At 43.4% G+C, this 128,512-nt stretch overlaps 2 protein-coding genes across 10 annotated transcripts; one reads left to right on the top strand and one right to left on the bottom strand.

The window, feature by feature from the left end:
* Nucleotides 1-13,526: 13,526 nt before the first annotated feature.
* Nucleotides 13,527-32,011, bottom strand: LOC138442576 (5-hydroxytryptamine receptor 3C-like). The gene is given in 11 exon segments (XM_069594268.1): nt 13,527-13,756; nt 13,887-14,090; nt 14,264-14,514; nt 15,121-15,125; nt 15,363-15,448; nt 15,632-15,801; nt 16,055-16,134; nt 16,136-16,165; nt 16,630-16,674; nt 17,050-17,216; nt 31,861-32,011. Coding segments are annotated over 11 exon segments (1,419 nt in total).
* Nucleotides 31,682-113,265, top strand: ABCC5 (ATP binding cassette subfamily C member 5). 9 transcript variants are annotated; one of them, XM_069579561.1, is made up of 30 exons: nt 31,767-31,953; nt 35,082-35,258; nt 52,156-52,313; nt 53,116-53,271; nt 53,906-54,053; nt 58,867-59,100; nt 59,251-59,424; nt 60,212-60,359; nt 62,417-62,565; nt 62,964-63,071; nt 67,370-67,726; nt 73,699-73,770; nt 75,965-76,089; nt 76,208-76,280; nt 77,886-78,089; nt 78,970-79,113; nt 79,898-80,000; nt 83,348-83,532; nt 83,922-84,068; nt 84,339-84,468; nt 85,940-86,093; nt 86,185-86,313; nt 88,022-88,208; nt 89,899-89,988; nt 92,175-92,364; nt 97,465-97,624; nt 107,506-107,584; nt 108,619-108,732; nt 110,317-110,481; nt 111,808-113,265. In XM_069579561.1, the coding sequence occupies exons 2-30, from the start codon at nt 35,130-35,132 to the stop codon at nt 111,907-111,909; spliced, it is 4,314 nt and encodes a 1,437-aa protein (XP_069435662.1). In that variant the 5' UTR covers nt 31,767-31,953; nt 35,082-35,129; the 3' UTR covers nt 111,910-113,265. The 9 variants fall into 9 exon arrangements, with proteins under 9 accessions (XP_069435677.1, XP_069435662.1, XP_069435706.1 ...); XM_069579564.1 differs by lacking the exon at nt 31,767-31,953 and adding an exon at nt 33,908-34,269; XM_069579566.1 differs by lacking the exon at nt 31,767-31,953 and adding an exon at nt 34,035-34,192.
* Nucleotides 113,266-128,512: the final 15,247 nt, after the last annotated feature.

Genomic DNA, 128,512 nt, shown 5'->3' on the forward strand with positions numbered 1-128,512 from the left:
GAAAGGTCTTAATTTTGTTTTTGTTTTTTTATTTTTATTTTTTCAGTTAGAGGATAATTGCTTTACAATATTGTGTTAGTTTCTGCCATACATCAACATGAATCTTCCACAGGTATACATATGTCCCCTCCCTCTTGAACCTCCTTCCCACCTCCCACCACATCCCATCCCTCTAGGTTGTCACAGAGCATTGGGTTTGAGTCCCTGTACCATATAGCATATTCCCATTGGCTATCTGTTTTACACATGGTAATGTATGTGTTTCAATGTTAATCTCTCAATTCATCCCTTCCTCTCCTTTCCCCACTGTTTCCACAAGTTTGTTCTCTCTGTCTGTGTCTCCTTTGCTGCCCTGCAAATAGTTTCATCAGTACCATCTTTCTAGATTCCATGTATATGTGTTAATATATTATATTTGTTTTTCTCTTTCTGACTTACTTCACTCTGTGTAATAAGCTATTGGTTCATCTGCTTCATTAGAACTGACTCAAATGCATTCCTTTTTATTCCTTTTACAACTTCTTTATCCATTCATCTGTTGATGGACATCTGTGTTGCTTCCATCTCCTAGTTATTGTAAATAGTGCTGCAATGAACATCAGTTCAGGTTTTAATTGGCATAAAGATCACTTCTTTCTGGAACCTTCCAGAAAGGTCAGGACTCTAGGATAAATCCTTTCTGAAAAAAATGTCACTGCAGCCTTCTTCTCTGTGTCTCCCCATCCCATAGGAAAACCTTCTAATTAGCCCAGAATCCATTCAGAGTACCTGTTGCTCACCACTAGACCAATACAATGTTGGGCTCAGAGGGCAGAGGATTATTATCCCCTGTTAGAAGCAACAGAAAGTGGGGACCAGGTCTCATCACTTCCAGGATGGCAGACAGATGAAAGATATGTTGACTTGAGTGGAAGTGCTGACCTTGGTAGCTGGACAGACCTTTAAGTCAAACAATGCTTGGAAGGCAGCAGAATCTACCCTATGCTGGTCAAATCCTGAGCAACTGATGATGAAAATGTTGCTCTTCCTGTAGCGAGCAGAGACCCTGTGAGAGAGAGCCTCTGTTACTAGGATGGGAGCCTCTCTGCAGAGAGAGAAAACAGAGGACTCACTGGGAGGAGTGGGTAAGCCCTCCTCCTTCTTGGGCCAAGACTTCTTAAGGTCAAAATCCTTCCTGCCAGGGCTGGAGAGGATGGGCTGGTCTGGTAGGCAAATGGTGGAAATGGATGTGGTGAGCTGAGTTAGTACCTATTCTCATTCTCATTGTTCATCCTTATGCAAAATCTGCCCAAATCTGTATGCAAACTCATCCTTGATGTAATGGCAGCCACTTCAAGAAGGCCTGTGATGCACCCATCATAAGTGTCTTGGATGTACCTACTAGCACCACCTAGCACTGCTCTTGGACTTGTAGTCAAGGTCACTTATAAATCTGCTCTAATGATTTCTCATCCTCATTTTCAGGGACTTCTGTTTACCTAAAACAGTTAATTTATCAAGAAGATAAGATAGATAAACAACTGCGCTTACTTACTAGGCAGATACGGGAAACATGAAGTAGGTATTCTGAATGTGTGGTTATTTTGGTGCTTTAGCTTATTTTGCCCTTCTCAGATTTAGTGATCTCAGATAGCTTAGGACTTATTTCTAGCACTGGGATCATTAGGTCATATCACTGGGCCAATCGTATAGTAAGCCCTATGTGGATCTTTGCTCTTGGCCATGGCCAGGGAGCTATTTGGGTAGTACCTGAGCAGAATCTTTGCTCCATTTCCTTTTTTTTTTTTAATCTTTTTTTCCTGCCTTCTCCTCTCTTTCTCCATCTCTTTCCATAATATTTAAGGTACATACCCAGACTGGGAACAAATATTTCCCCGTGGAGGCAAAGCATCTGTTTTCTTCTACCTCAGATTGATTCCTATCCTCCCTTGATATCTTACTTACTCTTTCAGGGCTACTCTTATCATAGACATCATATCAAAGGAGGTAGGGAGGTTAGGATGAAGGTATGGTGAAAAGGGCACTGGAGGACAAGAAAAGGCAGATTTGGAAAGGTAGTGAAATGAGATCCCTATGCAGGCAGGAAGTGAGGAGAGCTCTGTGTCCTGAGCAGTGGAATGTCTTTCTATCTGTCACCAAAAGGAAATCAAGACACTGACATTATGGAAGAAATATTTAACTTGTTAATTCTAATGTCCTTCACGTGCTAGAAGAAAGTTCCTATATATCCTTCAGAACCACACTCTGGTCTTCTCTGTTCTTGCCCCATCTTACCTTGAAGCAGAAGGTTGACAGTGAGACAGAGGAGGAATCCCCCCACAGCGGGCCACCCTCCTTCCATCCTCTTCTTCTGGACTCTCCTCTAGGGACTTGCCAGTAGCCCCCAAACCCTGGAGCTTAAAGGGGCTCCAACCATACCTTGGTTCCTGGTTTTGAATACTGCTCATGACAGCTGATCACTCCCTGGTGAGAGACTATGGCCAGAGAGGTCACAGCAGTTTCCTGCTTTGCCCCTGTCCATGAATGCCTTCTGAGCTCCAGACAGGGAGGAAGTTGGGCCAAGACTAAGGGAAAAGTATCCTGTTTGGCAGCTCTGTACTGAGCTCAATAACAAAATAACTCACTTTAATTAGAGAGGGTGGACTGGCGAAATAAGAATTATTACTTTTCTAAAGCCAGGGAATCTGCAGATTTGGAAAGGTGACAATATTTAGTGATTTGGTTACATATATATTAAGAATAATTGCAAATACAAATTATAAATCTTTATTCATAGCTTCATTATCTATTGTTTATATTTTTCCAACATCCCCTAGCTAGATTTCCTCTTTCCAGTCTTTCTGCCTCCCTGATTTGTTCTCCCCCAGACTGATGTTTTCTATACAGGTTTTAATCTAGGTATTGATTCCATGATAATAGATGTCACAAAACTAAGTTAACAGATCTGTTTTTAACATTCTTGTGTTGTCAATAGTGATACACATTATCATAAACTAGTAAACTCAGCTACCATCAATATTAACGGCCTGTGTCAATGTTATGTCTTATTTCACATCTTTATACAAAATACAAATAACCAAATGAGTGAATTGGAACATTGTTATATTAAGTATCTTAAGTCACATTTCCAGAAAGACTTGAAAATGTTTTCTTGCAGAAGGGATGAAGAGTCAGACCTAGAATACAAAAGAAACTTTGTTCAGAATGTAAGATCATGATAGTCCAAAATAGAAACCGCTAAGGAAGGCAGGACTGACTTGGGGGCCCAAATTTGGAAAATATAGAACAGAAGGCTGCAATGTCTTTTGTTTAAAGTTTGAAATGTCTGTAGTCTTTCAGTCCTACCAGCTCTGTAAGTCATTGCTTCCCTTCTTTGGAAACTTGGCCAAGGGATTGGGCCATCATGTCATATAGGACCAAAGTGCTACTGTGTCTGTGTCTACATGGACACACTCATAGCCTACCTGGGTTCCACAGGTAGGCTATACTCACAGGCCCTGGATCTAGGAAAGGAGGGTTAACTTCAAGCCTTGCTGCAAGTGGCTGAAGATAGTTGATATATACCTTGTTTTTAATAAAGTTGGCTGAAAAATGGGACCTAAGTTCTGATTGTACTCAGTAGACATAGCTGTCAGGAGATGGAGGTGATAGAGGCAGGAGAAATAAAGCACTGAGGCACAGGCTTGCTTCCAACCTAGAGAATCAGAGTTTCAACTCTGGGATCTGGAGATCTCAGGGGCTAATATTACTCCTGCAGCTGCTGTTGCTGCGGGTGATAACTAACATATTGAGTACTTTATTGTATGCCAGGCACTGTATTAGGTTGATGCAAATGTAACTGTGGTTTTGGACCGTTAATTTTATTTTATTTTATTTATTTATTTATTTATTTATTTGGACCGTTAATTTTAAATCATTATAACTAGGCTCAAACACATCTTTATTAATCAAATTAGGAACCATTACAATCAACACATTTTTGCCAATGAGAAATCTTTGTTTATTCCTGTAGCATAAAAATCCATGTTTCTGGATTCAGTGAACTCTTAGAAAGCATTTTCTGCCTCCTACTGGTTATGGAAGTGTTTTCCCTGCAAAAAGTTGTTAAGATGCTTGAAGATCTGGTAATTGGTTGGCAAGAGGTCAGGTGAGTATGGTGGATGAGGCAAAACTCTGTAGCCCAATTCACTCAACTTTTGAAATGTTGGCTGTGCAACGTGCAGTTGGGCATTATTGTGGAGAACTGGGCCCTTTCTGTTGACCAGTGCTGGCTGCAGGTGTTGCAGTTTTTGGTGCCTCTCATCGATTTGCTGAGCTCACTTCTCAGATGTAATGGTTTCGCAGGATTCGGAAAGCTGTAGTGGATCAGACCGGCAGCAGACCACCGAACAGTGACCACGGCCCTTTTGTTGGTGCAAGTTTGGCTTTGGGAATTGTTCCGGAGCTTCTTCTCAGTCCAGCCACTGAGCTCGTCATTGCCAGTTGTCATATAACATCCACTTTTCATCGCATGTCACAATCCAGTCAAGAAAGGGTTCATTGTTGTCACGTACAATAAGAGAAGACAACACTTCAAAATGACGATTGTTTTGATTTCTAGTCAGCTCATGAGACACCCACTTATCAAGTTTTTTAACCTTTCAAATTTGCTTCAAGTTCCGAATGACCATAGAATGGTCTACGTGGAGTTCTTCAGCAGCTTCTTGTGTCTCAGTCCTTTATGTGTAAGAGGATCAGCTTTGATGATCCTCTCACTTGGTTGCTGTCAACTTCCAGGGGCCATTCACTGTGCTCCTCGCCTTCAGGGCTCTGGTTTCCCTTGCAAAACCTCCTGAACCGCCACTGCACTGTATGTTCGTTAGCAGTTCCTGGGCCAAATGCATGGCTGATGTTGCAAGTTGTCTCTGCTGCTTCACAACCTGTCTTGAACTCAAATAAGAAAATCACTCAAATTTGCTTTTAGTCTAACGTCATCTCCCTAGTCTAAAATAAATGTAAAATAAACAGTAAGTAATAAGTCACTAGCAAAGAAACATAAAGTGAGAAATGCACATTAAAATGATGCATAACATAGCCACATTTATTTAAGAATGTATTCCAGTATCAAACAGCAAAGTTCAACAGTGCAATTACTTTTGCACCAACCTAATATGTCTAGTTTTGTGTCATCCCCCAACATTCCTACAGTGCAGATACTGGTAGGAGTATGTGGAAAAAAAGAAATGGAGCCAGGTAAATAGAGAGATGGCAATGGGATCTTGTACTTTCTGATCATATTTTCGAACATAATAAACACACGAGGAAAATATAAATTTAGTTATTAACCACAAGAATTGAACACCTACAATCTATTGATCATCTTTTATAAAAATACCTAAAATGATGAACTAGAGAACATTTTCAAATAAAGCAATAAAAATGATAGTACTTAAAATAACCAGGGTTTCAGGTTTTCTAGTGCTTATGGTTTATAACAAGCCGTATAAGAATCACATAGTTTTTCATCATGAACACTGAGTCTCTTTCTACCTTCAGAATTCTTTACTTGTAAAAGGTGCTTTTCACGTTGGCCAGTCCTTCATCTCAGACAAATTATTAAGCACCTGGAATTCTTGTCTAGGAGAAATACTGGCTTAGGTTAGCTCTCAGAGTTCATGCTAGCATGGAGTTCCTTGTTACCAATGTGGTTTGGATACCCGTCCTGCATATGCCTGCCTCCTCCTTTCCTTCTCCAATAGGCTCTCAGATGGGGGAAGGTAGCCATATTTAAACAGAACTTCAGTAGCTAGATTGTCATTTTCTGAGGCCACTAGAAATAGCTGTCTCCAACATTCTCTGGAATATCCTGGGAAGTCTTTAAGACTCTCATTTTAGCTCTGATACATGTCTCTCCTAAGCCAAGCTGTGGGCTTTGTTGGTCACTCATGACTAGGAGATGGTTCAGAAACTCAGCTGATTCAGGGGTCATTGTGGGAGGGTGAGGACTTCCTCCACTCTCAGCTTTCTCTGGGCATCTTTGGAATCTCCTCTTGGGTTCAGTATCTTTAGAATTCCTGAGCACTCAGCCATGGCCCCTAAAAAAGAGGCCCTGAATTTAGGCTTTAGCTGCTTCCTTGGACAAGTCTAAGGCCAGTTAGGATTCCTGTTTGGGTTGTAGTCCTGGATCTGTTGGAGGATACCATCAATTTAAGGTGTGGGTGTTTCTAGAAATCCTTGCATTCGCCTGGGGTTTCCTAAACTTGAGTTGCAGCTTAGCAATGGGCATCCTCACCTGGAAAAGCATTTTTGTCATCCTCTAGCTGCCTCTTGTTTTGGAGGATGACCTCATACAGCACAATCCAGCCTTGAGGAGGATAGAATGCCAAGGTGAAGAATCTCTCTGGAAACTGTATAGCACCATCAAAGCTCCCGGGCTTCACACCTAGTGGTGTCACTCCTAGTCTGGCTTTTTCTAAATTATCCTCCACTGTGTAGGTTGTGTAATTTGAAATGCAGAGCTGACCATATCTTTCTTATACTTGAAATCTTTCAGTGGCTCCCATTGTCTGTAGCAGTTATGTTAAGATTGCTGAGTCTGAAAATTTGTATTTTCAACAAGTTTCCCAGGTGCTGCTGTGGCTACTCCTCCTGGGACCACACTTAGAAAACTGACCTATAGGATGAAATCTCCCTCCTTAGCATGATGTAAAGAACTCCCTGACTTAGGTCCCACCTATCCTTCCATCATGTTCCCTTGGATTTTATGTTACAAAAGACTTGTTCTTATCTTTAATATGTATCAGAATTACTTAACGTGCTTTACCCTTACCACTCTGGCCCTAAATCAGAATGATAGCCCCGAATCAGAATACACAGCCTTGACGTATTCCTTTCCCAATTTGGAACCAGTCTGTTGTTCCATGTCCAGTTCTCTCACTTTCATCAAGAGGCTCTTTAGGTCTTCTTCACTTTTTGCCATAAGAGTGGTGTCATCTGCATATCAGAGGTTATTGATATTTCTCCTGGTAATCTTGATTCCAGCTTGTGATTCATCCAGCCCAGCATTTCTCATGATGTACTCTGCATATAAGTTAAATAAGCAGGGTGACAATATACAGCCCTGACATACTCCTTTTCCTATTTGGAACCAGTCTATTGTTCCATGTCCAGTTCTAACTGTTGCTTCCTGACCTGCATACAGATTTCTCAAGAGGCAGGTCAGGTGGTCTGGTATTCCCATCTCTTTCAGAATTTTCCACAGTTTGTTGTGATCCACAGTCAAAGGCTTTGGCATAGTCAATAAAGCAGAAGTAGATGTTTTTCTGGAACTCCCTTGCTTTTTCCATGATCCAGCAGATGCTGGCAATTTGATATCTGGTGACTTTTCTAAAACCAGCTTGAACATCTGGAAATTCACAGTTCACATATTGCTGAAGCCTGGCTTGGAGAATTTTGAGCATTACTTTACTAGTGTGTGAGATGAGTGCAATTGTGCAGAAGTTCGAGCATTCTTTGGCATTGCCTTTCTTAGGGATTGGAATGAAAACTGACCTTTTCCAGTCCTGTGGCCATTGCTGAGTTTTCCAAATTTGCTGGCATAATGAATGCAGCACTTTCACAACATCATCTTTTAGGATTTGAAAGAGCTCAACTGGAATTCCATCACCTCCACTAGCTTTGTTCATAGTGATGCTTTCTAAGACCTACTTGACTTCACATTCCAGGATGTCTGGCTCTAGGTGAATGATCACACCATTGTGATTATCTGGGTCGTGAAGATCTTTTTTTGTATAGTTCTTCTGTGTATTCTTGCCACCTCTTCTTAATATCTTCTGCTTCTGTTAGGTCCATACCATTTCTGTCCTTTATTGAACCCATCTTTGCATGATGTGTTCCCTTGGTAACTCTAATTTTCTTGAAGAGATCTCTAGTCTTTCCCATTCTATAGTTTTCCTCTTATTTATTTGCATTGATTACTGAGGAAGGCTTTCTTATCTCTCCTTGCTATTCTTTGGAATTCTGCATTCAAATGGGTATATCAACTCATACAACTCAATATCAAAAACCCAAACAACCTGATTTAAAAATGGACAGAAGACCTGAGTAGACATTTTTCCAAAGATATACAGATGGCTAACAGGCATGAAAAGATGTTCAATAAATGTGAGTTAATTATCTGGCCTGGCAGTGCCCCATGAATGGGGACAGAGACACAGGCACCTTTGGCAGATGTAAGAAAGGTGTTTGGACTCCTCATGGGAGTCCTGAGGCCATATCAGAGAAGTTACCTAATGTTCCCGTGATGTAGCTGAGGAGGGGCCTCCACCTTGGGTGCAGTTTGGTGGAGCTGGAGGTTGGCAGAACACCCTGGAGAAGGGAATTGCAGCAGTCTGCTGCAGGTAGGCTCCAAAGGGCTGGAGCCGGGGCCTGGCCTTTTATTTTTGACTGCCTCCTCTAAGTTTCTAATGAAAGCGACACTCAGAATGGCCTAGCGGGAGCTACCATTTATTGAGTTTGTGCTATGTGCCCTAAAATGTGTTATGTACTTTACTTAGTGTTCATATCCTCACAACTGCTTTGAAAGTTTAGCACCATTACTCCCAGTTTTACAGATTAAAAAACTGAAATACAGAGAGGTAAAAAAATCTAAATCTTGCTCAGTGTCCATCTAGGTGAAAATCAGTGGAATCCAGATTCAAACCCAGATTAGTCTAGTTCCATTGTTCTTTCCTTATTCTTTTCATTACTCCATAGCTGGGAAGTCTCATGGACTAGATTATTAGGCCTCTAGGTTTTCAAATATGAAATCACTTGGCCTAGACAATGTTTGGCTCCAGAGGCAGACGGTAGGGACAGGAGCTGTCGTTTTGCAAGTCATATACCAACACCTTTGTTAGTCATTCAATCATGTCCAACTCTTTGTGACACCATGGACTGTAGCTCGCCAGGCTCCTCTGTCCATGGAATTCTCCAGGCAAGAATACTGGAATGACTAGCCATTTCCTTCTCAAGGGTATCTTCCCAACCCAGGGATTGAACCTGTGTCTCCTACATTACAGGCAGATTCTTTACTGTCTGTGCCACCAGGGAAGCCCTACCAGTATCTTTAACCTTAGCATATCCAAAGGGGGATCATGTTGCATGGCTCTCTGATGGCCCCATTCATCTGGGGCCCTTTAGAGACCAGATTTGGGATTATAACTGTAACCTGGCTAGAGCAGAATTGGCTGGTAGGAGGGGAAGTGAGGGCCGCTGTTTTGCAGCCCTGATGGATGGTAATCACATACAGAGGCAATTGGCCAGGGCTAAGGATCCAGGAGTATGGAGGCAGCCAAAACATCCAAACTACAGGGTGAGTCACTAGCTGAAGTCAGGTTGGCTACAATGCCTGGAACAGAAAAAGGGAGGGTTCTGGGACCCCTCAGAGGCAACTGGGAAAAGAGCCCAGGATGACTACTCACCTGTGGCTGCCACTTTACAGGCCTGAACAGTCTTGAAATGTGATAACCCATATTTATCACTTCATATTTCTCCACTTCATTTTTCTCATCTGAAAACAGGGAATTGTGCTTGAAAGTCTATAATTCTTTTCGTCTAGTGTCTCCTACTTCAAAGTTGATTTTGCACTCTAGGTGTCAGTCTGCATGATGAAAGGATGCTCTCTAGTATCATATTGGACTTTCTAGCTTCTGTAAGGCTATAAATGCTTTTTTTTAATCCATATTAAAAAAAATAATTTAATCTGTGTTATTGGCTCCATTTCACAAATGAAGAAATTTAAACTTGGAAGACTAAGCCACCCATGCACTTAATGAAATCAGATTAGAACCCTGGGCTGCCAGATTCCAAAGTCTCTATGCTATACTATCTTTTTCCCTACTATATAGAAGAGCCAGTGCCAATGAATGATCAAATAAGAGAGTTTATCAAAGGGAGAATCACAGATTGGAAAGGAGGGAAAGGATAGGCTTGAAATGAAGTCTGTGACTTCGTATCCTAGAATGGGTCTTCAGGAAGAAGAGAGAGGCAGAGACAGTAATGAGATAATATACTTGAATGTTGGGTTAATATGGAACCCCCCAAATGTGGAAAACATGGTGAAATGCAGCTTATAATGGTTTAGAGAAAAAGAAAGTGAAAAAAATATGTGCATGATCCACAGGGTAGCAGATGAGTGGACAGGTGAGGAGTTGTTGGCAGAAATAGGCCTTCAAATGCAAGGTGGCCCAGGCAGGACAAGTTGCCTGTCAGCAGGTTTTCCTATAGAGGTCATAAACTATCTTTCAAAGCCTTTCAGAGTTGCCCATAACAAGAGGAAAGTCATTAGCCCAGAGGGTGCTTATCATATGATTCTGTTATTGATGGGACAGAGAAACAGCTACCACATTTGTTAATGTTCTGGGAGCTCTGTGATCTCAAAGTTTCTGTCTGATTATCCATTGTGTGCTAAGATAATGTGTTCAGATTTTGATTTTGAAAGAAATAAAATCACTATAATTGCATCATACCTTCTCTTACTGAAAGGTGATATGACATCTTAATCCATATGTCAAAAAAGATAAAGTGCATATTTTCTATTCAGATGGAACATAAAGTTATGTAATGGAAAAAAATGTGAAGAAAATAAGTAGAGAAATATGTACCATGAAGATAGGTGGAAAAACCAAAATGATGCAAGTGGATCTGACGTAATTTCTGAATCTCTTGAAATCTGGGTAAGTGAGCTACTCTGCAAAGTCAAGTATGAATCTCCATGTGAGGTGACTGTCTCAGGATAGGGCACAAGAGTGGAACATCCCAAAGTATCTGGCAATGGACATCAGCAGCAAAAAGCTAAATCTGTAGAGAATATAAAGGGAAGAGGGATTGCCCAGATCAGATTTGGGGAAATATGTGCTTCAGAAAGCAGTGGAGGAAGTACATAGTGAACTTGGGTGTTATGTGGGTGGGGGAGGGAGGGGTGAGCAGTCAAAAAGACTGAGGGAGGGAGTAAAAGGAAATTGAAAAGCAGGTTTGTCTTAGGGACCTTTATCAGGGACTTCCTCTTCCTGGTTTTAAAAATATTTATTTTATTCATTATTTATTTGGCTGCACCAGGTCTTCATTGAGGCATGTGGGATCTTTCAGTCACATCATGCGAGTTCTTAGTCATTGAACTACACGGAAGCCCCACTTTTCCTGTTTTAATTCTCCTATAGTGTTAGCTGATGAAGACTTTCAGTGGGTTGAAGTCTCAACAGGAGACTCTTAGAGAACCTGTCTAGTTTCATCAGTCCAGAGGGCTGTGTGGCAGAGGCTAAGTCCTGGGTCTCTAGCTAGCTGCCTCTGTTCACACTGCAGCTCTGTCACCTGCCTAGCCATGGGAACTTGGGAGATAGTGGCCATCACTGCACTCTGTACTTCATCTTCTCATTTATCTTATCTCATTTATTTGAATATATAAAATGGGGATAGTAATACAAAAACAACAGTTTTAAAACCTAAAGAGTTTTGAAAACCAAATTATTTTTTATAAATCATTTAGTGGCAAAACCTGACCTGAACTGATGTGGGGTTGTCCTTAATTTCATTTTTGCTACCAAGTGTGAATATTCATAGATTTCACTGCAGAAATATTGTGTTTGACTAGAGAGTACAAAAGTTGGCTTAAAGCTCAACATTCAGAAAATGAAGATCATGGCATATGGTCCCATCACTTCATGGGAAATAGATGGGGAAACAGTGGAAATAGTGTCAGACTTTATTTTTTTGGGCTCCAAATCACTGCAGATGGTGACTGCAGCCATGAAATTAAAAGATGCTTACTCCTTGGAAGGAAAGTTATGACCAACCTAGATAGCATGTTGAAAAGCAGAGACATTACTTTGCCAACAAAGGTCCATCTAGTCAAAGCTATGGTTTTTCCTGTGGTCATGTATGGATGTGAGACTTGGATTATGAAGAAAGCTGAGCACCAAAGAACTGATGCTTTTGAACTGTGGTGCTGGAGAAGACTCTTGAGAGTCCCTTGGACTGCAAGGAGATCCAACCAGTCCATTCTAAAGGAAATCAGTCCTGGGTGTTCATTGGAAGGAGTGATGCCAAAGTTGAAACTCCAATACTTCGGCCACCTCATGCGAAGAGTTGACTCATTGGAAAAGACTCTGATGCTGGGAGGGGTTGGGGGCAGGAGGAGAAGGGGATGACAGAGGATGAGATGGCTGGATGGCATCACCGACTCGATGGATGTGAGTTTGAGTGAACTCTGGGAGTTGGTGCTGGACAGGGAGGCCTGGTGTGCTGCGATTCATGGGGTCACAAAGAGGCGGACACAACTGAGCGACTGAACTGTACTGAAACTGAACTGAACTGATGACCTGGGAAATTTAGGGTTCAGATAGAAAGTAGTAGAATAAACTAAGGAAAAGAAATGCTTGCTAAAAATGAAAGATTGTGTTCAAGTTGTAATTAAGTTGCTCCCAAATCTGTGCTTTTCTGAACCTGCTGTCCCACAAATCATACCACAGCTCTGGTGTAGAGCGATACAGTGGGGTCTCCACTTCCCCTAAGAAGCTATTGGAGGGGACTTCCCAGGTGATCCAGTGGCTGAGACTGCACTCCCTGATCAGGGAACTAGATCCTACATATCACAACTAAGAGTTTGTATGCTGTAACTAAAAGACCTGTCACAGGCAAATAATAATGTTTCCAAAAAAAAAAAGCTATTGGAAATAATGGGCCAAGACACTAAGACTTTCAAAATGAAAAGGCAAGTGTTTGGAAGGGAAATTTTCCAGTTCATGTGGGGTCATTTGTGTTACTCCCAAGTAAAGCAGATGCCATTTTCAAATGTGCTCTCCTTAGCCCAGTGTTCTTTTCTTAGCATGATTAAGGACAGATCAACTCTGATTGCAGTTAGCAGAATTTGGGATTATGTTAACACTCTTAGCCCTTAATGATGAATGAGTCACATGTCAGGCTGTGACAAAAGGCTTCACTCTATAAACAAGGGCTGCCTGGTTCTGGCACATCATTAATTGCAGAAGCTTAAATCCAGGATAACTGGATTTAGGAGGTTAGTCCATTTTATAATTCCTCGTAATAGATTTTGGCCCCTTCTCTACCATTTCCCTGCTTTCACATGTTATCTAGTAGAGTTGAAAAAAAAATATCCTTCTTACTTTGGTAGTGAGAAGTTTCTACAAGAAGTCTCTCAACCTCAAAGTTTTCAAACTACAATATAATGCAGAGAAGAGCCAATGCTTTCTGCAAATGGGGTTTATTGGAGGAAATTCGATCAAGGAAGTATTCTAAGAACCTGAATCCTAAGGAGCCAGAAAGGCAGGACTCACCGGAGGGCTGAGGGTAGCTGATGGCATGCCAGAGCAAGGACTTGACTTGGAAGGGCTTAGGAAACCATCCAGATCTGGTCTGAAACTGTAGAGGAACTGGGATGAAAACAAGGTTGTTGCCAGAGCTGTAAGGTGGGATTTGGGCAGGGATGAGAGCCTGGCTGGTTTCAGGGGGCGAGAGAAGCTCTGGCCTGGAACTCGCAGGTAGGTATCTGCTTAGGTGTTCCAGAGGATGATGACTGTGACAACGGAGGTGGCCATGAAGAGCAGGTAGAGACAGAAGAGCAGGGTGTCCATCATGTGGCTTAATCGCACCCACAGACGGACTAAGTGCAGCTTCTGAGCCTCGTCTTCCTGCTGGTTCCTCACTGAGCCAGGGCACCCATTTAGCTCTGTCTCTCTGGGATGTGGCACCTTCCCCACCAACTCCATGGGCTCCTTCACACCTACGGCGAGACAGACTCAGCTTTGGGCCACCAAGGTCAGCTGGGAAGTTATGTGGGGAGGGAAGGAGGTGGGAGCAGAAGAAGTGGAGGTGATGGAAGAGGAAGCCTGGGCAGTGCTGACATCCCTCACCAGGCAGGTGGGCCAGGCCTGTGTTTCCCTTCTGGGGCACAGCAGGGCAGCATGTCCTTGGGCTGGTGCAGTGTAGAAGCAGGGAGTGGAGCCAACGAGGCATGGGTGGGGGCTGGGTGGTGGCCAGGTGCAGCAGGTAGGAGATGAAGATGGTCTCCAGCAGGCTGAGCACCATCAGGGACAGACACAGGGCAAAATAGACATCTGGAGGGAACTGGGCCTGCCTGAGGGTCAGAGGCACCAGCCAGGACTTTTTATTTTCTCCTTCCCCAGAAAAGAGGCCCTTTTCCAGGATCTCTTTTCGCTCTGACCTGATTCATCGGTCTGTGCCATGCCCCACCCTACTTTTCTTCTCCTAAAGGCAACAGGGGCCATACTGGTGAGGGAGGTGCTACTGGAGGGGAGTAAGTCATTCATCATGAGCAGGAAGACGTTGTAGCCCAGCAAGAGTGTCATCTTGAATGAGGCATGGTTCTCACTTTCTACTGGCAGGTAGAAGCTGAGGGCTTTGATGGTGAACAGAAAGCTGCTGTGCACCAGGAGGTTTATGACATAGAGGGTGGGCCTGCGCCTGATGGTCACCTGGTAGGGAGGAGAGAGGGAGGCAGTTGAGGAGAAGGCTGGGAGGCTGCCAATCCAGGTAAGAGCAAGAATTTAGATTTGTCCCAGATCAAACTTTCTATTAAGGAAATGTTACCTCAAGTCCCTTTCTCTGTTCTCCCTCTCCAGCAAAGTCATCTTAATCACCACATTGTCTTTCCATGGTTAATTCTACCATGCTGCTTACCGTTGAAATATATTTCATTCCTTCTTGGCCCATGTGTCAATTTTCTCCACCTAATTTTTTTATTCCTGCCAATGTGCTCTCAGCAGAATTGAGGGACCAAATTCTTAGGTATTGTGTACATTGTATTTCTGCTTGCTTTCCTCATCAAGGTGTAATCTCTAGTGCCTTTGCTGGTAGACGTTTAAAACCAGTGGGAGAGAAAGCAAGACAGAGCAGACATTTTGGGATCACCAGGATTTGGAATCATAATATCCCTAAGACAGTGTTTCATAACTTTTCCACCCCTTCTTTTTAAAAATAAATATAAAGATTCCTGTCCTCCCAAAAGTTCAAATAGCCCTGGCAGCCGGTGAGGGACTGGGGGACATGGAGTGGAGGTTCATGCTCATTGTAAATCACTGCGGTGGGAGCTTTGTTTCTTCCTCAGGGAGGATCCATTCAGTCAACATTTCCTGAGTGCCAGGTACTGTTTTAGGTACAGAAGATTTTTCAGTGAAAAGAGTGATAGCAACCTCTGCCTCCATGGAGCATGTTTTCTTGTGGGAGAGCTTACATTCTAGTGGAGGACATGAGCTATGCATGTAGAAGAAGATCCCACCCAGGGCCCCCGAACTCATATAGAAGACGATTTGGTCCTAGCCATTGGTGCCCGCAGTCATCTTCGTCATTTGATGGATACTCTGAAGTACCCACTCCCCCTTGCTCCAAACGACGTTCTGTGTTGTTTCCAAAATCTCCTGCACATCCTGCTCCATGCCCAGGACCATCTTTTCCACTGCAAAGGAGACCCAGGCAATTCAGCCTTCCCCAAGCCTCCCAACCCCTTTGCCCAGACTGTTGAATTCCTTACCACTTAGCTTCCACACCCCTTTCAGTGAGATTCACTCACTCTTCCAAACTTTCTGTCCTCTTCTTCTCAAACCCTTTCTTTCTCTTTCAGCATGTGATTCTCACTTACCTGTGTAGATGAAAGAGCTGAAGGTGAGGGTGCAATTCTGTTCATCAAAGGGGAAATAGAAGATGTCCAGGTTGCAGATGCTTGTTACCCGCATTGGCTTACTGTATTTGATGTGACCATTACTGTTGACGTAAGCCATGAGACCTGGCGGAGTCTGATCTGTATCCATGCTGAGTGTGAAAAGGACAGAGAGGTAAAAGCTGTGGGCTCCCCATCAGACCTGGCTCTCATCCTCTCCCAGGCTGCCCATTTCTGTGCTCCAGCCCCACTTATCTGACCTCCCCCTTCTACCTATCTGCGTGTTCTGAGGGTTTCAGATGCTGCTCCTTTCTGGTTGAGTCTGTGCTTGGCCCCCATTGGTTACATCATGCTCTTCCCTGGAAATATGGTCTCCTTCTTGCTTTTTTCAGCCCTGACACTCACAGCTCCTCAGTGAAGATATCTGGAAGCCACAGGTTCTTACTTGCCATGTCCAGCTTCCTGATGCCCCCACATTCCTCTGGGGTTCCCGGTGATGAATGGATTGTACCGGATCTAGAGAACACCATGGTATGGGATAAACAGGAGATGGGAACTGGCTTTAGTCTTCCTCTGTCTCTTCCACTCCACATTCCTTTCTTTACTCATTTCTTTGCTCTCCCACTGCACCTCTGGTTACAACTGTCACACTGTCACTGGCAAACTTGTTCTGCTTTCACTTCTTCCTCAGTGCTCTCTGGGGAGACCTGGAGCTTGGCTTTGGATTCCCTGGGATGGAGCCACTGAAGTATTGGCTTCCATGATCTTGGTTTATGCCACTTGCTTCCTGAGCCCTGTCTCTGCCCTCCTTAAACTGGCAAAATAAATCAGAAAATTTTATATTTTCATTATTGGTCCGGCTGTTTGAACTTGTTGAATCTGTGGATATTCTCAGCTTTATCCATTTTAATCCTCAAAGTTGGACCTTGCAGTGGGAAAAGGGAGGTACTATAGCAAAGGGGAAACTGAGTCCATCATACCATATTTAGCCACAGAAATGATGTCCTCAACTGAAGCTGTGCATCCTGGAAAAACAGTTTTCATCTGAGATCATTAACTTAATGAAGTGAAATCCAATGACACCACCCACCTCTTAATCACTTCCAAGGCTGTTCTGTATGGCAATTATGAGTTTTAATCATAAACCACTAAAAAATGTGGGTCATATAATCCAGGGTCCATGAGAAATGCAAGTGAAAACACCAGTATGAGAGTAGTCCATTGGGATTATGTTTCTTGTGGTGTATCCCCCAAAAGGGAGAGCTTTTATCTGCATTGTATCATTGTAGCATTCCCTGTCATGCCTCCCTATCCCATAGACTGAGCTCTTAACTTACAAAATCCAGTCAGTGCACCCACTGCTCATCACTAGATCATTACAGAGTTGGGTCAGGACTTACTACTTCCAGGATGGCAGACAGAGTGAAGGAGATGTTAACACGAATGGGGATGCTGACATTGGTGGCTGGACGGAAGGCCCTTCTGGCAAACGCTGCTTGGAAGGCAGCAGGATCCACCCCATGCTGGTCAAAGCCTGAGCAATTGATGGTGAATGTATCTCCTCTCCCTGTAGAGAGAAGGAACTATGAGAAGAGTGCCAGGGCTGGGGTGTAGGGAATGTTTCTGCACAGAGAGACAGCAGGGGTTATGGAAGAAACAGGTAGACTCCTACTGCTTGGACTAGGCAGTGTGGGCTAGCCTGGAATAGCAGGCAAATGGTGGAAGTTGATGAGGTGAGCTGAGTCAGAACCCCATTCTCAATTCCATTCTCCCTCTCTCCATGCAAAACTTGTCTACATGTGTATGCAAACAGCCCTGAGCCCCACTTTTTAGTGTCCTGCTATGTTCTTAACAATCTCACCACAAACCTCTGTCCTTGAGCCATTTGGGTGAATGTCACTGACAGATTTTGCAATCACATTTCTCCTCTTCACTATACAGGGCATAGATGGTCATGAATTAATAATGAGAGAAATAATCAGGTGGGTAGTGAGAAATCCGGAGAAGGCAATGGCACCCCACTCCAGTACTCTTGCCTGGGAAATCCCATGGATGGAGGAGCCTGGTAGGCTGCAGTCTGTGGGGTCACTAAGAGTCGGACACGACTGAGTGCTTTCCCTTTCACTTTTCACTTTCATGCATTGGAGAAGGAAATGGCAACCCACTCCAGTGTTCTTGCCTGGAGAATCCCAGGGACAGGGGAGCCTGGTGGGCTTCCGTCTATGGAGTCACACAGAGTTGGACATGACTGTAGTGACTTAGCAGCAGCAGCAGCAGCAGCAGTGAGAAATCCATTCGTGGGACCTTAAGGAAGGAACTCAGTTTTCAATTTAATAATTGTATGTCTTTGCTTTGTGCTGTGATTGTTCTCTTCTAAAACTCAGGACTCATCACCACTGAGACTATCTTATAAACAGTTCCTTGATACACCTCTTATACCCAATCCTTTTTTAATCGTACTTTGTGGGGCAGAAACAAAGAATGTATGTAGTAGCATCTCCTGGTCGAGTCTGTTTTTGTCTGTCTCTAATTTTGTGCTATACCTCATTGCTTAATCTCAATAATGAACAAGAAATTACTCTAGACTGGGAAATTATACTGAAAAGTTGTACTGAAAAGTCACAACAGAACTCTTCATCTACCTCAATTCCCTTGGCATCTTTCCTTTTCATTTGCTTAAGAGAAATAAGGCTTCCCCAGTGGCTCAGCAATAAAGAATCTACCTGCCAATGCAGGAGATCTGGGCACTCAGGTCCGATCCCTGGGTCGGGAAGATCCCCTGGAGAAGGGAATGGCAACCCACTCCAGTATTCTTGCCTAGAGAATCCCACAGACGGAGGAGCCTGGTGGGCTACATTCCGTGGGGTTCCAAAAGAGTTGGACACAACTGAGGGACTAAACAACAACAACAAAGAGAAATAAGAGTTTTCTTCTCTCAACAGCAGTTGATACCCAGAAACCGTGGGGTAGATTATATGCCTGGAAAGAGAATGACATGGAGAAAGGAAAGAGGCCCATGGAAGCATGGGGAGTGGAGAAGTAGCTTAAGAGAAAAGCCAGCTAACACTTAGGACCCTAGAAAGTGCTATACCAAACTGTCAGTGTCATGAATTTCCGTTTTTCCAAAATGAACACCCATTTGTTAACTAGAAATAAAAAGAATTAGCCTGGTTTCTCCGTTCCCAGACTTTATATGGATGCTGTGCTCTTGTTCTTGTCCCATCTTACCTTAAAGCGGCAGGTAGAGGATGAGGCAGAGGAGGAATCCTTCCCAACCTCGTTCCGTCTTCCTCTCCTTGGCTCTTCTCTGGGGACTTAGTGATGATGTTAATCTTAAAAGACCATAGGCCACACCTCACGCCCTAGCTTTGAATAATTCCGGTGTCAGGTGTCAATAGCCATCTCTCTAACACCCCCCAGTGACAACAGAATCTCATAGAGAACTCCCCTACCCAGTGCCCTAACTAGACCTGAACCTGGTCTCTAAAAGTCATCTGACAAACCAGTTTGGAGAGGAGGAAGAAAAAATATTTTGTCAGTGCAGCAGTGCTAATGGCCTCCTCATACTTTAGAATCACTCTGGCATATAGGGCACCATGGGAAAGGCACAGAATGCCTGCTGTTTCCTTCAAGTAGCACACACGCTTGTTTTAACCCTGCTGCCATCTTTCCCCGCAAAATGGCGGGGGGCATCTTCTTTTATATAATCAACATCAGACTCAGAGGTTTTATATATGACTTCTGTACTGGCAAGTCTTAACTTTTGACTTTTTGAGTGTGTCAGAAGCAGTTTGGACTGGAGGAGGAGTGGGTGGAGGGGAGATGGCAGGGTTTTCAGCGGAAGTTGATTTGTAAGGTCATGACCAATCTGCGTACAAATTCATGTTGCTTTTGGACCCGCTGGTGTTTTTAGGAAATTTATTAGTTGTTAACATTTTAAAAATTGGGAGATTTCGTGTAAAAACTGTGTTTCTGGCCTCATTTGAAAAATAAGATCAAGCAATACTGGGCTCACATTTTTACTATACATAATGCTTTCTGCCAGAGCTGCAAAGTGGTTAACTCTCTGGATGAAGAATATTCTCTCTAGATCATCACAGTGTCTGTCACCAACTATTGGCTTATTCCTGACCAGCTCCCCTCACTTATGTTGCCTCCTTGGCCTCAGCAGGTGTTCAAGTTTGCCTTTGAGTGTTAAGATTAATTTTCTTGTTTGATTCTTAAAGAGCCTTAGGAAGTAATTTCAAAGTACCATGCCATGCCTAGATGATCACGGTCTTGTCAGATTCAGTTCAGTTTAGTCACTCAGTCATGTCCGACTCTTTGCAACCCCATGAATTGCAGCACACCAGGCCTCCCTGTCCATGACCAACTCCCGGAGTTCACTCAGACTCACTTCTATCGAGTCAGTGATGCCATCCAGCCATCTCATCCTCTGTCGTCCCCTTCTCCTCCTGTCCCCAATCCCTCCCAGCATCAAAGTCTTTTCCAATGAATCAACTCTTCACATGAGGTGGCCAAAGTACTGGAGTTTCAGCTTTAGCATCATTCCTTCCAAAGAAATCCAAGGGTTGATCTCCTTCAGAATGGACTGGTTGGATCTCCTTGCGAGAATGTGCAAATATTTGGTTCCTGGTAGAAGCCAGACATATGCGTACATGGGCCAAAGTCATCAGTGGTTTCACCTGTTATTCTAGAGTGATTTCTATTAGGGAAAGCTCTAGGGAACCAAGGGAGATGATGCTTCAGGGAAGAAGCTTTTCAGGCTAGTTAGTATAAGATAGTAAGAAAGGTCTAAGACCAAATCCCATTAGAATCATGTCACCCTCTCTCTGCCTCCTCTCTAAGGTTGAGAGGATAAAACCTGTCTTGCAGGAGTTTTATGTGGCTGGAGATAATATGTATACACTGCCTGTCCCATCCTAACCAGCTAATGAATTGGAGCAGCAATAAACAGTGAAAGTGGCAGTAAGAGTAGTTGTTATTATTATCCTCGATGTCTTAAGATTATTCAGGTTGCTTCAGCCTGCATGGAATCTTCTGGACTTAAAATGTCTGAGTTGACTGAATCAACCCCAGTTCCCATGAGCAAGAGTGTTTCCTCTCAGCTTCACTCAGCTGAATGCTGACAAGGACAATCCCTCCATTCTCCTCAGCATCACTCTTCATCTTTTGAGACTTCTTTCCCCTTTAGGAAGTTTATTTACTTATTTTTTCTTTTATAAAAAGATGAGTTTGGACCACCATCTCTCAAAGCATTTTCTGCAGAACTCTAGTTCTATGGAATGTTCAGTGCTTTTCTGAAAAATCATTTTTCATTGTTCAAGTTCAAATAACTCTGAGAAATGATGAATTAAACAAGGAGAATCAGGTATTATTACTGTAGGATTTCTCAGAGTATTTAACTAAAATGTTAATGTGACTTGAAAATGTCATGTATATGATTTCCCACATGTAGTTAACTTTTGGAAATTTCTTTTTCTCAGACTAACTTCAGAACTAGTACTCCATGAATATTTTTGGGAAAACACTGCTTTAGGTAAATAGAGTAAATCTAGAAGAAAGAAAACTTGAAAAAAATTTGTCTTAGATTTCCTGCAGATAGAATGTAGAATGCTGTAGCTTAGGTAAAAATCAAGAAATTAAAAAAATAAATGAGGTAAGTGGTTTTTTTTTTTTCAGATAAGTATTTTAAACCTGAAGTTTGATTAGAACCATGAGAACCCACAAACAAATAGGAGATAAAAGAAGTATCGATTTCAAGCTGTTTCTGAATCCCTGAGCAATATAAACTTAGACTGCCTCAAGGAGGAATCTTCTTTTCTCTCTTTTTCTTTAGATCAGTGACCTACCAGCCAGAAGCCATGTGTCATCCACCTAGATCTAATTTTAGGATGAGAATTTTAAAACATGCTTTGGTATTGTTACCTCTCAAATATACTTAGAAAAAAAACATTTTAGGAGCTGAAGAACAGTGTTGGTTTTTCTCATTGGTTGTCTTGCAGTCAATAGTGGGTATAATTTATGCTTTAAGAGTACATATTTTTCCCTTGTGGAATTCAATAAGTGAATTATTTTGAATGAAAAATAAACACAGCCTGCATCAGCTTAAAATTTTCCTGACATTCATGCCAGAAATGTTATTACCAAGGTAGACCATAGATATTTATCACTTCGTCTGATCAAAAGGCCATATTTATAAAACATCACACCTGAGAAGCTTTTTGGAATGACTGGGAGTGACCATTCTTCCAGTCTGTCTAGGCCTGTCCTAGTAAGAAGGCTCCATCGTAGCTGGACTGTTGGTTCTGGCTTCTCTGGCTTAGGGGGACCCTGTTGCCTCTCAGTTGTGACCTAACGGGTTTCCAGTCCAATACTTCGTGATGTGGGAGAATCCTTCATGCATATATTACTGTTAGAGATGTTAGATATACTGAATCCATTTATTGGCTTGAGTAAGTAATCCTTACTTGTCATTCTGGGAGGAGTAAAATTCTAAGGCCTGTAAAATCCTACACTGTGATGTTGGTTATTTTAACTGAGTAGATTTATGTGGATGTTCTGGGTGGTGGCAACAGCTAGAGTAAAAACATGGAAGCTTTAGTGTTGAGAGGACCTCAGATTTGAGTAGAAGAGCTACAGGAAATGAAGCTGTGGTATTATGTGGGGCCAGATCACAGAACGTCTTGTATACCAAGCTAAAGTTTGGTTTAATTGCATAGCCCAGGATTTCCCAAACTTGAATAAAGTTCAGATCTCTTTTAAGGGAAATAATTCTCCTAAACCCCTGATATTGACTTCAATTATTTATATTATAATATTACTTAATATGTATCTTCATAAAACCATGTATAATGTCCTTATGCTCATAGTTCTTATACCACTATAAAATTAAAATAAATTTATAAATTACTACATACAAGACTACAGAATCAACACATCACTAGTTTAATGAGGTAGATAATATTGTTTTATTAATATTAGATAATTGCTGTCATTTTTTTCCTCTTAATAATGAAGAGCTAGTTTTTAGAATACCTGTCTGTTATTTTGTTGAGCCAGTTTGATAATTCATCTCAGTATGCTGCTGCTAAGTCACTTCAGTCGTGTCCGACTCTTTGCGACCCCATAGATGGCAGCCTACCAGGCTCCCCCGTCCCTGGGATTCTCCAGGCAAGAACACTGGAGTGGGTTGCCATTTCCTTCTCCAATGCATGAAAGTGAAAAGTGAAAGTGAAGTTGCTCAGTTGTGTCCGACTCTTAGCGACCCCATGGACTGCAGCCTACCAGGCTCCTCCATCCATGGGATTTTCCAGGCAAGAGTGCTGGAGTGGGGTGCCATTGCTTTCTCCGATAGTAGTTCTTAAACCTTTTTTAAAAAAGTAATCATTCATTTCATTCTAACTACTCCCCCTAGTTGGGAAGTTATTACTGCAAAGGTGGGGAGTGTGTAATTCTTTCCTACATAAAGTGAATATGGGATATGATTTATCATAACATGCCTATACTGCTGTATACTGTGTGAACACTCAGCTTCTCCCACACAGTTCTCTATTAAAAATTCTGTGAAACCTTTGTCTGTAAAACATGTTATGACATCATTTGGCTTTCATTCAGTATTGTTTACATTTTAAATCCTCTTCTCTTCTTTCCTAATTTGCCTGAGACCATTAAAGGCACATTATTCTGTTGTACTGTATTGTTTCCATGATCATGATGTTAAATAAAAGATTCTGTTTATTAACTAGTCTTTAAAAATATTTATATTTGGCTGCACCAGGTCTTATGTTAGTTGCAGCATGCAGAATCCTTGATCTTTGTTGTGGCATGTGGAATCTTTAGTTGTGACATGTAGGACCTAGTTCCCTGACCAAGGATTGAACCTGGGCTCCCTGCATTGGGAGCTCAGAGTCTTAGCCACTGGACCACCAGGGAAGTCCTAACTAATTTTTTTTAAAAATCTTATTCTATGAAAATTGTAAAATTGATCTGCAAATGAGAAATTTTGTTTTATAATTGGCAGAAGAATTCAACACGAGTGCCACAGCAGATGTGGGTGATCACTCTTGACATTAGCTCCTGACAAGCTAGCTAGGGGAGGGTGTTGGGGGATTGCTGCAGTAGAGCATTTCTTACGTCACTGAATGGCACTACCATCCATCAAGTTCTGCAACCAGAAACCAAGGTGTTACCCACCACACCTCTCTTTCTCATCCTGCTGTATCTAATCCATCAACAAGGTTTGTCAATTTTACCTCTTAAATTTTTCTCATGAGTCTGTCCACGTCTCTGCATCTTTTCCACCACAATTCTAGTCCAAACCACCATCCTGGATGACAACAGTCACTCTTAGTTAGAAACTTATCTTCCATTCTAAGCTATCTAATTCTTCTCCAGTCTGCTGGCCTCAGAGACATTTTCAAAATGTAAATTTGATTTCTCAACCCTTAACCTATTCACTTTTTAAAACCTTGCAGTGGTTGGCTTCTGCTGTTACTCTAAAAACCTTTAGCATGGTCTACCTCTGGAGACCTTCCCTTCCTTCTCCCACCACCTGGCCCTTGTTAAAGTTCCCTCTGCTTGGAGTGCTCTCTTCTCTGCCCCCTTCTACCATCTTCACTACTAGCTCCTACTGCTTTACTAATAGCTCCTAGTCTTCTTCAGATGTAACATGAACCTTTCTTTCCCAGTACACAGCACAGTTACAGTTTAAATTTGGATTGATATTTATCTGACTCTAAACCAATGAGGTCAGGAAGCTTGTCTATTTTGCTTCCATTGTATCTCCATCAAATATTGAATAAATGAGTAGACTAGGTACATTACATAATATAAATATATTTAAAGATGTATACAATTCTGTATTGGAACATAGATTGTTCCTTGCTCCTCTAGCTCCTTGCTTGAAGGTTGGAGAGTATCATCCCCTGAAACACTTCAAAACACAAATACACTTTGAGAAGGGGATGCTTTGCAATCAATACCATGTAAATAAGTTAAGTCTTTGGCCCAAGCTATCCTTGGACAAGCCAAAGTAGTTGGTACCTTAATGTATTGAAGCTTTGATCCAGGGTTGTATAGTGTTCATCTCTCTATATATTTTTTAAACCTGCATAAACAAACCAACATATTTAAAGTATTTCAGGGAGATTTTTTGAGGCTTTTTATTTTATATGAAGGTATCAGATATGCACTTTTGGGTACTACAGTGTTTTAAGCAGGGTCAGAAGTACTAGTATGCCTTGGAGAGGTGGCTTGAGGTGTGTTGAGAAAGAAGTTTTCTTCTCCCACTGGATGGCCAGAGGTGCTTAAAGAATTCTCAATAGATACATGTTTATATATCTATAACTTTATATATCTATATGTATACAAACCCTCAATATTTTTCTGATAAACTGCATATATCCTTATCGAGAGGAGAAATTATTTATTCCTATGATACTAAAACTTTTTTATTATGACATACTTACAGGTTACCAAAAAGTACAGCAAATGATTTTAGAAGCAACCCACTGTGAAGCTTTGTTAAATTTTAACATTTATAAATCATTTTTAAAAATTGATGTATAGTTGATTTAAAATGTTGTGTTAGTTTCTGGTGTACAGCAAAGTGATTCAACCATATTATATATATATATAATATATATAAATATATATGTGTTCTTTTTCAGATTCCTTTCTATTATAGGTTATTATAAAATATTGAATATAGTTGCCTGGGCTTCCCTGGTGGTTCAGTTGGTAAAGAATCTGCCTGCAATGCAGGAGACCCGGGTTCGATCCCTGCATCGGGAGGATCCCCTGGAGAAGGGAATGGTTACCCACTCTAGTATTCTTATCTGGAGAATCCATGGACTGAGGATCCTGGCGGGCTACAGTCCATAGAGTCACAAAGAGTCAGACACAACTGAAGCGACTGAGCAAGCAGCACTCATAGTTGCCTGTGCTATACAGTAGGTCCTTTTTGCTTATCTGTTATATATATATTAATATGTATCAGTTAATCTCAAACTCCTGATTGTTTAGAAGTTAATCCCTCCCCCAACCTTTCCCCTTTGGTAATCATAAATTTGTTTTCTGTATCTGAGAGGCTGATTCTGCTTTGTAAATAAGTTCATTTGTATCATTTTTTAAGATTCCACACATCAGTGATATCATATGGTATTGGTCTTTTTTTTTTTTTTTTGGTATTGGTCTTTCTCTTACTTACTTCACTTAGTACGATAGTCTCTAGGTCCATCCAAGTCATTTCTTGAAGAAATAAAATATTACAGGACAGATGAAGCCCCTTGTGTATCCCTCTCTGTTCTCACTGCCCCCCAACAGTAATTGGACCTCGAATCTGTTCTTTTTCCTGCTGAAGCCTGGCTTTACATTTTTAAATATACATCTTCATCTATAAACAACATATAGTTTTACATGTTTACAAAATTAATAGAAATTAATTAAGGATGGGATGTTTAGATAGCATCACTGACTCAATGGACATGATTTCGAGCAAACTCAGGGAGATACTGGAGGACAGAGGAACCTGGTGTGCTGCAGCCCATGGGGTCACAAAAAGTGGGACACAACTTAGCAACTGAACAACACAATAGCGATGAATACAAATGAGGTCATACAATTTGAGTCTTTTTGTAACTTAATTTTATTTATTTATTTTTGGCTGTGCTGGGTGTTTGTTGCTGCTCCGGCTTTTCTCTAGTTGCGGCGAGCAAGGGCTACTCTCCAGGGCTTCTCGTTGCGGTAACTTCTGTTGTGGAGCACGGGCTCTAGGGTGTGTGAACTTCAGTAGTCGTGGCAGGTGGGCTCAGTACTTGTTGCTCCCGAGCTCTAGAGCACAGGCTCAATAGCTGTGGTACACAGGCTTAGTTGCTCCACTGCATGTGGGATCTTCCCAGACCAGTAATTGAACCCATGTCTTGTGCATTGGCAGGCAGATTGTTTACCACTGAGCCATCATGGAAACCCTTTGTAACTTATTTTTGCTTAACATTTTTTTTGAGGTCTATACATATTGATAACATTTTAACTCTTGTTCTTTAACTGTTGTATAATACTCTATTGTACAAATATCATAATCTTGTTCTCTTGTTAATGAAATTTAGATTATTTTCTCTATTATAGAAAATGCACAAGGAACATACCTCCTTGTGTGAGAGACCCTTTAGGGCAGCTTTTCTCAGATGATAGTATTAAGCCATAACACCTGAAGGTATTCACTGTGTATAAAGAAATAAGTTCTAGGCATCTAGAATGAGTGTGCCGTGTGTAGTTGCTCAGTTGTGTCTGACTCTTTGTGACCCCATGGACTGTAGCCCACCAGCCGCCTCCATCCATGGAGATTCTCCAGGCAAGAATACTGGAGTGGGTTGCCATGTCCTCCTCCAGGGACTCTTCCCAACCCAGGGATCAACCCAGGTCTCCTGCATTGCAGGAGGATTCTTTACCATCTGAGCCACCAGGGAAGCCCAGAATGAGTTCAGCTATGTGTTATCCTTGGGAGAATTGAGAAAATAGTCACTCATAATTTTGTGTAGGGTTTGATTCATTTGCAGAAGCTCTGATTGAGAATGGCTACTATAGAGCATATATGTAGAAATAGAATAGCTAGGTTCAGGGTAGGCATATGTGATAGAACATTAGCTTTCACCAAAATCTGTTCTTTCCTTCTTCCATTGTGACAGAATTGTAGATGGCTCCTAGCTGTCTCATTGAGAACTGCATTTTCTTGCTTCCTTCTCAGTTAGATGCAACCGTATGACTAAATTGTTACCAATAGAATGTGAGTGGAAATGAGAGATGTTGCTTCTTGGCTGATGCCTTAAGGCCAAGTCACAACTCCTCACACTCCATTTTTCTTTCCCTCCACTTGGGTGACTGGTGGTGGCAATTAGTAGAGCAACTTTGGAAGCCAAATGTTGAACTTGACAGAGTTCACCCTGGGTCTCCACATAAGTGCCAAGACTACAACTATACTGCTGATCTGGTATACTCACTCACCTGGGACTTTTATGCAGGAGCGAAATAAACTTGACTACAAGACACTGAATTGTAGGGTTTACTTGGGATCTTTTTCATACTGTTCACAGGGTTCTCAAGGCAATAATACTGAAGTGGTTTGCCATTCCCTTCTCATTTCAGATGCTAGCAAAGTAATGCTCAAAATTCTCCAAGCCAGGCTTCAGCAGTACATGAACTGTGAACTTCCAGATGTTCAAGCTGGATTTAGAAAAGGCAGAGGAACCAGAGATCGAATTTTCTGACATTGGTTGGATCATAGAAAAAGCAAGAGAGTTCCAAAAAAAAAAAAAAAAAACAGCTGCTTCTGCTTTATTGACTATGCCAAAGCCTTTGACTGAGTGGATCACAACAAATTGTGGAAAATTCTTAAAGAGATGGGAATACCAGACCACCTTACCTCCCTCCTGAGAAATCTATATGCAGGTCAAGAAGCAATAACTAGAACCAGACATGGAACAACAGGCTGGTTCCAAATTGGAGAAGGAGTACATCAAGGCTGTACATTGTCACCCTGCTTATTTAACTTATATGCAGAGTACATCACACAAAATGCTGGGCTGGATGAAGCACAAGCTGGAATCAAGATTGCCGGGAGAAATATCAATAACCTCAGATATGCAGATGACACCACCATTATGGCAGAAGTAAAGAGGAACTAAAGAGCCTATTGATGAAAGTGAAAGAAGATAGTGAAAAAACTGGCTTAAAACTTAGTATTCAAAAAAACAAGATCATGGCATTCGGTCCCATCACTTCATGGCAAATAGATGGGGAAACAATGGAAACAGTGAGAGACTTTATTTTAGGGGGCTCCCAAGTCACTGCAGATGGTGACTGTAGCCATGAAATTAAAAGATGCTTGCTCCTTGGAAGAAAAGCTATGACCAATCTAGACAGCATATTAAAAAGCAGACATTACTTTACCATTACATAAAGGTCCGTCTAGTCAAAGCTATGATCTTTTTAGTAGTCATGTATGGATGTGAGAGTTGGGCCACAAGAAAGCTGAGCACTGAAGAATTGATGCTTTTGAACTGTGTTGTTGGAGAAGACTCTTGAGAGTCCCTTGAACTGCAAGGAGATCCAACCAGTCCATCCGAAAGGAAATCAGTCCTGAATATTCATTGGAAGGACTGATGCTAAAACTGAAGCTCCAATACTTTGGCCACCTGAGATGAAGAACTGACTCATTGGAAAAGCCCCTGATGTTGGGAAAGACTGAAGGCGGGAGGAGAAGGGGACGATAGAGGATGAGATGATTGGATGGCATCACCGACTCGACGGACATGGGTTAGAGCAAGCTCTGGGAGTTGGTGATGGACAGGGAAACCTGCTGTGCTACAGTCCTGGGGTCGCAAAGAGTCGGACACAACTGAGCGACGAACTGAACTGAACTTGGGGTCTAACAGTACAGTTCATTTCCAACCTATTAATTTGGCCAACTGTAATGTGGTTACATCAGTCAATACTCCACCAGCATGTGTGAAGCATCCTGTCTCTCTAGATCCTGAAAACACAATATTGTCAGAATTTTATGTTTCCCTATCAGGTGGGCATAAAATGGTATCTTGTTGCTAATTTAATTTCCATTTCCCTGATTATTAGTAAGATTGGGTGTCTTTTCCCCTGGGCCCTGGTGTGCTCGAGACCTTGTACGTGCCCTTCAAGGGCGAAGTTTCTGTATTCCCCAGTCCTGTGGAATTCCTGCAATCAAACCCTGATGTTCTTCAAAACCAGATTCTCTGGGGGCTCCTTCTCCTGTTGTCAGACCCTCTGGCTGGGAAGACTAAGGTGGGGCTCAGAACTTCACTCCTGTGCCAAAACTTCTGTGGTATAATTGTTTTTCAGTTTGTGGGTTGCCCACCCAGCAGGTATGGGATTTTATTTTATTGTGATTTTGCCCCTCCTACCATCTCTTTGTGGTTTCTTCTTTGCCTTTGGATGTAGGGTATCTTTTTTGGTAGGTTCCAGTGTGGTTTTTTTTTGATGGTCGTTCAGCAGTTGTTTGTGATTTTGGTGTTTACATAAGACAGGTGAACTCAAATCCTTCTACTCTACCATCTTGAGCTTATCTCCCTGGGTCTCTTTTGATATTTGAGTGGCTGCTTGAGTTTCCTTTTCCATGAACTGTCTATTCACATCATTTGCCAATTTTTCTATTCAGTTATTTAGCATTTCTTATTGAGTTGTAGGAATTATTTGTATTAAAAACTTTGTCAGTTATAACTTGTAGTTTATCTTTTTGCTTTATGGCATCTTATATAGAAACAAATTTAAATATGATAAAAATTAATCAAACTTTATTTTATTAACGTTTTTGTATCTTATTTAAGAAGTTCACAAAGATATTTCACATTTTCTTCTAAATGTTTGAAGGTTTTCCCTTTCAGTTGGGCCTTTGATCTATGTGGTATGAAGCTGTAACCCCTGAGTTTTAAGAAATATGGATAACCAGTTGTTCCAACATTATCCATAGTCTTTTCTTTCTTTCTCTACTGATTTGTAATGTTTTCTTTGTTACAGATCAGGTTTACATGTATGCATGAGTCTGTTTCTAGGCTCTTTATTGCATTGATTTATTAATCCATTCTTGGGCTGCTGCTGCTGCTGCAAAGTTGCTTCAGTCGTGTCCGACTCTGTGCGACCCTATGAACGGCAGCCCACAAGGCTCCTCCATCCCTGGGATTTTCCAGGCAAGAACACTGGAGTGGGTTGCCATTTCCTTCTCCAGTGAATGAAAGTGAAAAGTGAAAGTGAATCACTCAGTCATGTCCGACTCTTAGCGACCCCATGCACTGCAGCCTACCAGGCTCCTCCATCCATGGGATTTTCCAGGCAAGAGTACTGGAGTGGGGTGCCATTGCCTTCTCCACATTCTTGGGCAAAACACTGTATTAATTACTTCAGCTTTATTGTACATTGGTGTGCATTTTGTTTGTTTGTATTTTGCTGTGGTTCAAGTCACTTGGGATCTCAGTTCTTAGTTCCCCCACCAGGGATTGAAGCTGCATGTGACCTTGTCAATGAAAGTGGCGCATCCTAACAGCTGGACAGCTGGGGAATTTCCTACATTGGTGTTTCATACTAGCTAAAGGTATAAAGGTAGAGGAGTCATTTTACCTTCCATTAAAAAAAAATCTTTGAAATGGATAATCATAATACCTATACACTGGGTTGACATGGAGATTTAAAAAACAAGTATGTAAAGCACAAGATACAGACTAGGTAGGCACTAAACACAGTAGTTATTTATGTTATGATGGGAAGGCAATGGCATCCCACTCCAGTACTCTTGCCTGGAAAATCCCGTGGACGGAGGAGCCTGGTGGGCTGCAGTCTGTGGGGTCGCTAAGAATCGGACACGACTGAGTGACTTCCCTTTCACTTTTCACTTTCATTCATTGGAGAAGGAAATGGCAACCCACTCCAGTGTTCTTGCCTGGAGAATCCCAGGGACGGGGGCTGCCGTCTATGGGGTCGCACAGAGTCGGACACGACTGAAGCGACTTAGCAGTAGCAGCAGCAGCAGCAGCATCTTGAAGGTACAAATGAAACACAAAGAGAAATGAAGTGATCAGTCTATTTGGAAACCTCAGTTTCATTTATAAAAAGAAAGGGATGAATTGGCATGTCCTTTCTAAGGCTCTTGCCACTCTAAAAACTCATCCTGGCGTTTATTTTCTAGAACGTGGGCAGCACAACAACATGTGATGGACAGTGGGATTAAAGTGAGAAAGGTGACAACGCAGAGTCGTGAGCACGCAGTGGTAAAACGTTAAGGGCCATACAGATAAGATTAGGGGCCGGCTGGTCTCCTATAGGCTACGATGACCTTCACAGTGTTTTCTGGTGCATAAACGGCCAAGCATCGCCGTGACCGTCCTGCCTACAAACACTGGGCAGCCAGCCCACAGAAGGCTACTGTCAACCCTCCCGACCACTCAACTAGAACACAGAGCCTTGGAGAAGATTCCAGACAGGATCGCAGAAACTCTGGGGAGGACGGTGCCAGAGCCTGGAGCGCAATGGAAGGGAGGAGCGGCCTGCACCTCCTCCAGGGCTTCTACAGTGCTTCTGGGAAATATAGTTCTTAGCCGTGAAAGGAGCCTGGGGCTCCAGGAAGCGGGACTACAATTCCCTTCAGTCTTGGAAATTCTTTGTGCAGCACGCCTGCGCAGTCTGGCGGCCAATGCCGCTATAAAGGCTTGTTTTGCTCCGGGGGCTAATGCTCCGGAGCGTGGTCGAGTGGCCGGCGCGGCCGTCCTGGAGCTGGGGCACAGGTAGGTGTCGGTGACTGCCGCACTCCTTCTTTCTCCCTCGGATTGTCGCGGGGACCATCCCCACCCAGTGTGTTTCGGCCCAGGGTAGGGGACTGCGATCGAGGATGCGAGCAGTCCGCGGGAAGTCGGAGAACTGAGAAAAGCGGCCTGGCCTTTCTCTAGTCTCCCGCCGCCTCATTTTCGGGACGCGACCGGGAGGGTTGGAGGTTAGGTCCTCGGAAGGCAGGTAGGGTGGGATGAGTGATCGGGGTGCCGGCTACATCCCCGGCTAACGCCACCAGGTGGTGCTACGCACGCGGCCCGTGTGTGTGGGTCGCTATCGCCTTTCCAGGCCAGAATTGGCCGTGGGAACGCCCTAAGGCCAGGGCATCCTAGGGGATGCTGGCCTGAGAGAAGCCCCCCTCTTCAAGGGTGTAGAGAGGCGGTTTGGGGCACTCCGGCATAAGCCGCACAGAGGGGATTGAGCAGCCAGCGACCTCAGAATTCATCGTCTCGTTTTGGCTACGGGGTAGATGGAGGTTCGTGACAGAAGCACGCACAGGAAACCCTTGGCAGAGTCCGGAATGGAATCCAGATCTCTTGACAGTCATTAGTGCCCTTTCCCTTTCCACCGCACAGAGCTGCGTGGGGCTTTGTATTTATCACATAGGGGTCATTCGGTTTCTGCACAGACATGGGGGAGGCAGGAGGCAGATGGACACAGAAAAGACTGGCCAAGTTTCAGAAGGTTTTGAAGGAGAAGATGGGATAGGCCATTCTGCGGTCTCCAGGGTGAGTCAGTGAAAGGTGCGGTAGGCTGGAGACAAGTAGATTTCAGGGAGGTGGTAAGTACATACCCTTGTAGCTTCAGGTCTTTTTGTGTGGCTGCAGGGCCTGGAACCACATTCCTGAGGTGTTGGAAACCTAAGGAATATTGCAATGAAGGCAATTTGGGAACACCAGTCTGGCTACTTCCAGTCCTTGCAATCCTGTGCGAACTCCTCCCCCCAGGCAGTTTTGACTGCATCATTGTGCGGGAGGTGGTCTACACTTAGCACTGAAGGAGTCTTGGTTAAAAAAAGTTGCTGACCAAGAGACCTCTGTGCCGAGCAACTCTATGGGTTCTCTCTTTGATTATTCTGTTAAGTGTCATTGTACAGCTCTGATTCAGAAGTAAATGAAAATCCTTTCCCTTTCTTCTCTCTTAAAAAAGACTTTTAAACACCTTTAAGGGAGAACAGAAAGAAGAAAAGAGGGAAATACAAATAGTACCCTCCCCTCCTGGTGGCTCAGAGGTTAAAGCGTCTGCCTCCAATGCAAGAGACCCGGGTTCGATCCCTGGGTCGGGAAGATCCCCTGGAGAAGGAAATGGCAATCCACTCTAGTATTCTTGCCTGGAGAATCCCATGGATGGAGAAGCCTAGTTGGTTACAGTCCATGGGGTCGCAAAGAGTCCGACACGACTGAGCGACTTCACCTTCACATTCACCCTCCCCTCCATCCCCAAACTCTGGCCTAGTGATCTTTCCTTAATTGTTTTCTTCAGATTTGGGCCTTGTTTGTTTCCCAGATCTATTGGACTTTCTAGCTCTTGGCTGGCCTTCCTGATACACAGAAGATGGAAGATGGCCTTATGTTCAAGGCCAGGAGATAGTAGCTTTGTCCCTGGACAAGACCTGCCTACTTTCATTGCTCTACCTCTTGGCCCAGGAAATTAAAGAAGCAGCAGTGTTAGAGGGAATGGAAAATTACTCCCCACGCTCTTCCAACTTAGAATAACCTGGAACAAAGTGACCAAAAGAAGCTGAGGTTACATGAATTCTTAGGCAATTAAGGTGATCCCTGTGGTCTTTCTGACTTGGCATTTGGCATTCTGAGTGAGTTTCTATGGCCTCCTTCCTTTCAAACTTGCTCCCCGCCTCTTGCCTTTTTTCAAAGCAGGACTGATTTTTTTTCTGCTTTCCAGATAGTTGGCGAGGTTGAGGAACCTTTGGCGGGGAAGGTTGGACTTTAGTGATCCCTGTAACAAGCAGGATTATTCTGATCTGCAGCTGTATCCTGACACTGGGGACACTGGCAGATGCCAGGTCTGTTTATAGTTTAGGCTTAATGAGGTCTCAGTGACGTGATTGCTGCGCTCTTGGTTGTAAGCCGGTGTTCTTTATGGTGCAGTTTGTCATTGGACAAGGTGACTTTTTTCTTTGAAAGATAAGTAGTTGAGCAATATCAACTCAGGGTACTGGAGCCAGACCTCTGAAAAGTAAGAAGTCAAGCTTTCTTTTGCGCTGGAAACAAGTCTCTATGGTGGAGATTTAGTCCTTTTTATTTAGAGGATTCGTAAGTGTTCTTGTTTTCTGATACCTTAAAAAATGAATTGTAGCTGTCAGAATTATGTCCGCAATGTTGTACTTTTCATTCTCAGTGATTGATAGGAATTTATGGAATTCAAAAGGCAACACAGCTACAATTCTTTAGTTTCTAGTGAGGCTGTTATAAAAAGTGTTTTCCCAGCTTGTATCTGGGAAGCTTTGACCATCTTAGGGTGGAGGAAATGTTTTAGAGAGGGTATGTATGTGTTTCACTTTTTCTAAAGTAACCAGAATTGATACCGGGTATTGATTAATCAGGCTAACTGGGGTTTAGAACAGTGTTTCAGGTAGGTACTAGATAAGACATCATAGAACAGGGTGGGGAACAGGGTTCAGAACAGGGTTTTTGCTATTGTTTTTTTTTATAACAGCTTTGTTGAGATATTTGTATACGATGAAATTCACCTGAGTATAGAGCTTGGTGTTTGGTTAGTATATTAACAGAATTGTGAAATCATCACCACTAGCTAATTTTAGGACACTGTCCGTAATCCATGGGGAATTTGTTTTTAAAATTCAGGTGTAAAATTTTTTTGGAACAAACTTAAATTGTTTCTGAAAAGCCTTTTTTTAAAAGACTTATTTAAATGCTCTATGCATTGCAGTTGAACTTAGTTGAGAAAAATAAAATGGTACTTGAAAGATGTTTGAGAATTTATTTTTATAGATATAATGACAGAAAACTTTAATGCTTTTGTCTCTTTCTCCCTATTTTAAAGTACTTTTACTTATTAAGCACAATTTAGGAAATACCTGTCCTGGATGCATTTTTAATTCCAGGAATTCTCAAGTGGAACCAAGAGTTTGTGAACCCTCCACTCACAGAAGATGAAGGACATTGACATAGGAAAAGAATACATCATCCCCAGCCCTGGTTATAGAAATGTGCGGGAGAGAACCAGCAATTCAGGGCAGCACCGAGACCGTGAGGACTCCAAGTACAAGAGAACTCAACCGGTCAGTGTTGCCCGGCCCGATTCCCTCTCCTTATCTGCTTGCTGTGCTAGACCATACCTTCTTTCGTCACAAAATGCATAACTGAAAAAAAGTTTCTTTTCTTTACTGACTTTAGGTCATTGTTAAGAATTTATGGTTGTTTGTGAAGGAGAAGAGGTTGGCTCTCAACCTGTCATCTGTTTTTCCCCTTTGAGTTCTTCTCTGAAAAGGTGTTGCTTGAAAGGAGACAGTTTATGCAGGGTTGGGGAGGGGAAGGGCTGGGCAGGGAGCAGTGAGAATAGGAACCATTATACTTCTTTCTTGTATTTATAATTGTTCCCTCCCTCTGCCTCTGTTGTCTGCTTTTAAAAGGTAACTGGAGATTCTCATTCAGATTTCAGAGCGTACTTGGAACAATTTTAGATTGATGGAGGATAATCAGTTGAAATTTTCAAGAAAACCTATGAGTGTAAAGGAGTCTTTAGTGAATAATTTCCTCCAAGGGAAATAATGAATATGCATTTTAATCTGGAAGAAACATCGTCGTTGTCTGGGGAAAAACTCTTGAATTGCAGAAGTAATAAGAAGAATGGGGGTTGCTGGGTAGGAAGTTGAGGTTTGTGTTCATGTATTTGTTCTGTGAAAATTGGAGCAAGATATGGCTCTACAGCTGACACTGGAGTTTCATTAGCCTGACCTTACTTGTCCCTCTGCTATGTGAAAGCTGTTGCCTTATTATTAATCAACATTTTCTCACTGATGGATATTTTCTGTTTCTACTGTCTGTGGTACAATGCTTTCCTATTCAAGCTTAACTTTGGAGAAACATAGATTCGCTGTAATCAGTGTCAAATCCTTAAGGTCCCAGTTCTGTACCGTTTCTGTGTCCTTTTGTCCAGACTTTATGTTAACACATTTATTGAATATCTTTTGAATGCTTGACATTTAGTATAGCACTTATACTGGAAAAAGTCAGAGAGGATGAATAAAGTGGGGATGCTGTCAAGCTGTTAAGTCATCTGTGCCTTAGTGGCTTAGGAATTAAAATAGTATCAATGGTAGAACCTAACTCATGAGATGCCTTGAGTATTAAATGAGCTAATACATATAAAATGCTTAGAATGGTGCCTGCCACATAGCCTGTGCTCAAAGAATGTTAGCTCTTAGAGCTAGTAGTCTAGGGCATAAGAGGTGTGTGAGAAAGTTCTACATGTCATGCTAAGGAATCTTACTCTGGGCGTAGGGGAACTACTGGAAATTATTTAAAGGGTTTTTTTCTCTCAATTTTTTATTTGGAGATGACTGCAGATCCACATGCAGTTGTAAAAATAATACAGAGAGATCCCATACACACTTTATCTGGCTTTTCCCAGTGGTAACCTCTTGCATCCTATAGGATAAAGTCACGACAGGACATTGATTGACAGGGATAACATGCACCCACTTTATTAAGACTTTGCCAGTTTCATGTGCACTTGTTTGTGTGTGTTCTTTGCAGTTTTTTCCCGAGTAGATTCATATGACCACCATCACAGTCAAGGTACAAATCAGCGCCACCAAAAGGGTGTCTTGTGCTCCCCTTTTAGAGCCGCAGCCTCCTCCCTTGCCCTCTCCCCGTCTTTGGCAACCACTCATCTGTTTTCCATCTCTGTAATTTTGTCATTTTAAGAAAGCTGTACCAATGGGATTATATAGTACGTAACCTTTTGACATTGAATTTTCTCACTCAGCATTATTCCCTTGCGATCCATCTAATTTGTTGTATATCAATTGTATTTTCCGCTTTATAGATAGACTACAGTTTGTTTAACCATTCATCTGTTGAAGGAAATGTGGGTTATTTCTAGTTTGTAGCTATTATAAACAAAGCTGCTCTGAACATTTGTGTATAGGATTTTTTTGTGAATAAACCTTCCATTTCTCTGGGTAAATTCCAGGAATGTAATTGCTGGGTCATATGTTAAGTGCATGTTTAGTTTTATCAAAAACTTCAATACTCTTTTTTTCCAGAGTGACTGTTTAATTTTACATTCCCATCAGCAATGTGTGAGTCATCCAGTTTCTCTGCATTCTTGCCAGTATTTAATGTTATTAATTTAATTTTAGCCATTCTGATAGGTATGTCTGATATCTCATTGTAATTTTACTTTGCATGACCTAATAGCTAATGCAGTTGAGCTGAGATTTTTAAGACTTCATTTATCTTAGGAAGATTAATTTTGAGGCAGTATATGAAAAATGTGTATGAGAGAGAGAGAGACAAAATACAGGGAATAGTCGGGAGGCTTCTGTGCCAGCCCAGGTGAAAGAGACCAGGGGTCTGGATCCAAGTCTAATAGTGAAGATGGAGGAGAGGGGGGAGACTTAGCGGTATTTCTGGAAGGAGGGAGGGAGACATTGGGGTACCTGTGGTAAGGCTATTGATGAGCATATGGGGAGAGAAAGAAGGAGAAGGAGGTGAGCATGAGTTTACTTTTGAACATGTGGAATTTGAGGTACATCCAGATGAGGTGATCAGTAGACAGAGTACAGATAAGGAATGGAGCTGGGACAAGTTTTAGAGTCGTTAGTGCATCCATGTAGTGAAGCCTTAGTGAGCAAGCTTGCCCATGCCTAGCTTGTAAAACAGGAAGAAATGGAACCTGGAAAAATAGAGTGTGGTCCTGTGAAATTTCTGAGGACAGAGGCCCTGTCCATTTGGTTGGAGCAGAACTGACATTAGGGTCTGCAGTGGCAGCAGGAAACTTTTTTCCTCTGTGGGTAGAGAAGGGTTGGAGGTGGAGTCACTGTTGTGCCTTTTGTCCTCTAAATTATTAAGTCAGGCACCAGACAGAAAGTTTCCTTCATGTGACTCAGCCTCATCTTGAAGTAACAGGAGGCTAATACCAACCACTTTTGTGAGATCTCCGGAGTCCACATGAATTTAATTTTCATTATCCTTTGATGTTTCCTAAACTTTTAAATATGGGTACTGTTTTCCTGTTTTTATTACCATGTCCTGTAGCCTCTGAACTTTTTTTGTTTTTAACTTAAACTATTTCCTTTAATCAACTTTTTTCTTTTTGCTCAGTCTTGACCTAAGGAATAGAATTATAGGTTTATATAACATTTTTTTACACGTGTTAAAAGGCATATATAATGATCAAGTGTTTTTAAAAATTCACATGTCACCTAGAATGTTCTTGCATATTATCTATCAAAACTCCAGATTTCATAGATACAAATACATCTTCAACTTGTCTCATGTGTTAGCAGTTTGCTAAGAGGGAAAAAGCAAAATGACAAATTTCTGGTTCGGCGATGGTATAAAAATGGACAATTTAAGTATCTGGGAAGTGGAATGGCTGTAAAAGCATACCATTTACCTTTTTTAAGAATGTAAGTAGATAATTGGGTAGAGATTACAGTTTCGTGTCTTATGATCATAGCCATTGTTTCTGTATTAGTTGGTAGAGATGAAATCTGGGACAAGACCTCCCAGATGCCAGCTCTTCCTATTATTATCCATCAGAAATGAAAAACAGTACCTCCCAAAGAAACAAAAGATAAGGATACATTTGTGGCTCTTAATTGGAAAACAAGGTTTTATCCACCACCATTAGCCTTTGATAGGTTCAGTTTAACATGGACACATGAAACTGTCAAACAGAAGTCAGAAGTAAAGCGCCAACTATTAAATGCATTTTAAACAAGTTGGTAATTTTTTTTTTTTTTTTTTTTTGCTGTCAGCAAAGTTGCAGAGTATATAGCTTGCCCCTTTCCTAATATTGTGACCAAATCTTTTGGAATACTCTTTGGGAAAATTGCTCTAATCATTCACACCTTCAGATATTTGTATCACATCTGCTTGCTGCTGCTAAGTCACTTCAGTCATGTCTGACTGTGCGACCCCATAGATGGCAGCCCACCAGGCAAGAACACTGGAGTGGGTTGCCATTTCCTTCTCCAGTGCATGAAAGTGAAAAGTGAAAATGAAGTCGCTCAGTTGTGTCCGACCCTCAGTGACCCCATGGACTGCAGCCTTCCAGGCTCCTCCGTCCATGGGATTTTCCAGGCAAGAGTACTGGAGTGGGGTGCCGTTGCCTTCTCCAGTCACATCTGCTTAGAGCTAGTTAAAATAATGGATTTTCACACCTTCCTTTTGTTCAAGACTATTGAGGTAAAGCTTGTGGCCACACACAACTTAATGATTTGCAGACATCCTTTAATCCTGAAGTGCTAATAGGGGTGCCTTCTGGTGCTGTTAGTTCTTTGAGCCTAAGTACTAATCTTGGCTGGTGTTAGGCTGGCATTATTTCAACTAACGTGAAGATTTATGTCCAGATCACTCCTTAACACTGTTCCCGTGTCTGAGGCGTGACTCTCTGAGCATAGATCCTTTTCTTATAATTGCATTCAGATATGTACATGTTGATCACATAACTCTACCAACTCTGGTTGGTTTAAGATGTGATATATATTCTTTTTTTTTTTTTAATTCAGCAAACATTTGAGCACTCTCCAAGATGTACACACAGCCCTGAATGAAGTGTTCTGGTGCACATGATGATAAATTGAGGCTGGCCCTGCCTGCCCTCCCTAGAAGCTTCAACTCATAGTCATGTATGTAGATTACTAAAATTTAGATGCTGTGGAAATTAACAAGAAGAAAAGAATTCCTCAGTCTCTGAGATCAGGGAAGACTTCAGGAGGAGGTAGAATTTGGTTGGAGACTTGAAGAACAGGTAGAATTTGGAGAAATGAAGAACATGCCTGGTGGAAGAAAGAGCTGTGGGTAGAACCAACAAGCTGTGGGTAGGCCAACCAAAGAACTGTTGGCTTTGAGCATCAAGTGTGAAGTCATAGATATAGAGGGCTTGATCATGAGTTTCAGATGATGTGTGTATGTGTTTGTTTGTTTTTTTTTTTTGCTAAATCTGCAGTTTATTTTGGTGGATTTTTTTTTTTCTCATTTTAAAAAAGGCCAGTGGGGTTTTTTGTTTGTTTTTCAAACTTTTAATTTTATGTTGGAGCATAGCTGATTAATAATGTTATGATAGTTTCAGGTAGACAGCAAGGAGATGATTTGTGTTCTTGAATAACAGGCCAAGGAGTTGGTATTTTAGTTGCTTTAAATTAAAATTGAAGCAAAAATAAGACAAAGCTCTGTGATGCTTTTATAAGCTCTTTTTCGGTGGTGCTGGTTTTCTCACTGTGCTCAGGCTAAAGCCAAGCGTGACTGTTTTTTCCCTAGCATGTCTAATCTAACTAAGAAAGGAGGAAACAGACAAAATAAGGAGTAGTCAACTAAAGTTCATGGGCCTTTACTACTTTACTCTTTTTGTCCTTTCTGTCAAGTGTACCACTGGTGGAATTTGCTTTCTACCCATGTTAGAATATTCTGCCTCTAGGCAAAGTAACAAAGCAAGTATTCACAGAGTCCAGTGACCTTCACCAAGTGTCTCCTTTAGTTCTGTGTCCGGCTGACACTTTAGCCTTGGTTGGAGTATTTGTGATTAGTGAGTGGAAGAACTATTTGGGTGAGCTCAAGTTATATGCTAGAGACAAGGATGTGAATAGTAATCTCTTACCAAGAAATAGGATTCTAGGATATGTTATTATGAAAGAATTATGGTCTCTTGCAGAAAATGAGCAGATTATGGAAGATTACAGAAAAAAATAAAATCACCCCTAGCACCTCTACCTAGGGACAACTATTGTTGTCATAAAATAGTTTTGTTTAGTACTTTAACAAAATTTGACTCTGAAAGCTCTTCTTTATGGATGAAAGGTATGTGAATTTTTCTATGCCCTTGTGTTTTCAGCGTCAAAAATATTACCTGTGAGTCTCCTTGCTGTTAGGAAGGAGAGCGGGGTGAAGGAGATTAGTATTGCAGTCTCTGCATTATTTTTCTCTTGATTGGTACTCAGTGACTCAGCATATTTTCTGAACAGTCAGTAATAGGATGAGTAAGAACACCTGCCTCCCTACCCTCTTTTCCCTCAAGGCATCTATAAAGCTTTATAGAGCTTAGTACGGTATGATACGGTCTCTGGTCAGGTGCCAGATGTTGGTCTCCAATAGCAGCCTGGAGCTCTCTGCTGGGGATGACAACAGCGCTGCCATTGGTGCAGAGCCCAGGTGGCTTTCCTGCATGGTGACTGAGTCTAGAGCCTGCAGGTCTCCTGAGGTTGGCCTGCTGCCTTGATCATGAGCTCTTTTACGCCATCTGCAGCATGGCTGCTGCTTCTTAGCTAGGAAATGCTGCTTAAGGGGAATAAATATAGCTTGTTGGCACGAGTTAAAGGAGCTTTCTGTCAAAAGGGAAGAAAAATATTGGAACTAGCAGCGTATTTTTCAAGCAATTTTAAATACTCAAGCCTTTATTTTGTTAAAATCTATAACTTGGAAGTGACAAATGGTTAATGAAAAATTTTTCATTGAAACCTGGATTTTGCTTTGAGGTAGCCTTGTACTGAAGGCTACACGACTGAAGCAACTTAGCAGCAGCAACAGCAGCAGCAGCAGCAGCAGCAGCCTTGTACTGGGGCTTCCCAGGTGATGTATTGGTAAAGAAACTCACCTGCCAATGCAGGAGATGCAAGAGACATGGGTTCAATCCCTGGTTTGGGAAGATCCCCTGGAGAAAGAAATGGCAACCTGCTCCAGTGTTATTGCCTGGAAAATTCCATGGACAGAAGAGCCTAGCAGGCTACAGTCCATGGGGTCACAAAGACTGAGCATGCATACGCAGCCTTGTGCTAATGCTTTCTAAAATGTCTCACCATTCTGTCCCTCGCTTTCTCTTAATCAAAAATAAAAAAGGCCAATGCCAGGAACAGGGAACAGGGCCTCTGTAAATCTTTGCAATAGTTGAACCTCTCAGTATCAAAGTTACAGACTAATATGAAGTTAATTTAGTGCACAAAAGTCCACTAATTAGTAGAATTAATCTTATTAAGTCGATCCCTTCCCCCCTTACCCCCCTTTTTGTGAGTTAACCTATTTAGATAATTAGATGCCATATTTTTAAAATTATTTAAGATTATTTTCTGAATTAGCTGTTCAAAGAATCAACTCTTATTAGATATCAAATGACAATTTCTGTTGACTAAAGCAGGTATGATGTTAGGCAGTTACTTAGTTTCCTTAAATGTATTCTCACAGTGGAAAAATAGGCCAACTGCCCAAATACTCACCTTTACTTTGCATCTCACTATTGTCAGCGCTTCCAGCCTGCTCTCCAGTACAGGTCACGTAGTGGACCCACTCATGTCTTATTTGAGGCATTTAACACAGGCACACACAGTACTGGGCACTGAAGGGAGTTTCATTTACAAATTATATTTTGGCTTTTTTTTTTTTCTTAAGCTAAAGCCTGAAAGTCTTCAAGGGATTTTTTCAAATGTAAAATACCAACATTTTGTTATCTACATTGGTGGTTCTCAGTTTAGGTTGCATATTAAAATCACTTGAAGAATGTTAAAAAAAGATACTAACACTCCAGACAAATTAAACCAGTCTCTGGGGTCATGCTCTGGCAATGAGTGCTTTTTAAAGCTGCCCTGGTGATCCTAATGTGTTACCAGCGCCGAGAACCTCTTCCCTAGATCTCACAGGATCGTCTCTTCCATCCCCTCAACCAGTGGGGCTCCGAGTGTTTCCCCTTTCTTCTGAGATTTATTTTCAGTTTATCCTTTGAAACCTTATCATTGTAATAACAAAGTTAATTTCATCCCCGATGTAATAGGAACTTGGGGAAAGTTTCTTGGAATTTAGCTTATGAAAAACTGAAAGCCCTCCAGTTTTTCTCCTGATTCTGGGGTAATGCTAGATTGTGAGGTGCGGAAAAACACCTGTTTTACCATGGTGGTAACAAGGCATATCCACTGGTTTTACGTATTTATACTTGTGGATTGTATTAATAGAAGATCCTGGACATTAGGGTAATACAGCCTAGTTACAAATGAGTGAGCTGGGGTACAAATTAATCCATAGCCACTGAGCAATAAGACTGAGGTTAGCAGGTTCCCCAACTCTGACTAGTGAGCCATTTCTAATATATTATGCTTCCTTCCTGTGAAGGTTGCATTCTGAAATTTTGCTGTCCCTCTAGACTGAAGTGGCCACTCTCTGGAATTTCTTAAGGGAAATGCTTGAGATGATTGGGATCTTGTTAATTATGCATTGGAATAAGAAATTGCTGAGATCTGGGGGAATTGTCCTTTGTGGTGTTAATTTATTGAGAGGGAGGATGGGAAAGCCTGAAGTCATGTGTTTGGAAGGGCATCAGCTTTTTTCATTTCTTTTTAAATTTAAAATAAAATGTAACTTTCTCTTTCTTTAACTTTTAACATTTTGAGTCTCTTTGAAAACTGTTACCTTTGTAACAGCTTCCCTTAAATGTTTGTCTTTCTAAATGTTTATGGAGTGGGACACCTACAGCTATCCATTCTGTATTTTTGTTAATATCTTGTGAATTGAGGAGAAAAATATGCTCTAGGCTTTTGAGGCAAGTCCATTCTGATTGTGCCCCTAGGGCAGCTTTCTTTGTGGGGTGGGTCAGACTGGAGTATTGTAACCTTTAATCCCCTTGGAAGCAGAGAGGTGCACCTGGTTGGTTCCTCAGCCCCTGGGCTTCGTTCAGAAGGCTACCCTGCTGTTTGCTGTCAGGAAGGAACTGTTCAGCCTGAGGAATGACCATCAGCCCTTGGTATCTTGTCCCAGGGGCCTCCAGGCAGGGGGAAGCCCGAGGTTGCCCTTTCAGCAGACATTCCACTCTGGCAGCCTGTTAAAATGAAATGGACAAACTAGATAGGCAGAAGCCCTGTGGTGTGACAGTGAGCCTGTTATCACAGCCCTGGGGATGGTCTTGGAGCACAGAGGAGGGAGGGCCCCTGTGCAAGTATCTCTGTTTGCTTATGGATCGAAAGTTCCTTACTTTCTTCACCCGATGGGCATATAAATGGCTCTGTGTTTCCCTGACCTTTATTCGAACAGTGGCTGAATCTAAATTTCACTGTCCCCTTTCGGTTCCCCAGCGTCCTCACCCTGCTCCACCTGAGTCTCCTAGCCAGAGTCCTCAGGAAGATACAAACAGCAGCAGTAATTTCTTTGTTGAATGTTTTCTCAACTCCTGGATCAAGCAGTATTTTTCCCTTTGGAATGAATCAGCTGCTGTGGATGCCTTCTGTGGCTGTGTCCTCTGTCCATGGAGAGCCCTTCAGTCTGCAAAGCTCCTTAGGAGCAATACAGAAAAATTAGTGCATCTCAAGAGAAGCCTTAAGAAGTTACTTCTAAAACTGACTTAAAGCATTGTAATATAAAAAACAAATAGGCCATAAAACACATTTCCCTAGGTCAGCATACACCGAATACTAGCATGTGAGCTAAGTTTAGCTCTCTTGGACTACCTTAGCACTACTGACATTTGGGGGCTAAATCCTTCTTTGTTGTGGGGGCCTGTCCTGTGCCTGGTTGGCTGCTCGGCAGCATCCCTGGCCTCTACCCACTGAATGCACAGTTATGACCAAAATGTCTGCAAACATTACCAGATGTCTCCTGGGCAAGCAAAAATCCTCCTCAGTTGAAGACTACTAGGCTACAGTATCCAACACTGTAGCTGCCAGCCACAGGCAGCTGTTGGGCCTTGGAAATGTGGAAAGTCCGAATTGAGATCTGCCATATAGAACACACGCACCAGGTGTCAAAGACTTAGAACCAAAAAAGAATATAAAATACCTTGTAATTTTTTATTGATTACATGTTTAAAAGATACTATTTTGTATATATTGGGTTAAGGTATATTCTTATGGTTAATTTCACCTGTTTCTCTTCCCTTTTTAGTATGGCTACTAAAACATTTAAATTACATTTGTGTCTTATATTTTTTTCTGTTGGACAACATTGCACTGGAGTGTCAATCTACTGTGGTTTAACCATTAATCTTCTATTAAGCATCTAGTCCCCTGTATACCATTGGGTTTAAATTATATCTTTTCTTGGGGAGAATTTTCTTTCTACAGTAATATTATGAAGACAAAGCATGTATAAAGTGTTACATGTGACCAGTTTGTTTCTCTGACTGCTGCTGCTGCTGCTAAGTCGCTTCAGTCATGTCCGACTCTGTGTGACCCCATAGATGGCAACCCACCAGGCTCCCCCGTCCCTGGGATTCTCCAGGCAAGAACACTGGAGTGGGCTGCCATTTCCTTCTCCAGTGCATAAAAGTGAAAAGTGAAAGTGAAGTCGCTCAGTCGTGACCCCATGGACTACAGCCCACCAGGCTCCTCCGTCCGTGGGATTTTCCAGGCAAGAGTATTGGAGTGGGGTGCCATTGCCTTCCCTGGTTTCCCTGACTACCTGCCAGCAACTCACTAGAAATCCAGTCAAGGTTCAGATGTATGTTTTCTTATGTTTCCCTCTTTGTTCGCTTGGATTTTATCTCTATTTCTACTGATATTAAGGTATGTATAATTGTATCTTAAAATTTAAGTTTAATTTCTTGCTTGGTGACATTGAATTTAGAGGGTGAGAGATGGACACTTTTGAATCAATTTAGTAGATTATTCTGGATTTTGAACTTTTATAAATACTAGACTATAACCTGCATGAAAGCAGTGATTTTGAGGTGTGAGTCTGTTTTTTCACTCCTGTTTCCCCAGCACCCAGAGCTGTGCCTGGCGTGTTGTAGGTCCCTCAATAAATACTGAATGGATGGGTAAAACATGTTTTTCAGTAAAAGCTGACTGTTCAAAATATTATGTTAGTTACCTGGTCACTTTTTTAGCTGCATTCTCCTTTTTCTTGTGCTAATTTCATTACACAGAAAGTTTTCCTTTTTATATACAAGCCATCCATTTTGCCTTTGGTAAGTTTCTGACTTTGGGGGAAGATGGAGACTATTTTCCTTCCATCAGTGTGCTAAAATGCTATTTAATTCTCTTCTGTTTATTTCACCATTTTAATGTAACTTTGAGGGTTAATCCTAGATGGATTAATGTATGATATGAAACATGAATCTCAGTTCATCTCCATTCTGTTTTTTATTTGTCCCAGTGATATCCACTGAATCATATTTCCCTACCCTGTTATATTATTTATGTATTCATATAGCAAGCCTATATAGCTTGAGTATATAGAGTCAGTTTTCTTGGTTCATTTCCATTTTTAATCCAGTCAGTCTTAGAACATTGATAACTTGCTTTACAGAATGTTAATATAGTAGAATATATTTGTTTTTACTTTAAATAGACATTTTTTTTTCGCTCGACTTGCTTAGCCAGGTAAACTTCTTTTGGAAAGCCTAGAAAGAAAGAGAAGTTAGGCATCCAGCCAGATACAATTAGACATTTGTGACATCTTTGCAGTTACTAGCAGGGTGATATAAATATGCTTTTACTTTATTTTAAAATATCAGTCTGTAATGTATTCATCTGTTAGCATCTACTCATCTTTGGTTGAAAAACCACCTGGAAGTGCACTTTTGCAATTAAGTAAACTCATCTGTTTATAGTCTAGTGTTCTAATCATGTATTTGTGATTTTGACTTTGGAAAGTACCATTTGCTTATAATGAGGTTAGTTTGGAGAGTCAGAGTTTATTTTAATCTGATACTCACCCTGGGAAAGAGAGGCGAGCTGGCTGTCTATAAAGATACATCCGAGGTCATCTTATACAGTAATGATCTATTTGCTTGTTTTTTCTTTGAAAGACACATAGCTTAGTAATTAAGAGCCTTAACTCTGGAGCCTGGATTCAATCTCTGCTTTTTAAAGATCTCTTCAAGTCTTTGTTGTTATTTCAGAGTTTCCTCAGCTGTAAGACAGGGGAATGAGAGTGTCTACCTCATAGGGTAATTGTGAGAATTATAGGAAGTTAGTATCTGTAAAACATTTAAAACAATGCCTGGCACACAGTAAATGCCATATTGGTTTGTTATAAGTTCGTTTGTCCACATTTTCCCATCACCTTCAAGTAAGTGGTTTGCCTTTACAGATATATGCTAGTCATGAGATCTGGCTGCAGACAAAGAAGGCTGTCCTAACTTCCTCTATTTCTTGCTAATGTCCCAGAGTAGGTAGGACAAAGGCAGCCTTGAGTCGACAAAATAGAACTGAAAGTACTAAAGCTAATAGAAGTTCTCTTTTGCAATATCACTGTAATACACATTTTATAATGAGTAATTAAGCAAACTGGATATATGTCTAGTTGCTAGGAGCTATACTTTTTAATCCTATAATCCCACTGGTGGAATTTATCCTAAATAATCCAGAAAGAGAAAAATAAAGTATAATTGTTTATTACACTGTTAATAATACACAAAACATTAGAAGTGTATTGGTTAAGAAGATTTCTTAGTGGTATATCATGTAGCTTTAAATGATGATAATGCAGACTGTGGAGCAATATTGAGATATTCTAGTTGACATTTGCATAATAGGTGCCAGGCCGTATACTGAGCCAGGGGCCAGGGATACAAACAAGAATTAGTCAGCTTGCCCTCCAGGAGCTCTTCTCTTGCCAGAAGCATCCCACTGCAGTGGTGTAGTACAGGGAAGAGATAGGAAGGAGGAAATGAATTCCCTAATCTTGAAACAATTAGGGAAAGCTAAAGGAAAGAGGAATGGTTGAGATAGTCCATAAGATTTATCAGGTGGATCAGTTGGTGTGTAATTAATATGTATTAAATGTTTGTTTAATACTTATACCCAATATTTTGCTAAACACTTTTCATTATCCTATTCATTCTTCTCAACACTTTGTGGTCTTCCCTGGTGCCTCAGCTGATAAAGAATCCACCTACAATGCAGGAGACCTGGGTTCAGTCACTGGGTTGGGAAGATCCCCTGGAGAAGGGAAAGGCTACCCACTCCAGTATTCTGGCCTGGAGAATTCCATGGACTGTATAGTCCATGGGATTGCAAAGAGTCAGACATAACTAAGTGACTTTCACTTTAATTCATTCTTCTCAACACTTTGTGGTAGGTGCATGTACCATTGTAAAAATGAGTAAGTTGAAGCTTAAAGTGACTTGGTAATATGCAGAAAGTTGGTGGCAGAATCAGCCTGTGAGCCCATATCTTATCTTCTAAAAGCCATGTGCAGGGACTTCCCTGGTGGCACAGTAGATAAAATCCACCTGCCAATGCAGGGGACACGGGTTCAGTCCCTGGTTCAAGAAGGTTCCCATGCCACGGAGCAACTAAGCCCATGCGCTCTAGGACCCTCAGGCCACAACTCCTGATCCTGTGGGCTGCAACTGCTGAAGCTTGCATGCCCTAGAGCCTGTACTCCACAACAGGAGAAGCCACCGCAATGAGAAGTCCTCGTACGGCATAGGAGAGTAGCCCTTGCTTGCAGCAACTAGAGAAAGCCCACATGCAGCAATGAAGACCCAGCATAGCCAAAAATAAATATATAAACTAAATTATAAGAATAAGAAAATAGAATCCATATGCAAAACCACTATACTTCACAGAGGCCTCCAACTATGGGAAAATCCCACAGTGGCCTAAGGAGTGTAAATACTTTAAGATCATAGAGAGTATAGTTTTATTGGAGTAAGGGGGTTTTGTCTTGGTTTTCTTGATAGTGTTGTTTTATCATTCAAGAATTCTTGCCAGGAGCTAAACACCTGCTACTTACTGTTTTGAGAGTCCTGTCTTTGAAGGAGCTGGGGGCAAGTATGGAGCAGGACTTAAAACAGGATTCTGCGTGGATCCTATCATCTCCAACAAATATTTCACCGTTGTTATCTAGGCAGTGAGTAGGATATGGCAACAAGACTGACAGTTTAAGAAGCAGTTTTCCTAAAGCTATTCTTTAGGAAAGAATAGCAAAAATATGATGTAACTTATTAAGTGGGTTGCTTAGAATGATAACTTTCAGTTGTCTTAGATTAACAATATAGACTTTTCCATACCCTTACAGTGGTCATTCCTACTCCATATGTTATTATTATATGAAAATATGAGAATTAATTTAGCCACTTTTCAACTACTTTTATGGGGGTTTTTCTTTGTCAGGATAAAATTATACTGAATGCCTTGTATGAAAATCAAAAACAGTACAAGAGCCCTCAGTCTCTTGATATGTTACAGGCGTTTTCTCATGCTGGTGTAGCACTCATGATATGCCTGGGGGAGTGAAACCTCGCCTGTCTGCTCTCATCTGAGTGTTTTTAGAGAACTTTGAATTTCACATTCTCCACTATGGGAAGTAACTACCCGGAAGGTGGTAGAACATGACATCGTGCATATAGTCAAAGGAACAAAACTCATGCATTAAGATCAATTTTTGTTTGTTGTTATCATTAAATCCATTCACTTTTCTTTTCATAGCTTTTGATGAAACTAGGCATTTTAGAGATGAATAAAATGAAATCAGTGTACTATAAAGATAGAAATTGGAATACTTTTATTCCCAGTATCTAGGACAGTTTTGTATATAGGTGCTCTGTAAGTTATTTGTTGAAAGAATGAATTAAATAAGATGTGAAGATTTTAGTTTTCTCTTAATGCTACTATGCCATTCTTATATAAGAATGCTAATGGATGGCATACCAAGTCTTCTTTTTTAAAAAAAAACATAAGCTTTGATACTTCTTTCTTTCTTTCTTTATTGGTCATACTATGTGGCATGTGGGATCTTAGTTCCCCTACCAGGGATCAAACCTGTGCCCCCTGCAGTGGAAGCTCAGAGTCCTAACCACTGGACAGCCAGGAAATTCCCCCCAAGTTTTCCTTTTCTGATTCTGTACTGTCCAAAGATGTTTATAAAACTCTCCTAACTCTTGAACTTGGTTCTCCTGGAAATACAAAAGATCTAGAACAGCTAAACCAGGTTTGTAAAGGAAGAATAATAAAGTTGGAGAGATAGCACACTGTGCTATTGTAAGACTTACTAAATAACTGCCTCTTAATATTTGAGTTGCTTCTCTTCTGTGTGTAAAAGAGGTAGTGTGTGAAAATAGAGACTCCACTTTGTGTAAGGTCCAGTGTGTTAGGTGCTACACCACTTAACTTTTTCTTGATCCAAGAGTCTATTCTTTCTTGCTAGTTCACAATAATTGCTAGAAATATTTGTGAGAATGTCAGAAAAGAGTAAGGTTCCTTATAAACCCTTTCATGAGGAAAAGAATGGTTCTGCTTCTGTAACAGTAACTGCGGAAGTCACTTTGGGTTGATAAACAACAAGGCCCTATGGTATAGGACAGGGAACTATATTCAATATCCTGTGATAAACCATAATGGAAAAGAATATGAGGAAGAATATGTACGTGTGACCCTTTGATCCCACTCTGTATGGGGATCTTTGTGACTCTATGATCCATGGCATATATCTGGGGAACAATATGATCCCAAAAGATACATGCACCCCAGTGTTCACTGTAGCACTGTTTACAAAAGCTAAGATATGAAAGCACCTAAATGTCCATTGACAGAGGAATGGATAAAGAAAAGGTGGTACATATATACAATAAAATATTACTCAGCCATTGAAAAGAATGAAACAGTGCCATTTGCAGCAACATGGATGGACCTAGAGATTATCATTCTGAGTGAAGTAAGTCATACTGAGAAGGGGAAATATCATATGACATCCCTTATATGTAGAATCTAAAATGAAATGATACAAATGAACTTATGAAACAGAAACAGACTCACAGACCTCCAGAACGAGCTTCCAGTTGCTGGAGGGGGAAGAGGTAGTTAGGGAGTTTGAGACAGACATGTACACACTGCTAAAATGAATAACAAACAAGGACCTACTGTATAGCACATGGAACTCTGCGCAATGGTTAATGTGGCAGCCTGGGTGGGAGGGGGTTTGGGGGAGAATGGATACATGTATATGTATGGCTGAGTCCCTTCTCTACTCACCTGAAACTATCACAACATTGTTTGTTAATCAGATATATACCCCAATACAGAAGTTTTTAAGAAAGAATGTGTATGCATAACTGAGTCGTTTTGCTCTACTGTAAAAATTAATGCACTACTATGAATCAACTACACTTCAATAAAATAAAATTTAAAAAAAAGTAATTTGGGGTTACTTTTAGAATGAACAGGCAAAAATCTTAGATGTGTCCAGATTTTTGGCCCACCCTCTTCTGCCATAGTCAGAGTTTGAATTACATGCATTTTTATTAATATGGTTAATTGGTTTTTATAAACTTTGTAGTAAATATGTATAACTTTGTATTTCTACCCATGAGACCCTCTGCTTGTGGAAGTCTAGAGAGGAGCTCTTTAGCTGGGCAGCCAGGGTGAGAGCCCCAGTTCTGCACTCCTTGTTGCTAACAAGAGAGAGAGAGGGGGGAGGCATGTGTGCATTCTGGGTTTTTCTGCCTGACAGAGCTGTTTAGTGGGGAGGGGTGTTGATTGTTAACTTTTTATCATAGAAAATAGGCAATAGAATTTGCAGTTAGTAGTGAAGTAATTGACTCTCAGTCTGTATTGGGAAATGAAAGATAAAACATTTTGGTGATAAAAATATAAATTTTAAAACATACAACACAATGAGTGAATCCTAATATAAACTGTGGATTTCAGTTAGTGATAACATATCGGTCTTGGCCCATCACTTGTGGCAAATGTAGTGCACTCATGCAAGATGTTAATTACGGAGGAGAAGAGGGTAGGTGAGGAGGTCTATGGGAGCTCAGTACTTTCTGGTCGGTTTTTCTGAAAGTGCTCAAATAATAATAATAAATGAAGTCTATTAGTATAGAAGTTTTAAAATATCCGGTTGAATGTTCCTTAGTGAGTTCATATCACACAAGTGAGTGTTTAACTTCCTGACCCTTGGGATTTCCTGGATGAGATGAATCAAGTTTGCAGTTTGAGCTGTTGTGTCAGTAGATTTGGTCCTCTCTGATTCTCTCATGTTCATTAACTGTGCTTTGCCTTTTCTCCCTCTCTGTTGAAACAGTTGGATTGCCAGGATGCCTTGGAAACAGCAGCCCGAGCGGAAGGCCTTTCCCTGGACCCCTCCATGCATTCTCAGCTCAGAATCCTGGATGAGGAACATCCCAAGGGAAAGTACCATCATAGCTTAAGTGTTCTGAAGCCCATCCGGACCACTTCCAAGTAAGAGGTTCTGCTAATTAATGGCTTGTCTGTGAAGCACCAGAAAAATTTGGGCTAAGATTATTTGGGGAAACTTGAGTTTAGTCATCAGTATCAGTTCAGTCGCTCAGTCATATCCGACCCTTTGCGACCCCATGGACTACAGCATGCCAGGCTTCCCTGTCTATCACCAGCTCCTGGAGCCTACGTAAATTCATGTCCATCGAGTCAGTGATGACATCTAACCATCTCATCATCTGTTGCTCCTTCTCCTCCTGCCTTCAATCCTTCCCAGCATCAGGATCTTTTCCAGTGAGTCAGTTCTTCACATCAGGTGGCCAAAGTATTGGAGCTTCAGCTTCAGCATCAGTCCTTCTATTGAATATTGAGGATTGATTTCCTTTAGGATTGACTGGTTTGATCTCCTTGCAGTCCAAGGGACTCTCAAGAGTCTTCTCCAACACCATAGTTCAAAAGCATCAGTTCTTCGGTGCTCAGCTTTCTTTATAGTCCAACTCTCATATCCATACATGACTACTGGAAAAACCATAGCTTTGACTAGATGGACCTTTGTTGGCAAAGTATTGTCTCTGCTTTTTAATATGCTGTCTAGGTTGGTCATAGCTTTTCTTCCAAGGAGCAAGCATCTTTTAATTTCATGGCTGCAGTCACCAACTGCAGTGATTTTGGAACCTAAAAAATAAAGTCTCTCACTGTTTCCATCGTTAAGAGTGCTGTATACTAACAAAACAGCATATTTTAAGTGTTGGCTAGCCTCTCCATGTGTGTTGACAGTTTTGTGCTCTGGGTTTTCTCTCCTCAGACACCAGCACCCAGTGGACAATGCTGGGCTCTTCTCCTGTATGACTTTTTCTTGGCTTTCTCCTCTGGCTCGCAAAGCCCACAAGAAGGGGGAGCTCTTAATGGAGGATGTGTGGTCTTTGTCCAAGCATGAGTCTTCCGAGGTGAACTGCAGAAGGTAGGCGTCTCTGGTCCACCCTCGTCTCCCACAGACTGGATATGTAGGGCCTGAGCTAGGAGTGTGGGTCTGGCAGTGCCACGTTCAGAACTCTGAGTCTTTTTAGGATTTGAGCTGTGCTATAGAGGGAGGGGAGCCTGGGGGTGACTTTCTCTTTGCTCTTCTGCTTTATCTCCTATTTTACCTTGAATCCTATTTTAACTACGGGCTTTCTCTCTCTCTCTCAGCCCCGCTTCTCTTCCTGAGTCTGCAGGGAGATTATGTTGCTGCCTTGTGACAGAGTACATTTTTGTGGTAGCCGATTGTCATGATTAAAATCTAGTTTACAACTTTATACTTTACCAGAGGATCCTTCAGCAAGGGTTGGGGACCCTTGAGAAAGACAGATTCTATTCAGGGATAATTTTTGTGGGTGGAAGGGAAGACTTTGGTTCTCATCAAATTTTCTGAATCCTGAGAGGCTGCCTATACAGGGTAAATATGTGGTTACCAGGAAGGGTCTTTTTTCCCCAGAAGGTGAAGACTCTGTACATAACTTTAAAGGAGAGACTGGTGTGAGTGGGGGCAGCAGGGAGTCTTGGGTATGTGTATTCCCTGGAAAGATGTGTAACGGAGGATATGTGCCCTTGTTAAGACTAGAGAGACTGTGGCAAGAAGAGCTGAATGAAGCTGGGCCCGGCGCTGCTTCCCTCCGGAGGGTTGTGTGGACCTTCTGCCGCACCAGGCTCATCCTCTCCATCGTGTGCCTGATGATCACGCAGCTGGCAGGCTTCAGTGGACCAGTAAGTCCTAACCATCCTTTCTGACAGTCTCCAGGGGCCCGGCCATGGCCAGCTCTAACATTCTTAATTCTGTTTCAGGGGTTGTGCTCACCTTTGGGCTAGTTAGCAACCTTAGAGATCCTCCAGGTCTGTTGCCAGGGGACAGCTGATACTGAGTGAATAGTGGTTTGTGAAAACTGGAAGGATGAGGGGGCCGTGTTACCAGAGATGAAGCGGAACTGGCTTGCTTCCCTGGGGTGGGGGTGAAGCTGAGTGATTCCGTTTCTGCACAGGACCATGCTGCTGTGCTGTGTGTTGACATGAAACAACAGTCCTGGTTCAGGCAGTGTGTCTTGCTGTGCTGTGAGTGGCGTTGTGTGGCATAGGCTGTCGAGTTGGTGCTGGTGATGCAGCGAAGGTCTGGAGGCAGAGTTGTCACGTGTTTGCCGGTTCTGTGGCAAAGGAGCCCTCAAGAAGCTGGAGGACTGTTGAGATTTTTAGAGTCTAACCTGAAGTTCATTTTCAGTTTTGGTTTATAGTGTAAGCTGCGTAGCAGGTGTTGGGGTGGCAGCTCTGGTTTTTCTAGTGTTGCTGAAGCAGAGTAGGAGAGAAGAGTGACCGTCACACTGTTCTCTGGACACCTGTTTCTTAAACCCACTGTGCTGCCCTTACACTTGAGACTTTGATTAAATCTATTTTCTACATATTTGCCTTGAGGCATCGGAGCAGTAGTACTCCTTATTCTGTGCATTTTCCGTGTGTGGGTAAGCTGGAGGTTCATGGTTTTGGTAAGTATGGGCCTAAGATGCATGGTAATTAGGTAAAACTAATTTGCAATTTTTCTGTTATGTTCTCTTTTTGTTGTTGTTTGTTCATTTGTTTTTTGTTTTTAATGTTTGATGCCTTTAAAAAGTTTTGATCTCTTTTCTGAAGCAGAGAACACTCCTTTTCTGGTATTGGGTTTCTTATTATTGACCAACTAACACACTTTGGTATAAGTTTTTAAGTAAGAGGGACCATGTACCTGAATATCATGTCACTGACCAAAATGGCAAACGTTTTCATAGGACCAGCTTCCCCCAAGAAGAGCTTCTGTCATTGTTTCACTACAGGGCTGGTGGCTGCTCTGATCTTTCGAAGAATTCTTTCAGCTGGGTAGCGTGGTATACAGGCTTCCTTGATTCTGTTTGGTCAATGCTAGAATTTCATTGGCTCTCCCACCTCCCCCCTCCACACCAAAATTCCATACTGTTGGGATTTTAATTTTTCACTTGGGAAAAAAAGTTACTTATGCTTGTTCAGCTTGGGGGCCTTACAGTCACTCCCTTGAGCACCTGCATATTCTTTCAGCTGTCTTTTAAGGCACTGTGCACTGGACTACTAATCTCTAGTAAAGTGTCCTCAATGCCAGGGAAAGCTGAGAGCCTTCCTTCAATAGGAAAACAGCAGCACGCTTTTCCTTTTCTTCACTCTCTTTATGAAACAGCACCTTAAGGCCTGTGTTATTTCAGGAGACTTTTTCCCTGGAACGACCAAGAAAGCAGTGGTTCCATCCACAGTCTCTCATTGACAAAAAAAGATTTCAGATTGTAAGCAATGGAAATTTCTGTTTTTCAGAGCTCCAGTTCAAACAAATTTCTTTTTAACTGGAAATTGAAGAATTGGGTTTGAGATTACTATTAGCAGTGAGCATACCTTCCATCTGTGGATTTAAATCCTCTGGAAGAATATCCATTTTTAATTTTTGCACATTTTCTAATATGTCAGGGCTTTCAAACTGTCTTCACCTGTTCTTACAGAAATCTACGTAAGAACTGAGTCCCCAGATACCATATATATATATATTTTTTTTTTTTTAAATCTCCCCTCCGGCCTCACTGAACCTTGGTAGCCATATGCAGAGCTAATGAAACACAATCAAGTGAATGTGTGTTGTTTCATTTTTTAAACTGCTGGCTGGCCAGGGCTGGACATTAATGATCAAGATGGGTTTCAGTCACACCAGTGGACCAGCACTCTGCACATGGCGTCTAAGGGTCACCATAGTGTTAATGGAGAACCAAAATCTATGAGGGTATGATCCTGAACTCTGATGAGTGGCCAAATTGCTAAACTTGCAGAGGTGATCTGCGGCCTTCTTGGATAAAACAGTTTTAGAAGACCAGGCCTGACTTATGATTTGTGTGTAAAGAATTAGCATCCGCCCTGTAGATTTGCAAGAGACGGCTTCCTCCTGCAGTGCAATCTCTTGGTGAATGCTAACTCTGCTCACGGGCCTTTGCGGGAAAGGACAGTGAAAAGCCTCTAGAGAGGTAAGTTTCCCGCCCTTCCAACCTCTCTCCAGCTGCAGCTTGCTTGGTGCTGTCAGGATCTGGATTTGGGGGGAGTGTCTCTGTAGTGGAACCAGTGACAGAAGCTGTTCTTTAGAATTTTCAGGATGGCTGTATTCTGCGGTCAGAAAGAGAGTCAAGCTGGGCAGAATCTCTCGCCAAGAGTTCAGGTAAGGTAATGTTTATTCACTGAGAATGGACAGCCAGACAGCTATGCTGACAATCTCAAGTTTTCTCCCAGTTTGTTTAAATTTAAATGATAAATTTGTAACCTTTTAAGATGAAATTTTGGTTGGTTTTTTCATAAGAACCTTTTTATTTCCTTTGTTCCATACAAAGTGGTTTGAAATGTAATTGTTTTTTATAAACGCTGTGTGTGTTGAAAATTCTTTAATCTGCTGTTTCCTCTTTTCCCTCCCCTTTGAAAGTTTTATATAGTGTAAGCATTCATTTTGTCTTTTACCTTCCCCCTTCTCCTCCCCTCTGGGAGTTCCTAATGCTATTGCCTGGTGCTGAAAAGTGGCACAATAAAGGTATGGGAAGGAAGGAACCCCAAACTACAACCTGCTGTCCTTTCACGCCTTCCTTTGGAGACGGCTCCGTCAGTGCCGAGGTGTGTGAGAAAATGCTTTACCGCACCGCCATCTTACTGAGTTGCTTCACGTGAGGAAAATGGGGTTCTGGCCCTGCCACTCAGTGACTCAGTTCCACATTTCGGATTGCGTACTGGAAAAGAAGCCAACCTTCTTGCTAGTAAACCAGCAACCCAGCTGTGTGCAGTGGTGACCCAAGCAGTGGATATAAAACCCAAAAATCCAAGGGAGGGGAGCGATGGGATACACAGTTCTTGGCATCTGAAATCTCCTATTTACTTGATCAGGTTGTTTTCTGAGACTTGACGGAAATCTGATTGGTGGGGATCTCTTAGGATCTAGTCAACATCTGGTATTAATTTCCTCTTAGGAAAAAAAACAAGAAATACCGATCCACCCAGAGAGTCTGGAATTCAGCATTAGCTGCTTCAGGACGATTGCATCTGGCCTCCATTTTGGGCTGTCAGTCAAGCTCTGGCTTCCAGCTTCAGTGCCCTTTGCTATAAAGATTGGGGTAGATGGTGGATGGGTTTCTCCTTAATTTTGTTTTCTTCCTTTAGGGAGGGGGATTGGTTTGGCTTTCTTTTTGCTGTGGTTTGTTTTGTTTCATTTTTTGCAAGATCGACTTTAGCTGTAAGGACTCGAAAAGACTCTGAAGGATGCCACCCGTTTTTCCTGAGGCCTAGATTTTTGTATTCCGTCCTGAGCAGAGGTCACTCCTCATGGCCTAGTGACCCAATAGCACCAGTGATTTTAAGCAAGAGTCACCCCTTTGGGGAATTTTCAGTTTTGTTTTGCTTTTTAACTCTCTTTCCTTAGCAGCGAGGTCTTTATTCCTGGAGAATCTCCTCTGTTGCAGACTCACTGCAACTTCAGGAGCCCTAACCAATTTAAGTGCCGTCAGCTTGATGCGCTTCTCCGGACTTTGGAAACAGATCTCGGTTCAATGCTGTATTTCCATTGTGTGTAGTTAAAAAACAACAGTCGCAGCCAGACAACCTGTTGGCTGGCTAGCCCTGTATAACTCAACTCTGTATGTTCCCATGTATGTTACCGCAATGCTCCTCCTGTTGTACAGTGTCTGTGAGATGCTCTTTGAAGATGGTACTTTTTTTTTTTTTCATTTTCAATAAAAGTACATGACCTCCCACTTCCTGGTATTTAATCCTGTTGCTGAATGTGCCTTGTGTGAGTGTGTGCTCCGGCGTTGCAGGACCTCAGAGCTGGAGGTGGCACTCGGTGGTTCTGGGGGCTGCTGCCTTCCCTCCCTGCAGGTGGTGTTAGACATGTGCTACCTGAGGTAACATGTTTTTGTTTTTGGGAGGGAGTGGGGCATGGGGGAGGGCCCGTGGGAGGGGCTCTGGATTGTGGATAGTCTGCTTTGTTTGCTTTCTTCTGTACTATTAAACTGCTGATGTTTATTTTCAGGAATGTTTTGCAAATGCACTTCTCACTCTTCCCCAGTCCAACTGTAGGTACACTGTTCCTTTTTATCAAATAAGCACGTTTGAAACGATCCAAAAAAAAGAAAGGTCTTAATTTCATGTAAAGAAATGTATCATTGTGTGGAGATACTGGAATAAGGTCACATATATACTTTTTAATGATCAGTGTGTTGAGAATGAATTTCAGCTCATGGACAGGTTTATGTTACATTAGAAAGAGTATTAGTTTTGATGGTATCCAAAGGAAGAAAAGTTTCAAATTAGACCTGTTTCCTGCAAAATGCCCTGCATAAGTTGCCGAGGGTGGGCCATCAGCAGTAATTGGTCCTCCGAGAAGGTCTTTCTCTGCTTAGGCACTTGTCACTGTACAGTGGAGATGCCTTCTCTTTCTAACTTAACATAAAACTGTGGTGTGGTGTGTGGGTGCGGTAGAGATGCTGACAGCAGTGTGTGTTTCTCCCTGTAGGCCTTCGTGGTGAAACACCTCCTGGAGTACACCCAGGACACAGAGTCTAACCTCCAGTACAGCTTGCTGCTAGTCCTGGGCCTCCTCCTGACAGAAATCGTGCGTTCTTGGTCACTCGCACTGACATGGGCGTTGAATTACCGAACTGGGGTACGCTTGCGGGGAGCCATCCTAACCATGGCGTTTAAGAAGATCCTTAAGCTGAAGAACATTAAGGAGAAGTCTGTGGGTGAGGTGAGTGAGGGGTGATGGCTTCAGGGCAGAGAGAGAGCTCCCAGCCTGGGCTTTTTCCTTCCCTGGAGCCCCTGCTCTGTCCTTTACATTCCTGCTGAGCCAGCATCTGTGTCCTTGCAGTGTCCACTCACCGCTGTTTGTATCTCGTAGCTCATCAACCTGTGCTCAAACGACGGGCAGAGGATGTTTGAGGCAGCTGCTGTTGGCAGCTTGCTGGCTGGAGGACCTGTTATTGCCATCTTGGGCATGGTTTATAATGTAATTATTCTGGGACCAACAGGCTTCCTGGGATCAGCTGTTTTTATCCTCTTTTATCCTGCAATGGTGAGTAAGCCTTTTTACTGTATTTTGGCAGCTTCTCCACAGATGAATTACTTCTATTGGGCTTTATATAGTTGACACCTCTGAGGTATCACATCTTTGATTGGAAAGTTCTTTAAGCAGGTACCTGGTTTGGAAATATCTGGAAAGAGCTAAACAGTGTACAGTCCATACAGGCAGAATTTTGACTTCAGAGGAAGTTGGATGTTATTAGAATAAAGGCAGTAGCTCCTACGTGAGATTTAAAAAGAGAGTGTGAGTGAGGAGAAGGTCAGCAGGTGAACTCTGCCCCCAGGTAATACAGGAACTGTTGAGTCACTCCATTTCGAGCAGATGCTAACTGATATAGCTCTCCTGCTTCCCTTTGGTAGCCTCAATGTCTCTGATTGTTCTGAGGGCAAATACTTGCATTAATTTTCTTCCAGAGGAATGAATCAAGTACTATTATCATTTAAGAGACCACTTTTATTAAAAGGCAGTACAGGGACTCCCCTGGTGATCCAGTGGCTAAGACTCTTTGCCCCCAGTGCAGGGGGCCCAGGTTTGATTCCTGGTTAGGGAACTTGATCCCACATGCCCCAACTAAGGATTCCACATGCCGCAAATAAGACTCGGTGCAGCCAAATAAGTAAATAAATAGTAAAAATATTAAATTAAAAAAGAAAAGGCAGTACAACTACACGATGCTCACTTTTATAATAATCTTAAGTGGATTTACTTCCCAGAAAGAGTAGACACTTCTTAATTCTAAATAAGCTCTGATTTGGCATGACATTGTTTTTCCTTTCAGATGTTTGTTTCACGGATCACTGCATATTTCAGGAGAAAATGTGTGACCATCACAGATGACCGTGTCCAGAAGATGAATGAAGTTCTCACCTATATTAAATTTATTAAAATGTATGCCTGGGTCAAAGCATTCTCTCAGAGTGTACAAAGTGAGTTTAAAAACTTGGTGTATGTATATTGGCTTCTTTGCTTTCTGAGCACATTAGCTACTGGGAATCCTAATGTCGTAGGATCAGAATATCATATGTTCTTATAATATCCTATGACCGTTATGTTGATAGGGATCTTAGAGACTGTCACTTATGACCTCGCCTCGTAAATGAGAAAACTGAGACCTGACTTTTCCCAAGATAACTCAGCTGGTTATGAGGAACTGATTCAGTTTCAAAACCCCCTATCTATACTGTCACCCTGCCTGTGATTTTCTGGTCTGGACATGAGGCCGTCACAGAAAACAGTAGCAAGTGGCTGCTGAGAGCTCCACTTCTGCCCCCTGCCCCCCACTCTCTGGGTATGTGTGCAGTACGAGTAGGCAGGTGTAAGAACCTGGGGGTGGTGCTAGGAGAGGAGCTGGGCCGGGGTTCGGGACAGCTGGACTCTGGGCCTCACTCAGTAGTTTTTAAGTTTCTTTTCAAATAATTGATTTGTGTTGAGTCACAAATTTTTCAGTGCCTGGCCCTACTCTGATCCATAAATTCAGTGCAGACATAAGCATGTTGTACATAAATGCCACAAAGTTTGGAGGAAGAATTAACACCTTAGCTGGGCATTCCTAAAGATCTTAACAAAAGTTGAAATCTTGGGCCTTAAAAAGTGAAATTTAAGAAAAAATATATTTAAAGGCACTTTAGAGTTCAAATGAGAAGACATAGTTACAGTTAAATTTAATTTAAATAAAATAGAAATGCCTGTTCACCAACCATAATCTCATAGTGAGCTAACCTGAATATGTTCCAATTAAAAATTTGGTGCAACTTTGGGTTGAACAGAAGAAATACAGTGTTCAGATTAAGGAAGCTGTTTTATTTTCACTGCTTGATTTGTTGAGTAAACCTTCAGGGACACTCCATAAACTTTATGAGTGGTCATCAGAAGGAAGCGACCACTCAGAAGTTCCAGCAATGGATCGGGCCCCTTCTTTAACTTGTGAATTTGTTGCCAATAGAAAGCAACAATTGGATGCTAACAGGATGTCTGCCAAGCCTGTTGTTGGCAGGGTCACCACTGATGGTCCCTTCTGGCTCTCGAATTCTGATTTTCTCAGTTTTCTAATCTTCTTTCTGAGATTGCACTCATCCTTCAGCTCCTGACTTTGGTATCTTTACCTGTGTGTATTAGCTTGAAAAGAGCATTCTTGCTCATTACAGACTTGGGTAAGTTATGTGATAAATGTGAAAGCAATGAAATGAAATTTTTTTTAAAGTATGGCTTGAGAGCTGGCTCTTAATATATTTCTCAGTGTTTGGGACAGTGGTAATACCTTTAAGGTCAGTGTGTAGCCTCTCAAAAGAATTGCTTCTGTGTTTGAAAATGTTTTGAAAAGACTTCACTGCCTTATTGTCATACTTCCTACTCTGTGGTCTTTTGAACTCCATGGTTACTCTGTTAATAAGGTTGTTAGTTTTGTAGATATTTTAAAAAAGTCATTCTGCTTACAAAAATTGTATTTTATCTCATTCATCTTCTTTCAGTCATCCTTACTGCTTTTTTGTGTGAAAGCCTCTTTCCTAGCCCCAATATACAGTAGGCACCCTAGTAAATCTTAGTTCCTTTCTAATTCTCCATTATTGTTGTATAGTCTTCCCTATAAGTACTTAAGCTAGAAATGAACAACAACCAGATAAGCAAACGTAACTGCCAAGAGCAGACATGATTAATGTGTTCATTCCTTCTGAACATAAGAAATTTGCAAAAAGAATCAGACCAAGGCAGAAGGTGATTATTGTACTGAGAAGTAATGGCTTTTCTGTTATATTCATTCCTATGACTTGATCCATTTCAAACCTCAGGCTTGCATACCAGCTTTCAGGATTAAATTATAATTGATGGTCATATTGACCTAGTTTTTGCATCATAGATGTTACAGGGTCCTTTTAAGACCCATGGTGGCCATAGATCTACCAAGTTGTGTTTGGTGACAGATAAGCAGTATCCCATAGTTTCTTTCGACTTGCTTTTTAGCAACTATCTTGCTTTTTTTCCTTAGAAATCCGAGAGGATGAGCGTCGGATGCTGGAAAAAGCTGGGTACTTTCAGAGCATCACCGTCGGCGTGGCTCCTATTGTGATGGTGATCGCCAGCGTGGTGACCTTCTCTGTTCACATGACCCTTGGCTTTGATCTGACAGCAGCACAGGTCAGTGAGTTTGGAGACATTTTAGAAACACCTCATGTAGAGATGCTCTGGTCCTGTTATGACTAGATTTGGATTTTTCACTCATGCAGTTAATCCACATGGAAGAATGGAGATTTAGCCCCAGTGCCCAGATAATGTATGGCTTGTTTTTAGTCAGCTCAGCTTTGGGTTTAATTCTGAAATACAGATCATCAATTGATTTAGATTCACTGGGAATTTTAATTGGAGGTCTCATAAAAATTCTATCTTTAAAAAAATGTATTGGAAATATATCTGACTCATACCAACGTTGGACAGTGAAGCTGTAGCCCTCCTTAAACCTGAGAGGAAATTGAAGTTGTGTTACTTTAGTCACAGAGCTTCATCAGGCTCAGTTTCTCCTCTTTTCCTATTTTCAGGCTTTCACAGTGGTAACTGTCTTCAATTCCATGACTTTTGCTTTGAAAGTTACACCATTTTCAGTAAAGTCCCTCTCAGAAGCATCTGTGGCTGTTGACAGATTTAAGGTAAGTGGCTCCTTTCACCCCTCCATGTCAGGATCCGTCCATGGCAAAACTAACTGCTGCCTTTATTCCAGTGGGCCACATGGGCTGGCCACACTTGATGTTTTTCACCTTTAGCCTTTTGGCAAGTTGGTAAGAAAGAAGTCAGTGAAAGACTCAGAGGGCCTTTCCATAGAAATACGACTTTTTGCATTTTACAGACAGCCTATGTAGTTTTCGGCTCCCAAAATTTCATTGTTCCCCTTCAGAGCTAGTCTCTTTTGTCTGGACTTAACATGGATATTTGTTATAATTTACTGGGCCTTTAAGTGATTCAAACCTAGGCAGTTAGAATGATCAGGAGACTGTCAGCTTTTTCTCACCTTGATCTACATCTACCTTTACCAAAATGCTGCTGGTCATAAGCTCTTTTTGATTCTTTTTTCTGTCCTGTATGTTGGTCATTCATGGTACAGGAAGTGCAGTGACATGGGAATAGTATAAAGCTAGACCAAACTGAGAAGTGCAGTAAGGATTTTTTTTCCTTGCAAGGCATTAGTTGATCATGCCTTGACTATGTTCTTTGTGCTTTCAGAATAACACAAATACGTGATACAAGAAGTAGATATATTTGGGAGGGTGGAGGGAGATAGATATTTGGAAATGGTTAGTACTTAAACGAAAACAAAAAGAAACAGCACCTGTGTGGCTGGATTCCCAGCTGTTGGCAAAGTGGCTGTTGACAAAGCCACTGCTGAGAGTAGCTCCTGCTAATCCTTCTTGGCTGCTGAGAGCAATACAAAAGTAAGGTTCTCAGCCTTGTTGGTCAAGAAAGGTAGTCCTCAAGAATGTGCCCCCCCAGGCCCAACCCTCCATCACCCCAACCTGGTTGCTAGAAGGTCAAATTCCAGAGCCACGTGAAAAGAAATGGTTTAATTGTAATCAGAGCTTTATTTTGCAGAACCCACAATGTCTAGCTTTGACGAAGGCAGATTTTTTTTTTTAATTGAAAAAATCTTAATTGGATTTATTCAGTGATTCATGAATTGGGCAGCATGCAATCTAGTAAAGAGAAAGAGCTCTGAGGAGCTATACAGAATGAAAGGATTTACAGGCAGAAGGGACCGGGAACAAGGATGTTTTCCTAGGCAGAAAACTGCATTGGTTATTGTGAGGTTACTCTCCTTTAGGGGATAATAGAGGTCTCTCCGGAGAAGGCAATGGCACCCCACTCCAGTACTCTTGCCTGGAAACTCCCATGGACGGAGGAGCCTGGTAGGCTGCAGTCCATGGGGTCGCAAAGAGTCAGACACAACTGAGCTTTCGCTTTCATGCATTGGAGAAGGAAATGGCAACCCACTCCAGCGTTCTTGCCTAGAGAATCTCAGGGACAGAGGAGCCTGGTGGGCTGCTGTCTACAGGGTCGCACAGAGTTGGACACGACTGAAGCGACGCAGCAGCAGCAGCAGCAGGGGTCTCTCAGGCATGTTTCCTAGCTAGTGCTGATCAGGTGATTCCTCACTGACTGGTTTAATATTCCATTCCTGGGAGAGGTGAAACTGTAGTTAAGTCCTAGTTTGGGGGTCACCATCAGCAACTCTATTTGAGGCCTGTTGTTTTTAACTCCCCATAGGAAGCAGACCAGAATTGATCCTAAATGGGTCAATTTCCTCCTAAAACAAAAACACAACATTTTTGATAGGATTCAAAACCAGGACCTAGAGTCTCATAGTGTAATATTCAAAATACCCAAGATACAATCCAAAATTTCTCTACATACAGAGAACCAAGAAAGTTGAAAACACTGAGATGACCCAAATGTTGGAATTATCAGAAAAAGACCTTAGAAATGAAAAGATAGTCTCAGCAGAGAAATAGAAGAGCTAGAAACTAACCAAATAAAAACTTTTACACTAAGAAAATATATCAATCAAGATTTGAACATATATTGAATGGCCTTAAAGATAGATCAGTTGAAATGATCTGTAATAATCAGAGTGTTCATCTCTAAGGCAGATGTTTTGACCATTAATTAGTCCCCTGTTTGTTTCTCAGTCTTCTTTAGTGAATGGCTTTGGTGACATTTTGGATGAAGGGATAGGAATTTATAGTGTAGATTTGTTCACTCCTGTTGTTTCTCGAGAGCTCGCTTTTCGCTTACTAGTGAGAACTTATATTGGCAGATGGCTTTTCACACTATAGATCCTTCCTCTACCCAGGAAGTTTCAGAGTTAATAATAGAAGCAAAACCACCCACAGCTCTGCTATATACCCCATGAGAATAAGTCGCGTTCTGGCTAGTTCCTTTTGTCAGTCTTCTCCTCCTCCCCCGCCTCTACTTCTAGGAGGATGATAACTTATAGAAAGGCAGTGAGCAGCCGCCTTATACCTTTTCTGATAAGACAGTCACCACTATAGTGTTGCCGGGTTTAGCCAATAAAAACACAGTTAAAACCCAGTTAATAACTGCATGAGATGTACTTAGACTAAAAGATTAGTCATTGTTTATCCTGAATCACAGTTTAGCTAGGTGTCCTGTATTTTATCTGGCAACTCTACGAGTGGTCCCCTCTTCTGCTCAACAGATACACTCCAATTTGATTGTTTAAATGACTGAGAGTAGTGTCTGGATGGTCATCGTCCTCTGGTGAAGCTAAGGTTTATGGGTGATGTACCTCTAAGATTCTTGCCTGGCAGGTGCAAATGTTCTTGCCTGGCAGGTGCAAATCCATGTAGATATGAATTCAGGTGCATGGGGCCCTTGTGTGCCTCAATGTGTCCAGGCAGAGTGGCTGAGGCTGAAGTCCTCCTGGGAGGAGTACGGGGCTGTAGGGAGCCTGTGGGAAGGGAAAGTGTGGACAAGCTGTGCAAGTCAGAGGCACTAGCATAGTTTTTATAGTACATGAGCCCTAAGAGATCCTTCTAGTAACTCTTTAGGGGAGAGAAATGACGGGAATTCTGTCAGCATGTGGTTCAGTCTGTGAAGGTGGGCAGAATATTTGGCATGTTATTCTCAGCCCAGTCTTCTCAGGAAGGCTCTGAACTAATGAAACCAATGGCTCTTTTCAAACAACTAAACTTTACTCTTTTTTTTAAAGGTTGACCAAGTGCAAAGATTATCCAGATTTAGAAACATGACACTTCTGGGAAGATGGAGGATTAGGAGTGGGTAGGAGATGTGGCAGTTTAGGAGTGGAAAGACCAAGTTTAGGCGTTTAGGATTTAGGAGAAGGGGCTTGCTCTCAGGCAACGGAATTATGTGGTACACTTAATAGCACCTGCAAACTTTAAAGGGCTTTTAAAATAGTTAGGGGTTCTTGGTAACGAAGTGACTAAGGAAAGAGTCCTGCCACTAAAAGTTATCTTTTTTCTAAAGACTTTCTAATGTTTAAAAAAAAATTGTTTAATCATGTTGGGAATCCAACTGGTATAGCATCCTGTGGAAAAGATCACTTAGTTAAGGGAGGTGTCAGAAGTGGGTTCAAAGTCATGGGCACCTGTTGGTTCTGGGCAGAGGTTTATTATGGTCACTGTTTCCAATGTAATTTCCAAGACATTTAGCTTTTCAAGCATTCCTCTTTTTTTCCCCTGACATGCCTCAGTGGGTTTGGGAAATGGGTGGGAGGGAAAAGTCTTGCTTTCTTCTCAACGGGGTGTCTGAGGGAGATACCTTTCCCTTTCATGCAAGCCCTTTGTTTTAATTCTCACAAGTTCCAAGGTCGGACTTGAAAGACATGAGAACTTGTTGGTGAGAAGATGTGCTCTGCTGTCGATCAAACCTTAGGTACTCCTTTCTAACTGGAGAGAGCTAGGGCTGGTCATCAGCTCACTTCAGCCTATCCCTGTGCCATGTGGTATGTGAGGAAAGTGCCCAGGCTTAGGGGCCCTGCAGGAGTGGTCTGGATGGCAGAGTGATGAGGGTCAGGGCAGGAGAGCAATGTGCCCTTTGGTTTTCCTGCTTACATTTTACTGCCTACCACTCAGCAGCTCCTGAATGAGAACAGAGGGCTGCAGACCACTCAGTTAAATATCCCTGGTCCTCTTGAGAGTGGTGGAAAAGGAAAGAGGAGTTTAGCATGTAACTGGTAGCATAGAATGTAGGCCGCTTGAGGAGGCCCCTGTCCTTCCCAAGGTGTCCCCACATTCCCGTGACCTCTCCATGGGCTTGAGGCTGGGCTACACTAATGAGCTACCTTTTGCCCTTCAGCTTCCTTCCACTGTATAGCCTGATGTGTTTTGCTACGTGAGTGTACGCCCTAGGCTTGTCTCCCTGGTCTTGATCCAGTGTCTCATCTTTGCACCTCTCTCACAACTCCTATCAGAGTTTGTTTCTAATGGAAGAGGTTCACATGATAAAGAAAAAACCAGCCAGCCCTCACCTCACGATAGAGATGAAAAATGCCACCTTGGCATGGGACTCCTCCCACTCCAGTATCCAGAACTCACCCAAGCTGACCCCCAAAACGAAAAAAGACAAGAGGGCTGCCAGGGGCAAGAAAGAGAAGGTGAGGCAGCTGCAGCGCACTGAGCATCAGGCGGTGCTGGCAGAACAGAAGGGTCACCTCCTCCTGGACAGTGACGAGCGGCCCAGCCCTGAGGAGGAAGAGGGCAAGCACATCCACCTGGGGAGCCTACGCCTGCAGAGGACGCTCTACAACATCGACTTAGAGATCGAAGAGGTAACTGTCTCCCGGCTGTCCTCTGGGGAGAGGGGGCTGCTACCGGTCGTTTCGGCAAAGTGCTTCATGGCTGGGAGTGATTTTGCACTAAAGAGCCAACCTGGCCAGGTTGACTCTAGAAGGGATTCTTGGGAATTTAACACTAGAAATGAATAACAATAGAAATAAATAATAGAAATGCTCTCATGAGATACTCATTTTGTAAACAAGGAAATGAAGCATTCAAGCGGGTTTTCCACAATCTTGCCCTGAGTAGATTTGATTGTTATGTGTGAGCTGTAATAGTGATTTCTTATTATAACTCTGTGTGAGCTGCTCATTAGTGCTGGGCTATGCATAGCACAGAACCTGGCGTATAATGGGTACTCCCAGTGGTGCTGTCATCAGCAATTCTATCGTAACTTTATTTTTTCATGAAAGTAAAGGCCATTATGGTATATGTGTTACAGCCCAGGACTAGAGTCTCTCAGAAGTCTCCCTATAAGGAGTGACTACCAGACACTCCAGCTTCAAGGCTTAACCTACTGAATATGACTGGGGGCCAGCAGTGTGTTGAGGACTGCAGCATCCAGAAAATCCCAGGGGTGTATATATCTGCTCACTCCACAGCCATTTGTCTTTAAACTTTTTATTTTGTACTGGGGTACAGCCAGTTAACAATGTTATAGTAGTTTCAGGTGAACAGCAAAGGGACTCAGCCATACATAAACATGTATCCATTCTCCCCCAAACTCCCTCCTATCCAGGCTGCCACATAACATTGAACAGAGTTCCTTGTGCTATACAGTAGGTCCTTGTTGGTTATCCATTTTAAGTACAGCAGTGTGTACATGTCCGTCCCAAACTCCCTAGCTATTCTTTCCCCCCACCCTTCCCCCCTGGTGATCATAAATTTGTTCTCTAAGTCTCCACAGCCATTTTGAGTGCCATCTGTCTGTCAGGCACTGTTATAGAGCATCAGAAACCAAAATCCATGCCCTCCTGGATTTTGCCTTCTTCTGAGCAAAGGCAGCTGGTAAACAGGTAAAGGGGCTACAAAGAAAAGGGGATGAAGGGCTTGATGGACAGCGAGCAGGTGTCACTGCAGTTTAAATAGAATACTTGAGGGAAGGCCTCAAACTAAGATTCTGCATTCCTTAGAGCACAGCCAAAAAAAAAAGTGATAACAAGCATGACGCTTTTATTTTATTTTTTTACAAATTGAGGGCTTCTGGCAACCCTGCATCAAGCAAGCCTGTAGATGTTTTTTTTCCAACAGCATTTGCTTACTTCATATTTTTGTTATGTTTTGATAATTCTAGAAATATATCAAACCCTCCATCAGAGAACATTACAACTCATTGAAGACTCAGATGATGGTTAGCATTTTTTAGCAATAAAGTGTTTTTACATTAAAATAGGTACAGTGTTTTTTCTTAGACCTAATGTAATTGCACACTATATAGGCTAAAGTATAAAGTTCAGTTCAGTTGAGTTGCTCAGTTGTGGCCAATTATTTGCGACCCCATGAATCGCAGCACGCCAGGCCTCCCTGTCCATCACCAGCTCCCAGAATTCACTCAAACTCACGTGCAATGAGCCATCCAGCCATCTCTTCCTCTGTCGTCCCCTTCTCCTCCTGCCCCCAACCCCTCCCAGCATCAGAGTCTTTTCCAATGAGTCAACTCTTCGCATGAGGTGCCCAAAGTACTGGAGTTTCAGCTTTAGCATCATTCCTTCCAAAGAAATCCCAGGGCTGATCTCCTTCAGAATGGACTGGTTGGATGTCCTTGCAGTCCAAGGGACTCTCAAGAGTCTTCTCCAACACCATAGTTCAAAAGCATCAATTCTTCGGCGCTCAGCCTTCTTCACAGTCCAACTCTCACATCCATACATGACCACAGGAAAAACCATAGCCTTGACTAGATGGACCTATGTTGGCAAAGTAATATCTCTGGTTTTGAATATGCTATTTAGGTTGGTCATAACTTTCCTTCCAAGGAGTAAGCGTCTTTTAATTTCATGGCTGCAGTCACCATCTGCAGTGATTTTGGAGCCCCAAAAAATAAAGTCTGACACTGTTTCCACTGTTTCCCCATCTATTTCCTATGAAGTGATGGGACCAGATGCCATGATCTTCGTTTTCTGAATGTTGAGCTTTAAGCCAACTTTTCACTCTCCTCTTTCACTTTCATCAAGAGGCTTTTTAGTTCCTCTTCACTTTCTGCCATAAGGGTGGTATCGTCTGCATATCTTGAGGTTATTGACAGTTCTTCCGGCAATCTTGATTGCAGCTTGTGCTAGTAAACATAACTAATACAAACACTGGGAAACCAGAACGTTTGTGTGAGTCACTTTATTGCGATATTTGCTTTACTGCAATAATCTGGAGCCAGACCTGCAGTATGTGCAAGGTATGCCTGTATTTGAGCAAAGATTTGAAGGAATGGGCCATGAGAATACATGGAGGAAGAAGAGCATTCAGGCAGAAGGAACAGAAGCACGAAAGCCCCGTGTGTGTTATCTGTGCTTTTCACAGGAGCAGAGTGAGCATGGGAGAGAGGGGAGGGTGCTGAAATCAGAGAAGATTGGAGTGCCAGAGCCTTCGTAATGACTTCTGCTTTACTCTGAATGGATAGAAAAGCCACTAGAGGGATTGGAGGAGAAGAGTGATGTGATCTGACTTACAGATGCAGAGAATCATTCTAGCTTCTAGATTCAGAAGAGTGTAGGAAAACAAGGAGTGAAGCCAGGAGAACCAAGGAAAAGCATTGGTTTTCTGGACCGTGGTGGTGGTGACAGAGGTGGTAAGGGATGTTCATCTACCTCATTGGAAGTAGTCTTCAGGGGTTCTAACGTGGTATGAGGCATGTTGTTGTTGTTCAATCGCCTAGTCGTGTCTGACTCTTGCAACCCCATGGATTGTAGCACGCCAGGCCTTCCTGTCCGTCACCATCTCCCGGAATTGGCTCACGTTCATGTTCATTGCATTGGTGATGCCATCCAGCCATCTCATTCTCTGACACCCTCTTCCTCTGTCCACAATCTTTCCCAGCATCAGGGATTTTTCCGGTGAGTCATCTGTTTGCATCAGATGACCAAAATACTGGAGTTTCAGCTTCAGTCCTTCCAGTGAATATTCAGAGTTGATCTCCCTTAAGATAGATCTGGTTTGATCTCCTTGCTATCCAAGGGACTTTCAGGAGTCTTCTGCCGCTCCACAGTTCGAAGGCATCAGTTCTTCGGCATTCTGCCTTCTTTACAGTTACAAGCTGGAATCAAAACAGACGGGAGAAACAGCAACAATCTCAGATATGCAGATGACACCACTCTAATGGCAGAAAGTGAAGAGGAGCTAAAGAATCTCTTGATAAGGGTGAAGGAAGAGAGTGAAAGAGCTTGCTTAAGACTGAATATTGAAAAAACTGAGATCATGGGACCCACCCCCATTCAGTTCAGTTCAGTTCAGTCGCTCAGTCGTGTCTGACTCTTTGCAACCCCATGAATTGCAGCACGCCAGGCCTCCCTGTCCATCACCAACTCCCGGAGTTCACTCAGACTCAAGTCCATTGAGTCGGTGATGCCATCCAACCATCTCATCCTCTGTTGTCCCCTTCTCCTCCTGCACCCAATCCCTCCCAGCATCAGTCTTTTACAATGAGTCAGCTCTTCTCATGAGGTGGCCAAAGTATTGGAGTTTCAGCTTCAGCATCAGTCCTTCCAGTGAACACCCAGGGCTGATCTCCTTCAGAATGGACTGGTTGGGTCTCCTTGCACTCCAAGGGACTCTCAAGAGTCTTCTCCAACACCAGTGCAAAAGCAGTAATTCTTTGGCACTCAGCTTTCTTCACAGTCCAACTCTCACATCCATACATGACTACTGGAAAAACCATAGCCTTGACTAGACGGACCTTTGTTGGCAAAGTAATGTCTCTGCTTTTGAATATGCTATCTAGGTTGGTCATAACTTTCCTTCCAAGGAGTAAGTGTCTTTTAATTTCACGGCTGCAGTCACTGTTTACAGTGATTTTGGAGCCCCAAAAAATAAAGTCTGACATTGTTTCCACTGTTTCCCTATTTCCCATGAAGTGATGGGACCAGATGCCATGATCTTCATTTTCTGAATGTTGAGCTTTAAATTTTTTCACTCTCCTCTTTCACTTTCATCAAGAGGCTTTTTAGTTCCTCTTCACTTTCTGCCATAAGGGTGGTGTCATCTGCATATCTGAGGTGATTGATATTTCTCCCGGCAATCCTGATTCCAGCTTATGCTTCTTCCAGCCCAGCGTTTCTCATGATGTACTCTGCATATAAGTTAAATAAGCAGGGTGACAATATACAGCCTTGATGTACTCCTTTTCCTATTTGGACCCAGTCTGTTGTTCCATGTCCAGTTCTAACTGTTGCTTCCTGACCTGCATATGGCAAATAGAAGTGGAAAAGGTGGAAGTAGTGACCAATTTCCTCTTCTTGGGCTCCAAAATCATTGTGGAAGGTGACTGTAGCCATCAAATCAGAAGACAGTTGCTTCTTGTCAGAAAGCAAGGACAAACCTAGACAGTGTGTTGAAAAGCTGAGACATCACTCCGTCGATAAAGATAAAGTCAAGGCTATAGTCGTCCCAGTGGTCACATATGGTTGTGAGAGCTGGACTGTACAGAGAGGCGTGTTACACAGATCCAGAGCTGTACTAAAGGGAAACAAAAAGTTCCTAGCTGTTGGAAGTTACAGACAAGAGGGAGATGGATGAGACCACATGAAACATGGCCAGCATGGCTCATCATTGGAGGGCATGCAAGTCAGTTTTTTGACTTCAGTTACCTTTTAACAGCAGGCTTCTTATTTAATAACAGTTATCTTGAGGCAACTCTATTACATTGCTAATCAACTCTATTAGAGGATTATTTCTTGTAATCAGATAAAGTTTACTCTCTTCTTTCTATCTGTTGACCCTCCTTCTGCCCTTTACAGTCCATGTTCACATGACAGACGTTTAGCTATTATTCCCCCCAGCCCCTCTCGTTAGGGAAGAGGAGGGAAGTTAACATTTGCCTGATGTCTTCTGTGTCCCAGGCACTTGCTTCACTGTTGACATCTTCTTTAGCCACCATGTAGTCGTCAGAACAGAGTTTTCTTTGTGTTAACCTGCCTGACCAGAGCAGAGTCTAAGCCTGTGACTTGGTCTTTTTGTAACCACTGGTTTGTAATCTCTCAGCCCCCTGGACCATGTCAAAAACTTTGTCAAGAATACTTTCATAAGACCAGTCTGCCTCCAGAATCCGTGTTCTTTCCACACCACCACTCTCCATCCCCTTCCTCCATGCCAGGCTTGAGGTGATAGAGTGTTGCTGAACAAGTGGGCCTGTTAAAATCATCTGTCTGTTCTTGAAAACTGTTAATACTGCCCATGGAGAACTCATCATTTTGCCTGGGGATATTCAGTTAATCACAGGCTTGGTTTTCTACTTTCATGTGGGATTGATGGTAAAAATATGCCCTTAGATTCTTGGGAATGTTTTGTAGAACAATGGAAACAACAGTGCACATTGCACATAGTTTTTATTGAAAATGATTTATAGACCCTGAGGAAAAAATCATATAAAATAAAATGAAAATGATTTTCAAGAGTCCTGTCTTCTCTTTCAAAACCATCAATAAAAACAAGCAAGTTATCAAAAATCATGGGTTGCCAACAAAGTAGGGAAAGGTTTGAGCCTTTCTAAAAGTGATGTGGGACCCCTTAATGCCTGTGGCATATTTAAATTTTCTAAAAGGCTTACACATCTATTACCTCAGTGCATCCCCACAGAAACCCTATGACATGGGTGGCTGATGAGGGAGAAAAGAGGTAAGTGACTTGCTGGGTCCTCAGGATGACAGTTCCCATAGTGATGGACTGTCATTAATGTTTTTTTCCTCAAAGAAATACAAAGTCCTTGACATGAATGGTCAGTATCCTTTAATGACCTTCCTCTCGCATGTGCTTTGTCCAGGGTAAACTAGTTGGAATCTGTGGCAGTGTGGGAAGTGGAAAAACTTCTCTCATTTCATCCATTTTAGGCCAGGTAAGATTTTGTTATTGTCCTGGGCATTTTCTGCTTCTTTCTCTGGATTCTGCTTAAAAAGAGTCTCAGGAAAAATAAGCTTATTTCCTGAAGAGAGTCAGGAAAGGTGGAAACAAAAGGACCTTTGGTCTGTATCATGCTCCTGCCACTCCCCACCCACTCTTACCCCTTAACAACAGCATTGTATCTGGGATGGGATTCAGCGGGACCCATGGATACCCAGCTCACTTGTTCCTCATGCCTTCTTTTATTCAGCATGTATTGATTGAGTGCCACAGGTATGCCAGACAGTGTGTTGGGGAATGTCAGAGGTCAGGGACTGACAAACTACAGACTGCCAACAAATGGAGCAGCCTCAGCAACCTCCCTGTCAGAGAGAGGGCCTTCAGGATTTGATCTAGCAACAAAGACCTGCTCCATTTTCAAGCTAACCACTGAAAGAATTATGCCCTCGAGGAGTTTATGGTTTGGTTGGGGTGCTAGGCCTTCTAGACACACTAGCAATAGTGCTCAGAGGGCCCAGAAGTCAGCATTTCAAGTAGGCATCATCCAACTAAGACAGATTGTCTTCTACTATGTTTTAGAACCAAATAATCAGGAGTAAAAAGCAAAACCCCATGTGCTTCTAAAACTTGGATTAAACAAGCTTGGCTTAGATGATTGAGATGAGGATAAATGTAAGATTATTCCTGCTGATGGATAAGGTCCTCCGAGTCATTTATCCATGTTGAAGAAATAAAACAAGGGATTGGGGAAGATTTTCATGTAGCATCCACTCTATGGGTTATTTTGTCTTGTTCGGCATCATTGTCACAGTTGGTGGAGCAAAGGTGTTCAGGGTGGTCTGAGGAAAGCGGCATCCAAATCATCGGGAGGGACAGCTCCCTGCCCCTGCCCCTTCTGGCTTATGAGACTGTGCAGAGGTTGGGCTCAGCCACTGGTGTTTGCTAAGAGCCAAGAACCACCTACATAATTTCTGGTCATCAGCCAAATTTCAGGGCCAGTGATGAGAGACACAGGCGGACTGAAAGGGAGGATTGGTGGGCAGCAGTGAAATTGAAAACTGAATGGGTCTTTGCTTCTGGATCAAATCCTGACAGAGAGGCAGGGGCTACTTGTTAGCCCTGCTTCTTTAGAGTTTAACCCCTTATTGGTGGTCTGCAGTGTGGGGTGTTTGTTCTGTAGCAGCTGGAAGAGCTGGATTTCCACAGTAGACCCTCCAGGTTTCTGAACACTATGCATGCCTTATCTGGGAGAGTGCTTACCTGTGTGTGGGCAGTATTACAGTCTTGTGTGTGTCCGCTGTGCGTTACTGTGTTTGAGAGGACAAGCTTGTATGTGCATTGGTTAATGAAACCGTTTCAAGCTATAGCATTCATAACCCAAGACAAGCATCTACTGTTAGTCCCTTCGAAAGGAACCCTGAAAGAGAGTAAAATGAGTAAATTGATTCATGTCAATCCCTGCAACTGAAAACATAATTCAGAGCACACAGCTTATCATGTAATCTCTTCACATCGGAGTGGAGGGTCTATCACCATTATGTAAATACTTTATGCTGCTGCTGCTGCTAAGTCACGTCAGTCGTGTCCGACTCTGTGTGACCCCATAGATGGCAGCCCACCAGGCTCCCATCCCTGGGATTCTCCAGGCAAGAACACTGGAGTGGGTTACCATTTCCTTCTCCAGTGCATGAAAGTGAAAAATGCTAGTTGATGTCTAACTGGAATTTTTTCCCCCCTCTGGTCCTCATTTTATAAAAGCAGCTGACCTAGCCAACAGCCTGGATTAATTCTGTAGATGAGTTGGTCTGCCCTCATCATGAGGCAGGGACTAGCTCTAAATCCTTGCAGCATCCTCCCCAGGGGAATTCTGCAAGCGCTTTCTGGGTTCCTTTAATTAGAACAGTTTGCAGTTAGCAAGAAAGGATGATAAAGTAGCTTATGAGCTGCTGAATGAAATATTCATTCATTCAAGTCATGGGTTATGCTGGGCTCCCATCACACATAATAAGCAAGGAGAACTTTGATTTTCTTGACTGCTGTGGAACAAAGGTGAGAGTGGGATTTGGATTCCAAAAGCATCCAAGGAAACCGACTAGACTGTCAACTCCCTTGTGGAACGTGGGGGGTTCTGCTGACTCCGGGTGATGGCTTTGCGTTGTGATGCCATTGGATGGTGTCTCTTTTCCTAGATGACACTTCTAGAGGGCAGCATTGCAGTCAGTGGAACCTTCGCTTATGTGGCCCAGCAGGCCTGGATCCTCAATGCCACTCTGAGAGACAACATCCTCTTTGGGAAGGAATTTGATGAAGAAAGGCAAGGAATGTTTGGTTTCTGTCATGCTTTCCTCTTGGCCATGGGAGATGCAAGGCAGCCCAAGTCAGCAGGCTCTACCCCAACCATGCCCCTGACTGGGTCTTTTTGTGTCCCTCAGATACAACTCCGTGCTGAACTGCTGCTGCCTGAGGCCTGACCTGGCCATCCTTCCCCACAGTGATCTGACAGAGGTACCGGCCTTCTGCCCCTGGTGGGCCAGGGTGTCTAGCAGAGAGGATTCTGGTAGTTGGGGGGCAGAGCTGTACTGGAACGCCTCCTAGGCATGCACCTTAAATTGTGGGAGAAGAACTTTCACAGGAGTTTTGCTCTCATTGGGACTTTATGTTAGGGACACGTTTGTTCCTAAGGGCAGGCATAGCAACATTGCCTATTTTAAGCACATAAACTTCATGTGTTGTGGATTTTAAACAAAATCCCATTGTTGGTGAACAGTTCATATTTTCTGTACTATTCATATTTAAAACCATTATTCAATCATATGCCTGTTGAGATTCCTTGAACTTTATTCTTCCAACCTCTTTTTACTCATGTAACTCTCTAGAGAGCAGACTCTCTCTAGAAAGAAAGAGGCCTTAACATAAAACTGCCTTTCATTGATTCTCTGCCCTTGAGTAGTTCCCCGAGGCTTGTCTTTGGAACTGGCCCTCAGTGTTAATGCTCATCTTCCATGACCTGCCCTTGAGGTCTCTGAGGCTGACTTTTATTCAGTTGACTTCCATTTAAGCCCTCAAACCAGATTGGAGTGGTTTGATTAGTTTACTGGGTCTCAGATTCCAGTCCCCTGATTAGCAGCACATCAGCAACGTCACTGCAGACTCTCAGCCCCACCAGAGGCCTGAATCATGGCTCAAGAGGTGGGGCCTCTCGGTCCCTTTTAACAAGCCCTGCAGGTAATTCTTATACATGCTCTTATTTGAAAACCTCAGAATTAATTGAATTTTTTTTTTTTTAAGGACAGCATTTAAAAAAAAAAAATACAGAGCCAGTTACTGTTTGACAATCGATTTTTTTTTTCACTTAGTAACATTTATTAAGTGCTTGTTATATGCCAGCTGCCTGTGCAGAAGCTTCTGGGGGCACTGGGAATATAAAAGAAAAGGACAATAATCTGTAATCTCAACAAGCTTACAGTTGGGAAAGACATACTGACAAGTAGGCACAAAATAAGGTGATGAAAGAGTCCCCTTTCTTTTGGGTGTTAGTGGAGAAGGGGAGGGTAGGCTTCACAGAGGAGAAGATGCCAGAACTAAGCAGACAAGTACAGGAGAAGGCACGACAGTAGTCACGTGTGTTCATAATGGACACACAATTTAACTGAGCAGACACACCTGCTCAGATCCCAGGGTATAGAAGGGGCATTGACAGTGGAGGCTAAGAGTTGCTGGAAAGCCAGTTGGTAAAGGGCCTGCTTTGTCAGCCATATCTGGGGACTTAGATTCTGTCCTTTAGGACTAAGCAAGATGGTCAGCTTTGTGTTTTGAAAAAGTCATTCTGCCCATGGAGAATGGATTGTAATGGGGCATCCAGAGGATGTGGTAAGGCTCAGACACAGAGTTGGTTAGTAACCAGATGGTTGTGGGAGAAAACGAGGCATTTGGGTTGATACCCCCAGTTCTGGTGTGGGCCCTAGAGGATACAGCAGCATTCCATCCAGGAGGGGAAATGAAGAGAAGGAGCTGGTTTGGGTGGAAGAGAGGAAAGGTGACTGAGGCAACCACTGAGTGTTGTTCTAGATTTGAACTGGAGACTTCCTTGTGCTTTCTGGGCTCCTATAGATTGGTGAGCGAGGAGCCAACCTGAGTGGTGGGCAACGCCAGAGGATCAGCCTTGCCCGGGCCTTGTATAGTGACCGAGACATCTACATCCTGGACGACCCCCTCAGTGCCTTAGATGCCCACGTGGGCAACCACATCTTCAACAGTGCTATCCAGAAGCATCTCAAGTCCAAGACGGTTCTGTTCATTACCCACCAGTTACAGGTATGTGCTTCCTTCCCCAAGCTACCCACCTTGACTTGGGCAGTGAGAAACAGGGAGGCGGGCTTGGTCCAGGTACCTTCATGGGGCTCCTTGAAGTCCCTGGAATCATGGTGTTCCCTTCCTCAGCAAATAGCCTCCTGGCTCATTGTACCAATAAAGCTTGTTGTACCAGATGGCCATCTGAATCAGAGATCCTTGGAGCATGTTAGCTTCTGCATATAAATCAGTAAGTAAAAGGGCTAAGAGGAATAGGCTGAAAATGGAGTCTGGGTAAGAGATAGTTTGGAAAGCATTCTGTTAACATCTATATGTGAGTGGGTACTGTTTAGGAAAAACAAGCTGTCTCACTCTGTCATTCCATAACAAGCAGCCACTTCAGAGAGCAGATCAAGGAGGTTGCCATCTGCTTTGCTTACATTGTCAAGTTTAGGGGGCTAACCCCCCATTCTGCCACAGAAAGTCTAATTATGTGTACTTCTGCATCTAGTAAAGGGATGTAAAGTTTAATATAAGACTGTGTGGCTTCATCAGCAGATTTATATCAAAAACTGGAGAACCTGCTTTTTGAACCTGCTATATCACAAGACAGGATAAACTAAAGCAGGAGTTCTCAGTCTTAGCTCTCTGTTGTGGGGGCCTGTCCTGTGCATCCCTGGCATCTATCTACCAGATGGCAGTAGTACCCCCGCCCCCCCCCCCACCAAATTGTAACAATCAAAAATGTCTCCAGATATTGCCAAGTGTCCCCTGTGGGGGGCTTGGTCCCCTGGCAGGGGGCTTGGTCACCTCCAGGTGAGACCCGCTGAAGTAAGGTATAGGTGTTTGGATGTATTTGCACAAATAATCAGCCACTCTATGTTGTCCCTGTCTTTGTCTCCAGTACCTGGCTGACTGTGATGAAGTGATCTTCATGAAAGAGGGCTGTATTACAGAAAGAGGCACTCATGAGGAATTGATGAATCTAAATGGTGATTACGCTACTATTTTTAATAATCTGTTGCTGGGAGAGACACCCCCAGTTGAGGTAAGATTTGCGTGGTGTGTGTGTGTGTGTCTTTCTAGTGAGAGACAGATGTTACCATAGTGAATGATGGAGAAATCTCTACTGAACTCATTGTCTGTGTCTTGCTGGCAGGGGTCTCGTTTTCCAGTGACCAGACTACTATGCTTTAGTCCACACACTGGTTCTGTTCTAGGAGGGCAGGACTGTGGGACTAGAGAACCAGGGTCTTCTGTCACTGAGAATTCATCAGTAAGGCAATGACAAGGAAAAGGATGTGGGCTCCGTGTGTGCTATTGTTCAGTCATAACTCAATTTCTTAAACTCTATTAAATCCTAACCAGAGCATTACGAAAGCTCCTTTCTTAACAATCAAATGAATAATATGGCAGGGAAGAGACATTAAATCCTGCATACATTTGAAAATTATCCATGGTGTCTTGGCTGCCAAGTTGGCACTTATTAACTAGCACCGACTGTGTCCCAATTGCTGGTTTAGGCACTTTATAGATGTCATCCAGCTGATACTTTGCACAAGTTAGAGTGGATAAGAATAGCATAAAGTCTACTGTGTTTGGAATTTAGGTCTTTAGTGACTTTGGGAGAGCAGAGTCTATGGAATGGCTGGAACCCAGACCTCAAAGATGTCAGGAGTTAGGGAAGTTACATAACTTAACTTTTAAGAAGTTGGAATGTCTCTTTTTAATAAGAGCAGCAACTCCATGGATGATTTGCTAACATGTCCTTTGGACATTTATCTGAATGGCCATATCATGATAACTGGAGACACTTTTTTTTTTTTCATTAGATTAATTCAAAAAAGGAAACCAGTGGTTCACAGAAGAAAACACAAGAGAAGGGTCCTAAAACAGGATCAGTAAAGAAGGAGAAAGCAGTGAAGCCAGAGGAAGGTAATGAACCTTTTTGAGAATTGTCATTAAAGTTTTTGCTTTTGTTTTGTTTTGGCATTTTATTTGCATATATGTATTACATCCCTAGGAAAAGGATCCCATGGTTTTCCCTCTAGTGTGTTTTCACACACTTGCTTTTTCATGGTCCATGATGCCAGATAAGATTGTCAGTACAATGAAAATGATGGGATGGGGGCTCCTGTTTTTCCACATATTTGAGTTGCCCATCATATCTGGGGCTGATCCCTCCTCACTTGTTTAACCTGCCCATGAGGTTCACAGTAATTTTCCCAGCCCTGTGATCATCAGTTAAATTTGCCATTATAACCACATTTCACCATCAAGTCAAAAGCCTGATGATGACTGTGGCACATGGACGGGTAAGAACCTGGTGCTTGCCTCTCTTTTTGGCATTGATGATGCTCTTGAGGTCATCAGCCAGCCAGGGCATTCATGAGTGCCAGTACGGCAATGCAGATGCAGAAATATGATGTAAAGTGTGTCATTAAAGTTTATCGGAAATTATGCCATGTAGCAATTCTTGCTGCCTGATACCATTGTCTGTTGTGGAACACCTGGCCTCATATCTCTAGAATAACAAGATTCTTATATGATTATCGGGAGACCACGAGGCAACTTCTGTTTGCTCAAATAGACCGAGGCAATAAAAATGACCTTTACTCCTATGCCTTTTTTTGCTATGCAGGGTGGAGTGAGGTGTAGGTAGTCATAGCTGAGTCATCTTGACTACGGAAAAATTGAATCATGGGTAGAGGTATACCTTTCTTTCCTGTGATTCATCCCTGCTCTTTAGAAGTCATGCCAACCAAAGCAAAGGCATGCCAGCTCTAAGAATGCCCACATCCTCAGTTAACCCCCCTCTGCCCCCTCCCCTCGTACAATGATCACTCCTTGGCTTGTCCCAAGCAGGCACCAGCAGGGCTGTGGTGAAGAGTTACAGCCAAGATTTTTCCTGCTTGATTTTCCTATCCAGACTCCTTGGTCCTGTTTTTTAAACCTTTCATCTTATCAACCAAAACACATCTTGAGAGTTAGAGAAGCTGTTTGCAATACTTTAGGCATTTTCACTTTTGTAAATAATAAATAGAAATGCATTCCTGTTTTAAAGTTATTTCTTCTGTGTTACCTTCTCACCTGACATGTTGAATTCAGGACTTTTTTTTTCTGGTTTGCCGTGTTGTTTTCATTTCCTTGGTCTTAAAACCGCAGCAGACATTGGGTGTTAAAAGTTGACCATACTGATTCTTTTCTTTCTTTTAATAAGCCCTGTAGGAGCTCTTGAATTCAGGTGTGATTGGAGATACCTTACTCTCACAAAGCAAACACAGTACAGAAGGCTGAGATATCTGTCAACTCCTGCCACAGGCAGTAGGAAAAAACAGAATGTCTTTAGGGGACATGTGACCTAGAGACTCTCATTGTAAAGTGGTCTCATTGTAAAGAGGCCTGTGTGGCTTGTTCCAAGATAATTGCACAGCATGTGTGATAAAGAGGTGGGGCTTTCTCTGTATTCTCTTGTCAACATCAATCTCCTGACCAGTCCAGGGAGCCCCTAGGAAATATCCTTAAATGTTTTTTCTCCTCCCACAGACAGTCACCCCATCCTACTGAATTTACTTCCTGAATACTCCATCCCCATGGCCACAACCCTGGTTTTCAGTCAGTCAGTTCAGTCATTCAGTTGTGTCCGATTCTTTGTGATCCCATGTACTGCAGCACGCCAGGCTTCCCTGTCCATCACCAACTCCTGGAGCTGACTCAAACTCATGTCCATCAAGTCAGTGATGGCACCCAACCATCTCATCCTCTGTCATCTCCTTTTCCTCCTGCCTTCAGTCTTTTCCAGCATCAGGGTCTTTTCCAATGAGTCCGTTCTGCACATCAGGTGGCCAAAGTATTGGAGCTTCAGCTTTAGCATCAGTCCTTCCAATGAGTATTCAGGACTGATTTCCTCTAGGATTGATCTCCTTACTGTCCAGGGGACTCTCAAGAGTCTTCTCCAACACCACAGTTCAAAAGCACCAATTCTTCGGTGCTCAGCTTTCTTTATGGTCCAACTCTCACGTCCATACATGACTACTAGAAAAACTGTAGCTTTGACTAGACAGATCTTTGTCAGCAGAGTAATGTCTCTGCTTTTTAATATGCTGTCTAGGTTGGTCATAGCTTTGCTTTCAAGGAGCAAGCATCTTAATTTCATGGGTGCAGTCACCATCTGCAGTGATTTTGGAGCCCAAGAAAATAACCCTGGTTCTTACCTTTATCATCTCCCACCGAGCCTGTTACAGTTGCCTCCTTTTGAATCTGTCCTCCACATGAACAACTAGGAGATCTAGTTAAAAACAGGAGACCAGCCAACTGCCTGGGGCCTGAGGCCTTTCAGTGGCTTCCCAGTTTCAAAGCAGCATTTTTAAAATCTTTTTCCTGATGTGGCACAGATAGAAAATCCATTCTTTGTCTGAGATGCTGGGATGCATGGAAGAGGCTGCCTGAGGTGGCTGGTCTGGCCATCCCAAGCCCATCTCCTCCAGTAGGGCTGGGAGTCAAATCTCTACACCCCTGTAGCCCATTCTCTTGAGAAGTTCTTGTCTGAAGGATAATCTTCAAATGCCTTTATCCTCTGACCACAGCCTGCTTAATCAGCCTTATCTCCCACCACTCCTTAGGCATGCAGAATGTTCTAGCCATGCTGAATTGGATATCTGTGTATACTGATTTCCTGTTTCCTCACACCTACGCCCATCATTTCCCCACCTGGCTGACTCTGGCTTACCTTTCAATATGGGGATTTTCCCTGGCAGTCCAGTGGGTAGGACTCCACACTTTCATTGCAGAGGGTGTAGGTTCAGCCCTGATAGGGGAACTAAAATCCGAGTCATGCTGTGCAGCTGGAAAAAAAAAAAGACACAATATGGACCACATAGAAAGTCTCACCTGGACCTCCCTGCTAAGCCCCTCACAGCTCCTCCAAGTAGGTTAGGTGCACTTCTTGAATGTTCCCATGCTGCCCTGCAAGTAGTTCCAGCATTGGGGTTAGCACATTTTATTATAATTTTGTACTTATTTATCTGTATGTGGATGAACTGAGCCAGGGACCTGGTCTTAATCCTCTTTGCCTCTCCAGGGCTTATTCCTGGGCCTGGTTCATAGTAGGTACCTGGTAGATAGATATTAAATGGATAAATGAATGCCCCTGGAAGGGGAGAAATAATTCCAACCTAGAGCTCTGTGAAACTGTGGGCTTTGGTTCTACTCTTCTACAGGTGACTTCATTTTGGAAAAGCAGCTTTTCCTTTCTGAATTGCGTTTCTCTTTTCCTCACCTAGGGCAGCACGTGCAAATGGAAGAGAAGGGGCAGGGCTCTGTGCCCTGGTCAGTGTATGGTGTCTATATCCAGGCTGCTGGGGGCCCTTTGGCATTCCTGGTCATTCTGTCCCTTTTCATGCTGAATGTGGGCAGCACCGCTTTCAGCAACTGGTGGTTGAGTTACTGGATCAAGCAAGGAAGTGGGGTAAGATTCCTCATTGATGGGAAAATTGTACGTCTAATAATATGGCCGTCTCTTCATATTCCCTGGCTCATCTTAGGGAAAGTGCTCTAGTTTTCTGTTAAAAGAGGTAATTAAACCCAGGATTAAAGAGATGAGTCCCTAAGATAACCTCACCAGGTAGTTGCTCCCTGACCAACTCACAGAGCAGTAGCGCTTACCAGGAGCACATCTACAGGCTGTCTGTTGTCATTAGAGAAGAGAGGGGAAACAGGCAAAGCCTGCCTTGTGTTTATCTCTACCAGCTCCCAGAGTTTGTTTCCTGTACCCTGCCTTGAGCCAAGAGTGGCCCTGACAAGGGCTTCTTGGATGTCCCTAAGGGTCTTGCCTCACAGAACCTTGCTTCCAAACAGAACACCACGGTGACTCAAGAAAACAGGACATCTGTGAGCAACAGCATGAAGGATAATCCTCTCATGCACTACTATGCCAGCATCTATGCCCTCTCCATGGCAGTCATGCTGATCCTGAAAGCCGTTCGCGGAGTGGTCTTTGTCAAGGTATGCACTGGGGCCTGTGCTCCTCTTCTCCCTGGTGGCTGTGTGGTCAGGCTTCTGCCTGGCACCTCTTGGATTTATTCTGAGTTGGGGAGCTCCTCTGAAGCAGGATGCCTCTTGCCGAAGTGACCTGCATCCCGTAGACTTAGCCCTTTCTGGCTAGCCACCTCCTTCCTCCATAGCCACTTGCCCTTCTCTGGCTTTGGACCCATGGAGTGGGTACTGAGCCTGCTGAGTCCTGAGTCTCTGATTGCTCTGTACTCTGCTCCTCAGGGCACATTGCGAGCCTCCTCCCGGCTCCATGATGAGCTTTTCCGAAGAATCCTTCGAAGCCCTATGAAGTTTTTTGACACTACCCCCACAGGAAGAATTCTCAACAGGTTTTCCAAAGACATGGATGAAGGTATTTCTCACTGCTTCTCTCTGTTGTGCTCCAGAGCATGAACCCCCCAGCACAGTGGCTGCAATATTTGCATCAGGAACATGTTAGGTTGGGCATTTTCTCCATGTTGCAATTTCTCTTTAGGCTAAGAACCTATCTGATTTTTCATCTTTCATGTGAGCTCTTACTTGATCTTATTTAACCTGAAAACCAGTTCAGAGGGCTGAGCATAAAGGCTTTGGACAGGGTGTCTGAGAGTCCAAAAGACATATTTACTTGTGGGTGGTGCGTAGGTTCCTGGATAGGTTTGCTGGATGCTGAATGCTTCATGGGCTGTGCCAGCACCAGAACTTAAATACACTTGACCCTTGAACAACAGGGTGGTTGAGTCTGTGGATATGAAACTGTGGGTGAGGAACCACATCCATGGAGGGCTGACTGTAGATTACATGCAGAGTTTTGACTGCATGGAGGGTCTGTGCCTCTAACCCCCATGTTATTCAAAGGTCAACTGTACTCCCATAGCCCGTAATAATAGTGATGCTACCTGACATTTTTTTAGGGCTTATACTATGTTACAAGCAGTTTTACATGCATTATCCTAGCCATCATAGCAGTCCCGTGAGGTGTGGGTATCATTTCACCCACCAAATGCATGGGAAAGCTGGTATCTAGAAAGGCTGACTAGCTCAAGATGGCACAACTATTAAATAGCAAGCTGGGAACTGAGCTCAGATCTTTTCGACCCCAGAACTAATGTTTTTAACTACTTACTGTGCTGCCTCCATAGAAGGAGTTTGTTTCACATGTTGATAGGCCAATGTATAGCTATGGCCAGAGGTAACAAGAGATCGAAACCATCACTGATACACAAAACAGTGATACACATGTGAGTAATATGATCACGTTTGTATTAAACTCACATACACACAGATGAATAGGAAAGAGACTGCTGAAAATCAGTGGTATCAACATGTCTCAGATTTGTATGAAAATAGGTGGGGGGAGGAGATGTCCAAAATGGGCGAAGAAAATGTTAACTCTTGGAGGTTCTATAGTCTTCCAGTTTTTTGTATGTTTTAAATTTTTGTGTATGTTTAAAATTTTCCATGAAAAGTTTCTTAAATATTAGCAGCAGTTCATTCATATTGGTAAGAATAAGACTATGTTTATTTAATTTTTTGCATATTTATTTTCCAAATATTTTATAGCAAACATATATTACTTTGCAAAGTGGGAAATGTTTAAGGGGGTTGGGCAGCACAGTGAAACAAAAAGAGGACACAGGTGAGAAAGATCACGTAAATGCTCTTGGGACAAGAAGAATTAGAGCAACTACATTTCCAGATTTTTATTTGGTCAGACTGTTTAAAATACAAAAATAGTCACAAATTTCAGATATGGCTCTTTGGGAGCCTCCTTTTGTTTTTTAAAAATTCTGGCTGTTTATGGATCCCAGCATCTGACACATGTTCCTTTACCGTTTCCCCAGTCGACGTGCGCCTGCCGTTCCAGGCCGAGATGTTCATTCAGAACGTCATCTTGGTGTTCTTCTGTGTTGGAATGATCGCAGGAGTTTTCCCATGGTTCCTCGTGGCAGTGGGGCCCCTTGTCATCCTCTTTTCAATTCTGCACATTGTCTCCAGGTAAACAGGAAGTCTTTGTGTCTTTCAGTGCAAAGGGTGAAGCCAGAGTTGCCAGTCCACCCCTCTGACACAGAACTCGTTCTCTCTCCAGAGTCCTGATCCGAGAGCTGAAGCGTCTAGATAATATCACGCAGTCACCTTTCCTCTCCCACATCACATCCAGCATACAGGGCCTTGCCACCATCCACGCCTACAACAAAGGGCAGGAATTTCTGCACAGGTTAGTTCCATGGGGGCCAGAGGGCTCATCAGGAAGCCAACATCTCAGCATTTAATGAGAGTTTAAGAAGCCTTTCAAAGTCAAAATTGGGGATTATAAAGCTCATTACTAAGAGTATTAGTGATTTAATGATCTCTGCTGATTAAGATTCACTTGCTTGGTGGAACTCCCTTCTGAGAAAATGGGAAGACAAAAACAGATTTGGAGTTTTTATTAGCTTTCAGTTCTGAATGGCTATATTTGACAGAGTTTTGCTCCTTTTTTTTTCTTGGAAAAGTAAGATATTCATAGACAATAGATTGGCATTTTATTTAGTTGTTAATATTGTTTGTGTGAGAAATTTGTATACTTATATAGTCATTGTGGAGATTTATGTTAACTAGAGGTTGAACTAGACTAAATGTCCTTCAGTAGAAGACTGGTTAAATAGGCTATGGTGTCCCCATATAATGAAATATTATGTGACCCCTAAAAAGAATGAGACTGCTTCCTAGGTACTGATGTGGAATGATCTCCAAGTTATATTAGATGAAAGAGCAAGATACAGATGTGCATGTATAGTTTGCTCCTTTAAATATGTGTCTATAACATTTAGAATATCTGAAAGAACACACAGGAAACTAACAGCTGCCACTGGACAGTGGAAGTGAGTAGCTGGAGGAGGGCAGGAGAAAGACTGACTTTTCATGGTAAAACTTTTTGTACCTTGTGAATATTCTGTCTTATAGAGTATATAGTTCATTCCAAAAATTAAGTAATTAACGTTAAAAAGTAACTCTAGGATAGAAAGGTTTGGTTAAATAATTCTGAAAAATCTATCCTAACTTTAAGCAAAAAAAGAGTAAAATATGTTGACCATGTGCATGTGTAGGTATGTACCCACATAAACGTGAGGGCATTGGAAAAAATACTGGGAGGAAATGCAGCAGAATATGGATTCTGGTTTTAGCTGAGTGGTGAGAGTACTGGAATTTTACATTTCGCTCTTTTTTATTGTGTTTCCTGAATTTTCTCTAAAGTGCACATATCTTCTTATAAGGAGGAAAGGGATTTTCTTTAAGGCAAAATATCTGCCTACCCAGGCCTCCCACTCTGGAGTTCTAGTTGTGTGTGACCCCAGACCCTCAGGTGGGCTGAGAGCTGCTCTCTAGGACCCCTGATGACAGAGGGTCTCCTTCCTGCAGCGACAAAGGTTGTCTCTGTCTTTCTGTTCACTCACTGCTTCTGGTTCTTTGCTCCATGGCCTTGGGAAACAAGTATGTCAGCAGACCATTTCTACTTTCTCGCATTCAGTCCAAGAGTCTTTTTCCTGCTCTTGTGCCATTTCTGCAGTTTGCATTTGTAACCTCTCTTTCCTCAAGAAAATGACCACTGACCTAAAACAATTCTCTAAAGCTTAAACAGCGTCTTTATTTGGTCTTCTTCCCTCTTGCTTTCCCTGTGCTGTTGAAGTAGATATGTTTTTCCTAGTATCTGGAATATGTTTCTTTCAAAGGGTAAAACTAGGAAACCCCCGTGTCTTCCTGTGTGTGGAGCCTGGAATACTCTGCACTCCTTAAGTTTCCATATCACTCTCCTGGTTACAAGCAGTAGTGTTATACTTTAGCATTAGCCCTCTACCCAGAACTCACCCGTGCTTTGGCATCCTCCATGACTGGGGTTGTGTGGTACTTTATTTACTTTATTAGGTGTTCTGTCTTCCTCACAGGTACCAGGAGCTACTGGATAACAACCAGAGTCCTTTCTTCCTGTTCACTTGTGCGATGCGGTGGCTGGCAGTACGGCTGGACCTAATCAGCATTGCCCTGATCACCACCACTGGGCTGATGATTGTTCTCATGCATGGGCAGATTCCCCCAGCATATGCAGGGCTTGCCATCTCCTATGCTGTGCAGGTTAGTCTTTGGGATGAGGGCATTGTCTTTCTCATACATTGGCCTAGGAGAGGCCTGGTAGGCGGCTCTGCCCTAAGCTGCTGTTTTACCTCTGGCTCCTAGAGCTTCTCCCCATCTGCTTTGGCAGTAGCACTGTGGACTGGAACACAGTCAGCCCTCCATATCCCCGAGTTCTGCATCCATAGAGTCAACCAACTGCAGACCAAAGATATTTGGGTGGGGAAATTCCAGATGGTTCCAAAAACTGAATTTACTATAGATGTACAACTATTTATGTAGCACATTGTATTTATAACTATTTACCAAGTCTTTACACTGCTTTAGGTATTATAAGTAATCTAGAGATGACTTAAAGGATACAGGAGAATGTCTGTAGGTTGTAGGCAATTACTAGGCCATTTTATATAAGGGGCTTGAGCATCCTTGGATTTTTGACAGAATCCTGGAACCAATTCCCCATGAATGCTAAAGGTTGATTTTATGGGAATAAAGGGATTTAATTCTGTTGCATGTGTTTATGAAGTAGGTGCTGTTTTTTCTTAAATAAACAGATTTTGAAAATTTTTTCTCAATTGTAGATTTATGTCTTCACTAACCTTTCTTCTCTGGCCTCTTCCTAGTCTTCTAAGAAATACATATCCTCAATATACTACTTCTGTGTGTTTTATTTTCAGGCCCCAAATTTTCCCAGTACTGTTACATACGTAAACCTTTTTGGTGCTTAGGGATAGTTGAAGGTCTTCAAATAGCTCAGAGAACAGTGGGGAACTTAGCACTGACTAGATAGTTAAAGATGATAAAGAATTGTTACTAACTTTTTTAAGATATGGTAATGGTTTTCAAGGAGATTTTAAATTTTAGAGAGATAGAAGCTGAAGTATTTATGGAAAAGACTTAGGCTATATGAGATTTGATTCCAGATATATGGAAGGATGGGGTGGTACAGATGAAACAATGCTGGTTGTAAGTTGATAATTTTTTTAAGATGAATGTTTGATACATGGGAGCCCATTATACTGTCCTCTCTATTCTTGTATATGTTTGACATTTTTCTATATTGGAAAGATAAAAATAAGTGACCAGAGGAAACCTAAGAAGAGATCTATATCTTTACAGATACTCAAAGGTATTTGTCCATGTCTCGCAGACTTAACTTGATTCTTGGAGGGCTGGGGGTGGGGCGTGGGAGAAATCTGTGTTATATGTACTTCTGTTTCAGAGTACTCAGTCTGGGGTGCACAGACTGGGGCTCTGCATTCAGTTTTTGGCCCAGTCTCATTTCTGCTAACCTTCCTGGAAGCATTCTCACTGCTGCTCACAGGTTGATACAGTCTCCATTTATTGTTGCTGCTATATCCAGGTATAGGTGCAATTATGAAGCCCAGAAACTATTCAGCTACAGCTGAATTTCTGGAAATGTATAAACAGACAGAAAGCCTTTAGGTATAGAAAAGTTAGTGCTAGTACTGCAGTGCCACCTGGATTCACTGAGAGTTGCAGTTGATTGGGGGCTATTAGGCATTGTCTTAAACATTTGAAGAATGATTTGGTCCCTAAAGCCAGCTGCTGTCTGTCCACAGTTAGTTCTCACAATTGAGTTGTGATCCCTGAGGTGAAGGAGGTTTGCTGGCATTCCCTTGGTGTATATTAATAATAAATTCTCTCTTGGATTGTTGTTTTCCATGATCAGTTGACAGGGCTGTTCCAGTTTACTGTCAGACTGGCATCGGAGACAGAAGCTCGCTTCACCTCAGTGGAGAGGATCGACCACTACATCAAGGTCAGGCTCCTGCAGGCCTTCTGCTGCAGTCTGACTTTTCGGGCAGCGGTTTTACCCTTTCACCGCCTGGAATAAATGTCCCAGGAAGATGCTTGTTTTCTCTGCCTCATCTTGTCCCACAGGAGAGGCAGCATCTCTCCAGTATGCATGGAATGCAAAAGAGAATATCATAAGATTTTCCTAAGTGTATTTGTGAATTGTGGTCTGATTGAGAACTTACATTCATCATCTAATTTCCAAAGTGTTCCTAACCTCATTAATTCAGTTAAGCAGACAAATGTAATATTTTCCTTATACTATTTAAAACCAGGTGTTATTTCAAGTCTTAGTCTAGTTCATTTGGTTCTCAACCAGGGATGACCATCAGAGTCCCATATGGAGCTTGAGGCAAAGACTAACATAGGCCTCATCTCTAAAGATTCTGATGTAATAGGTTTGAGATAGGACCCAGACTTCTGGAGTTTCAGTGGCTCCATGCCTAATTCTATACTGTGTTCACAGTTCAGAAACCAGTTAACTGCATTGGTACTGAGATGATCCAGCTCTTCCCACCTTCCCCCAGGAACCCCTGCAGTCCTGCAGTGGGGCGGTATCTTCCTCCTAGTTCAAGGTCTGAAAGCAATTTTCTGTAGAGAGAAACAGCAATTTTCTTGAGTAGTTAACATTCTCACATTGAACTCATTTCTCAGGAGTTACCTATTTTACAAATTGCCCAGAGACTTTTTTTTCCACTTATATCATCATTTACATGGGCAGAATACATTCCAACTTCCAACTAGAATATTGACTTACAAACACTGTTTTGAAGAACTGCCCTTTCACTGAGAACTAGTATGTTATGTAACTGCTTTTTCTAGCAGGGACATGTCCCACTGATTTGTTTTGGCAATGAACCTGATCAGTCATAGGATATTTCTTAAACTTATAAATGACTGTTATCAGGAAGAATGGCAGATAGCTATCTGATAAATCTGCTAATAGCCATTTATGTTTATACATGAGCCTCTTGGCTGGGTACTCTGGTCTGTGGGCAATTTGTGACTGTACATGTTGTGTTTGATTTAGTATCACTGTTGGTGTGGGTCTCTTGCTGGAAAGGTCAGGGTGATGGTCAGCCATGGTACAGAGTGTACTTTGCACAAATCAGTCACATTCCTGAGAACTGGTTCCCTGCTGCCCATCCACAGCCTGGAAGCCTGTCCCAACACAGAGTTTTAGACTTGAGTCCCTACCCTCAGCCACCAGAGCACTGCAGTCTTTGACCTTCACTTCCCTGTGAGGCTATAGGCTCCATGACTAATCACCAGAGAGTTTTAAAAACATGGGGAGGTGTGACTATAGATGGCCAAAATTACCCAGTAATTATTATTAAGCACAACATTATTAAGCTGGAATGGATTTCTAAAATCATCTAATCCAGTCCCGAGAGTTTACAGATGAGGAACTAAGACAAAGACTGAAGAATTGGTGTATCCAGTTCACGCAGCTGTTAGTGGTAGAGTTGGGATTAGTGTCTGAGTCTCCTGGATTCACTGAGATGGCTCAGGGTGCTTGGCTCTCATTAAATGCTCCATGAACGCTAGTTTTGCTTCTTTGAGTTTCAGTTCAGTTCAGTTCAGTTGTTCAGTCGTGTCCGACTCTTTGCGACCCCATGAATCGCAGCACGCCAGGCCTGCCTGTCCATCACCAACTCCCAGAGTTCACTCAGACTCACGTCCATCGAGTCAGTGATGCCATCTAGCCATCTCATCCTCTGTTGTCCCCTTCTTCTTCTGCCTCCAATCCCTCCCAGCATCAGAGTCTTTTCCAATGAGTCAACTCTTCGCATGAGGTGGCCAAAGTACTGGAGTTTCAGCTTTAGCATCATTCCTTCCAAAGAAAGGCCATTGGTTTTCAAATGATGGAACCCTGTTTCAAGGGGAATGTTTTCAAAGAATTCCACTAAAATCTGCTGTTGCTAAAGAGGGATAGAAGGCCATTGTAAACTGCCAAGGGTAGAGGCAATTGTTCTCTGTCTGTTTATTGGTGATGAGCGTTTACTGCCAGGGGCTCTTTCGCAGCAAGGGAACAGGGCAGCAGCTCTCTCTATGGTTGCTACGGGTATCCTGGTCTTACTTCTGTGACAAAACCTTGCAGCTACCCTAGAATCTGTGGTCAGTCTGAACTGGCCTTTTCTGTCTCCCCAGACTCTATCTTTGGAAGCACCTGCCAGAATTAAGAACAAGGCTCCCTCCCCTGACTGGCCCCAGGAAGGAGAGATCACCTTTGAGAATGCAGAGATGAGGTACCAAGAAAATCTCCCTCTGGTCCTGAAGAAAGTGTCCTTCACCATCAAACCCAAGGAGAAGATTGGCATCGTGGGTCGAACAGGATCAGGTAAGGATCCCCTCTCTGAAGAAACGTTTGAATCAACCAGAGTCAAGTTTAGGGCCCACGATTTGCTGCTTATTGAATATCACTCTCATCTCTTCAAACCAGATTCCTGTTAGATGAGTAATTAGTGTCTCACATCTCTGAAACCACTTTTTTTTTTTCTTCCCACATAATTTTTATTTAGTTGCAGTCATAGGATATGTATGGAGTAGGGAATGGAAAACCAATTCAATATTCTTGCCTAGGAAATTCCATGGACAGAGGAGCCTGGCAGACTACAGTCCGTGGGGTTGCCAAGAGTCAGACATGACTGACCATGTGAGCATGTGTGCACACACAGGATATGTAAAAGATGGTGTTATACTTTTTAAATTTAATTTTCATAAGGTGAAACCACTTTTTGAGGTTTATTTTCAACACTGCTTCAAAACATTTAATATTTTTTCTAATCGTCAAAGTATACATTCTCAATGCAGAGCACTTGAAACGTGTCAGTTCAGTTCAGTTGCTCAGTCATGTTCGACTCTGCAGCCCCATGGACTGCATCACGCCAGGCCTCCTTGTCCATCACCAGGTCCCAGGGCTTGTTCAAACTCATGTCCATCGAGTCAGTGATGCCATCCAACCATCTCATCCTCTGTCATCCCCTTCTCCTCCTGCCTTCAATCTTTCCTAGCATCAGGGTCTTTTCCAATGAGTCAGTTCTTCACCGCAGGTGGCCAAAGTATTGGAGCTTCAGCTTCAGCATTAGTCCTTCCAGTGAATATTCAGGACTGATTCCCTTTAGGATTGACTGTTTGATCTCTTTGCAAAGGGACTCTCAAGCATCTTCTCCAGCACTGCAGTTCAAAAGCATCAATTCTTTGGTGCTCAACTTTCTTGTGGCCCAACTCTAACATCCATACATGACTACTAAAAACACCATAGTTTTGACAAGATGGACCTTTGTTGGCAAAGTAATGTCTCTGCTTTTCAATATGCTGTCTAGGTTGGTCATAACTTTTCTTCCAAGGAGCAATTTCATGGCTGCAGTCACCATCTGCAGTGATTTTGGAGCCCAAGAAAATAAAGTCTGTTAATGTTTCCATTCTTTCCCCATCTATGAAGTGCCATCTATGCCATGAAGTGATGGGCCCAGGTGCCATGATCATAATTTTTTGAATGTTGAGTTTTAAACCAGCTTTTTCACTCTCCTCTTTCACTTTTATCAAGAGGCTCTTCAGTTCCTCTTCACTTTCTGCCATAAGGGTGGTGTCATCTGCATATCTGAGGTTATTGACATTTCTCCCAGCAAACTTGATTCCAGCTTATGCTTCATCCAGCCCAGCATTTTGCATTACGTACTCTGCATGTAAGTTAAATAAGCAGAGTGACAGTATACAGCCTTGATGTACTCTTTACTAATTTGGAACCAGTCGGTTGTTCCATGTCCGATTCTAACTGTTGCTTCTTGGCCTGCATACAGATTTCTCAGGAAGCAGGTAAAGTGGTCTGGTATTTCCATCTCTTGAAGAATTTTCCAGTTTGTTGTGATCCGCACAGTTAAAGGCTTTGGCTTAGTCAATAAAGCAGAAGTAGAATATTTCTGGAAACATATAGCAAAGTACAAAAGGTGAAAGGTACACATAACTCCACTACCCAGAGATAATTAACTGCTAGCATTTTGGTGGATATCTTATTAGGCTATCAACAAATGTATTTTACAAAAATGAGGTACTTTTACCCACACTGTTTCATGGCCTATTTATAAAATTACCACGTATTTTCCATGTCAATTAATATTCTATGACATGATTTCTATGCAGTATGACATAAAATTCTGTTTTATAGATATATCATAATTTATATTAACCCAGATCCAATTGAAGGGCAGTGAGTTGTTGTCAATTTTTCGCTTTTATGAATAGCACCACAGCAACATCCTTATTTCTATGAAGTCAAAATATACAAAAAGCTTAAGGTCTTTGTGATGTGTTACAAGTATAGTCTTGTATTTATTAGAAGGCAAGATAGCTCTAAATAAGGAATCTGTGTTCCTTCGAAGACAGAAATTATTTGAGTTCCCTACTGTTCTTAGAAGTGTGTTTCTTTCCGCCTTTCTTTCCTGAATAACATTTCAAGATTGAGTCTTGGCTTCTTTCACTAACCTGTTCACCCTTGTGTAAGAGTTCTCTCTGAGTCACTTCTCTTGAGCTTTCTGGGCTCTATGCTCCCTTGGCACCAAAACTCCTTTAGCTTTTTTTTTTCTTGCCATTAAAAAATAGTCTTTTCTAGTCAATTTACTTTAAAGAATGTGGTAATCAGAAAAGAAAAAGCTATTTCCTGCTCCCTCTTTGAAGGCATTATTTTATGTCAAAACAAGATACGGCCTCTAGGTTTTTACACTGGAGAGAGAATGCCCAGCCATGAGGGTGACTGTACCCGTGGCTCTTACTTTGCTCCCTCCCACAGATTCCCTCTGCTGCATTGGCCCCCTAGGGGTGCACTGCTCACCTAAAACCTCTGACCTCCCTTCTTGTGATGTCCTTTTAACACACTAAGACAGATCAAAATTTTCACCAAGACTTCATTAAAGTATAAGTAGATGAGAAATAAAAATAAAATAAAATAATTCTAAATAGCCTGACTTACAAAGTCTAAACTGTAATCTTAATAAGGTCCTTTCAAGACTGTGACATAGGTCCTGGCTCTCTGCCATGGTTATAACCACCTGAGGACATCATGGCTTTTTTTTACCAGCACATTCCATCTGTGCAGAGGTAGTCTAGACTCAGATCTTTTGTTAAAACAGAACAACTTAACCTATTTATTTAAGCACTATTCCTTCCATCATTCCTTCAAGATTTATGGTGCTCAGATAAATGGTGCTTATCATTTATTTGAGCACCATTCCTTCCTTTGAGCATCATTTATTTGAGCACCTTAAATCTTGAACCACTGCCTTGGCACTGAAGGGGGCCCTCCACCTCCTCCCTTCTACCTGGGTGAGAGACCACTAGCCAGATCCCCCAGTCCTGCAAAAGCCACTCCCAGGAGGAAAGGCTCCTTGAGAACTGTTCTGCTACATGGATTCAGGCTTCCCAACTCGCAGATGGACATGAAGACCCCTTCCGTAAGGAGACGGACAGTCAGGGTTCCCAGAGGTTGTTTGACAGGGGTCAGATCTAGACTGCAGGTCTGTGGCTACAGACACTGGGGCAAGGCAGATATTTGTATCCTCACTGACCTCTGAGTAGACAGTCAGGAGGCTGCCATGAGGAGTCTCTAAGTACATGGAGGCAGAGCAGGGAAGGAGAGTCAAGAACCAGAAAACTGGGACTTCTCTGGCAGTCCAGTGGTTAAGACTCTGGCTTCCAATCTAGAGGGTATGAGTTTGATCCCTGATTGGGGAGCTAAGATCCTGTATGCCTCAGCGTGTGGCCAAAAAAATTTTTTTAATAAATAAATAAATAAATCAAACTAGTTTAAAAAAGGTATTTTTTTTTTTTTAAAGACAACCAGGAAAACTGCTCAAACAACTAAAAACCCATAGTTCTGCATCTAAATTGTGGGTCTGACTTGCAGAAAGATAGACAGGACTATGTCAAACTTATTTTTTTTTGATGGGGGAAGAGCACTGAGCTTTTTAAATATATATGTAAGTATTTAACAAAGTCGTTTCAGTTCTCAGAATCTGTTTCAAGGAAATTTTCTGAAGTCGTTTCAGTTCTCAAAATCTGTTTCAGGGAAATTTTCCGAGGTAGGAGCAGTTTGAGTGATGACAAGGTCACCATAGCATTATTCTGCTGCTGCTATCTGGTCACTAAGTCATGTCCAACTCTTTGCAACCCCATGGGCTGTAGCCTGCCAGGTTCCTCTGTCCATAGGATGTTCCCAGCAAGAATACTGGAGTGGGTTGTCATTTCCTTCTCCAGGGGATCTTCCCAACCCAGGGATCAAACTTGGCAGGCAAATTCTTTACTACTGAGTCACCTGGGAAGCCCTATAGCATTATTCTAGCAAGTTTTAATTAAACTACATGTGCAACATTAGAGGACTGTTTAAATAAGAGTACAGCCACAGAATGGAAATTATTGTAGCCACTAAAACTTTATCTCAAAAAGGTAATAATATAATTGAGTGCTTGCTATGTAATGTTCAATGGAGAAGATAGTTACAATATTTCTCTGCTATCATCTCAACTCTTAAGGAAACAAACTAAAAGGAAAAGTGTCAAAAAAAAAAAAAAAAAAGGCAGGACTTTCCTGGTGGTGCAGTGGCTGGCGCTCTGTGCTCCTAGTGCAGGGGTCCTGGGTCTAATCCCTGGTCAAGGAACTACACTCCACATGCAGCAACTTAAAAAAAAAGATCCCACAACTGAGACCCACTGTAGCCAAATAAATAAACAGATAATGTACATACATAATTTTTTTTTAAAGCAGTAGTTAGATAATGGGAAATTGATGTTATCTGCTTGAATTGTTTATATCATTTTTTAAATGAAAAGTCAATTATGAAAGGCTATTCTGCCTATCACTGTGATCCTGAACTTGCTATTTTATCTCCCAAACCTGCTTTTTTATATTTTCCTATCGGTTGAGAATCCACAGTCACTCATTTTCTCAAATCCCAGACTCCTTTCCTTGTTTGTTTAGCCTAGAACTCCCTTCCCTAGCTTCGTGGCAGTGAAAGGCCTTGTCCTGTTTTTCTCTCCTGAGATAAGGGGACAGAAGAGAGACAACAGCTTGTCCTCTGACTTTCCTCAAGCTCCTAGCTCTTGGTTCTTGCCTGAGAAGCATCAAACCCTGTGTACCTGTACCTAAGGTGAAAAGGAGACGTGTTTCCATTTTACTCGCAGGAGAGTGTAATGGTCCCTCCCACTCCTTCTCAGGCTGCAGTATGTTGTATAAGCGTATATGCTCAGTAGCTCCAGAGAGTTCCTTGTTTTATGTTTTTGTTTTTCTGGCTATCACTTTCTGCATTATCTGAGTTATCTATGTTATCCATTGAAATAATGATTGAACAGAAATAGAAAAATAGATGATGTTGCCCTGAGAAGAAGCCAGTTTTGTCTTCTCAGAATTTGCCAATCGAATGACTCTTGCCTGTCTTCTGACTTATCAGGGAAGTCCTCTCTGGGCATGGCCCTCTTCCGCCTGGTGGAGTTGTGTGGAGGCTGCATCAAGATTGATGGAGTGAGAATCAGTGACATTGGCCTTGCTGACCTCCGGAGCAAGCTCTCCATCATTCCCCAGGAGCCGGTGCTGTTCAGCGGTACTGTCAGGTGAGACCTCAGCACCATGTGCTTCGTGCCGTGTCGCAGGCCAGGTGAGTGGGATAGAACCCCGCCAGGGACTGAGATCCAGTGGCCTCTGGTGCGGCACTTTCCCAACACCGTGCACTCCCTGTTGCAGGAAGAGCAGCTCCACAGTGCTAGTCACCTCATTAGTTAAGCAGGACCCGGGGGCCTTGCAGCGGGATGGTAAGAAGTCAGACAGATCTGGACTGTCTGTCTTCAGACAAGTTACTTAGCCACTCCTAAGCTTGTTTCCTCCTCCATGAAATGGGGATGTTACTAAGATCTGTTGTTGTGATGATTGAATGAATTTGTACAAATTTTATAGAAGCGTGGAGGCTGGCGAGCATTCTGTGCATGGAAGCAGCCACCATCATCCCTTGTTGTCCTCTCTCCTAGGGACACTCAAGAGTTGCAGTTCTCTCCATGGTTTTCAGGCATTATTACTACTCATGGTTTCTCATTTTCTAGTATCTTCTGCAAACTTTTGGTTCTTACTCTGGAATGATGTCCCTCTCTGAAATCTTCCAGATTGCCAAAGAAAACATTTCTTTTCTCGACCTGTTATAACAGTAACTATTAAGGAAATACGTTTAACCCCATTGTCTTTTCCTGTGCTTTATCAGGCTAGCCTTAAGCTTTTGCCTCCTAAAAACAATGGGTTTCCATAATTTGTGTTCATTTCTATTAAAGTTGACTCTCTAAATAAAAATAGCTTCAACCATATAGTTGACCTAGATAGCACTTCTTTTTTAAAATCACTCTAAAAGTGATATTGTCATTTTCTCTACTTTTTAGCAGCTTTCAAGAAAATTTAATTTCAAATAACCACAGTGTTCAGAATTGTCTTTAAAACAGACTCATCCCCCCCACCCCCCACCACTTTTAGAAATGGCATTTAAACTCACTGATTTGAGGAGGTTCGGTAGATAAACTGAATTCTTACCTACATTTATGTGGGGTCAGTACTCTTGGGTGTGTTTATTTTGGCATTTCTCTAAATCACTTGTGAATTTGTATAGTACAGACTGGCTCTGTTGATGATGATAAATGAAAGTGTTAGTCACTCAGTCATGTCTGACTCTTTGCAACCCCATGGACTGTAGCCCACCAGGCTCCTCTCTCCATGGAATTCTTCAGGCAAGGATACTGAATTGGGTTGCTATTCCCTTCTCCAGGGGATCTTTCCCACCCAGGGATTGAACCCTGGTCTCCCAAATTGCAGGCAGTTTCGATGATGATTAATCATTCCCTTTGGGTAAATAAATAACAAGGTCAAACAAGCAACATCAAAGAGAATTAGAATTTATTGAAGACTCAAGTCTAAAGTTAAGAAATTGAGAGATATTACCAAATCTGCTCTTTTTTCCTGTAAATCTCTATTTTTAGGTGCCGTAGGAATGCCTTTGAGAATAAAATTGGCCTAATGATTTTTTGGCTCAGGACAAAAAAAAAATATTTTTCTTATTTTTTGAAAATCACCATTTAGAAGAGAACTAGAAAGTAAGACATGTTATAGACTTCCCATGAATATGCTGCTACCAAGAAGTATCAGTGTTCATTTCACATTTTTACAGCACTTCATTTAAGTCTGTGACTTGGCTTCTGGAGTTAACGGTTAAGAACTGACCTGCTGGCTGCTGTTTGTGGAACATTGTGGAAGCGCAGCCTGTTTGGGAGTCAGGGCCGTTTGTTACCAGCTCCAGAGGCGTGTTGCCGCCTGATGGACAGGCTCAGTAGCTGGTGTGCTGCTGCCCGAGTTTTTAGTCATTGAGCTTGGAGCACTGTTTAGTCAGTCAGCTGTGCAAACCTAGGAAATCATATAAGTTACATTTTCTGCTTACTGGAATTTTGACTTTTTAGGTCAGTAGTAGACACTGAGGACAAATTCAATCCCAGACCTTCTACCTTTCCTTTATCCTCTCAAGTTTCTCATAGATCCCAAAGAATATCCAGTGTTTGATATTGTTTTGCTGTTCTTAGAAAATTAGAAGACCTGTAATGAGTTTCCCAAGGCAAGGGCAGGCTAGATCATCTGCTCCCTCAGCTACCTCCTGCTGCTGCTGCTAAGTCGCTTCAGTTGTGTCTGACTCTGTGTGACCCCATAGACAGCAGCCCACCGGGTTCCCCCATCCCTGGGATTCTCCAGGCAAGAACACTGGAGTGGGTTGCCATTTCCCTCTCCAATGCGTGCAAGTGAAAAGTCAAAGTGAAGTCACTCAGTCGTGTCCGACTCTTAGCGACTCCATGGACTGCAGCCTGCCAGGCTCCTCCGTCCGTGGGATTTTCCAGGCAAGAGTACTGGAGTGGGGTGCCATTGCCTTCTCCAGCTACCTTCTAGAGACTCCAAATTTTGGAACTGTATCTCCACCGCCTTTAAACAGCATTGGGGTGGGTACATCTCCTGGAGATTCCAACTTGCAGTTAAAGTGTATCAGAAGGGAATTCAAGGTAAAACCAAAATTGGACAAACAAAACTCAGAATCTCGAAAGATAAAAATGTCTGAATTGTTCTGCATACAAATATTGATAAATCATAGACCAGATCATTTAGGGGCACACCCCTCCCTGGATTAGCCCTTTCCAATAGCTCATCCTAATCCGATCCATTCCAGTAGCTCATCCAGGCCTGCCTCATCCAGCTGTCTGGGTTTGAGCTCCTGTGTCTGGGCTCCTGTCTGTCTGAGGCCAGCCAGTACTTTCCTCTGCTGTTTGCTCTGATGATTATCTCCATGAAGAGAGGTCCGTTTTCATCCAGACCTAAATACTTTGGCTGACCTTCCCTCTTTCATAGCCCTGGCACTACTTTTCTTTTCCCAGAGGACCTATGCTTCCTGGTCTCAGGAAGCCCATCTCTTTGCCTCCACCCTCGCTTTCCGTCCTTGTGGACTGTCTGCAGTCTGGCTTTGCTGGTGGTTAGTCTGCCCCTCAGAGGGACTAGTTGTCCTCAGCTGTCACTCTGGTGTGTCTCTGTGTCTCAGTCTCCTCACCAGGGATGAGCGCATCTCATCACCGGGAGCCTCTCTACCTAGCGTCCATCCATTATCAGGAAGCAGTGTTCTCAGTTCTTCCTGTTCAGATGCTTTCTCTCCTTTTCTACTTGCCCATTTTATTTTCTTTTTTTCCACTTTTGAGGAATATCTCAAGCTCTCAACTCAAAATCACAACAAAGATACCCGAGCCCACAGCTGATCCACCTCTGCTTTGGTTCATTCCGGGCCAAAACACCTTCAGGCAGAAGCACGTGGTGCTCTAGAAGAAATGGAAGCTGCTCCAAATTTGAAGCAGTTCTTAGAATCTCAAGGTTTTTCGTTTGTCTTTTTATTATTTTGTTGTGTAAGAGGCCCCCTTTTACTTTTTTTGACATCTGAGTCTCTGTGGAATCAAGGAATCCCCAAAAGCGTCTAGTCTCAATGTCAGCAAGTAATGGTAAATCTAGGATAACTATGAAGAACACTAGATGTTATCTAAGTTTTGTTGAAGTCTTTCTGGCTGGGATTTTGTATGAAATCTCTGTATCTTCATCTCAATTTTGCTGTGAACCTGAAACTAGTCTTTTAAAATTGTCTTTAAAAGAAGGAAAAGATCATTCTGGGGCGTTCCCTGGTGGCCTAGTGGTTAGGATTCTGGGCTTTCACTCCTGGGGCCCAGGTTCAGTCCCTGGTCGGGGAACTGAGATTCTGCAAGCTGTCGCGTGGCCAAAAAAAAAAAGTCACGCTGCACCAAACACTGCTACTCTGAAGAACAACAATAACAATAGTATTAGCTAAGCTTATTAAGGATTTATGTGGCCTACCGTCCTAAGCATTTAAATTGTATTAATTTATCAAAATTAAAGTACTCAAAATTTGATGAGGGTAGGTACTATTATTATTCCTATTTATAGGTGAAAAAGCTAAAGCCCAAAGTGGTTAAATAACTCGCCCAAAGCTAAGAATTTGAATCTGGGCTATTTGGCTCAGAGCCTGGGTTCTTCCTCACCATACTTGCTGTGTTGTCTCCTGAAGTTCCTACCACACCCTCCTCAGTCATAACCTTGAGCGGTAACCCTGTCTCTCCAAGCACTAAGGTTGGGCCTGCTTCTTCAGGCGTCTTGACCGTTAGTTACCTTTCTTTTTCCAGTATCTTTAAAATTTCATTATCTGCTTTCAGATTTGCAGTAGGTCTCTGTCCCCTTTCCTGAGAAAAATTGTCACACAAACTCTGCTCTTCTCTTTAGTCTTTTTCATATGCTCTACTCTTAACTAAAAGCCAAAATCAGTCCATATTTCTGAATGACTATTTTGAGCTTTCCTTTAGCTTCCTGTCAGAAGATCTGAGGGTCCCGTAGTCTCCTACCCTGAAATCCCAAGGCTGCAGGGAGGTGCCCACATGGACAGAGGACAGTGTGGTTCAGCATGGAGTCTTCTGTGTACCTGGAAGGGATTGCTGTATCTTCATTCCCCTCGGGAGATACTCTTGACCTTATTCGGTAGTTGTCAAATAGGTGAGCTTAGAATATTGCTAAAAATAAAATATAAAAAACCAAAGATGAAAATACACTTTGGGCAACATAGGACTCCAGGACTTCTGACTGTTAAAAATAACCTTCATTCTCAGATTTTCTTTCTGTCCATCCACCCAGCTGAGTACTTGATGCAGTGGATACGTAACTTTGCTTGCTTTCATTTTTGTGGGTCAGACCAGGACCATCTGGCCACTGTAATGAGGATGTGATTTTGTTTTTATCATTCTTGATTGAGTTCCCTGTTGAGATCAGTCTGGTCTGCCTTAATGTGTAGGTATACCACCTGCTGCGGTTTCCCTAATGGCTCAAGCAGGAAAGAATCCGCCTGCAATGCAGGAGACAAAGGTTCAATCCCTGGATAGGAAAGATCCCCTGGAGAAGGAAATGGCAACCCGTTCCAGTGTTCTTACCTGGAGAATGCCATGGACAGAGGAGCCTGGAGGGCCACAGTCCATGGGGTGGCAAAGAGTCAGACATGACTGAGAGACTAAACAGCAACACCTGCTGGTGTACATAAATATTCCCTATATATCTGGAACCCATGGCTTAGTCTTGGGGGCTCCTTCAGCTGGCATGATGGGCCTGGGCGAGGTTGAAGGTCAAGCCCATCCACATGTCTGCCAAGTCTGATGGGGCAGCTGCTCAGTGAGCAGGGTCTGCACTCTGGTGTGCTTCCTGCTTGTCTAATAGACGTATCTGATGGTTTTACTGGATGTGTTTGTGCGCTAGGGATGCTGCAACAGTGTACCACAGACTGGGTAGTTTAAAACCACAGAACTTGACTCTCTCACAGTTCCTGGAGGCTAGAAGGATGACATCAAGTGTCAGCAGGGCCGTACTCTGAAGCCGGTAGGGTCCTTCCTTGCCTCCACTACGTGTTAGTGGTTTGCCAGCAGTCTCTGGTGTGCTGAGCTTGTAGAGTCATCATTCCAGTCTCTGCCTCCATTGTCACATGGGTTCCCTCCCTGTCTGTCTCTATGTGGCCCTCTCTCTAGGACTGGTGTCCTAGATTGAGAGTCTACCCTACTTTACCACTCCAGGCTAACCTCTTCTCACCTAATACTATCTACACTGATTTATTTCCAGATAAAGTCACATTCTTAGGTACTGAGGATTAAATTTCAGCATATCTTTTGGAGGGATACTCTTCAACCCATGATGCTAGGCATCAGTGTACAGTATTAACATTTCCTTGGGACTTCCCTGGCAGTCCTGGGGTTAGGGCTCCTCACTCTCATTGCTGAGGGCCCCAGTTCGATCCCTGGTTGGGAAACTAAAATCCCACAAGTCTCACAGCCAAAAGAGAGAGAGAATACTTCCTAGACTAACTCTAGAGAAATTATCTGCACATTCCTTTCCTGAAAACCAGTGTTATGGACCCTTCAGTCTTTAACATATATTTATTGAGGTCTTAACTCTGTGGAAAGGACTCGACTCCGCAGAATTGGGAAGAATCTGAACAAGTGATAAAATCTAAATCCTAAAATTATACGGTCCTTCCAGGAAGACATAGAGAAAGGGAAGATTTGAGCAGTAGGTGACGGGCTAAGCCAGAAATCCAAAAAGTGAGGTATCAAACCATATGTAGCAGTTTATCAAGTTACTGGTGCTGGGAATTCCAGCCTTAGGTAAATACAAATTTTCTACAGGCAGACAGATCACAGTAGTAGAAACTGGGCAGTGTTCCAGGGAGCCTGGAGCTTGGAGATAGAACCAGAGTAAGGTGGGGCCTCAAACCTTAGGAGCCTGAGCAGGCTGTCAGGCTAGACCTGGATACATGGAGACAGAATAGGAATTGACCTAGCAGAGCTGGCCAACAGGTAGATTCTAACTCAAGAAGAGGTTTTGCTGGCTCTAAATGGGAACTACAGTCAGAGCAGGAGCCGGATCAGAGCAGCCGGGTGCTAAACCACAGATCCTATTGCCTGAGGAAGAGTTGACTCTCTATAATGGGCAGAGGCCACTCTTCAGCATGCAGTCCTGTGGGGTGGCTGTATAGAGAACGCAGTGCAGGGTGAGGCCAGGCAAAGCATGGTCTTTGCTCAGGTGCTTTAAACATAACCCCTGTTTAAAGCCAGTCATGATTTCCCACGAGAGTAGGTACCCCTTCTAGGATGATGAGGAATTCTGGACCACCACAAAAGTCCTGGAACTTAAGTCTTTATTGAATTTGTTACCATATTGCTTCTGTTTTATGTTTTGTTTTTGACTGTGAGGCATGCGGGATCTATGCACCCTGCATTAGAAGGGGAAATCTTAACCACTGGACCACCAGGGAAGTCTCTTGTTTTAAAAAAGAGCTCTGAGCATTTTGGTTCAAGACTAAGAACCCTATTATGACCCCCAAGGTCAAGAATTCTGCTATAAAAGTATGAGGAAGTCCATATTAGATCACACAAATAGGAGAGAGAATATTTTATTATGAAAACTTGCCTTGCTTTCTGGATAAATGTCTCTCAGAGGATTGTCTTGCTAATCTTGCTCCATGGAATTCCCACCAGTCTGTTTTGAATCAGGGGAAAATGATTAACCTTTTATTCCCCCAGACTTGGGATGGAGAACATGTGTTTGAGTCTGTCCCTGATCTGTGGTATAACAAAGTTCCCCTAAAAAGGTGGCTGGAGAGGAGAGCCATAGACACAGATTTCATCAACCCTGATGCATGTGCAGACAGACTCCAGAGTGTTAGAGGGACAAGGATGATCAGGTGCTTTCAGCGTCTTTCAGTTTTGTCTTTTTGATTAGAAACAGGTGAGATTCTCCTTTGACTTAGCCTGTGGTCTGCCATTTCAGTTTTAGGTTATCAACAAATCAAACTGCCTTCTTTAACTGAGAGGGCTCTTCCTGGATGACATCCCTGCAGAGGTCAGCCTTCCCCATCTAGACTTTCCATAAGAAGGATCCTGGTGTTCAGGATCATGGGATTATTGTGTCCACTTGGAAAATGTGCTGAGTATAAGAGTCAAAGCCACCAAACAGTGTAACCAGGCATTTAAAGTGACCACGTCCCCAGTCAGTTTAACAGCCACCAGCTGTCACATGTCTACCATGTTCCAGGCGCTGTATCTACACATCTCTAATGTTCACAGCAACCTACCAGGGTGTGTCATGTCACTGTCTCCCCATTTTATAGGTGAGGAGACCGAGGAGTGACTTGTCCAAGCTCATGCAGATGGTAAGAGGCAGAGTAGGGATCTGGCCCAGTTGGCTCTTAACTCTTGCAAAACATATTAGACAGTATACCCGGGCTACAACAGTGAATAAGATCCAGAGAGGGATTCTAATCCAATGGAGGAGAGAGACAAATGAAACAGTGATGAGTACCATCATAAGGGTGAGCAGGGGGAACCCCCAGTCCAGGCCTGAAGGGCCAGAAGACAGTTCCTGAAGACACCAGCTAAGTTGAGAGCTGAAGGATGGGAAGGAGGCATAACCAAGGAGCAGGAACAGTGTAATAATGGTGCAGTAATAGTAGCTCTCACACACACTGCCAAGCCTGCAGCAGGCGCTCCTGCAAGCACTTTACATGCGTGAATTGTAGTGCCCACAGCTGCCTTTTGAGGAGGTGCTCTTTTATTTTTTTGGTTGCACTAGGGCTTCGTTGCTACACAGGGGCTTCCTCTAGTTGCAGGGAGTGGGGGCTGGTCTTGGTTTCGGTGTGCAGGCTTCTCATTGCGGCGGCTTCTCTTGCAGAGCACAGGCTGTCGGTGCTCAGGTTACGGTAGTTGCAGCACTTGGACTTGGTGACTGTGGCGTATAGGCTTAGTTGCTCTGAGGCATGTGGAATCTTCCCAGACCAGGGATCGAGCCCATGTCCCTTGTATTGGCAGACAGATTCGTATCCACTGCACCACCAGGGAAGTCCAAAGAGCTGCTTTTTTATCCCTTACACTTAAGGGAACTGAGTGTAGAGAAGTTAGGCTAACTTGGCCAGGGTCACACAATTGTCATTGATAGAAGCTGTGAAGGAATCAAGCAGTCTGGCTCCAGAGCCCTTGCTTTTTACCAGTGCCTCTCACGTCAAAAGGTGGGGAGTGATCTCGTGTTCTAAGTGGTGGGAAGCACATGTGTGAAGGGACATGAGAAAGTGGGACTGTTTAGTGAGTCTCGCAGGAGTCCAGAGATGGCATGTACCAGCCTGCACTCTCCTCTAAAGAATTCTTTGGTAATGACCTGCTTGTGTTTGCATACCCGAGATTAGTCACCCCAGACATGGAGACGAGTGTGGATCAGAGCTAGAGTTCTCCCAAAGGTTTTTCTATTTCCCACACCTCAAGTGTAATTTATGAGCAAAGCAAATTATATTTAATATCTTTAAGATTACTAGACCCACAAATGTGATGTTTAGATCGAAACAAGACACCCAAAATTAATTCTACAGCCCACCTTCCACCCAGTATCTGTTTCATCACCATCTGTTCACCTCATCCTCCACGACAGAGCTTCCTCTCCTGTCTTTAAGAGCTATCTAGTCCTGTTGTTTTGGTGTCAATCTTAATGTCCTTGAGGTGCATACTTTTGGTATAGTAAGCAAGAACAGTTCCCAAACTGATTTTTGGTGCCAGTTAAATCCTTCCTCTTGAGCCCCTTTCTGCTTAGCTTTGTCCCTCCCCCTCCTGCAGGATCGGCTCCTTTCCTGGTCAGCTAGCTGTTGAGACCCCTGCCCAGTGACAGGGCTCTCACCCTGGTGCAGTAAGAGAGAGGGAGTTTCTCCTAGTTTATACATATAAGAGATGTATTTTAGTATGCATATGTGTAGGAAGAAATCTAGAAAGATATATGCCAAAATGCTAACAGTGTTTGTTTCAAAGGATCTGATAAGTGATTAAATATATATTGGTTTTAGGGAATTCTCTGGTGGTCCAGTGGTTAATACTCTGGACTCTCAGTGCAGAGGACATGGGTTTGATCCCTGACTGGGGGACTAAGATCCCACATGCTAAGATCATATATATATATAGGTTTATATATATCCCTGACTGGGGGACTAAGATCCCACATGCTAAGATCATATATATATATAGGTTTATATATCTTATGTATATATATATGGGTTTATATATCTTATGTATATATATATGATCATATATATATATATGGGTTTTTTTTTACTTTTTATGTCTATATTTCCTAATTTTTCTATAACTAACATATCATTTACATAATAAAAATAATACAGTTTTGTAAAGAAGAAAGGGAGGCTCATTCCTGTGACGGCCAGGCTGCAGCATGCCCGTCTCGGCTTCCACCTGTGGCCTGAGGGGTCTGAGCCCATTGTTTAAACCTTTACCACAGTCAGCCTGTGCAGGGTGGTTGCTTATGTGTTGGATCCCTGAGAAATTCCTATTATGTTTCTCATCAGATCAAATTTGGATCCCTTCAACCAGTACACGGAAGACCAGATCTGGGATGCCCTAGAAAGGACACACATGAAAGAATGTGTAAGTAAAGAACTGAGGGAGAACTTTGCTAGAATTTCAAGGATGGAAACTCAGTGATGCCATGGTCATCCCCCAGCCACCTCTGGCTGCCTCTGTCCAGCCCGGCCTTTCCCGCCACCTCCCGGATGTCTGTGGAGGAGCGCTTCAGAGCAAGGCTTCCCAGGCATTTCACAGTGGGTATAAAAGTCGGTATTTCCCTGTCCTCACCTCCCCTCTCTTATTCCCTCCCATGGTCATATTTCCGTTTTTATTGTACCATCCATTGATTGAGAAGATATTAATGACAACCACTCAGAGTTCAGTAATGCTTTTAAATCAAGTTCTATTTTATTAATCATAACAGTACAACATCCTTTTGAAGCATGTATATATGTGCAAAACATTTATCACTTCTTGAGTCCGCAGAAAGCATGCAATGTGCATATGAACCTCTCAGAGTAACTTACCAGGCACCCTCCAAGGGCCACGAACTAAGATTACCCCTGGCCTGGAGTGGGGTCTCTTGTGCTCCTGCACACTAGCCCAGGATCTCCTGCCCAGATTCAACTAGAGCAGCTCTGCCTTCATGACCTTTCTATTGGGCTTCTTCAAGCAATTTCATTTGAAGAACAGGTTCTATAGTTTATAGGAAGAAAAGTTTGACAGCCATGGGTCTACAGCTTTGGCCTTCAGAAAGAGAGTAGTTTTGTTTACCCCATCTCTCATTGCATGACCATATTTTCAGGACCAAAAATGACAGGATTTCAGGACATAAAAAATATTGGAATTTCTGGGACATTTTGATGACATGAGACTAATAGATAGTTTAGTTGAAGTATGGAATGACCTAGAAAATGTGGTCCTGCTACATGATCATCACACCTGTATGTTCTTTCTAAGTGAGCCAGATTCTTGGCTAATAATTCTTTCATCTGTTTAAGAATAATTTTGTCACTGGGTTTTTTACAAAATTTAGCTTTGTTTTCTTTCTTTCAAAATTTAGGTTTGGTTTTTTTTTCTTTAACCCTTCTAATCCCTATTTCCTTTCTCCCTAGATTGCTCAGCTACCTCTGAAACTTGAATCTGAAGTGATGGAGAATGGGGATAACTTCTCAGTGGGGGAACGGCAGCTCTTGTGCATAGCTAGAGCCTTACTCCGTCACTGTAAGGTAAGGCAGTCTGGTGGGTGGCAGAGGAGGGAGTCAGCAGAAGCATAGGAAGATGGAAGAATAGCCATTGCCTGTGGCATGAGGTCCAAAGGCATTCTTGGCTCTGAGCCCAGTGGCAGTTTTTTTTTTTTGGTTGCACTGAATCTTTGTTGCTAGGCTTGGGTGTGGGCTTCTCATTGCATGGCTTAAAGCTCAACATTCAAAGAACTAAGATCATGGCATCCGGTCCCATCACTTCATGGGAAATAGATGGGGAAACAATGGAAACAGTGACAGACTTTATTTTCTTGGGCTCCAAAATCGCTGCAGATGGTGACTGCAGCCATGAAATTAAAAGACACTTGCTCCTTGGAAGAAAAGCTATGACCAACCTAGACAGCATATTAAAAAGCAGAGACATTACTTTGCCGACAAAGGTCTGTCTAGTCAAAGCCATAGTTTTTCCAGTGGTCATGTATGGGTGTGACAGTTGGACCATAAAGAAGGCTGAGTGCCGAAGAATTGATGCTTTTGAACTGTGGTGTTGAAGAAGACTCTTGAGAGTCCCTTGGACTGCAAGGAGATCCAACCAGTCCATCCTAAAGGAGACCAGTCCTGAATATTCATTGGAAGGACTGATGCTGAAGCTGAAGCTCCAATACTTTGACCACCTAATGGGAAGAATTGACTCATTGAAAAAGACCCTGATGCTGGGAAAGATTGAAGGCAGGAGGAGAAGGGGACAACAGAGGATGAGATGGTTGGATGGCATCACTAACTCAATGGACATGAGTTTGAGCAAGCTGCAGGAGATGGTGAAGGACAGGGAAGCCTGGCGTGCTATAGTCCATGGAGTTGTAGAGAGAAGGACACTACTGAGTGACTGAACAACAACCACCCTGTTGAGCGTGGACTCCAGGGCTCACAGGCTTCAGTAGTTGCAGCTCCTGGGTGCTAGAGCACAGGCTCAGTAGTTGTGGCACTTGAGCTTAGTTGCTGTGTGGCATCTTCCTGGACCAGGGCTTGAACGCATGTCTCCTGTGTTGGCAGGTGGATTCTTCACAACTGAGCCGCCAGGGACGTCACTCAGTGGCTTTTTTTTAAGAGAATACCCTGAGATGTTTAACCTCGACACAATTTGGGTATATGGATATTTTGTTTGCTTTTTTGTTTTTATTTTTGATGGCCTCGAGCCTTCAGTTTCCAAGGGCAACTTGTTTCTGTCCTGTGAGTAGTTGTAGTATTGGAAGCCATAGACTTAAAAGATTTTAAAACTGTAAGACATGTCCAGACCGTCAAATACAGTCCCCTCATGTTAAAACTGGAAAAGGGAAGTCCAGAAAAGTCACCCTTCAGAGTCACAGAGCAAGTGAGGTGAATAGTTTGTTAGATCAGTATTTTACATATTTGTGGAAATCAAGGCAAACATATGAATTTGAAGTTATATCAATTCTAAACAAAATAGTATTTTTACATTTGTGTGTACTTATTTAGAAAAAAACAATATATGATATAAAATTCAAAGCCTAAAACACATTTTGGTGAAACCTAGATTAACTAGAATGCTTAAGGTTGGATCCCTCTTTCTCCTCTCTTCCCCGACAGATTCTGATTCTAGATGAAGCCACAGCTGCCATGGACACCGAGACAGACTTACTGATCCAAGAGACCATCCGAGAAGCATTCGCTGACTGCACCATGCTGACGATTGCCCATCGCCTACACACAGTCCTAGGCTCTGATAGGATTATGGTGCTGGCCCAGGGGCAGGTACTGAGCCCCCAAGGGACCTTGGTTTGGCACGTGGCCTTGTCTGGGAGGAGAATTGGCCCCTGGCAGGATTGGGCTGATGGCCCTCGTAGCATTCAGATAAGCAGCCACAGTGACTCCAGCCTGGTTCCTTTTGCATGGGATGCAGCCCTCGCAGTCAAGAGATTGAGTCTGGAGCATGCCTGTTGGGTTCTCATTATGCTTTCCTACCTGCTCTTTTGTTGCTTGTGAACAGTAACACTTTGACTTAGGTCAGAGAGCATGTGTACTTTGTAGTTCACTCACAGGCCTTTTCCAAAGCTGTTGAGACCAGCCACCACACGTCTGCTTTTCACAGTCATGTAGTGGTGCCAGACTTCTTGCTGTTCCCAGCTTTCCCACAAACTGGGCCCCAGGCTTTTTCATTTCCTCCTATTTCCTTTCAGTGCTGTTGGCTATAAACCATCTTGGGTCCCCTAAGCATTTCCACCTCTGTTTACTCATACAGTTCCATCTACCTAAAATGCCCTTTCCTGTGCTCGCTCTCCCGTGTGGACCTGCCTATACCCTGCCTGTCCCATAAGAGAGCCAGTGTCTGCCTCCCCCTTACTGTACAGGGTGTCTGCTCTGGCACCCAACCTCATACCTTCACATGGCCAGCCCCAGGAAGACACTTTGTCCTTATGCCTGTCTCTGTTGGACAGGATAGCTTTTCCTAAGAGCATCCCAGGAGATGTCCTGTTCTCTCTCCTTGGCCAGAGTCGTGTCACACACCTTTGCCCTGCAGCAAGGGAGGCTGGGGGAGTGAGTATGTGGCCTCTGTCTGGAGGCAGGTTCTGCCAGCACACTGTTCCGTTTTCTACTGCAGTGTGATTTCCGGTGACTGCCTAGTAGTCTATCATGGGAATGGATAATTGACTGAGTTGAACCCTTATACTCACTTCCCTTTTGTTTTTCTGCCAACTAGGACTCTTTTCCATCCATAGGTTTGGGTCAGCTTGCACAGCAAGATGCCATTTACTTGGTATGCCTTTGACTTGAGCTGCAGTTTCTTCCCTCTGCAGCATATAGGACCTTTTGATTGATTCCTTCTTACAGAAGGCTGAAAGAATGGAGACTTAATGTGAAGGCACTCTGGAGGTGTCTCTAAATTTTCTCTTCACTAAACTCTGGTTAGTTTTTAAAAAAGAGAGAGAACCCAGGTGGGCATGGCAGAGCTAGCTGAACTGCCACGTTGATTCCATCCTCCAGGGTTTGGGGCTTTGCCCCTCTTCCTGAGCTGTGGATCCTATAGGACACCCCGAGTGTCCCCAAGTCACCTTCCGTTGCTCTCTCCTTCCTCTACAGGTGGTGGAGTTCGACACCCCATCCGTCCTTCTTTCCAACGACAGCTCCCGGTTCTATGCCATGTTTGCTGCTGCAGAGAACAAGATTGCCGTCAAGGGCTAACTCCCCCAGCGCCGCCCACATCTCATTTTTTTGGAGCATTGCCATTCCCTGCCTGGGGCGGGCCCCTCACCGTGTCCTCCTGCCGAAACCTTGCCTTTCCCGATTTTATCTATCGCACAGCAGTTCAGGATTGGCTTGTGTGTTTCACTTTTAGGGAGAGTCCTATTTTGATTATTGTATTTATTCCATATTCATGTAAACAAAATTTAGTTTTTGTTCTTAATTGCACTCTAAAAGGTTCAGGGAACCGTTATTATATATGTATCAGAGGCCTATAATGAAGCTTTATACGTGTAGCTATATCTATATATAATTCTGTACATAGCCTATATTTCCAGTGAAAATGTAAGCTGTTTATTTTATATTAAAATAAGCACTGTGCTAAGAACAGTGCAGATTCCTTTCTATCATTTTTGTACAGTCTGCTGCACTAGAGGTCTGGTTTTGCTATTAGACTATAGGAAGGGTAGCGTGCGTTCTTCCCCAGCTGGCTGTTTCACGGTGCCGGGATTTCTGGGTGTCTGAAGGAAGGAGTGTAGCAGTAGCCGGCCCTCCAGTGGCCCCCCTGCTGCCTTCCCAGCAGCCACGCCGGGGTGGGGCAGAGCGGGGGCCACGGAGGCCGCGCAGAGCACCGTGAATTCTCAGGGCTCCTGCTTTCTGTCCTCTTGTCACCTCACCGCTTCTGTCGGGAGAGCAGTGGGTCAGAGTCCCAGACCCCTCTCCTCCCCCTCCACCGGGACCGAGAATCACAGACCCTTCCTCTGCCAAGGGGGAGCATCCTCCTGCCGTCCTCTTTTCTGCTGTTGCTTCTCAGCAAGCATTGAGTCTGCCCCGAGTGTCCCACTGCCTCAGGTTCCCAATGCTGGCCGGCGCACGGAGCTCTGGCACCTTGAAACCGTTGGTTCCGAGCCCTGGAGCCCACTGCTGCTTGGCCCAATGGTCCTTCTTCATTTGCCTGGCCTCACACCCCCACAGTTGAGTGACAGGGTTCAGGATTTCGTGGGTCTGTTTTCCTTTCTCCCTGCGGTTGCCGCAGAGTCTCTTCCTCTCTCCAAAGTCCGCGACTTTAAGCAGCTCTTGCTAATCAGTGTCTCACACTGGTGCAGAAGTTTTTGTACTGTAAAGAGACCTACCTCAGGTTGCTGATTGCCGTGGGGCTTGGTGTGTTCCCACCAACCCCGGTTGTGCCGTGGGGCCAGTAGCTCAGGTGGGCGTGCTCACTGCTGTCATCCGTTGAATGGTCAGCATTGCATGTCGTGACCAACTAGACATTCTGTCGCCTTAGCATGTTTGCTGAACACCTTGTGGAAGCAAAAATCTGAAAAAGTGAATAAAATTATTTTGGATTTTCTAAAACTCTTGGTGTGGAAAATAATTCTCTGGGAGGGGAATAAGCTGTCTTTGAGTGGCTTTGGAGTCCCAGAACCTTGGATCTGAATATCCAGCAGTGAAGTGACAGAGGGGAGGGGCCAGTAGTGGAGCTGACTGGTTGCAGCGGACGTGGAGTACACCTTGCCTTGAATCACTGCAGTGGGCCGAAGTCCCTTGCAGCCTGTGTCCTGGGCGTGGTCACCAAATCAAGTTCCTGTGCTGCTGATAAGAGTCAGAAGTGGAAAGGGTTGTAGTGAGATCGGTGGCTGTGGAGAAATATGTTTTAAATGAACAGTTTGTTGAGGGTTCTCAGCAATCCAAACAATGTAATTGCTCTTTCAGCCAATTCATTCAGATTAATTTATTGAGAATTAAGTGCCCATTCAAAAGGGTACTCATTCTAACATTTCTCAATATGTCATATTGTATGCAGAAAGCTTTTAAACTATTTGGTATCAGTTCTGCTGAGTCATCAATAACCTCAGATATGCAGATAAAACCACCTTTTATGGCAAAAAGCGGAGAGGAATTAAAGAGCCTCTTGAAAGAGGAGAGTGAAAAAGCTGGCTTAAAACTCAACATTAAAAAAATGAAGATCACTGCATCCGGTCCCATCACTTCATGGCAAATAGATGGGGAAACAATGACAGACTTTATTTTCTTGGGCTCCAAAATCACTGCAGATGGTGTTTGCAGCCATGAAATTAAAAGATGCTTGCTCCTTAGAAGAAAATCTATAACAAACCTAGACAGCATATTAAAAAGCAGAGACATTACTTTGCCAACAAAGGTCCGTCTTATCAAAGCTATGGTTTTTCCAGTGGTCATGTGTGGATGTAAGACTACAAGAAAGCTGAGCACTGAAGAATTGAGGCTTTTGCACTGTGGTGTTGGAGAAGACTCTTGAGAGAGTCCTTTGGACTGCAAAGAGATCAAACCAGTCAGTCCTAAAGGAAATCAGTCCTGAATATTCATTGGAAGGACTGATGTTGAAGCTGAAGCTCCAATACTTTGGCTACCTGATGCAAAAAACTGACTCATTGGAAAAGACCCTGATGCTGGGAAAGATTAAAGGCAGGAGGAGAAGGGGAAGACAGAGGATGAGATGTTTGGATGGCATCACTGACTTGATGGACATGAGTTTGAGCAAGCTCTGGGAGTTGGTGATGGACAGGGAAGCCTGGTGTGCTGCAATCCATGGGGCCACAAAGAGTCAAACATGATTGAGCAACTGAACTGAACTGAACAGCCCCTAACCCAGGTCCTCAGCTCCTCAAGCTGGGATTACATTGGAAGAACCTCCCAAATATCTAACTACCTGCAGGATTTTCCTGATCCATTCTGACTTGTACTCTGACTCAATCTGTCATTGATGTTAATCACACACTCAGGTTTTCAGTCTAATTTCACACAGCTCCCCTGTTTCAAACAGATGAATTCCTTCATCTGTGTTCAATTTGGATCTTTCAGGCTCTTTACAGCCATTCTGTGGGCATTATTGGGGTCTCCATCCGTCCAACTGGCTCCATCTAAGTCACCTCTTGCATGTCCTTTTCCCATCACTCTTGTCTGCTGACTTCCCCTCATCTGGTGTGAGAGGAATAACCTGGCCCGTAGGCCCTGGGAGGACCATCCATCACCTCCCATGGATGACCATAGGAACATGGACCTGCTGCTTTTCCTGCCTGAATCTCAGCTTCCTCAGAAAAATTGGGAGCATAATGTCTATCTTATCTTACAAGGGAAAAACACTGAAAACTGTTTTGCAAGCAAACCACATTCTTTAGCTATTTCTGTGCTTGTGTCCACACCATAGAGATACATCCTCCATGAAATCATGAACTCCACGTTGCAAAGAGTCAGACATGACTGAGCGACTGAAGTGCTGAGTCATCAGAAAGTGGATATTAAACCCAGCCGTTTTTATAAACCAGTATCATAGAAATTAAGGGGCTCAGCTCTTAAGTTAAAAATGTTCCTCAACTGCCACATTTCAAGTGCTTTGTCACCACCTGTGGCCTGTGGCTACACAAACGTATTCAATGGAATGTTCTCGGCATTGTGGAAAGTTCTCTTGGATGGCACCAAGGTCAGCAACCACTTTTTTGGATGCACTGGAATCGCCCTCCAAGAATGGTAACAAGGGTGGCAGAAGGAACCCTGCATGGTCATCCCAGAAAAGCACGCTGCTGCATATGACACTGACTTCCCCTCCTTCAGTTCTGTTCTCTCTATCTTGGGTCTCCTCCCACCTCTGTAACCTGCTTTGTCCCTTTAGGAGGAGGCATTGCCCTGCCTTCTGCCCTCTCCCTTTGTTCTTCTTGCCTGGATTCCTTCACTCCCAGCAGCACAGTGACAGACCTTCAACTATGGGCTTGGTCTGTCTTTAGGGCCAGTCTCTGCTGCCTGCTGAGCACCTCCACTGAGCACCAAGCCCCTCAAACAGCCTTTTGAAAATCAGTGTTCCTTGTCTTAATTAGTGGCTCCTCTGACTTCCTTAAGTCTTTCAGGCTAGAAGCCTTTAGTTATATCAGTTCTCCTGCCCCTTCCCAATAAACTCAGTCACTTCAGGTCCTACGTGTCACCATCACCACCCGCTTCTCTCTCCTTTTGCCATAATTTAGACTCACCTCCTTTCTTTTTTTAATTTGGTAGTTACAGCCTCATTGCTAGTCTCCCTGCCGCAGTTGTCCTCTCCAAATCACTGTATATACCACTTCCAAAATACAAACCAAAATGCAAGTTGATCAAATATTTTACCTTCCAAAAGCCTTCAGGAGACAATTACCTGTAGAGTGGCCTATATTCCTGAGTTTGGCAGGGTGTTCTTTATCTGGCTCCAACCCTCCTTTTCTACTCAGTATTCCTAAATATAAGCCAATATTTTATTTTTTATTTCTTTTTGGCTGTGTTGGGGCTTCATTGCTGTGAAGGCTCTTCTCTGGTTGCAGCAATTGAGAGCTACTCCAGTTGCAGAGCACAGGCTGAGGTGGTTTTTCTTACTTTGGAGCCCCAACTCCAACTCTAGCCCCAACTCTAGGCTCACCAGCTTCAGTAGTTTCTGAACACAGGGGCAGCTCCTGGGTTCAACAGCACAGGCTCAGTAGTTGTTGGGGGGGGGGGGGGGAAGTAGTCATGGTTCACGGGCTTAATTGCTTCAAGGCATGTGGGATTTTCTGGGATCTGGGATCTTCTGGGATCAGGGATCTAACCCATGTCTCCTGCATTGGCAGGTGTATTCTGAGCATCAGGGAAGCCCAAGTTGACATTTTCACACCTCTAAATCTTTACTATTTTCTCAACCTGGAACCTCTTGTCAAACAAATCCATGTTTTCCTTCTTAGGCTTCTCTGGTGGCTCAGATGGTAAAGAATCTGCCTGCAGTGCAGGCAACCTGGGCTCCATCCCTGAGTCAGAAACATCTACTAGAGAAGGGAATCTACCCATTCCAGTATTCTTGCCTGGAGAATTCCATGAACAGAGGAATCTTAAATTCAGTTCAAATACTATGCCTTGCACAATGCCTTTCTCTTAAAACCAAGTTTCTCTTGGTTCCTACAACACTTTGCTCACAAATCTATTTTAAGGTTTATTTCCTTTTGCTTTGTATATTATGGCTGGTTATTTCCTTATATTTCATCCCATGAATATAAACTTGAAGGCAGTAAATAATCTTATTAAATATACCCTTAATTATAAGGTACATTTTGTATACCTTTTAATTCCTGGCTTAAGTATTATGTTTTACATACAGAAGGTACTTAATAAGTATCATACTACTTAGCCAACTTTTGAATGGTGCCTCAGTGAATATTTGTTAATAGAAATCAGTGTTACAGACTTTCTTTATGGTCATGGCAAAAAAAGAATTTAATTTCTCCAAAGGCAAAGAAGTGGCATTGAGGGAAAGAGGCCTTATATAGAATGATGGGGGTGTTGGGGTCCTTTAATGGACTAGAACCTGGCGGTCCAGAGTCAACGATAAGAAAGTGAAAGAGAGAGCTGGAGGGAGGGAGAGAGAGTGAGAGAGAGAGAAAGAAAGAAAGACATGGGGACCCAAGCTCTGATGGAGCAAAAGTGCTTTAATGATCCTTCTGTGAGTATATACGGGCTGTTGTACAAGAAATGTCTTTTGACGATGATAAAGATCAGAAAACCAGATGAGGTACAGCAACCATTACCAAGGGAACAAGGGATTAATAATGGTCACAAGGTCAGGAGGCAACCCATATCTCAAGAAAGGGGTCAAGACTAAGCAGTTTTGTCCTAAGGAGAATGTTTACTGAAGGAGATTCAAGCCTGTCTCATCCTATGACCTCAGTCCTGGGAGCAGCTTGCCGCTCCACTAGTTTCTGACAACAGAAACTGACAAGGAACAGAGGATTTATGAGAAACAGCACGTAAGAATACTCCTGTTAAACATTCCCTAACAACTGGGAATACCAGAGAGTCAGAATGCCCAGTATTTGAGGTGTGGCTCAATGATGTGACCTCTCCTCTCCTGCCCCTTTCCTGATTGATCACCTAGAAATAGGGCCCAGACTGAAAGGAAATGAGCCATGGGGGTGGGGGGGTTGTGTCACAGAAAGGCTCAGCTACTGAAAACTGACCTTGCACTGATGGTTGCCTGCTGATCATGTGCCATATTTTCTAAAGAGCTTCCTTTTTTTTTCCCTGATTATAAAAGTAATGCATGCTTCTTGTACAAAGTTTGGGAGAATGCAGACAGATGCAGTGAAGAAACCCAAAACTGCCTGAACCCTGCCATGGCAGTGTGTTTAGAACCATGGCCGTAGCAGTGTCCCCCATCTCACGGGTTCTCCTGCCCTGTGACCTTGCCACCATCCCATGAAGAGATGGGGTCTGTTTCTCCACCCCCTTGAGTGTGGGCTCTGTGATGACTTTAACCCACAGAATGTGGTGGTTCTCTGCTAGTTCAGAGCCCCTTTGTGGCCTCGAAGAGTGGCTGCCTCTTGGAAGCCAGCTGCTATGTCAGGAGTGCATCTATCGGGAGCGTTTTGTGAGATTTATAGAGCACATGGAGGGTTCCAGGAGGGTGAGGGAGCGTGTAGAGAAAGAGTGAGGCCAGGGAGTACTGAGGCACCCAACTTGTGTGTGAAGAGGCCACTTAGGGAGTAGAACCTCCAGCCCCCATCCCAGCTGATGCCTCGTGGATTAGAGACGAGCTACCCCACTGAACTGTCCCCAGATTCCTCACAAAATTAACTTTTTTAAAGCCATTACATTTTGGGGTAGTTTTACAACACTACTGAAGCAACCATTACCCCCAAAATAGCCAGTGTTACCTTGTATTCTTTATAGCTTTTTCTAAACATGCATTTTTTTTCTTTTTAAAAAAATTATAAAAAATATTATGGATGTGTTTTTGTTAGACACTAAGAAAGCACTTAAACATAAAAAATATAGACAGTGGAAATGCATCTTAATCACATCCTACAAAGAAGGCAACCACTATTAACAATTAGATCTATATTTTTCCAGGTCTTTTTTCTAAACACATAACAGCATTATTCATTTAAGACAGAACTCATTAAACACAAAATTAGGATAACTTTCATCCACAGTTTGTATGATCTCAACTAATATATTGTGAATATTTTCTCATGTCAAATATTCTTCAGAAACATAATTTTAATAGTTTTATAGCATTTTATTATAGAGATTCATTTATTTGTTTCATTAAAAAAATATTTATTGAGCATATAATATAAGGCAGGCACTGTTCTAAGAAGTGAGAAGTGATAGTACAGTAGTGAGTGAAACAGTAAACATCCTTGCCCTCATGGAGTTTACATCTTATTGGGAGAACTGGTAATCAGTAAGATATGTGGAATATTAGATAATGATAAGGAAGAAAAAGAATAAAACAGGGAAGGGCACCAGAGGGTAAATTTTAGAGAAGCTGGTCAGTCTTACTGAGAAGATGGCTTTGGTGCGCTGTTCATAGGAACAATCCAATTTTGCTGGATATTTAGGTTGTTTCCATTTTCATTTTTCCATATTTTGACTTTAAATTGATTTTTTTTTTAATGGAGAAGAAAAGAGTGGCTTATTTCTTTGCCAGGCCAAAGGGGAACGCATTAGGCTAGTGCCTTAGGAACTGTGCCTCTTAAAGGCAGTTTTCACATCACCACTTTGTGCTCGCGCAGCTCATAATTCCCTGAATCCAAACAGATAGAGCGTGCTAACTGCTCTAACCAGCCAAGCTTTGAGCAGCTTATCACCATGACCCCACGCCTGTCACAGAGCAGTGTTGTGCTGGAGGTATGGAGTGAGAGTCCTGCTCCTGTAGTCACTCTGAACCCAGGCTTCCTCCCTCCAGTCATTCTGCCGACCTCTAGACCTAAGTCCTCAGCCAGCTCCTCTCTGTAAGGCTAGTAAACCAGGGAGGAAAGAGCATGGCATGTTGAACAGGAAGTTTTTGTGGGCCCTGCCTAAAGATGGTATGTATTGCTTCCACTCAAATTCCACTGGTTAGAACTCAACTTCTGTAGCTGCACCTAGCTTCAAGGGAGGCCATGCAGTGTCTAGCTGTGTGCCAAGGAGGCGGAAACTGCTTTGAGGACAAAGCAGCTTTGGCAAATACCTAGCCACCTCGGCTGCAGGGAATTCGTGACCTGGCAAAGCCCGTTTCAAGGTATAGAAACAAACTACTTGTCTCATAAAATCCTCTATTTCATAATAGGTATTGATTTATCATATTTTAATTAAGGTTTCAAACATAATGATCTTTATAACCTATCAGTGTTTTCACCTTTGACTGGGAGCGAGAGTATTCATATTATCTGAGCACCAGTGTGCCAAGCACTGCAGAGGCACCTGCAATATGACCTTATTTAATTTTCTCAGTTATTATACTGGGTGGTAGTGGTGGTAGTTTAGTTGCTAAGTCGTGTCTGACTCTTCAGACTCCGTGGACTGTAGCCCACCAGGCTCCTCTGTCCATGGGATTTCCCAGGCAAGGTTACTGGAGTGGGTTGCCATTTCCTTCTCCAATTATACTGGGTGGGTGTCATTAAACACATTTTTCTGATGAGGAAACAGGTCCACAGAGATTAAGTTCTCTCAGGTCACACATGCAGTATGTGGTAAATTATACAGAATTCAAACCCAGATGGTTTGATTCCAACTACTTGTAGTCCTCTTGCTTTAGAAATAAATGCACGTGCTGGACCATATCATTTCTAAGATTCCTTTCGGCTACGATTCTTTTTTTTTTTTTTTTGGCCACGGCCACCCAGCACACAGAATCTTAGTTCCTTGAACAGGGATCGAACTCTTGCCCCCTGCAGTGGAAGCGCAGAGTCCTAACCACTGGACCACCAAGGAAGTCCTTCCAATTCTGGTTACTGTTGGTCAAATACACCCTGAAAACCCTGGGTCCTGGTAACCTCACCTGAAGCATAGCTCCAGAACTGCGTCCCTCCTCCTAGCTCTCACGAGGGAGATGAAGTGTTTCTGCAGGCAGGCAGTCACCTCTTTCCCTGGGAGCTTCTTCCTGCTCCTGCTGCTGTTTCCCACCTGAGCCCAGGCCAACTCCCACCCGCCCCTCTCAGGGGGACTCAGCATAGGAAGATGAAGCCAGCTGCTGCCAAGTGAGAACAGTCAGCGCTGGGAACTGGTCTCCCACAGCCCCCTTCCTAAAGGGAAGCCCCACCTCCCAGCTGGGGGAGGCACTGTGGGCACTCGGTTGCTGGGGCAGAAACACTCACCTTGCCCAGAACCGTTGGTTGTAGGGACTGAGGGACACTGTCCTGACCTGGGACAGATGTCCTAACAGCACCTGAGCTTCCTTTGTGTTCTTGACAAAGAATCTAGTAGGCTGCGGTCCTGGGGGCTAGTCTAACCACTGATGACAGAAAACGTGTTCCTTTCCCGTGGGCCTGTGAGAGACCGTCCCTCCGAGCCCTCAAGGATTGCGAGCCCTCACTTCTCATTCCCATGTTACTGACCAAGCCGCTCTTCCCTCCCAGCTTCCCGGTACCTGAACTCTAGCTTCTTCGGGATTCTTCCCACCACCCCCACCCCACCTCACATCTCCCCGCAACCCCTCACCCCCCACCACCCGGCCCCAAACTATTTATGGAGCATTCATTTAGTTCAGTTCAGTTCAGTCACTCAGTCGTGTGTCCGACTCTTTGTGACCCCATGAATCGCAGCATGCCAGGCCTCCCTGTCCATCACCAACTCCCGGAGTTCACTCAGACTCACGTTCATTAAGGGCTGGGAAATCTGTTGAGTGCTGAAGATCAAAAACAGACACAGGTAGCTTTGAAAAAGAAGAAAAAAATGTCTCTCTGTCTCTCTCTTTTCCTCCTGCCCTCCTCTGTGATCCTCTGCTCTTGTTCCAGGCAGCCAGCACCGGAGAACAGCTAGCATCTTTCACCACCCGGGAGGTGCCTGGACCAGCTCTGCCTGGGCTCTGCAGACACCCTTTCCTCCTGTCGGCAGTATTCTTTACCTTGAGGTCATGCCTTCTCATCTTGAGTGTGGAAGGATCTAAAGGTCTAATACAAGGATGTGAGCCCAGGGCCACTCCAAAAAGGCCTCTGGGTACCCCCTAAGACCAGCCACAAGAGTTCCCTGCCCAAAACTGTCCAGACTAGCCCACCAAGCTGCCTCATGGAGGCCAAAATCTTGAAGCAATCAATAGAAGGGTTTTCCCTAGAGCTGTGCTGTGCTCAGTCGTTTCAGTCGTGTCCGACTCTTTGTAACCCCGTGAACTGTAGCCCGCCAGGCTCCTCCATGGCATTCTCCAGGTAAGAACACTGGAGTGGGTTGCCATTTCCTTCTCCAGGGGATCTTTCCTACCCAGGGATTAAACCCACATCTCCTGTGTCTCCTGCACTGGCAGGCGGATTCTTTACTTGCCTAGAGGAGCCTTGGTGCCTATTTCCTTTGGGAGCTCAGCAGTTGATCAGGACTATAGGCACTCCGTCCTGGCCACACACCAGGTGATACAACCACTGACATTCATAGGTAGATAAGCAAAACAATGCTTGCCTGAGATAAGCAATACCACCCATTCCTAGGTATGGCCAGGTTTTCCCCATAAATCACGCTGCCTGAGACGAGCCTCCTTGTACCCACAGAGAGACCGCCCCTCTCTGCTTTCAATACTTTGTCCTAGGTCAGTATTGGAGTCACCCTCAGAGTTGGGCCCATGAGAAAAGCTGCTCATCTTCCAAAAGATCTCTGTTGACAATGTTGTCTACTAGGTAGCAGACTCGGGAGACCCCTTTCAGAATCTGCTGTTGGGAAAACTCTTGGCTTCTCGATGGAGTTTCTGGAGCACAGTGTGTCTCCACTCATTCCAGCTGACAGGAAGCTCAGGCGCTGTCAGGACATCTATCCCAGTTCATTTCCAGTGTCCTTCATAAGATTTTGGATCTTTCCATTTGACTGTTTAAAATACATTTGGTGTTTTTAATAAAAGCTTTCCTAAATCTTGTTTGCATGGAAGGAATAAGCTGAGTATAATAAAGACATTGGTCCGGTTTGTGAGTAATTCACCTGCCCCTGGAGCTCTGTGGAGGCAGAGGGTACTAGATGTGGGTGTGCCTATGTGCTTTCCTGTGGGGAGGGCATTGACTGCCCTTTGCCATGCTCTTCAAACACCAAGCCTCCTCCTGAGCCCTGGGATCCTACACCTGGGCAAACAGTGGCATGGGAGTGTCTTTTGCAGCTTCACTCACCCTCTTCAAATTTAGGTTGAAAGAAAGCAACTCCCTGTGGGAACTGGAACACTCAATAGTATTCCCAAGGCCGAGACTTCATTGCAGTGAGATGTCGTGTCATCATTTCCCCACTTGCAAAGCCTGGAGACTTTTAGAGTTGGAGGCTGGAGGCTGTTCGTGGGGAGTGGTCAAACAGGGATCCTTTGGAGAATGAAAGAGACACAATTATTATTATTATAACATGCAAAGCAGGGTATGTCCCTGAGGGCTGGCCTTTGCCCAGGTTGCCTGGGTCTGGTCTGTGAGTCTGACCCTCCTTTAGTTAGGGATCCGGGGGTCTCCCAACCTTTCCCAGAAATAGCTCCAGTTCTCTGGGGACCTCCTCTAACTGCCCAGAGCCCACTGCATTTGTTCCCACTCACTTTCAGTAGGCACTAGTTGCATTGTGCAAATTCAAAACAAATATAAGAAGCACAAGTCCCTCTCTTTGTTCATGTATACTGAGATAAACTTAAGGACCTCTCCTCCCCCACCTCTTTCCATTTCTTTTATCTCTCGTGGTCTCTGTTCCTCCTTATTTTTGCCTCCTCCCCTCTAGAGTGGAGGGAGAGTTGGGGCTGGGGCTGCAGATAGCCCAGACCTTGCTGGTGCCTGTGGAGTGTGTGTGTGGAGGGGAACACCCTCCAGGCCCTAAGTGCAGGTTAGGCCGGGGGTTTGGGTGGATCTCGAGATGAAAGCAGTCTTTTATCTGACATCTGTCACACTGCAAGAAGCAGTCTGTTTGGGGAAATAGCTCCTGCCTGGGGCACAGGCCCCTTAGCTGAGGCTCTGATATGTAGTCCTTATCCACTGTTTCTTCAAAAGCCTTGGAAGGCAGTCCTCCTGGATGGGGGAATGCAGAGAAAGGAAGAGTGAGTGGAAAGGGCATCTTAGTTCCGAAGAGAGGGTTTCTGGGTGCAGCATAAGACAGGATGCAGAGGCAGGCCTGGGGCCAGCCTGGTCCTGTGAGGAGGCCTCTGCAACTGCATCAGGACCTCTGGAAGTGTGACTGGCTCAGAAATTCTCACTTCTCTTTTACTCCTGGACTTTAATAAACTTCATTTTGAGTGTGTTGGCATCCTCCCAGATGGGAGGCAGCTGTGGAAAAAGAAAACTGAACTTGGAGACAGAAACCTGGGTTAGAATCGTAGCCCTAGCACTTTCTTGAGCAAATCAGTTCATCCTTTCTTTCTTCATCCTTGAAGCAGAAGCAGCAAACGTTAGCCCAGCCTGGATTTGCCTTGTGGTGGCTGGAGAGCCAAAAGATACAACCCAAGCCAAAGAGCAGGAGAGGAGAAGGAGGTCTTAACTGCAGAAGTAAGGAGAACACGGGAGATCCTTCCCGAAGCAGTGTCTCCTCAAGAGCAAAACTGGGGAAATTTAAGCTAAGGAATTATGCAGATTCATGAAGGGGCCTGGGTGGTCCTCAGAGTCCAAGCTTCGGTTGACTAAAGTCACGAGGGTCAGAAAAGGGCAACATCATGGTCCCTCTGGCTTCCATTGATCTGGTGGTTGAGCCCCTCAGGCTCGTGTTTACCATCAAAACAGAGACACAGAGCTGGGAATCTTTACAACCCATATATTACCACTGTTATTTATACTTCTCTTGCCTGATAACACTTGTTTGTTTCTGTATTCTTATGTTCCTTGTAGATCATTAATTACTGAAACCTGTTCAAGGGCCAGTGTTGTGGCCAGGCTTAGACTATAAGATGGCTTAGGCCAAAACTGGCTTCTCTATGTCAAGAAAGCTGTGCTTGATTTTCTGTCTCTGGGGATTCCGTACCGTAACTGCTTAGTGGAACATCCTCCACGGTACTATAGAAAGAATTGGTTTAGGGATTTGATGTGCAAACATCTCACCAGGGAAGGTGCTTAGCTAAGACATCTTTAGCTGATTTGAGTTGTTCCTAGAGGAACAAGAGGCAGGAGTCTGAGTTTTGTCCACCCTTGGCTTAGAATTCTAAAAAGAAAACAGGGAGCCTGATAGCCTGGGTGGCGATGGTGACTGGAATGATATGGAGACCAGCTAGGAAGGTACAACTTGAGGGTGGTTTACCACAGGGTCAGACACTTTGCGTGGAAACTTCCTTCTAAGTGGGAACCGTGTGGACTTCCTTCCTCCATCTTACTGGGGAGCCCACAACCCACAACCCAACACTGAGGGCCTGGCTGAGCACTGAGGGACGGGTTGGTGCCCTGGGCCCACCATGCCTAGAATTTGATGGCAGTCTGGGCCCTTGTGCTGGGTGTGTCTCTTCCAGGAGCCACATCCCCCCCTCAGGAGCCAGGGGGTTAGTTGGGGAGGGAGGGGAGTGTGTCAAAGTTCAACACACTTAGGAATGTTGACCAGGCAATCTCCCATCCGGGGAGGTTGCCTGTCTCTTAAATAAAAGGCTTCAAAGGATATATCTGTTGTTGAGGAGGCTCGACATTCCTAGCCAAGACACCCAGAATATATCTGGACCTGACTGGAATGTGGTCAGTGGGTCACAAGGCAGATGACAGACCCATCTTGCTATCCTACCACCATCTCCAAAACCAGAGCCACCACCAACAGGCACTGACCAACTCCCTGCATCTGTGCAAAAGCCTCTATTAAAACCCTCATGACCGCCAGCACCACCCACCCCAGCCACCCCTAGAACACCATCCTCACGTGCCCAAACCGCCAAAACCACCTGAATTCCCTCAGAAGGGTGTACCAGGTTACATGGGAGGTACTCCAAGCCCTCCCCCCAACTGCAGTGGGGAGAGAAGGGAGTGAAGCAGAAGTTTAGATGTGTGTGGAAGGACCACCGTGCAGGAGCTCTCATGCAGGGGACACTGGTGTGTTCACACACAGGAACATGAAAAGCCATGGGCCTGGCCTCGGGGGCCGCCAGTCCTTCTGTTAGTGAGTCCACATCACCTAACGGCAACTCGGGACTCTGAGCAATCAGGTGACACTGTTGGAGAAACCCAAAGAGGGGGAGATAAGGCATCTGCCCTTAGGAACATGTCATATTGTAGAAAAACTGGAATGGATGCCCACCTAGTTAGCAGAGCCAAGGAGTCAAGCCAGAGCAAGGTGAAGACCATCATGGGTGATGGCTGGGTGTCTGGAGCAAGTGGATAGAGACTAGGGAGGTTGGCTGGAGAGAGGCATTTAGAGAAGGGTAATCTCTTAAGCTTCCCTAGTAGCTTAGACGGTAAAGCCTCTGCCTACAATGCAGGAGACCCGGGTTCCATCCCTGGGTTGGGAAGACCCCCTGGAGAAGGAAGTAGCAGCCCACTCCAGTATTCTTGCCTGGAAAATCCCATGGACCCGGAGCCTGGTAGGCTACCCATCCATGGGGTCGCAAAGAGTCAGACACGACTGAGTGACTTCATACTCACACTCAATCTCTTAAGCAATAATTTGAGAAAGAAGGAATCTGACATGTTGGAGAGGGGAAGGCAATGTATAAAAAGCAGAAGGCGGCAGTTTTGTGGAAACTGCAGCAGTGACAATATTTGTACTGGCATGTACATTATTCACAAGCACTTGCATCTCACATTGTCTCAGCTCATCCTCCTAACAGCCCTGTTGGGGGGAGCATCCCTGTCATCATACCAGATGAGATAGTCCTTGGAGACAGATGAAACTTCCAGAGGCAGAGACATGTGGGAAGAGCCTCCAGGCAGAGAGAACTGTGTGAGTGAAGGCATAAGAGATGAAGAAGAACTGCCTGTGGGGACGGAGTTAGTGAAGCGTTTCCACATGCAGAGTGAGGTCTGAGGACCATTCGTCAATCGATGGACCATTCATCATTCTGGGCCATTACAAATGATGCTGCCGCAAGCACTTGTGTACACATCTTGGTGTGAACACATCTTGGTGTGAACACATGTTTTCATTTCTTTTGGATGTATGCCTAGGGAGTGGAATTGCTGGATCACACGGCTGTGACGAACCATTTGGGACTAGATTGTTTCCAAAGCAGCAGCACAACTTTACATTTGCTACCGGGTTTCTTGCTCTATAGTTTTTAGTCAGATTTGACCAATGGGAGACTGGGAGGCTCATTACTTTATAGACATCAGAGGGTAGAGCAGAGTGTGGATGGGGTATTTATTTCCTGCAGGGTTGCCATAAACAGCTACACCCCACTTCTGAAGGCCAGATCTCTAGTCAATGACCCACCAAGAGTTGCTGGGGGGTCTCCACCAAACGATGGGCTCCAGGATCTGCTCACATCTCCGTCCCTTGACTTGTTTTAAAAAATTGGGGTAAGATGTACACAACATAAAGCTTACAATTTAAATCACTTTTAAGTATCACTTTTTCAGTGGCATTAAGTACATTCACACCGCTGTGCAGCCATCTCCCCCATCCATCTCCAGAACTTTTCCATCTTCCTGAACTCAAAGTCTGCACCCATTAATCAAGGCCCTTCTCCTCTCTAAGGCTGTAGTGGGCAGGCCTCCCCAACGTGGCTGCCCTGAGCACTGCCCTGTGCCTTGTGATTCCCCTAACCCCTGCCCACACACCTTTGTAAATCTGTCTTTTTTAAAATTTTTATTTATTTTTAACTGGAGGATAATTGCTTTATAATATTGTGTAGGTTTCTGCCATACATCAACATGAGTCAGCCATAGGTATATATATGTTCCCTCCATCTTGAACCTCCTTCCCACCTCCCACCCCATCCCACCCCATCCCACCCCTCTAGGTTGTCACAGAGCACCTGATTTAAGCTCCCTGCATCATCTCTTCATTAAACTATCCTCAGTTTACTCGAGCATACCATGTATCTCCTGCCACACCTGGCACAACAGTTCTCTGAGGCAGTGCCTAAAATTAACATCTCCATTGTACGAATGAGAAAACCAAAGCAGGGGGAGGCCGAAAACTTGCCCAAGGTCCTCACCTAGTGAGGGGAGGGCTAGGATTTAGACTTCACCATCTGACTCCAGGATAGCTGAGATAAAAGCAGAGGTTACAGAACGTGACAAGTGACACACGCGGTCACCCCTGGGCAGGTGGAGAGTCCCAGCTGACTAGAGGATGGGGCTGGGATTGGGAGGTTGGTGGGGCCTCCAGAGAGGCTGCTTAGCACCTGGGCAGAGGGGAGCAAGACAGTCAAGCCCAGCTGGCATCGTGCTGAACCAGAAGAGCATCTCCTGGGGGAGGACCATGCTGCAGCCAGCGACTGCCCTGCCTTCCTTGGATTGACCTGGGTAGTCAACTGAGAGGGGCTGAGCTCCACGGGCCAGGGGTGAGGCTGCTCTGGGAGTGAAAGTGTCCCAACCTGTTGCAGCCAGAGCCCTGTGGCCCTGCTGAGTAGTAGGCCGGGTGTGACCGGTGTGACCAAATGGATTTATTCCATCGTGAGAAGACTCCTGGGGTTGCCTCCCTTCATGACACTGCCCGAAAGTGCTGGCATAAAAGCAGAGGTCAGGCAGTGGAGAGAGGAGGGTGGCCAGGGAGGACTACAGAAACGGCTGGGGCTCATTGCAGCAAGGGCCGGAGG

Source organism: Ovis canadensis, chromosome 1 (genome assembly GCF_042477335.2).
Source record: "Ovis canadensis isolate MfBH-ARS-UI-01 breed Bighorn chromosome 1, ARS-UI_OviCan_v2, whole genome shotgun sequence".
Lineage (NCBI taxonomy): Eukaryota > Metazoa > Chordata > Mammalia > Artiodactyla > Bovidae > Ovis > Ovis canadensis.

What these genes read in the sequence shown, in the direction of transcription:
- ABCC5 (XM_069579561.1), top strand. Translation starts at nt 35,130, where the DNA reads ATGAAGGACATTGACATAGGAAAAGAATACATCATCCCCAGCCCTGGT. An exon ending in TCGACTTAGAGATCGAAGAG is followed by an intron (nt 67,727 to 73,698) that starts GTAACTGTCTCC and finishes TGCTTTGTCCAG; the next exon opens with GGTAAACTAGTTGGAATCTG. An exon ending in TTCCAAAGACATGGATGAAG is followed by an intron (nt 84,469 to 85,939) that starts GTATTTCTCACT and finishes CCGTTTCCCCAG; the next exon opens with TCGACGTGCGCCTGCCGTTC.